Source organism: Pleurodeles waltl, chromosome 6 (assembly GCF_031143425.1).
Source record: "Pleurodeles waltl isolate 20211129_DDA chromosome 6, aPleWal1.hap1.20221129, whole genome shotgun sequence".
NCBI classification, from domain to species: Eukaryota; Metazoa; Chordata; class Amphibia; order Caudata; family Salamandridae; genus Pleurodeles; species Pleurodeles waltl.
The window spans coordinates 64,602,066-64,746,244 of record NC_090445.1 but is presented as its reverse complement, the minus strand read 5'-3'; the positions used below and the strand labels follow the sequence as shown (position 1 = coordinate 64,746,244).

General features: G+C 47.0%; 1 protein-coding gene across 1 annotated transcript; it reads right to left on the bottom strand.

Moving 5' to 3' along the window:
* Window positions 1-50,633: 50,633 nt before the first annotated feature.
* Window positions 50,634-119,964, bottom strand: LOC138301857 (butyrophilin subfamily 2 member A1-like). The gene is made up of 4 exons (XM_069242350.1): window positions 119,866-119,964; window positions 104,185-104,258; window positions 73,459-73,812; window positions 50,634-51,314 (listed from the first exon to the last, which is right to left on the bottom strand). Exons 2-4 carry the CDS (start codon window positions 104,255-104,257, stop codon window positions 50,845-50,847), a joined length of 897 nt encoding a protein of 298 aa, XP_069098451.1. The 5' UTR covers window position 104,258; window positions 119,866-119,964; the 3' UTR covers window positions 50,634-50,844.
* Window positions 119,965-144,179: the final 24,215 nt, after the last annotated feature.

Genomic DNA, 144,179 nt, shown 5'->3' with positions numbered 1-144,179 from the left:
CAGCGGAGCGGTGCTTGAGACGGCGGGGCCCAGTTCAGCGGTTCTTGCCCTGAAGGGCCCAGTTCAGCGGTTCTTGCCCTGAAGGGCCCAGTTCAGCGGTTCTTGAGACGGCGGGGCCCAGTTCAGCGGTTCTTGCCCTGAAGGGCCCAGTTCAGCGGTTCTTGCCCTGAAGGGCCCAGTTCAGCGGTTCTTGAGACGGCGGGGCCCAGCGGAGCGGTGCGTGAGACGGCGGGGCCCAGCGGAGCGGTGCTTGAGACGGCGGGGCCCAGTTCAGCGGTTCTTGCCCTGAAGGGCCCAGTTCAGCGGTTCTTGCCCTGAAGGGCCCAGTTCAGCGGTTCTTGAGACGGCGGGGCCCAGTTCAGCGGTTCTTGCCCTGAAGGGCCCAGTTCAGCGGTTCTTGCCCTGAAGGGCCCAGTTCAGCGGTTCTTGAGACGGCGGGGCCCAGCGGAGCGGTGCTTGAGACGGCGGGGCCCAGTTCAGCGGTTCTTGCCCTGAAGGGCCCAGTTCAGCGGTTCTTGCCCTGAAGGGCCCAGTTCAGCGGTTCTTGAGACGGCGGGGCCCAGTTCAGCGGTTCTTGCCCTGAAGGGCCCAGTTCAGCGGTTCTTGAGACGGCGGGGCCCAGTTCAGCGGTTCTTGAGACGGCGGACGGTCTATGGCCAACTGCTAATTGCCTGGTGGTGCCCTCCTGGGCAGCGGGGATGGTGCTCCTTCACTGCCCACCTGGGCTGTGGGTGGTGGGGCCCTCCTGGCCAGCTGGGCTGGGTCCTCCCTGGGCAGCGGCTATGGGGGTGGTGGGCTCTCCCGGGGCAGCTGTGCCGGTTCCTCCCGGGGCAGCGGCTATGGGGGTTGTGGGCTCCTCCTGGGCAGCAGGCCTGCTGCCTGACCTCTCTGACTTGCTGCCCTTGCCCTCCTTAGTCGTGGGCCTGTGGCCCTTTCCTCCCTTTGGAGCTGTGGCTGGTGACTGTCTCTGGGTGGTGTCCGGGGGGGATGTAGAAGGCGGGCTCCTGCGGCGACCCTTCCGCCTTCTGCTCCTCTTCCCAGGGGGTGGGCTGGCTGTCCCCTTGCTGCTGGGCGAAGATCCAGACATGCGGGCTGGCGGGCTCCAATACCCCTGCACCCTTGTCAAGGGGGCTGCAGGGCTGGTGGTGGCTGAGGTGCTCTTCTTACCCCGACGAGAAGGAGGGGGGGGCTCAGGGTCAGGAAAGAAGTTAGTAGTGGCGAGGAAGAGCTTCTTGGGACAATGGAGAGTGGTAGGTACAGTGGGAATGGGAGTGGAGGGAGAGGATGTGGTTGTAGGTGAGTCACGTTTGCTGTCTTTGGGTGCAGGTGCAGGAGGGATAGGCTGTCGTGAGGTGGATGGCTGTTGGGTGGGTGGGTGGCTGCGTTTGTGTGGTGTGGAAGAGGGGGTGACAGACACAGTGGGAGAGGACACAGGGGACGTGTAAATGGCAGTGGGGGTGGTGACTGCACGTGTGCGGACTGGAGTGGAGGGTGTGCTGGTGATGGAAACACTGGCTGATGGTGAGGTGAATGGAGGTGTGAGTGTAGACGTCACAGGGAGGGAGGAGGGAGACGAGGAGGTGGGGGTCACAGAGGTGGTAGTGACTGTTGGCATGTCTGCATCGGAATGTTGCGTGTGTGAATGTCTGCGTGATCTGTGGTGCTTATGTTTGGATGAGCTTCTCTTGGGTGTTGAGGTGTGTGCAGGCTGGTCTGATGGTGTGGGTGGGACAGGCAGAGGAACAGGAGACTGGGAGGAGGGAGTTAGTAGAGGCAGGCAGGAGACAGGGACAATGGCTGCCGTTAGTGCTGAGGCCAGAGCCTGGAACGATCGCTGATGGGCAGCCTGACCCGAATGAATGCCCTCCAGGTACGCATTGCTGCGATGAACCTCCCTCTCCACCCCCTGGATGGCATTCAAAAGGGTAGTCTGCCCAACAATGAGCGTTCGGAGGAGGTCAATGACCTCCTCACTGAGGGCAGCGGGGGTAACAGGGGCAGGGCCTGAGGTGCCTGGGGCGAAGGAGATGCCCGGCTTCCTGGCAGAGCGGGCAAGGGGCGAACGCTGAGGGGCTGCTGGGAGGGCGGAGATGGTGCGCTGGGTGGCGGCTGTACCTGTAATGGCGGGGGGCACGGATGGTGCCACCCCCGCAAGGGAGCCCCCTTCCGAGGACGTGTCCGTGTCGCTGCAGGCTCCAGTCGTCCCCGTCGTGGAGCTCCCCTCGCCCTCCGTCTCACTGGTCCAGTCTGACTCTGTGGCATGGCCCTCCTGGGCCATGTGAGATGCAGCTCCCTCCTGCCCCGATGCCACTTCTCCTCCGCCTGATGATGCTGATGCACACAAGCACAGAAAGACAAACAAAAAGGGGGGGGGGAGAGAAATAAAGGGATATTGAGTACATGGATCTCCGGTACAGTTAGCGGACATGACAGACACAGATGCCCCCTGCACTAAGTTGCGCACTTGGGGTACGCTACGCATTCCGTGGAACATGCCCTACACGCCTAGAGTTGACAACTGCACCCATGGATGACACGGCCCAGGGATGGCTGTACTGACAAACTACTGAGGGTGGTGGCTGGGGACACAGGGGCTTACGGGGGTGCCCAGCCTACAGATATCGCCCTGGCCTAGGGGGACCCCCAGCCCTCCTCCCCCACCCAGACACCTCCACTGCGCGACAACAGAGTAGATAATGCTTGTACTCACCCCCTTGTGTCTGCTGTGCTGCCCTCACGCGCCCATCCAATTCAGGGTAGGCCACCGCCAGGATCCGGAACATCAGGGGGCTCAGTTGACGGCAGGCACCCCACCTACGTTGGGAGGCCATCCCCAGCAGAGACTCGGCGGTCTTCTTGGTCCCGCGGCGGATGTCCTCCCACCTCTTGCGGCAGTGGGTGCCCCGTCGATGGTGGACCCCCAGGGCCCGGACTTCCTTGGCGATGGCACGCCAAATCCCGATCTTCTCATGGGCGCGGACCTATGTGACACGTACAGGGAGGGAGAAATACCACGTTCAAGTTTCTCAGCATTTTCCTTTCCAGTGGCCCAACGCCCCCCATCCCCGCCAGGCCCCCCGCCATGCCCCCGCCATGCCCAACATGCCCCCCATCCCCGCCATGCCCCCCGCCAGGCCCAACATGCCCCCCATCCCCGCCAGGCCCCCCGCCATGCCCCCTGCCAGGCCCAACATGCCCCCCATCCCCGCCAGGCCCCCCGCCATGCCCCCCGCCAGGCCCAACATGCCCCCCATCCCCGCCAGGCCCCCCGCCATGCCCCCGCCAGGCCCAACATGCCCCCCATCCCCGCCAGGCCCCCCGCCAGGCCCAACATGCCCCCCATCCCCGCCAGGCCCCCCGCCAGGCCCCCCGCCAGGCCCAACATGCCCCCCATCCCCGCCAGGCCCCCCGCCATGCCCCCGCCAGGCCCAACATGCCCCCCATCCCCGCCAGGCCCCCCGCCAGGCCCAACATGCCCCCCATCCCCGCCAGGCCCCCCGCCATGCCCCCCGCCAGGCCCAACATGCCCCCCATCCCCGCCAGGCCCCCCGCCATGCCCCCCGCCAGGCCCAACATGCCCCCCATCCCCGCCAGGCCCCCCGCCAGGCCCAACATGCCCCCCATCCCCGCCAGGCCCCCCGCCATGCCCCCGCCAGGCCCAACATGCCCCCCATCCCCGCCAGGCCCCCCGCCATGCCCCCGCCAGGCCCAACATGCCCCCCATCCCCGCCAGGCCCCCCGCCAGGCCCAACATGCCCCCCATCCCCGCCAGGCCCCCCGCCATGCCCCCCGCCAGGCCCAACATGCCCCCCATCCCCGCCAGGCCCCCCGCCAGGCCCCCAAGCCAGCCAGTGGCCCCAAATCCATATTGAATTAAACTCACTTGTTGGTCTGGAGGACCGTAGAGTAGCGCATACTGGGGGAGGACCCCATCCACAAGTTTCTCCAACTCCTCTCCAGTGAAGGCAGGGGCCCTTTCCCCAGGCGCAGCAGCCATTGTCCCTTCCAGACCGAGGTCACAGCAACACTTGCAGTATAGGTCCTCTCCTGTGAAAGTTCAAGTCGCAAGTGGATAAGTAGATAGAAAATGGCGGTCACGTCCGCGGCGGTGCGTACCGCGGCGGTGCGTCCCGCCACCGCCGGCGCCCTTCGCCATTGGCTCCTGAAACCCATAGGCTTCAATGTTAACCAATGCGGCTTCGCGCCGCGGTCTTCGCCCGCCGCCCGCCACGGTGTGCCACGCCAGCGCATTGACCTCACATCCCATTGTCACACTTCACAGGTCAGGCAGCCGCCATTTCCAGGGCCCACATGGCTCAATTTCAACTGCGTCACACAGGCCTAGGCCTTGCATAGCCACTCAGACACGCCATTCACTGCATAGAGAATCGTATACTGTGCTAGCTGTGAGTACGTACCTGTGGGTTGCTTGACTGTGTGCTCCATGTTGTCCTTCCTAGGCACCGTCCGCTGGGTTGGGCGAGGAGACGGATGAATCCTCCCGTGTACCGACCGCTGGTGGACCTGTCGACAATGGAAGAACGCCACATTATCCTGACCTACCGTCTTAACCGTGCCACTATCCATGAACTGTGTGCCCAGCTGGAGCCCGACCTGATGTCCCCCATCCGCCAACCCACAGGGATTCCCCCTCTGGTGCAGGTCATGTCAGTACTACATTTCTTGGCAAGTGGGTCATTTCAGACAACCGTGGGAATTGCTTCTGGGATGTCTCAGCCCATGTTTTCGAAGGTGTTATCCAGAGTGTTGTCTGCCCTGATGAAATCCGTGAGGAACTACATCATTTTCCCTGAGGTGGGCGAATTGGCTACAGTGAAGGGTGATTTCTACGCCCTTGGACATATTCCCAACGTAATTGGTGCCATTGATGGGACCCATGTGGCTTTGGTTCCCCCAAGAGACAGGGAGCAGGTGTACAGGAACAGAAAAAATTACCATTCAATGAACATCCAGGTGGTGTGTTTGGCTGACCAGTACATCTCGCATGTAAATGCCAAATTCCCAGGGTCAGTGCATGACGCCTACATCCTCAGGAATAGCAGCATCCCTTACGTGATGGAACAGCTACAGAGACACCGTGTATGGCTAGTGGGGGACTCTGGGTACCCCAACCTGTCGTGGCTACTGACCCCAGTAAGGAATCCCCGGACCAGGGCAGAGGAACGGTACAATGAGGCCCATGGGCGTACTAGGAGGGTGATCGAACGCACCCTTGGCCTCCTAAAGGCCAGGTTTCGGTGCCTGCATATGACAGGTGGATCCCTAATGTACTCACCTAAGAAGGTGTGTCACATCATCGTGGCCTGCTGCATGCTTCACAACCTGGCTTTGCGCCGCCAGGTGCCTTTCCTGCAGGAGGATGGTCGAGACGGTGGTGTTGTGGCAGCGGTGGAACCTGAGGAGAGTGACGAGGAGGAAGACGACGGGCTGAAACAGACAACAGGGACAGAATCATTGAACAGTACTTCCAATAGGACACAGGTAACATTTCAAAGATAATTTAGTAAAAGTTAACTACTCTCTAGCATCTCTGCTGCCTGTCTATTTGCCCCAGTGTATGATGACTGAGTTTTGGCTTTTCCCTCCCTATTTCAGATCTGGGGTCCCCACTACGAGTCCTGTGCTTCGTTTCCCCATGGACTACAGCTTTGTGGCAGCTGTTTGTTGACTTCACCATGTACAAGGACATATTTGCACTGTCATGTCAATTACAATCTATTGAAATCACAGCCAGACTCCAGATATTTTGGTGCAAAATAGGTGTTTATTTAAGTGCTCAAAATGGGATGGGTGGTTTCAAGTGGGTGGGGGCTATGGTGAAGGAATGTCCATGGCAGAGTCCAGAGTAACAGTCACACAGGTGCATTGTCCAGAGGCCTGTGGAGAGATGGAGCATGGGCAGTTCAAGGATGGACAGGGTGACTATGTGGGACAGTGGGATGACATCAGGTGGTATCCATTGCTGGCGGGGGTCTTGACATCCTACTCTGTCTTCTTGCGAGATCTCAGGGCCCTCTTGCGGGGTGGTTCTTCTCCTGCAGGAGGTGGGGGTCTGGTGGGCTGCTGCTGTGCGGGGGCCTCCTGTCCACTAGCGCCGGCGGAGGTGGTTGGCTGTTCTTGGTCCAGGCTAGTGGCAGGGGCTCTTGGGTGTTGTTCAGTGTCCGCCCTGTTGTTGACGAGGTCCTGCAGCAGCCCTACCATGGTAACCAGGGTGGTGTTGATGGCTCTGATGTCCTCCCTGTACCCCCGATAGTGTTCCTCCTGCAGCACCTGGATCTCCTGGAACCGGGCCAGTACCGTCGCCATCGTCTCCTGGGAGCGGTTGTATGCTCCCATGATGGTGGTGAGGACCTCGTGGAGAGTGGGTTCCCTGGGCCTCTCCTCCCCCCCCTGTCGCACAGCTGCCCTCCGAGTTCCCCTGTTTCCCTGGGCCTCTGCCCCCTGGCCGGTGTGCCCACTACCACTGCCCCCAGGTCCCTGTTGTTGTTGGGGTGGTGGGTTATCCTGGGTGCCCTGTAGTGGTAGACACACCGCAGATTGACGCGCCCTGGAGACAGAGGCATGGGCCCGCTGGGTGGGAGCTGTGCTGGTGTTCCCAGAGGGGTTTGGGTCTGTAGTGGCCTGGGCCTGTGTGAGGGGAACCGACTGTCCAGAGGTCCCCGATGGTCCGGGCTGGTCATCGGTGTCCAGGTCGACAGAGCTGCTGTCATCGCTGACGGCCTCTTGGGTGGGGGGTGTGGAGAATTCTGGCCCCTCCGCCGCGGTGTGTTGACGGTCGGGTCCTGCAGGGGTATAGAGGTATGGTTATAGTTTCAATGTGTGGCATATGGGTGTATCTGTGGGTTCTCGTGTCCCCAAGTGCTGGCATTCGTGTGTGGGGGCTTTGGTGAGGGTGGCTTGTGGGGGGGATGTGTATATGCATTGGGCATGCTTTGGTGATGGGTGTCCATGCTTAGTGGACGCATGCAGGCCTAGGTTTTGGGATGTGTGGGTTGTGATGGTGAGACATTGGCGGGGAATAGGTGTGCTGGGGGTGGGGGTGAGGATGGTGGTGGGGGTGAGGATGGTGGTGGGGGTGAGGATGGTGGTGGGGGTGAGGGTGGGGGTGAGGATGGGGGTGGGGGTGAGGGTGGGGTTCGAGGATGGGGGTGAGGGTTGGGGTCTGATTTGGCATGCAGGTGGGGGGGAAGCAGTATTGAAGCTTCAACTTACCAGTATCCATTCCTCCGCCGACTCCTGCGAGGCCGTCAGGATGCAGGATGTTCAAGACTTCCTCCTCCCATGATGTGAATTGTGGGGGTTGAGGTGGGGGTCCTCCGCCAGTCTTCTGCACGGCGATGTTGTGCCTGGATACCATGGAACGCACCTTCCCCCGTAGGTCGTTCCATCGCTTCCTGATGTCTTCCCGATTTCTGGGGTGCTGTCCCACTGCGTTCACCCTGTCGACAATCCTCTGCCATAGCTCCGTCCTCCGGGCAATGCTGGTGTATTGTATCTGTGTGCCGAACAGCTGGGGCTCTACCCGAACGATTTCCTCCACCATGACCCTGAGTTCTTCGTCTGTGAAGCGGGGTTGTCTTTGGGGTGCCATGGGGTGGTGTGTATGATGTGTGGGGTGGAGTATGTGTATTTAAGTGAGTTGAGTGTGGTGGTGTGTGTTGTTTTGTGTGTGGATAGTGTGTGGGTGATGGTGTTGAGTGGCTGTGGCTGTTATTTTTTGGATGCTGGTGTCTCGCTCTTGCCTTCTTGACGAATTTTTTAGCATAGGGGTTTGTGGGTGATGTGGGTGTGTGTTTTATATTGTATTGTGTGTGTGGGAGTGGTGTGTGTATGTGTATCAGGTGTGTGGGATTCAAATCGTCCAATGTGGCTGAGTTTTGTTCGTTTGTGGGTATTCTGACCGCGGCGGTGTGTCCCGCCAATGGAATACCGCGTTTGAATGACCGCCGCGTGGATTCGTGGGTCGTAATGGGATGGGCGTATTTCTGTTGGCGTGGCGGTGGAGGTTTGGTCACCTCCACCTTTCCGCCGACCGCTGGTCTGGCGGTCTGTTGTGGCGGTCGGATTTTCGGAGGTTTGCCTTCTGCGGGTCAGAATGACCGTGGCGGGTTTCCGCGACCGCGGCGGGATTATGGAGGATTTCTGACCGGCGGTAGGCGCCTTTTACCGCCGAGGTCAGAATGACCCCCATAGTCATGAAGGCCATAAAAAACCACAAATAGTTCCAAGGAAAAACAAAATAATTGTATTTGAGCCAGGACAGTAGCTTACGTGGACCTCGGACTGAAGACACGGTGGACACAGAGTCGGACATTACATCATCAGTGTTATTAAAGCAGCCAGAGGCAGTTCTTGCAAAAGGTGCAACCGTGAACATAGAAGCCGATGGAGGCTCTCGACGAGGTACGCTATAAACCACATGTTCAGCAACATCAGTTGAACGAACAGCAACCTGATCGCAAGTTTCCAAATTAATCGTTGTCTGTGGAACAATCGCAAGATCATCCTCCACCCTCCCCACGCACGGAGAGGTAACAGTATCAGTGTAAATCACCTGCAGCGGGACTTCTTCCCCAGTAGTGAGAGGGATTCCGGAACTACTGGGTGTCCCTTTTGGTCTGCTGTGCAGAATCGGCCACATGTTGTAACTTGACATTATCAATAGAAACAGAGCGATTTCCTTTGGCCCCTCTCAGCGGTGGTAAAATCACAGTTCTTGTGCCGCTTACCCCTAAGACGGGTACTGGTGCTCGATAAGAAGGACCAAATTCTTTCTTTACTGCGACCTTTTCACGCACTAGATCCCCAATCCTGGGTATCCAACCAGTAGGTGTTACTGGCTCGTCCTTAATTCCTGAGGAGGCAGCATTCGCAGAAGAGTTATCTTCACGGAATTGTTGTAAATCCTGTAAAACAGTGACACGATCATTTATGTCAAAAGGCGTATCTGCCGCCTCCACACCAGGACCATCTAGATCAGGAACATACATTCGTGTCATACACTCATATGAAGTACGACCCCTCAGTGACCTTCTAGGCAAGTTATTAAGTGCTCTTTGTACTCCATAAAGGTGGGCTAGCCAACTACGACCCGTACCTATAACTCTGGCCGTTAAGGATTGCTTTAAATCACGATTTAATCGCTCCACGACAGAATTTCCAGCGGGATGAAATGGAGACGAGAATTGGAGCTGGACCCCCAACGAAGCCATGGCGTCCCTGAATGCCTTAGAGGCAAAAGCAGGGCCCTGGTCCGAATGAAAAGCTGCAACTGCAAATGTATCGACAAAGATGCGCAAATCTTTAATAACAGTACGAGCGTCAGCCGAGCGCTGTGGCCAGACCCACACAAATCTGGAGCACGAATCTACAGCAACCAAAATATATTTGTATGCACTATCTGATGCCAGTGGACCACAGTGATCTAAGTACACACACTGTAAAGGTTTATTTGAAATCAGAAGGGGCGTCTGCTGCGGGCGTTTAGCCGACGAAGCTTTAATTTGTTGACAAATGTCACAACAAAGGACATACTGCTTTGTCTCCTTATATAGACCAGGCCACCAATAACGGGCCTGTAACAGTGAAATTGTGGCTGCCACACCAGCATGTGCAGATGCCGCCCCCTCATGTGCTGCAGAAATTAATCAAGATCTCTCTATTTTATTTGGTATTTCACGTACACCAACGCCTGGAATAATAACAACAGCGTTCAGTGCACTACTCAAGCAGTAACTATATTTGGAAGGAAATCCTTTAGGAAATGGCTTACCCTCAGCAGAAGCTTTTATGGCAGCCGAAATCTCTGTGTCTGGTTTAGAACTCGAACGAGTTACAGCGGCCACAGTTGCTACAGCCACTGCTGATTTCGCGGCTTCATCTGCCATTGTATTCCCAGCAACGTGTATTCCAACGCGCTGGTGTCCAAGTGTATGTACAACATGGACATTGGGAAGCGTCTCTTTTAGATCCGCAACCTTACCCCACAACAATTTATGTTTAATGGTGTTGCCTTTAGAATCTCTAAACCCATTCATTTTCCAATAGTGTAGATATTCATTGAAAGATTGTACACAATAGTAGGAGTCACAGACCAACAAGGTCAACATCGTCTGATCTGCATGCTCCAATGCTAACAATAGAGCTTTGAGCTCAGCCAGCTGTGCCGTACAATCTCCCAAGGTTTTAGTATAAGTATGTCGGGGGCAGAACATGTCCCCCTCCATCGTGCCACTCACCACCGCACATGCAGCAGAATACTGTTGTTTCGTCCCCACCGCTGGCTGTGCAGAGCCGTCAGTATACATGACCACCTGGTACTGGTCAATAGGCAATGTGCCAGCAAGGACTGGGTACTCTATTTCATATTGTAGAAATTCTTGAGTCTGCAGTTTAGGGTCAAATACATAATCTACATCAGAGGCTGTTAAAGACGTAGCCCATTGTATCCATTGCGGGTGTAAAGCTTTTGAATTAGGAACGCTCGCTTTAGTAACAGCCTCTAGGGCCGGTACTGGGGAAACGACAATGATGCGTTGGCCCTGGGCAAGCGGTCTTTCTTTAATCACAGGCATCTGTACTGCAGTGAGTATTTACTACAGTAATATCTGTGTATGCTCAGTTGTCCAAAACTTACTTGAAAAATGTTGACGAATCAATTCGTACAAAGGTTTTATACGCATAGCATATTCAGGAATGTACGTTCTGGCAAAATTCAGAAACCCCAACAATGACTGTAGTTTCCGAACCGTATTTGGAGGCTGCAATAGAGCACACTTCTCCAAAAAATGTGGTGCTAAGCTCTTGCCCTCACTCGACAACTCATATCCCAGGAAAATGACACTGAGAAAGGCAATGTTTGATTTTTTAAAATTAAATTTGTATCCTATATCTGCAAACCCCACAACAATGCGCGATACACGCCTTAGATGCTGTAGAATCTCATAGTCCGTCAGATATATGTCATCAACATATGATAACGCTTCAGGGTCCAACTCGTGCAGTATTTCTATCACACGAGCTGAAAACAATCCTGGGCTGTTTTTATACCCCTGAGGCAAACGACAACAAATTTTCTGGGAGCCAAACGCACTGAAACTGGTATAGTCCCGACTTTCGGGTGCTATATTTTGGCAGAAAAACCCATTCGAGATATCTAACGTAGTTTTGTATTTTTTACGCACTATATTGTTCATAAGCGCTGCACTATGTGAATTTTGTATCGCATATGTGCGTGTATGACTATTCAAATGTCTGTAATCCACTACTATCCTATATGAATGGTCCGGTTTAGAAACTGGAAATAAGGGATTATTCATCGGCGAAACACAGGGCTGAATTACACCCTGGTACTCCAATTCTATCAGAATTTGTCTAACCGATGCCCTAGCCTCAAATTTGATAGGATACTGCGGTTGTGGCTGAGGTTCGTCCTTTATTGGAATTACATGATAAGGTGATTGTTTATCCCACCCCACATTATTTCTATATAAGGCGGGAGCTTGTGCCAGAGCCCACAATTTACTATAGGACTCCGCCAGTTCTCTTGGAACAAGTGGTGAGAAGGAAGGTTTAATAACATCCTCCCCAACTGAACAGTCGCGAACAAAGTCAGGTGGCCAATCCTGTTCGGCCAGTAGAACATCATATGATTTTACCATATGGTCCCAAAAAATGGCATGTATAATGCGGTCAATGTCCCCTTCTAATCGCAGAGTCACTAAATATACTCTATCAGGATCAGAGACTCGCATATCCGCCGTTTCGACTTGTATGAAGTCATCAGTTGCTTTCACCTCCAGATGCTCTTGAAGACTCCGGCGAACTATTGTGACCTCTGCCGCGCTGTCTAACAGTGCCAACGCCCATGTCTTGTTCATCAAGAGAACTCTCTTCTTGAGCGGCATGTCTAACAGAGACTGCTGCCACCTTCTTCTTTTTAAACTGCTGTTTTTGTTGTAGCGGTTTCTCTTCTTGTTTAATAGAAACCTCCGCTGAGCGTTGTGAATCCTGTCTCGGTTTCACGTACTCCGTTCGCCGCTCTGACCGCCCACCTCTTTCACTTCTCTTCTCTGAGGAGTCCTGAAAGGAACGAGATTGGCGTGTATCACTACTTTGATATCTATCAGGCGTTTTCAAATTATCCCTATTCCTGAGATTATACCTATTCTGTGGGGTCTCCGATTGTGGAGACTGTCCCTCATTTTGTTTAGGTGTTTGCTGTTTCTTTTCCCAGCGCTTTTTTGTACCCTCAGATTGCTGTTGTTTAGCATTATCTTTACTATTTTTATTCTGCAATTGGGGTTTTTGTGGTCTAGCCCCTAGGCTATCGCGACCGATACTAGAATAGGTTTCTGCTATTATTCTCAGAAGTTCCCGCTCTTGATTAATCTGTGGAACATCCCGAAGACGCATTCGCACTGCTAGCGCTACTGCCTCTCCCTTGAGATTACTCAAAATAATAGAAGAAACTGTGGCAAAATTGCCTAACAACTGCATACCCAAATCCAAGGCTGGTGCAGCTCCATATTCATCTTGAATTTGTTTAAGTACGTCCGGTAAATTAGCTAATGTCGGCGTACCATGTGCCGTTGTGTAGAGCGCAGCAAAAACCGTGCCCCAAGTGTTACAAAGGTCCATTGGAGGAACCATCCCATACGGCAAACACATCGTTAATATTCTATGTTTATCCTGAGGGCCCGTATGGGGAAACACTGCTTCCAGCGTATTAATTTTTCGCGCCAGCCAAAATGGAGTTTCCTCTCGCTTAGCTGGTATCTTACCCATAACCGAATGTACAGTGGCCGGATTAATACCCGGGACCATTGCCTGTGGGTGCGCTGGAGCAGCTCGCGCTGCATTTGTATTCATGCTTTGCATTACAAACTGAACTAACCTTCTATATATATCTGTTATCTCTCCATATAAACGACGGATATCAGCCACTGCCAAATTAGCTACCGCAGGGTATGGTGTTTAAGTGGCCAATAAAGGCCAGGTCGGACCATCATTACTCAACGGACCTAGCCTAACTTGTGCCATGGTGTGTGGGAGGGCGCCATCAAGCCAATTATGGTGTTCTTGATAAGAGAGAGGTATCTCTAAATATGCATAAGCCCTGTATTGTCCAGGGACATTCGCAATTGTATATTCATGAAATGTATTCGTACCCCCATCAACTGCTGGAAACACGACCCAAGAATAAAAAAGTTCTGTTCTATAGGCTGCATGGGCATCTATCACAAAAGTGACTGGACCCCATTGGACAGTTAGTCCATTTGCCAGCAAGTGTCCTGTGAGTGGGTGTCGCATATTGATAGCTATATTAACTACAACAGGATTCGCCATTTGTCTAAAATAGCCCGAGATCCAAAAAGGCACACCAACATCGGGGTTTTTTTCCTTTTAAAGTTCAAGCTTGAACAACCAACCACTATCGTGGTGGTGGAAACCCTCAGCCCCACGGACGTCTCCGTTTACGGAACCGAGGAGTCAAATTATATATGAGATCGAGAGAGTCAGCCAGACCCAAACATTAGAGCCAGACCAAACGTTGGGCGCCATGTCGCGTGGGCTCTCATTATCTGAAATGAGACTACTGGATTTCTAGGCGGCAGGATCTATAACTGTGTGGGGGACTGAGTCTGACCCACGTGTAAAGAACTTTGTCACCCTAAATCCGGTTTTTGCTCCGGCTAACTAGCAGTGCCTCATTTCTCCCATGGGGAAGAGATGATTGGGCAGCCGAGCGCATGACATCTTTGGAACTTCTCAGGGAAGTCGTGGTCACTCAGATCCAAACCAACTCTCTCATTTACAATATGATCTCATATACAAATGACAAAGACAGTATAAGTTTTATATAATGCTTTAATAAAACGACTGTATTTTAGAGAATAAGGCATGAGCCGCGATAACCAGAACCATACAACACAGTAGGATCGAGATAGTTACCAGGAGAGTAAAACATAAAAATAAAGCAATCATTGTACATTATAGTTTCTACTCTCCCTCTGCTTATTCTATTTAGAGCACAGCATGTTAAGTGCCTAGCTTGCCTATCTGTATCACTGCGGAGACATTAGTCTTCATACCTGAGCAAAGGCCTGTGATCTTGGTTCAGCATCTGCAACGAGGCAGTCAGCATCTAGTTGTGGTTCCCTGGTAGGAATCTCCCTCTGCTTGTATTGGGACAGAGAAGTTATTTTATAACCCATATGTCAACGTGATCACCAAATACGCAGAAGTACCAAGTCTAAACTTCAACCACGTCTATCGGCAATGTACCAGACTATATCCTTGACTGAAGCACAGAGTGAGTATGTTATGAAGAACATCAGTGCTGAAGTATGCAAAACAGTGTGATATGAATAAAAAACAACACCGTAGAACTGGCCATCTGAAAATAACAGTACGTAGAAAAAATAAAGGCACGCAGAGCAAAGTGCACAGAGGCTCTAAGCTACTAGCAAATTAAATAAAATACATCCAGGGCAAAATGCACAAAGGCCTAATGCCCAAAGCTAACACATAAAACCAACCACACTACAAAATAACGTGAACGTTATTTCACTCAGGCTGAAGTGGCAGTCCTGTGTAAGAATTGTCTGAGCTCCCTATGGGTGGCAAAATAAATGCTGCAGCCCATAGGGATCTTCTGGAACCCCAATACCCTGGGTACCTAGGTACCATATACTAGGGAGGGTACTATTTAAGGGTGTTCCAGTGTGCCACTCAGAATTGGTAAAATTAGTCACTAGCCTGCAGTGATAATTTTAAAAGCAGAGAGAGCATAAACACTGAGGTTCTGGTTAGCAGAGCCTCAGTGATACAGTTAGGCACCACACAGGGAACACATACAGGGCACAACTTATGAGCACTGGGTTCCTGGCTAGCAGGATCCCAGTGACACAGGCATAAACAAACATACATATAAGTAAAAATGGGAGAAACATGCCAGGCAAGATGGTACTTTCCTACATTACCCTAGAAATTAATAGAGTCCCTGAAGAAGATTGGGGGGGCAGCCTTTTGTGGCATAATCCCAGTGAAGGGAGACATGCCTTGTTAGCCCTAGGGAAAGGGGACAGAATGCATTGTCCCCTCATGAAGGCGACCCTAAACACAAAATATGGACTCACCCTGGAGAAATTTAGGAACAGCCAGAAGCTTCCCCAGCAGAACTGGTTGGATTGTGTGGATTGTTTTTGCACGATAATTGATGGTTAAATGAAGGGCAGTGAAGTGAATGATTACAAAGGGCTGAACAATGTGATTGCTAGAGAACATATGTTCAGTCTTTGTTTTAGAAAGCTACGCCAACATCTTATGGATAGTAAGCTCTCTGACCCCAGGTAGTTTGCTAATGAGGCAGACTGCTGGATCAGCACCAGAGTCCATAAGAAGGTACCAGAGAATGAGCCTAAGATAGCTGATTCAGGTATGTCCCAGCAGAGTGAGGGGGAGGTCAAGGAAGACACAGACAAGTCCTAGAGCAAGTTAGAGGAAAAGGGTTCCCATGTCGCTTCTGACAATGAGGGAGGTTTTGGTGGGCGGTGGCCCAAAGTGCCCCATTTACAACCCCACTGCTTTGATTGTTCTCATATAGGTCACAAGCAGGAGGACTCTCTCTGTCCTAAGAATCCACCACTGGTGGGACCTCTAGAGCAGGGGCCAATATGGCCTTAGAAGTAAATAATCCCCAGGTACAGCAGGTAGAGCATCCCCCATCTACTTTATTTGGGAGGTAAACTCAGAGGGTAAGCCTTTTGTTCCCTGAGGGTGGGAGTCATCACTTCCAACAGGTCAAGATGAAAGGGGTCCCTGTCACTGCTCTGAAGGACACTGGGGCCGACCAGACCGTAGTAGTGAAAAGGCTGGTTTCACCAGAGCAGTATACCGGTTAGGTGTATAGGGTTACTCAGGCTGAGGGGCAGGACTTTTTCCTCCCCCTGCCCTGGTTACCCTGGAGTGGGCTGGGGAGGTGGCCCAGAATAAGGTCATAATTAGTCTCCAGATGTCCATTGACTGTTTTCTTTGGAATGAGTTGCCACTGGTGATGGAAGAGCTAGGATGGGCAGAAATCCAGGGTACACTGAAAGCTCCCAAATGGAGGGTACAGAGGCATAGGTGGAGGGACAGGGTGAGAAGGACTTACCCCTGACCCTTGCTCGGCCTCAGGGTACAGACCCTGAGCAGAGTGGTCAGTTTCCGGCTATCGCCCCTGGACTGGTGGGAAGGTGAGTTGAAGAAGGGGTCCTAACAAGCGGGGCTATTTCTGAGAAACCTCAGTGGTCAGAGATCCCTGGATGGCCTGTGGTGTGACTCTTGACACTGACCGCTGTCAGTGGCCTCTGTTGTTTGCTGTCCTTTGGGGCAGAGTTTCCCTTGGGTTAGGGACAGACACCTGATTCAGGGTGCAGAATAGGCCACATCACTTTGTTGGCCATGGTGGTACTGTCTGCCTATTGAGATGCATATGTGAGCAAGTTAAGTCTAGTTGAGGCACAGATGGTGTCCAAAGGTTAGGAAAAGGGTTCCACATTGCTCAGTTCAGTGGCTCCAGAAAGTGTAGACAGAGGGATCCAACTGAATTCAGGGGGGCACAGAACTGGCTAAGGCCTTTGCAGTAATTGGCCATTGCCCATGTTCAATCGCCTCAGCATGGAAGCCCATCAAGCTATTGATTAGTCTCCCCTAGATTTTGGCTGGAGGGGGTAATGTTGGACTTGGCCCTCTCTGCAGGGTCACCCCCAAACGTTTTGCCTTCACCCCCTCCTATTTGTGCTGAATTCATTTTTGTTGGTGTGCTAACCATTGCTAAAGTGCTTGTGCCCTCTCCCCTAAACATGGTAAAATTGACTTACACCAAATTAATTTACTTAATCGTCCCTTGTAGAGTAGTGCACTTATACCCAGGGCCTGCAAGTTAAATGTTATTACTATGCCACTTACTTAAGTAGCCCCTTAAAACATGTCCCAGGCCTGAAATTGCAGTCTGAATGCAGTTTTAAACTGCCAATTTTACTTGGCAGTATAACCAACGTTTATTGCGTTAAAGTCAACTCTAAGGTAGGCCCTACATTGTCCACAGGGCAAAGGGCATTGTAAACAAAGTTGGACATGTACATGTCCTGGTAGTCAAAAACTCCTAAATTAGTTTTTAACTACTGTTAGGCCTACCTCCCCATTGGATACCATTGGGTAGCCTTATTACATTTAAAATACTAACATTTGATTGGGAACAGGTGAACGTTTCATGTTTGCTGTCTGAGAAATTATAATTAATAATTCTCTTTTTTATGGTCAGATTTTAAGTTACAGCTTCAAAAATGCCACTTTAAGAAAGTTGGCATTTTTCTGCCCTAGCTATTTGGTGTCTGCAGCCTGACTTTTGTGATTCACTCTGACAGGGATTGTGGCTGTTACATGAACAGGAGTGACCCCCCTTGCAACCAACAACCCAGTTTCTCACACCTACTTACACAGAAATCCAGATCCTCCAACTATTTGAATTCTGCAAGAGGCTGAAGTCCTGGCTTTTTAAATAGTCCTACTAGCTAATAGGTGTGCCTACACTCACAACTGCTCAGAGCCAGGATAGCCACTCGGGTGATAGTGCACGCTATGAATCTGCATAACAAAACACAGCATAACAGTTTATCAGTGCAGGATCTTGACATGCAATCCTTTGCGAGACACAAAAACTTTTGTTGTTATGCCACAGCAGTCCATTATGTTTCTTTCTTAACTCAAACTTTTCTTGGATCCAGTCTTGGGCACTACTCTCCTCTTGTTCTTTTGAGTAACTTGTTTTTCTTCCTTTATATCTTCAGAACTTATTGGCAGGATGGTTGGAGGTGTTTTTTTTACTGTTTCTTCCATATCCCCTTCCAGCAACAATATATCTTCTTTGCTGTAGCAATTTCCACGCCAATACATGATATGGCATGATAACAGGGAGACACAAAAAAAACAACTGGCATATCTGGCTCTGGTGCTTTTTATTGGATTAAAAATTGTCAGATTCGTTGATATTTCAAAACAGTTATTCTGCTCAAAATCTTCCCAATAGTGTTTCCAAAGCAGGAATGCTCCTTTTGTTGCCAGTAGTTCCCTATTATAAATGGTGTCATCTTTTTCTGTTGCTGAAAATTTTGAAGAAAGAATGCCAATGGATTTCTCTGCAACACAATTGCTTCTATTGCAAATGCTAATGTATTGTTTCTATAATGAAAGGCTGATTACAATCTGGATGTCTGAGTAATGGTACTCCTTTCTTTGTTAGAGCAGTAATGCATAACACAATCTTCAAAAAGAGGCAAGAGGAGCAGCTGGGCCAGAATACTGAACTTTTAGGGACCCAAAAAGCTCTCACGAGGGCCTAGAACGGGATGCAGGGGACACAAAATTATCTTTTGGAGCATCTCCGCAGTGCCACACTTTACATTCTTTGTCCTACTGGATGGCTTCAGAGTATTGTCTGCAGCAGTGTCTAATTTACCTCTGCTTTCTACGGTTAAGTACCATCTGCTGCCGGCTCTACAGAAAAGCAGGACATGGTTGAACACAGAGCCACATGTCCCCACCCATCTTCACCCACTCAGGCCACTTCATTATCCTAAGGAGAGGTCATTCATCTTATCCTGTTGAGGACAGCACCCAAGAAGCCACCACCATGATATGCAAAAAGTGATTTTCTAATTTGAGCAACCAGACTATTCACCTTCTTCACATATTAACGATTCATTTATGGACTCGAAAAGGACTCGATGCAATTGTTGACTTATCTTTAGTTCCTCATCCAACATACAAGTTCACTTCTTTCCAGAGCATATGAATATTTTCATTACAATTTATTTAATAATAAAATTATGAAAAAACATGTGTGTTCCAACCATCTTCTCATAAAATTAATTAAATGTTTGATGTGTCATGAAAATGAACATGCTTCTTTTGGAATGTCACGTGTGCTAACTTAGATCCGAAGACTAACTTTACTACTAATAAAGTTAGACTTTTGGTCTAACTTTAACTTTGTGAATACCGAAAAGTAGTAAAGTTAGACTTTTGGTCTAAGTTAGCCTTTTGGATTAAGTTAAACTTTTGGTCTAAATTACACTTTTGGTCTAACTTTACCTTTGTGAATACTGAAAAATAGTAAAGTTAGATGTTTGTTCTAAGTTGGACTTCAGGTCTAAGTTTATCTTTGTGAATCAGGCCCTTAGACTCTAGGTCTAAACTTAGACTTCAGGTCTAAAATGAGACTCCAGGTCTAAACTTAGACTTCAGTTCTAAATTTACCTTTGTGAATAGGGCCTGTTGGGCCTGCCCCTTTTGGCAGGTTAATCCCCTGACTATTTGCCTCCTTCCTCCTATTTTTTTGGACCTCTCACTGTTGGCTCTAGGACTGAGCACTTTATCACTGCTGATCAGTGCTAAAGTTTAGGTGCTCTCCCTTCTAAAGTTGGTATGATTGACTTATACCTAATTGGCATATTTAAGTTACCTTTAAGTACCTTGTACAGTGGTATCCCTATACCCAAGGCCTGTAAATTAAATTCTACTAGTGGACATGCAGCCCTGCTTGCGCCACCCACAGAAGTATCCTTTCACGCCTGTCTCAGGCATGCTAGCGCAGGGCCTGTTTGCACAGTTTTCTGCCACAGGGACCTGGCTTCTAAATTTACTTGCCAGGCCCAGAGCTCCCTTTTTACTACACGTAAGTCACCCCTAAGGTAGGCCCTAGCTAGCCCTACGGGCAGGGTGCCATGTATGTAGAAGGCAGGATATGTGTTTAGTAGCGTGGCCCGTCCTAGTAGTGACAAACAGCCTATTTGGTTTCTCACTGCTGTGAGGGATGCCTTCTCATAGGACTGCATTGGAAATTCCCTGCCTTATGTTTAGGGGGTATTGTCTGACTTATGAGGGGTAGCGTAGGCATGTTTGGTATGGTTGCAATGGTAATGAGAAATGCTCCTTACTGGTGTGGGTGGATTTAATATTACTATTACAGAAATGCCACTTCTAGAAAGTGAGCATTTCTCTGTGCTTATGACTCTGGTGTTTTGCAGCTTGACTCCAATCCACGTCTGGGCAGAGTGATGGTTGGGTTTTGTGCATACTTTTCAGACAGCCTGTACACAGGGAGAGTGGTGGTGTCACAGAGGTGCATCTGCACACTGAATAGTCTTCCTGAGCTAAGAGAAGGGAGAGGCGGGGCACACATGCATTTGTAAAGGCTGTGGCCTGGCCTCACACAACTGTTTGGAGCCTGTGCAGGAGGAGAGAGGGGGCACTCCCAGAACAAGTTGTAACTGGTTGGAACCTCCTCTCCCCTTTCTTTGTAAATACACTGTAAAACTGAGTATAAGTACAGTCCCCACAATATAAAGACATCTTGGAATTGAACACAGAATGCTGGAAGTACTCACCAGGAATTGCCATGGACTGCTGCTGTACTGACCTGTGACCTGCTTGGTCACTATAAGGAACTGCGACTTGCTTGCATTCACCTTGTGCTGGCCTGCTGCTGGGCCCTGCTGCCCTTTGCTTCTTGAGTACTTTGTCCCCTAAGGGTAGGGATGCTGTGGCCCCTAACCCCTGCACCAATCAGAAGTGCATGAGGAGCGCTTCATCTTTTTTGACCATGCGCCTGGAGGGCGCTCTGCATATGCTTAAAACAGCGCTTGGAAAGCACTTTGTTTTAATGCCCCTTTGTGCTTGGTAAAGCACTTTTCTGCTGCCAGGATCACCGCTGTGACCCTTGCTTATGGAATGGCCCTAGCTCTATGAGAAGCGCGTTGTTCGCAGCAAGAATTCACCACAGAGACCTGGGCTGTTTTATGTAAGTGCCAGAGTCGCGCTATCCCCAGTGCCCCGGGGCACCACCAAAAGTCAGGAAAGGAGCGAGCACGTGCCTACCATGCCCCTGGGGTTGAAGCACACTCGAAGGCGCACCCCCAAGACTCAAGCAGGCACCCACTCTGGTGCCTGCTGTCTCTTACAGCCCGGGCGGGCCGCAGCCTGCATTTGGGAGTCGGGCAGGGGAAGAAAGGCTCATTGAAGGCTCCCCTGCCCCACCGGAGCCTCTTTGGACTTTGTGGTCGGGAAGGGGAGAAGGAAGCCTCATCGGAGGCTCCCGCTGCCCTAGCGGAGCCCAAGTCATTTCGAGCGGTCGTGTGCGGGGTGGAAGCCTCGCTGGAAGCTCCCTGCACTGCCTGGTCCTCCGTTGTTGTTTTGGGGGGCCCTGCGAGAGTCGGGTGAGGCCCCGCACCGTGCCCCGTATATTGGTTTAGCCCAGAGATCCAGGAGGGGCCTGTAATAAAAAGCGGAGGGAGTGCGTGTAGTCGCCCTCCCCCCAACATGAGCGCAAGGCCCCCATTGTGCGCAAGAAGCACCGGGGGTCCCCCTATTGTTGTTTCTTGGCACTTGAAGTGCCCTTCGCACCAAAAACAGGTACTCTTGAGTGCTCATATGTTTTCTAAAGGTGCCTACTATGGACATTAGGGACTGGTGTGCCAACCTGTTTGCTGGTATAATGAAACATATATGTGCTGATGTTCCTTTTATGGGCATTCCCTGCTGATATGTTTTCTTGACTTGCCATATGGTTTATAATGCTCTGGGAATAGGCATTCATGATACTTTTATGACAAGTGCATTTATTGTGTAATGTGATTCCTGACTACTGCTTATGTTGCAGCATAATAAGTAACCTGTGTGTTCTCTGCTGGTTCTGCAGAGTAACTATTGTGTAATGTTCTGACAACTGCTTGGGGAGCAGGATATTACTGCCATCTTTTGTTTGGTCAAATAATTGCGTTGTGTACAATACAGTATATCTTGGTGTTGTGTTTCCTTTGTGGTGGGGATAGTGCATCACGGGTGTTGTGTGTGTTGTGCAAACGCTTTACACATTGCCTCTGGGATAGGCCTGACTGCTCGTGCCAAGCTACCAAGGGGGTGAGCAGGGGTTATCTTGGACGTGTAACTCCCTTGCCCTGGCTAGAGTGAATGGGTTCTGCCTGGCTTAGGTGCATCCCTAGCCAACCAGAAACCCCATTTCTAACATTGGTTGTCAGTGGTGAGGATAGGACTTGCGCTTGCACAATACCATTGTGACTCATTATTTCACCACAAAAGTTGTGTTTAGACCATTGCATGTTTTGCTTCTCCTAACTTTCTCTCATTGGTCATTTTCCCTGCTTTCAGTTCTCACACTTGAGTATTTGGGTTGTCACACTTGTGTTTACTGTACCTTTTCAAAATGGGGCCAACCTTTAATTTAGAGGACCTGCCATTTTACACGCAGGAGGAATTAGAGGGGTTCTGTAGAGAGAGAGGACTGCCAGTGGAAGGGGACCTCAGGAGATCTCTGAATTTCTTTGAAAGGTTTGTTACATATGCCGAGGGGAAGAGTGTGCTTAGGAAGTACCCAGAGGATCCTGAGTGTAGTGAGGATTCCCAATTGGAGGGCTCCCAGACCTCATCCCTAGAGAGCGGTGGAGAGACTGATCAGGAGGGTGAGAATGACTGGGCGGGGATGCCAGTTGACAGGGAAGGCCCCAGTGATAGGGAGTCCCTTGCTGGGTCCAGTGTAAGAAGCATGGCTGCCTCTCATTGCTTGACGCCTGATGAGCTAGGAGATGGGGGGAAGAGAGGGACCTGAAGCCGCAGTCAGCACGCCTAGCTGTGGAGGAGACAAGAATCGAGGTGGAAAAGACCTTAGTGCAGGAGAGGATAGCAGAGGCAGAGAGAGCCTTTGCCAGAGAGAGACTCGCTATTGAGCGCAGTCTGAAGGTTCTGGACTCACCAGCACTGAATGTGGAGTCCAGGGTTGGTAGCAATGTAGAGTGCTGTAGCAAAGGTGTTCCTCATATGTCCATAGATCTGGTACCTAGGCTCCAAGAGGAGGGTGACATACGTCAGTGGTTAAAGGAATATGAGAGGACTCTGGTAGAGCGCAGGATCCCTGAGAAGGAATGGGGGACTGGCCTAGGGAGCTATATTCCTGAGGAGGGAAGGGATACCCTACTGACTCTGAAAGGGAGTGACAGGGAGGGGTACTCCATTATGAAGAACGCACAGATTGAGAAGTATGGTTTTTCCCCTGAGGAATGCAGAAAGAGGATCAGGGGCTGTGAGAAAGTAGACTCTTTCTAGCATGGTTTCCCAAATTTTAGGCCTGTTTGTCAGAGTGTTTTGACTGTGTCACTGAGATCCTGCTAGTCAGGACCTCAGTGCTTATGGTTTGTGGCTTACTTGTCAGTGTGTCCGTCAGTATGCTTGACTGTCACACCGGGATCCTGCTAACGAGGACACCAGTGCTTATGCTCTTTCTGGTTCCAAATTTCTCTTTGCATACTGGAAATTCAGTATTTCACTACAAATTGGCATACTGGTCCCCCATTATAAGTCCCCAGTATATGGTACCTAGGTACCTAGGGCATTTGGGGGTCCAGGGGATCCCTATGGGCGGCAGCATTCCTTTTGCCACCCATAGGGAGCCCATGCAAAGGCTTCTACAGGACTGCCATTGCAGCCTGTGTGAAATAGTGCATGCACTATTTCACAGCCATTTTCACTTCACCAGGTCACTTATAAGTCACCTATATATCAGGTCTTCCAAAGCTGAAGGCTGGTTGCAAAGTACCTGTGTGTGAGGGCACCCCTGTACTAGCAGAGGTGCCCCCACGTCATCCAGGCCCATTTACCTGGACTTCGTGAGTGCGGGTCACTATTTTAAGTGTGCACTGGACCTAGGTCAATACCTATGTCCAGCCTCACAATGGTAACTCCGAATATGGCCATGTAAGGTGTCTAACAACTGGGAACTGTACCCCAATACTGACTCCAGTATTGGTTGCACAATTCCATGCACTATGGGGGCTCCACTATGGACCCCCAGTACTGCCATACCAGCCTTCTGAGGTTTTCCAGGCAGCCCCAGCTGCTTGCACCTCACAGACAGGCTTCTGCCCTCCTGGGGCTTGAGCAGCTCAATCCCAGACTGGACAAAGAAAAGGGGAGTCCATTACCACCCCAGGTGTGGTACCCAGAGCTCCTCCAGAGTGTCCCTGAGTTTTGCCATCTTGGATTTCAAGGTAGTGGGGCACTCTGGGAGCATCTGAGTGGCCAGTGCTAGCAGGTGATGTCAGAGACCCCTCCTGATAGGTGCTTACCTGGTTAGGTGACCAATCCCCCTCTCAGGGCTATTTAGGGTCTCTCCTCAGGGTGTTTCTGCAGATTTGGATTGCAAGACTCCAGCAGGAATCCTCTGCATCCTTTACTTCATCTTCTACTGACGGAACAACCGCTGATTGCTCCCGGAACTCTACAAACTGCAACAAAGAAGCTAAGTCAAGGTCTGCCACATTGTATCTTCAGCTCCTGCCAGCAACTGCAACAGTTTCCAGGTCATGCATCCTCTGAGGACTGTCTGTCTTCAGCCTGCCCCAGAAGAACCGAAGGAAGCTCCAGTGGAGTGACAGAGTCACTTCCCTGCTTCAGCAGGCACCTCTCTGCAGTGACGACCGGTGGCTTGGGTCCCCTCTCCAAATGACAGTTGTGGATCCAGCAACACGTGTGGTGGACTAAAGTGACTCTGACAGTCCCAATGTCCAGCTGTCCAACTTTGGTGGAGGTAAGGGTTTGACTCCCCACGCAAGACAGTACCTCTGTGCACCGCGTGACTTGCAGTTGCCAAGGCTTGTGTGCAACCTTCCAAGAAGTTCTTCATGCACAGCACAGCTTAGGTCCCCAACACGCCATCCTGCGACATACAGCTTCCTGAGTGGTTCTTCGGCGGCGTGGGAATCCTTTGTGTCGTGCTATGTGGGCCTCCATTTGTACCTTCTTTATCCATATGCTGTGGGACTCCTGTGCACGCTGCCTGGTCTTCGGAGGGGTCTGTGAGTTGCTGAGAGCCCCCTCTGTCTACCCCTCCTGGGTAGAGGCCACAAGGTCCCTCCTGGTCCCGGGCAGCAACATATTCTGCTAACTGTGAGCTTTGCGTGTGCCAAGGCTTGCCGGCAGAATCCAGCGATGCAAACCAGACTGCATTCATCCATCTGGCGTGGGACATCTTCTGTACCAAACAGGAACCTGCATCTGTCTTCTTTGGTGCAAAACTGATTTTGTCTTCTCACCTGTAGTTCTTCTTTTGCACATTCATCCGGGTTAGCAGGGGCTCCTGTTCTCCCTGGACTCTTCAGTGCTTCTTGGACTTGGTCCCCTTCTTCCACAGGTCTTCAAGTCCAGGAATCCATCATTGGTGTCTTGCAGTCTCTTCTGGGTCTTACATTATCTTCTATCACAACTTCTAGTGTGTTTTAGGAAACTTGCTGTGTTTTACTCCTGCTTTCCTGGGCTCTGGGGTGGGGTCTATTACTTATCTTTGATGTTTTCTTTCACTCCTAGCGCCCCTCTAAACACTACATTTGCCTAGGTGGGAAACCGACTTTTGCATTCCACAATTTTAGTATATGGTTTGTGTTCCCCCTAGGCCTACTGCAACCTATTATGATTTTCACTATTTGCACTGTTTTCCTACTGTGTACTTATCTGTTTTTCGTTACTAGTGTATATATGGTGTAATTTACTTACCTCTTTTGGAGCATATTCTTCAAAGTATTTTTGGCCTTGTGTCACTAAAATAAAGTACCTTTATTTTTGTAGCACTGAGTATTGTCTTTCATGTGTGTTTGTGTACTGTGTCACTACAGTGGCATTGCAAGAACTTTGCATGTCTCCTAGTTCTGCCTTGGCTGCTCTGCCTACAGCTACCTCTATTCACCCTGGTTTCTAGACACTGACTACATTTCACTAATAAGGGATAACTGGACTTTTTATAAGGTGCAAGCACCTCCTGCACCCACTACAAGCCAGGCCAGCCTCCTACAGGGGCTGTAAGAAACTGTCCCACCAGTCTTCGGAGAAGTTTGTGGAGGATTGCTGCATTGCACTAGAGCGATGGGTGAAGGGTAGCACAGTAGACAAGTTTGAAGGGCTGTTTAATCTGATTGTCAGAGAGCACTTGCTTTGTTGTTGTTTTCAAGCTCTCTGACCCCAGGGAGCTTGCAAAGGATGCAGACCGCTGGTTGCGTGCCATACGGTCTGGTGTGGCATTAGGGGGTGTTCCTAAAGAGAGTGGTCTAGGTGTTTCCCAACCAGGTGTGGTGAGAAAGGCTTGTGTCCTAGGTGGGTCCCAGTGTAATGGGGCCGGTCCGGGATCCCAAGTCTTGTCTCAGAGGAGAGGGAGTGGGGGTGGGCTGTGTCCCAGGATGTCCGAGACCCAGTCTCATAGCCATGTTGGTTCCATGATGACGCCAGGAGGGGAGCCTAGCCTCCACCGTAGGGCCAGCAGCTCAGAAGGATCCCATTTTTCCAGTAGGACTTGGGCAGGTGGCTGGTGACAGTATTCCCCCTGTCCTTTTGTCTGGTAGTCTCACTCCAGAGGGGAGAAGGCAGAAATCCATGCGTAGGGTTGAGAGTGGGCTGCGGGCCCAAGTGGAGAACTTGGAGGGCCAGGGGTCAGCTCTGAGGTAGGAGCCCCCCAGGAATGACCTTGGTGAAACCATTTCTGGGTTGGGGGGAATCCAGACTCTGCCAGATGGTCAGAGGTCAGGAGACCTGCGCCAGCCAGACTCTTGTGTGGCCCTTGGGGAAGGTGTTTGCCTTGTGGGGAGTAGGTGTGCCGCCCAGGAAGTGCTGGTGCGCCAGGCAATGGTTCAACCAAGTCATCAGGTATTAGCCAATTGCACATACACTTTGAGAGGTCAGAGCTTTTGCATTGGGGACTGGACAGCAGGGCCCAGTGCACTTCAGAGTCAAAAAATTAGCAGCATCAGTCCAACAATTTGGGGGATAATCATACGGAAAGGAATATTCTTATAGGCCTCATTAAAGATGACTTGCCCTAGCATTGTTGGGTTATTTTATCTTATATTGATTTGTATAGCTCACTACTCACCCGAGAGGGTATTAAGGCACTTCGGCAGGAGTGTTACCTAAGGTGCTTATGTGAAGAGCCAGGTCTTCAGCTTCTTGTGGAACTCAAAAAGTGTTAAGAGAGGTTGTTTCATGTCTTGGATGCGATGTAGGAGAAAGAGCAACCTCCAGTTTTGCTTTTGAGGATGCGGAGAATGTGTGCGAGTGAGTCTGATGAGGTGAGGTGTCTGGAGGGTTATTGAAAGTATATGCGTCTGTTCATGTACTCTGGTCCTGTGTTGTGTGGGCTTTATATTTGTGCATGAGAAGTTTGAATTTGCTGCGTTACTAAATGGGGAGCAAGTGAAGCTTCTTAAGGTGCAGCAGGATGTGGGTGTAGCATGGGAGGTAGAATATGAACCTTTCAGCGGCGTTCTGGATGGTCTGGAGTCTATGTAGAAGCCCTTTGGAGATTTCGACGTAGAGAGTGTTTTGCCGTAGTCCAGCCTGCTGTAAATGAGTGCTTGTGTGACAGTAGGTCTTTTGTTGTGAGACAACCATTCGAAGATCTTCTGTAGCATGCATGCTAACAGTGAGGCTGCTGCGCATCTGTGTTGCAGCTGCCATTAAGTAGGTCCTGAGGGGGAGAGAAGTGCAGGGTGTCCTGATGTCACTTCCTGTGCAGATGGGTGATGGGAAATGAAGTCCTCTGGCTTGGCTTCTTTTTTTAAAGATAGTTTTAGCAGGGAAACCAGTAATGTCACTTCCTGTCCAGAAGGATGTTGGGAAATTCAGTGATGTCACTTCCCGTGTTGGTGGATGATGGGAGATCCAGGGATGACACTTCCCATGGTTATGGGTGATGGGAAATCATGTCCTCTTGCTTGGCTTCTTTTAAAGTTGGTTTTGACTGGAAAACCAGTAATGTCACTTTCTGTCCAGATGGATGATGGTAAATTCAGTGATGTCACTTCTCCTGTAGGTGGAGGTTGGGAGATCCAGTGATGACTCTTCCTGTGCTGATGGGTGATGGGAAATTAAGTCCTTGTACCATGCACGACTGGGATAAGATGAGTCCAGTGAAAAATATAATTACAGAAGCAAACGTCAGTAAAATTACATCAGCAGAATTTGTTAAACTTACCAACAAGCCAGGCCCCCCATGGTTCAAAGTCTGCCATCTGTTGTGGTATGGAACACTCGGGTAGCAGTAGGAAAACATGGGTGGAACATAGAAAGCTTCCCCAAACACTAGTAATGTAGAGATCTGCTATGCAAGCAACCTGCACATTGATGGTGTGAACATTCTTCCTATTATTATACACTGGCTTGCGGTCATGAGGTGGTACCAACATAATGTTGGCGCAATTTATGGCACCAACCACATCTGGTATGCCTCCCAAGCCTTAGAAGTAGGTCTTGGAATTGTTCATTGTAGCTTTATCTGTTGGAAACCTGTGTTACTGCAGTGAGTTTGCGTTGCAAGGATACTTCCACTCATTTTAATCCTGCCACTTCATTGCACAAATCTGAAATAATTTTCTATAAGCTAGATGTTGCATCATGGGACTATGTAGTGGCACTAACTTCCTCCCCCATGAGCAAGTGTTTGTTGAACCCCTCTGTTATTCCAGCCAGCAGATTAAATTTATTAGAGCAAGCCACTTCAGGTTTGGGTAGGGGAGAGTGCCATGAAATTGAGTCACTAGATTGTTCCCTTTCCATAACACTGCATGTTGTGGATTCACCCCAAACCTGCCGAAGATTTAGTCTTACCTGCTTGTACCCCATCTAGCCTCTTCCCAAAGATATAATGTATTTTGTTTTTTCTATCCTGTTACCTGGGGCCTGGGTGTGGGTGAGGACAGGAGGGTTTAATATAGACTCAACCTTTTCAGTCAAATCGTCTATTTGGTTGAGTGTGCATGAGTTCCTTGGTTTTTGCCACATTTATTAGGTTTATTTAGTATTTGAGCGCCTTCTGACGCCTTTTCCTTACCCATAGTCGAAGGATTGGCGTAATAAAAAAAAAAAAATACAAATTCCACCTGCCCCTAAATGAGACTCTCATAGCACACTGCGATCACCTAGAGCCCCCTCACTTTTCACACCTAAATTGCTTCTAAAAGCAGCCCTTCCCACCAAGCATCACCCATCTAATAAAAGCATGAATTTGTGAAAGGAAGGAAAACTAGCTAAATAATATACAACACAAATGTACTGCATCCCCAAACCTTGATGAAGCAACACAAACAGAACAACAATAATAGTTGGCTCAAATGAATTGTCTCCTGCACCTAAACCAATAATTGATGTAAGGACAAGCAGTCAAACACCCAACAATACCCCGTCATATGTGCAATAACACAGCAGCACAGTAAGAGGTTTGGGGCAGTTTGATGACCCTTATAAGTGCTTCACAATACCAGGGACAAAACAATAACAGAGAAATGAATTAAATATATTCAATAGAAGAGTAAGTCCTGTAAAGTATTGCTCCCAGTCGGAAGATATAGCACCTTCTACCAATGTTAGTTATGTCATAATGTCCATGAAGGTGAGTTACCCAAATAAATGGTACATGATGTCCTGGAAACTCAGTCCCACCTTGAGGGGCAAGATCTCAATGCCAAAACACCCCTGTGCAGAGCTAGGAAATGGAGACAGCAACAAACTATTGTTGCACACGCTATGGGTATTAAAGATCCAAGTAACAGGTAACAAGCACGCAAAGGACAGATTGAAATTGCATGAGCAGGGCCTGATTTAGAAAGGTAAACTTAGATCTGAAGTCGAAATTTAGACCTAAAGTCTAACTTTGGACCTGAAGTCTAACTTTAGACCTGAAGGCTGAACTTAAACTTCAGATCCAAAGTTATACTTCAGGTCGAAAGATAGACTTCAGGTCAAAAGACAGACATTAGGTCTAAACTTAAACATAAAGGCCCATATTTATACTCCCTTTGCGCTGAATTAGCGTAATTTTTTTTATGCTAATCCGGCGCAAATTTCACACCATATGTATACTTTGACGCTAGACCCGTCTAAGGCCAAAATATCCTAGTGTGCGCCATTTTCTGGATGCGTGAAACCGCCTTGCGTCAATGAGACACAAGGTAGGCGTTCCCGTCCAAAAAATGACTTAAACACCTGTGCGCCATATTTATCCAACCAGGCAAAAATGGCGAACGTCTGGTAGGCGGAGACGGAAAATGGCACAAATCCCGATTTGCGCCAAATTTTAAGGCCTGGTTCAGGGCAGGTGTTAAAATGCGGCAAACACACCACTACTTAAGGAAAACTCACACAAGCAACACCATTGCTCAAAAGGGAAGACATGGAGGTGATACTCATGCAGCATGCTCGAAGGTGCAAAGCACAGGACCAACAGGAGCAGCTACCACCACACCAACATGGACCCCAAAAGCAACGCAGAAGGCAGGAGAGGATATTCAGGACCAGGACAACCCTTCAGGGCCTCAGGGAACATGACATCATCCAGAGGCACAGACTAAACTGGTAAGCCATACAGCAGCTGCTGCGCCACATTTAGCCACTGTTGGCAGCCAGCTTGCAGACACCCCCACATCATTCCACCGGAGACCAAGCTGCTAGCTGTCCTGCACATCTTGGCAAGTGGCCCTTTTCAAACCACTGGTGCCCTGGTTGCCGGGATCTCACAGCTCTCATTCTCTGCCTTCCTTCCAAGGTACTTGATGCCATCATCTCCCTCACACCCTGCCACATCAGCTTCCCCAATACATAGCAGAAGCAGCAGGAGACCAAACAGGGGTTTTATCAAAATCATGGCTTCCTGCACGTGCTTGGTGCCATTGACTGCACACATGTCTGGATTGTGCCACCTGCTGCAACCGAGCACCTATACCGCAACAGGAAGCACACACACTCCATCAATGTGCAGGCCATTGTGGATCACTGTGGATTGTTCACCAACATCATGGCAAAGTATCCTGGGAGTTTACATGATTCATTCATCTTCCGCCACAGCACCATCAATTGGCACTTCCAGGATGGACGATATGGCAATGGCCTACTTGTTGGTAAGTATAGAAACCTAGGGGCATATTTATACTCTGTTTGCGCCGGATTTGCGTTGTTTTTTTTTACGCAAATCCGACTCAAAGCTAACTCCATATTTATACTTTGACGTTAGACCCCTCTAGCGCCAAAGATCTTGGAGTTTGCGTCATTTTATAGCGTGGACACCTACCTTGCGTTAATGAGATGCAGGGTAGGCGTTTCCACGCCAAAAATGACTCTAAGACATGTGCGCCTTATTTAAACTCCCGTGCAATAATGACGCACGGGAGTGGGCGGGCCTTAAAAAATGACGTCCAGCGGCATTTGCGTCATTTTTTAACGCCTGGTCAGGGCAGGCGTTAAGGGACCTGTGGGCTCGGAAGGAGCCCAGAGGTGCCCTCCCATGCCCCCAGGGACACCCCCTGCCACCCTTGCCCACCCCAGGAGGACACCCAAGGATGGAGGGACCCATCCCAGGGAATTTAAGGTAAGTTCAGGTAAGTATTTTTTTTGTATTTTTTTTGTGGCATCGGGGGGCCTGATTTGTGCCCCCCTACATGCCACCATGCCCAATGGCCATGCCCAGGGGACATAAGTCCACTGGGCATGGCCATTGGGCAAGGGGGCATGACTCCTGTCTTTGCTAAGACAGGAGTCATTTCAATGGGGGTTGGGCGTAAAAAAAAATGGCGCAAATCGGGTTGAGGCCAAAATTTTGCCTCAGACCTGACTTGCCCCATTTTTTGACGCCGAAGCTCCATTTTCCCCTACGCCGGCGCTGCCTGGTGTGAGTCATTTTTTTTTACGCACACCAGTCAGCTGCGCCGGCTAACGTCATTTAATAAATAAGGCGCCCGCATAGCGCTTTGGAATGGCGTTAGCCGGCGTTAAAAATTTTGACGCACAACTGCGTTGGCGCAGTTGTGCGTCAAAAAGTATAAATATGGCCCCTAGTAATTTACACACAGCACAGCAACCCTGTAGGACACCCAACACATACACCGCTACATTGACACGTGGCAAGGCAGGCACTGAGTTGTGACACTGCTAGTCATGTTTGATATCCTGACCCAATGGGATACACACCTATGGACAAATGACAGATACAAATAACAAGAGATGCCACTCTAGAGCCACACACGACCAATTTAAAACCACACAGTGACAATGACATGGCCTTAACTGGCAGTACAACTTGGAAGATGAACCTTTCAATATCACATCAATAGCACTCAATCCCACGCCCTTCCAAGCAATACGTCCTGTGTAAGGGGTGTGTAATGTGTGTTGCTGCAGGTCACACATCATGAGACGTATAGCATGATGACGCTGACTCTAATGAAGGTGACATGGAATTATTGAGGCGGTACCAACATCTCACATCATGCCTGGGGTGACATTGCCAGCTAGCAATAAGGAAGTGGACTGTGCTATGAAAACATGTGGATGTGACACTAATGCAAAGTGCACACTGCTACACATACGGATTGAGACAATTCCCCATATACATAAAAGATGAACAGGCAGATGGTCCTTCCTACACTAAAACCTTCATCCCCACAAACTAGTTAGCCAGTTTACCCAGAGCAAGTTCAGTAGTGTAGGTGCACAGTTGCACATGAGCCAACTCGGTGAGGGAACAAAAATAGGTTTGCATAGAACTTGTCACACATGGGATAATTGTGCATTGTCAATTGTGAACACTTCAGTGCTGCCAACTTATTGAAATGTGTTGTGCATTGTCACCTAGCCAAATCAAAGGGCCTCAGTTTTGCATTTCACCTGCAATTACATATTTCGAATTGAAGGGGATGTTCAGGCATATAGTGCAACCATGTTACCACCACAGTGGAATCAATTGTGTGTGTGGAAGTATCATGTCAACTCCAGTGAAGGCATACGGACACTTCTTTCACATTACATAATGCATGGGAGATACACACTGAACAGCAAGTTTCTAAATATACCACAGATATCATGTCAATCAGCCAAACACCAGTTTTGCTAGTCAAACAACCCAATGCAGAAAGAACATCACAGAAGCCTAGGATCCCACACAATACCTCAAACACAGATGAATCACAGACCACACAAGATAACAACTGCCATGCAAAGTGACAATCACGGTGCAACCCACAACAAAATACTTACCCTCATTTTCTCTTTCAGCTGATCAGGGTTCCGGGATCAAGCCATGGATCATGACCCCAATTGCCAACTCAAGCACAGCAGCAGAGCCTGCCCATAATGAGGCACATCGTAGGACACGCACCATAGTTGAGCGGACTTTTGGTATCCTGAAGTCCAGATTCAGGTGCCTGGACATCACCAGAGGCAGCCTCCTATATTCCCCTGAAATGGTCTGCAAGATCATTTTGACCTGTGCCATCCTGCACAACATTTGTGTGAGGAGGAACATTCCCCCCTATGAACCGGATCAACAAATGCCTGAAGAGGAGGAGGAGGAGGATGCTGCCTGGGAAAATGAGGGGGAACATCAAAACACAGCTGCAGGATTGCATCGCAGACAACACATTGTACAAAACTTCTTTTAACTATAGTCACCATCACCACTTTGTTATCATATGTAATTAAACACCTCACTTCATCACTCAATCATGCTCTGGGTAATTACTTATGCATCACATGATCTCTAGGAATCACAATCAGAGTTTTGCCTCATGGAGCATTGCAGAAATACAAATTTGCATACTGCAAAAGCCACATCACATTTGATGGATATGAATGTACAGCAAACATCTCACACAGTGTTAATGACATATATCCTGTCTATTTCACATTTGAAGGGCAATATCAGAGGACCACAGCTATGAGACACATCCATGTTGCCAATATGGTCCATTGCAGCATATGACACCCAACTAAGACACCATCAACCATAAGGTAAAAAAGTGCATCATACATGAGGCAGTGGATGTGCAATTGCATTGGTAACAGGAATGTATGACCAGACTCTTGACAGCAGTAAGTGTGACATCAGCTATCTCAGCAAGGAGCATGTGTGACAAGAAGTGCATCAAACCTGAAAATGGATAGCACAAGTGGCCCAGTTATGACAAGCATTGCTCACAAGACATGCCCTCCGCAGACCATCCCAGGTAACAAGTCCTGCCACTGCCATATTTTGAGTCCCTCCCCACCCTTCTCTAGAAGGCGCTGTAAATGGACTATCTGTACCCTGAAAATCTTCATCTACACTCACCTAGACTCCCATTCTGACTCCTGTGTGCTTCCCTCTTCAGTATGGCATGCCATAGTCATAGTTCATCAGTCTGCATGGACTTCAGGTCTGATAATGCACTACCTGGTAGTCGGTGAGACCTGTAATCAGCTGTCCATTGCTTCCTATGTGAAAGGTTCAGTTGGCCCTTTGAACTTGATTCTCAACTCCAGCACTTGTGAGAGACTGAAGCTGCACACACTTGTGAGCAATTCCATGCAGACCAGCCATTTGAACCTGCCCTTCCCTTGCTGCTGCCTGGAACTGCTTAGAACCTGCCATTTTCTGAATCTCCTTGTTGTGCATTAGCGTACAAATCACTTGTGTAGCAGAGCCCTTGGGGGATTGTGTAACAGTGCAGACCACAGCAGAAACTGTTCTTTGTTCCCACAGTGTTGTCCTGCTTGTCCCAGTCAGAGTCTGCTCACTGTGTATTTGCCTTGTTCATGTTTGTTCCTGACAGAGCCTGCATCTTGTTAGCCAGACTGGTTCCAGTCTTTGCGTTAACCATAGAGGTTCCCTGTGGCTACATTTGTCTCATAGTTGCTTTCCATGCCCTCTGTTTCCTCCTGGGGAATTGTGTCTGGTAGGTCTAGGATGAATCCTCAAATGTATAGTATAGTTTAATCAGTTTACTTATTGTATTCTGTTCTGGGACATGTACTCAAATGGCCTAATCCAGCCCCCATCCCTTGTCTGGTTTTGAATGTATTCATTAGTGCCAAACAGTGGCAGTGTGCTATGGCTGTATGCATGGATGTGGTACTGTGCCTCTAGCACAATAAACAAGGGTTGCTAATGTGTATGTAAGGACAAAACATGTTTGTGGCCTGATGGTCCAGACACAGATTCACTTCTGCCGCCACCTTTTGATGGGGCTTGCCTGGTGACTAGCTGTGAGATTAATCAGCACAGAGGCACTGATGTTGCCTGATGCAGTGGGAATTTTAGAGCCCACCCTGTGTACAAATGTTGTGATGAAACCTGCCTGTTTCCTATTACTGGTCCATAATGTATTTGAGCACACCAAGGTTGCTCTGTCATCAGCCTTCTAATAGTTCTGCTGTGCCATAGCTGGACTATCCCCATGTGTGCCGTTAGTTGATCTTTGGCTTTTGGTCAAATCTGCGTTGAAGGATACTCTGTTAATTCAAGGGTTGGCTCCACCGACTCATGACTAGACCTGCACGTAACTGTGACAACATGGAGGCCAGTACTGACACTGGGTACACATGGCGACACACTTGAACTGGACACCTTTGTGCTATGACCCACTGGAAATATGTGAACACATGCAGCATGCACTGCTGGTCCTCCACAGCCACAGGAGAAACATAGGTCATTTACATGACTCAAACGGGGGTGTACATAACAATTTTAGAATTGTATTTGGACAAACACTGTATCTACCTAGCATGTTCAAATGCCAGACTCATGGGTAGTATACACACAAGTGACCACAAAGTGGTATCCAACATTTCATTACATGTGAGGGGTAAGATATCGGACATAGCCATTATTAACCGTCCTCGATCTTTCCTGTGTATAGTTAGTCATGGGAAATGTTTTGTCCCCAATGTCAAACAAGTTCACACAGCATAAGACGCAACAAATATTACAAACACATATCATGACTGATGTACCTCAATGAATGGCATCTGATGTTTATAAACATTTATAACACATTCATACATGCACATTGCGCCAATTTATTTTCATGACGTTCCCACAGAGGCACAACACTAATTTGAACAGACAATTCACCGACATAAACACACAGGCCATGAGTCTATTTGTTTAGTAGCGTAGCCTAGCTGTCCTTTTTTGATGCAACATCTGCTCAAACTAGAAAATTACTATTTTATTTCCAAAGTTTGTGTTGCTGTTGCGTCAGTTAAGAGAGCTAATCCTGCACAACATCATGAGTATTATGGGCCGCAGTAGTATGGTCTGCCACATATGCCCAAACACTAGAACACACACTGCAGGTCATACCATCCTATCTTTGTATAGTTATAGGCTGCATGCATGTTAAAAATTGAAAAATCACACCAACACAGTTTAAGACAGATTTGTTTATGCAAAAACGTTAAAAAAGACGCATATGCGTCAAAATATGACACATATGCGTTCAAAAATTACGCTTACACACATTATACATCAATTGGTCCCTAGCGTTAATTCCCCTACCGCGCCCCAGAAATGTGATTATCCATAAAAAATGTATTGATCCTTGAATGCGGGGGAATTTTCAGGCATATGCATCAAAAAATATTGAAGCTAATCCCGTAGGCATCATAAAATTACACAAATTACACAAATACAAAAAAACGGCCCGCAATTGAGACAGGAAGTGATGTAATAGGATATCCTGTTTGCAGAAATGGTACAGTGGGTGTAATTTTACTTTCACTTTGCAGTCTGTGATTATTCTAGACTGTGTGGCTGTGTCTTGACTTATCTCTGTGAATATTGGGAATTTGTCTCCTGTGTGCTATTGATAATGTATTTCAGTGTTTTGTAAGTGTCTGTGGTGTCCTGTGTAAGTGTTTTTTTGTCATTAGATTTGTGTTTGTACTTTTGGGAGTCTGTTTGTGGGTATTGTTAGTTGGGGTATTGTTGGGCTGTCTGTGGGTTAGTTAAGTTTCCTTTTCCTATCTCGTTTCCCTGTTTTTCCCTCTTTACCCTTTTCTCTACTTATTTTGTTGAGATGGTGGGAAGGCCATGTCTGGGGCGAATGGGTGAGGAGGAGCTAGGGGCATTTGTGTGGCTGGTGTGCCACTTCCTCCCCCTGATGTTGGAGGCTGGGGGGCGGGTGATACAGGGGTATTACACGGAGGCAAGAAGGCTCAGGTGGGCAAAGGTGCTATTCCACCCGAGGCGCATATTCAACAGCGAGCGCAATGACCACCAGCAGAAGCATCTCTGGGATGACCTAGAGGCCCGAGAGCAGGACCTGCCGGACCACCTGGGTGTAGTGATTGGTGGCCCTGTTGGTGAGTACAAAATTGACTAATGTGTACAGTACAATGCTCTGGAGTGACAGTCGCAGATTTTGTGACATGCTGCATGCAATGTTTGTGGACATGTGGAATGCAAGTTGTAAAAACTGTGGCCCTGATTTATACAATGTTTGCTACATATTACCGTCATTTGTTGACGTAAAAGCCGCGCAAACTTACAAAAGACAAATTTATTTTGTGATTTAGTGCTGCTTTTGCGTCAATTGATGATGGTAATGCGGCACAAACAAAATTATGAATCAGGGCCTATGAGTGTACCAGGAATGGGATGTATTTCACATGGTAATACAAGGAACCAATGTAGTCCCCATTTTTTTTAACCATGTCCGAACAGTATTCATGGCCATATATACCAAGCTCTTCCTAACGTCCGCTATTATCTTAGGCCCATATTTCTACTTTGTTTGTGGTGCATTTGCGTTAATTCTGGACGCAAAATTATAGCACACTACAATCAAATTTATTTAGCTAATTTCCATAACTGTAGCGTAAACAAATGAAGCAAATGCAACACAAAAAAATGACACATCTGGCCCTAAGTTCACTGTTTCTGTGTGTTTATGTCTGGACAGATAATCTTTCACATGGCCAAACCCAAATGTGCCAGGATGCTACTACATTGCAGGAGCACAAAACAGGTTAATCTCGTGGCTTTTCGGAGAAGGCGTTTAAATCCTATCATTGAGTAGTATGGCAAAACAACATTTTTGGCTTTGGCGCAATTGCTGGCACTGAGCTAGTGCAGTTACCATCTGTGTCACTTTTGTGCCAAACTATTTTGTAAAGTGAATGGGTCATCATAGGATCCCTGCTCTTTGTGAATGCTTGGTCACAAACTCTTTTTTAGCATGACGTTGTGCATGGGACCACTGACTGCGTCCATTATACTATTTTAGTGACGAAATAGGGTGTTATTTTACTTTTGGTACACCCCTGCTGATATAGAGCAGCATTTGTACAAATGTTAACTTCTCAGTATGAAGTCTGTCACAGAGATGGTGGTATGCTAAGATCAGCAGTCCAGCATTCCCTTGAGGGCCGCCATTCCCAAGGTGCTTTCAAATAGAGACCTACCTCATCATGATTGCAGAAGTACGATATTTGCTAACCCATGTTTTTATTAGCGGACAGTGTCAGTTCAGTTGTACTACCACTGATCACCCAACTTGGCAATTCTAAGTTGCTGATTCAGGCAAAGTGTGATTTACAATACCTGATGTAGGTACACAGGGCCCAGAGTAAAACATTTCAGGTGCAATGACTACACCTGTTCCCATGCATTCTGTCAAGGATGATCAACTAAGACACTGTCAGCATACATCATTTTGTTGTTTTGAATCAGAAAAGGGGCCAATCCATGTTTAGCGGAACATTGTCATCAAGTAACACACAGGATTCCTGTGATCATGTTGTCATAGGGGGCATATACGGCTCAGGGTACACTGCTAATGTGGCATATGTAACCTACATACAACACTGGCACACCTGTTATGTACCACTGAAAACACAATAATTCTTGAACGCAAATCAACCCACATGAGCATCACACAGTTACTCATTGTCCCTTGATGCATAAGCCACAATACCTGAGACACTGGTATTGAAGTTCACCAGGAATGTGGCATTGCATGTGTCTCCCATTTACAAATGATGAAATGGAGTACCCTCTGGAATGAATTAAGCACAACATTGAGTATTCATGTTTGGCACCACATGATTGTTTGGACCAGTGCATGTGTGCATATGTGTGTCTATCACTCACTGGAGTGACAGTGTCAATGCATGTTTGCTGTGGTATGTCTGTTGGGGTGTCTACATGCCTGATGTGAAGCTCTATCATATAAAATGTCACACACAGTGATTTGTTGTTCCAACTTTTGTACAGTGAGCAGACATTGAGCACATATCACCCTACCATGTTTTACAGGTGGACCAGCCCCCTACACAATAGGTGAAGTGGCTTGATTTGCGGACCCAGGCGAATCCAGTAAGTGTTCATATGTTTCTCCTGTGTTGCGTTTGCAGCTGTTGTGTGATTGACTCCTGTGTGTTGGACTCATTGCAAGATATGATGTGCTGGCACGTGATCTGATATGTGACTTGACTGGAGGTTGACATATTGTTCCATGGAAGAGTTACACATTCAGCGGTGGAAAGCCATATATTGGGAGTCGAGTGCTGTGCAATAGGCATGGGCAGGTGAACAAGGTGATTTGTTGCTACATGTGCGCCAAAAATTCATTTTAAGGTGGCCAGTGTCATAATTTAGTCAGCAAGTCATACCCTAATTCACACAGAACAGTGATGCATCAGTTTTACACACAGACTTGCGCATCCCTGTTAAGTAATGAACATGTAGGACTGTATGGGTGACTGTCCCGCAGCATCTAGCTCGACATGTTGTACTCCATTTACGTGGCACTTGAGTGAAATGTCATAGGCGTGCATGCAGGTCAAGGCCAGATGGGTGCTTGCATCAATGTGCTAGATTTTGGAAATGTGTCATTGAGATCTTATGATGTTGACAATTGTCTGCAAATAGAAAAATTAATGTAGATGTGATTGTCCAATGGTTGACTCAATCCTAGTTGGCAGGCCTCCTTAACTGTGGTAGACTGACTAAACACATGGACAGCTGTCCAAAGCTTTGTGGTTGGCCTTTATGTTTGAAAGTATGTGTTGCATGTCCACCCCCCCCCGAGGCACAGGGTTAGGGGTCGAAAATATGTGTAGCTAGGTGTGATGTCACAGTGTAGATGACAGACATGTAATTCAAGCATTCATGTGTTCCAAACTACAATGCCCCCTCATAATTACCAACTGTATACCGTCCTGGCAGTTCCATATACAAATCACAGGTCTTGTGTGCCTTGAATTTGATCCAGAAGATAGTGATTAGTCGGCCTGGCACATGTTGAGTACTTGCAGCATTTCTTATGTGACTAATTGCAGTACAAAAATGCACAGATCATTTAAAGAAGTACACACCTTGTTGTGCAGTGGTGTGCTGTTAGATAGTTGATGGGTAGGCTGTGTTGGCATGTCATTCCTCAGGGACATTCTATCCTCTGTACTGTGATTTGGACTGTATGTGGTATTTTTGATGAAGTGTTAGAATATCATCTGTACATGTATCAGACAATGATGTCACTAATGTTTGCCTGTCTCTATTTTTACAGCTGCCAACATGAATGCCCAGGAGATACAGGAATTTCAGAGGCGGGCAGTGTGGTACCACCACATACTCGATGTGGAGGCTGGGTTCCACAATATGGCAAGGAGATATTATCATGAGAGAGCCACAGGGGTATGGAGGGAATTTACCCAAGGGGGGCCAGCATTGCCCACAACTGCCACCACCACCACAGCTTAGACCACAGTGGCCCGAGGGACAGCCACTCCAGCAGGTCCCTCGACCTCGTCAGCCAAAGCCCACATGCAGCACCTTCTGCACCTCCCCCTCCAACCACGGCACCAGCACCAGCTTCAACAAGTGGTGCCCAGACGACCCCAGCTGCACTATTGGACATGACTGATTCAGGACACTACAACGTGACAAGCAACATATGTTGCGCCGGATGGACAGGCTGCAGCAGGAGGTGACCCGCAAGAGAGGAGACTGCGGGGGATTAAGAAGATCCTGAGGAGGGCCAATTTGTGACTTGTTGATCCTCACCCATAATTATGTCCCCTCCCTCCTCTTTCCTCGTTCTTTTCTTTAGTGGGTTTAGGGGGCTTAGTGTTAGGTTGGAGTAGGCTGTTAGTTTAGTTAGGATAAGTGGGTTTGGGGTGGAGGGTGTTATATTATTACATGTTTGTGGGTGGGTGGGGGATGATGTTGGGGTTTATGTGTATAAAAAAACAACAACAAAAAATAATAATAATATATAAAATAAAAAATACAAAAAATATATATATTTGTTTAGGATAAGTTAGTATGTGTTTAGGTTAGTATATGTTGTCCTACACGTGTCCCGTCACATAAGGGGGATGTGGGATTGATGTTTAGAGTGTTTAGTTACATGTGGTAAGTAAGTTTAGCTTAGGGTAGTTAGGGCCAGTTGTGGGTAATGTATAGTTAGGATGTGTTAGGTTAGTTTAGGTGTTTCCCATAGTTTAACTTTCCTTTCATATTGACATAATAAAGTTTTATGTACTCCTTTACAGTATGTGTCACATGCTTTGGGATCAGGGCCTTTGCATGAGTGTACAGTGTCAATTTTGTATTTGCATTCGTGTTCCATCCTGCATCCAAATCCCATTCTTGACATGGTTATTCCCACTTCCAAATGAGCTGTCACATTGCCAGCTACAACAAAGCTACTTCTCTATGCATCTGCCATCCATTGCACCCACCACTCAAGGTAACTATGGTTCCCAATGTGTTGTAAAGGTTGGTGTGATTTTAAATCTGTCATCGTTTGAGTCCTGTGTTGGAATCTTGGGCACTGTGGGACGTCTGCCTGCAGCCTGATGTTTATGTGAACCCTGATAAGCTGAGTGATGTCATAATCTTATGAAGTTCAGTATACATAAATCACACCTATGATTTCTTACATTATACTCCCAGGTTACATAAGTGCCCATGCACTCGTACACATCCATTCTTGCTGTATGGTGTGTGATTAGAGTCAGATGTCACTTACATAATGATTGTCTTGAAGGGAATGTGGGCCACATTGAGTTTCATCTTGTACATACTTTGGACCTGACATATTCAGTTCTACACAGCATTATACTGTTTGTGATCTTTTAACTTAAGGAAAAAGCCTAAGGAAGCACAGATGATGATAAAATCCAGACCCTTTTACATAGTTATCAGCCCACATTCTTTCTACACGGTTGTATTGACATTATGTGGCCATTGACATTTTACATGCATCACAAATCTCCTACACAGTTGATGTGTCACATTACACAGGGACAAGGTGGTTGTGTAAGTGCTATTTATTTTAAAGTGCTGTAGTGCAATATTTACATAGTCCATGATTGTAAGTCCATTAGTGTGACACCTTCTATTGTGACGCAACACAAGTGCAATGGTGAGGGACATGTCATTGGACATGCTGTGGTGAAGTGTCATTCAGTGCAGAGGAACATGAATTGCCAATGAGGTAGTGAGAGACAATTGCAGTGCATAGTGGTAAGGTAAACAGTGGGCTGGAGAACAGTGCATGTTACCAACTGTAGCAAGACTGGCATGTTAAAAAGCACAGGACGTAGGAAATCAGTGCCCATGTGGCATGGACTGGTGGTACCGGGTACTCCTACGGGTGAAGGTGATCTGTTCCATGTCTTCATCTTCTGATGTGTGTGTCATCTCCTCTGCCCTTGGTGGTGGTGGGTTCGAAGGGGCAACACACACTTCCGTTTTTGAAGAATTGGACTCAGAATTCCTGGTAGCGGCCAACTGTGGGGCTATTAAGGGCACTACTGCAGCAAGGAGGAGCTGCTGGTTCTTGAGTATAGCAGCTATATCGCTGTGGTAGGCAGCCAGGTTGGCCCGAGGGGGTCATGATTGCAGTAGTGCACGCAGTGAAATGGTTGGAGTGCCAGGTGCTGTGGCAACTCCCTAACTGCTATGGTGAAATCCCTCACACACTGTTCTAGTCCTTGCAGTAGGGATTTTTGCACTTGCATGGCTGCTGACTGTTCTGCAGATGACATCATGCACATGCGCATCCCCTCAAGGCTGGCTGCATATTTTGCATTGCCACCCGCACCTCCTTGGCCAGCTCCCGCTGTACTCCCACTACTGTCCTCTCAAAGGTGGTACCAGTGTCATCAGAGTCCTCAGCTGGGTTGGAGCTGGCAGGTCGCACTATTGGGGTGGTGGGTGGGTTCGCTGTGATGGCTGCTGCATCTGTGCTCCTCCTTGCGACTGAAGGTGGGGTCTGGAGGGTTCTAAGGACATCTTGGAGGATTTGCTGGCTAATGGTTGTCAGCTTGTCATACATGTCATCAGGGAAGTCCAGGACAGGCATATCCACAGGAGAGCCATCGTCCTCTGCAATGAGATATTGTACATTAGTGTGTCTGTGTTGTGGCAATTGTAATGTTTCGGGTTCCTTAGCATGCCTTGACGTTGGTTCCAGATTGTTTGGTTACTGTTTTTTTCGCCCTGTTTCACAAGTTTGCCTCTCTGCAGGTTCCCATTACCTTTGTTGACACTAGATGTTGCCTTTCTGGTCATTTGTCAGAGGTACTCTCCTAACTGTGCCCTTGGGAGTATACCTACGGCCACTTCCACAGGATCATGATTCTTTTTACTGATATTAACTGCCGTCCCTGCCTATTTCTTTATCTTTCCTCTTCCCCCAGAGTGTGACTATAAGGGGACACTCCCCCTCCTGGAATCTGGGGCCAGTAGCCTTTAGATGTGGGGTAAGGTATTATATTCTCGGTAGATATATGTTTCACCACATACATTGCATGACTTTGGCTTGCTGTGTCACCCCTCTGTGTGTGTTTTGCTGTGCTGTGTTGTTGTTTTTCACATATCGTTAATCACGCTTCTGTTCCTCCAGGCCTCTGCTAGGTAGTTCCTCGCCACAGGTAGGCCCCTTCATTTATTATATTTCCTTTCCCACTCTCTTATTGAGTGTTGGATGTTTGTCTTTGCATTGCATGACGTTGAGGGATCCTAGGTCCTGAAGAATGCCCCCAGACCTTCCTTGGCTCATTGTAGAGGGCAGAAACATGTCAGCCATTTTTTACATAGGTGACCCAATGAATCCTTACTCTCACCCTGGTGTCCCACCCTTGTTTTTAATACACCAGCAGACACCACTATTAAAAGTGTAGATTGCACACCGGTAACTGCTTAGGTGTTTTTATATCTTCCCCTAGCTTAGCTGGATCCCACTTACTCCAGATAAATAATAATTTACGCACACCCTCCGGTTCCTTTAACTGTGAGGTTGAGTCTGCCCAGGTGGCACTGTCCTACCTGGTTGGGGCTAGGTGGTCAAATGATGAAGCATGGCATTATATATTGTGTGAGACCACCTAGTCCGTAAAGGAAATGCCCCCTCCCCCTACTCATCACCACCTCACAGCACTCACACTCCATTTTTGCACCCATTGAGGTCTAGGAGCCCCTGGATAATCTCCTGTGGACACAGCTCCTTACCACTAGTGAACCCCATACCCTTTTGTGTTTATTGGCTTTATATGTAGGGAGTTAGTATGGGTTGATTCCTACTAATTGCTTTGTTCCAATCTCCCTATACTCTCCGTTTGTGTTATGATATCCACAGGAGAGCCATTGTACTCTGCAATGAGATAGTGTACATTAGTGTGTCTGTGTTGTGGCAATTGTAATGTGACGTCACTGACTTCCTATTAGTGAGACATTGTAATCTTGGTTCCTGTTCATTGTTCCTGTCATTGATATTAGCATTCTCACAGGCCTATGCCCCACCTGCATGTCACATGTAGTGTGGGCAGTTTCGGGAATTGTCTGTGTCACATACTCTAGGTGTAGGTTATGTCCAAATTGTGTGTTGCCATCTTCTTCTCCTACTCACCCCTCCCTCTACTTCCATTAGCATGGTGAGGTCTTGCAATGGCTGTGGGTGTTCTGATGCCACTTGCACCATACTTAACAATATGGGACTGACACAGTCTCTGATATTTCACATACACCTATACGTTGCTGAGACCAAGCACGTACTATGTATAGCATTGGCATGGCACGATAGAGGTGTCAGCATTGGTAGTGTGTCATGTTGATGTTTACCAATGTGTGCTACATTGCATTGCACTGATGGGCCTGGCAGTGTTCCATTTCCTCTTATGACTGTGCGGGTGTGTTTCACTAGCTAGACACATATGTCCTCCCCCTCAATGCTGTTGTCTTAGCAGTATGACAGTTGATATGTTGTAAGGTGGCATTGCAGCTATTCTAACACAGGCACAGGGTGGACCCTGGAATGGGCAGCATGGGTATGACATTACTGCTGTGTACTTCATAATGTAAGTAACAATACATGATGTTTATTGAGCCTATAGACATGAGCATTTGACAGGATTTACACTTTGTTAGGAATTAAAGGGGATTGATGACGTTGTCATTCTGAACCCTCTATTTTGGGTGTGTTTGATCCATGGGCACCTAACTGCCATTTGCTACTTGTCCTGCACACACAGCTCAGGTGGTATTGACAACTGTTGTCAATGGTAAATGCCACTTGTGGATATGGCCTGAGACTGGAAATTGAGCCCTAGTTCATGTTATGACCATACCAGATGTCCTGTGACAGCAGCCCAGTTTTACTTTCTACCCTACCCTCCTGGACTGGCTTTGCCTTTCCAACAGCCATGCCATGGCAGAGTACCCCCATGCAAAGGTTGTTGGTGTAGTGTTGTGCTGTGCCCCTGCTTTCCCCTGCACAGCCCATGCACCGGTGCCGTGCCCCTTTGCCCTTTCGACTGCCTGTTTTCAATGACTGGCATGCATTGTGTAGTAGTTATGTACCTCCCCCTGCTTGCAGTTAACATTTAGGCATTTTTGTCCCCCGTGCAACTAACCCTCCATCTGTGTTGTTTCCTGGTAGTCTGCACTGTCCTGTCCTTGCATTCCTGTGACGATCTCCTATGGGATGACGGCAGCCACCATTACCTCCATCTGGTCCAGGGCCTCCTGCGGTGCTGGACTCCCACCTCCAGTCTGCAGTGCTGCCTTCCTGTTCCTTGCCATTTTTTCCTTGGTCCTGCGCTTGCAGTCATGCCAGCGTTTCTTGCACTCTGTGACTGTTCTCCAGACCTCTGCCACACTGTTGATCTTGTCGACAGTTTGTTGCCAAATTGTCTCTCTCTTCCCAATTGGCAATTTTGAGGTGACAAAAAGTTGATGCTGGTGTTCTGTCACCTCTCTGACCAGTATTTCCTGCTCCTCTGCACTGAAACAACACTTCCTGTTCTTCTCCTCCATCTCCTGGGTCTTGTCTGAGTCCTCCTGGCTGGTTCCAGGTCAATTGGGGTCTCCCTGGGGTCTCGCCTGGCTTCTGGGATCCATTTTGGGGGTCCTTAGCACTGTTTGGTGCGTTTGCGCCGCTTGTTGATGCTATTTCAGGGGGAAATGGTGCGTATCCGGTTTGCAACGTCGTAAACCGGAGTAGAGTCATTTTCTCTGCGTTAACGTCGTTTTGCTTTATGACGTGGCACAATGGTTAGAGTAAATAAAAAGGACTCTAACCTGTGTTTTGCGCCACGGTGTGTCAAAGTATAAATTTGACGCCTGGGTGGCGCAAAGAAATGGTGTTAACCGGCAGTAAAGTTTTTGTCGCAAAACTGCGTTCACACAGTTTTGCCTCAAAAAGTATAAATATGGCCCAAAGTCTAACTTTGAACCTGACGTTTAACTTTAGACCTGAAGTCTAAAGTTAGACTTTAGGTCTAAGCATAGACTTCAGATTTAAGTTTACCTTTGTGAATCGGGCCTTCTGACTGGCTCCCTCTTTGCCCGGTTTTAGCTCAGGCATGCGGCTGGGCATGTCCTGCGCTGCGAGAAACCCAAGTGCTTATGAGCGTCATGGAGTGCCCCTCCTCAAACCCATGGGGCTGCTGGGGGATGATCTTCCACCCCAGCAAGGGCAGCAGAATCAAATGAGGGCTATGAAGGCATCCTGTGCCACGGGAAACCAAAACAATTATGAGCGCAGTTGAGTGCCTTTCCTCAAGACCATGGCACTGCTGGGTGACAAATTCTCATGCCAGCGAGGGCATCCAAAACAAATGCAGACTGTGAAGGCGTCCTGCACTGCAGGAAACCCAAGTGCTCATAAGCACGATGGAGTACCTCTCCTCAAGACCATGGGGCTGCTGGGAGACGAAATCCCACCATAGCGATTACAGCTTAAATAAATGCATGATGTGAAGGCGTCCCATGCCGTGGGAAATCCAAACACTCATGTGAGTGATGAAGTGCCCCTATTCAAGACCTTGGGGCTGTTGGTGGAAGAAGTCCCACCCTAGCGAGGGCTGCAGACACAAATGCGGGCTGGGAAGGAATCCTGCTCAGCAGGAAATCCAAGTGATTTGCATCATAGTTGTGGTGCAGTAACACATCAAAAGAAATTCAATCAAAGACAATGTTTGTCATGAAAAAGTGAAATTTGATGAACAATGATTATGTTTGATAAAGTATTGTTTAACTAAATGTGAATTTTAATGCTTTTTTGTTATTTTGTTTTCTTATCTCACTTTCTGTTGGTCAGCCCCCACAACAAGAAAAAGATCAGGTGGGCCATTTTCCAAACAAATAAGCCCAACAGTGGGTCTTTAAGGCCCTTATTTATACTCTTTGGTGCAAAACTGCACTAACTCAGTTTTGCACTAAAAAGTTTAGCACCGGCTTGCACCATTTCTGTGCACCAGCCGGGCACCATATTTATGGAATGGTGAAAGCTGGTGCAAAGGGTAGGCTACCGTAGACGTTATGACGTATGACATTAGACGGTGGGGACTGGCGATATGGAAGAAGGGGGTTTTGCACCAAAAAAATTACCTTAAGCAGGTTAGAGTAAAAAAGAATGATTCTAACCTGCTTATAGTCATTTTCTGACACAAAACCATCCATACCACATGACTCCTGTCTTAGAAAAGACAGGAGTCATGCTCACTTCCCCAATGGCCAGCACAGGGGACCAGGGTCCCCTGGGCATGGCCATTGCACCCTGTGCCATGTATGGAAGCCCATTTCAGGGCCCCCAATAGCACTTTAAAAAATAAAATGCAATACTTGCCTGAACTTACCTGTACTTACCTGGGATGGGGTCTCCCATCCTCCGCAGTCCTTCTTGTGTGGAAATGGAAATAGGCCCACAGGTCCCCTAAAGCCTGCCCTGACCCAGGTGTTAAAAAATGGGGCAAAGCAAGCTTTGCACCATTTTTTAACCCCTACTCCCTCCTGTGCACCATTTTTGCATAGGAGTATAAATATGGCGTTAAGGCCATAGAGTCATTTTTTGCAAGGGAACGCCTACCGTGCATCTCATTGAGGCAAGGTAGGTTTCCACTTCCAAAAAATGACTTTAACTCCATAAATTTGGCACTAGACGGGTCTAGTGCAAAGTATAAATATAGAGTTAGTTTTGCACTGAATTAGAGTAAAAAACAATGACGCTAATTTGGTGCAAACAGAGTATAAATATGCCCCTAAGTGCTGTATCATTCACGGCAGGAAATAATGAGAGGAGCTTGCCAGTGGACCTGCTGCATCACGCTTACTAAAGTGGGAATGTCATCCCAGCAAAAAAGAGGGTGTAGCGATCACTGACTTCCATGGAGAGCTGAGGGCCACTGAGCAGCAACAAGGATATATGCATGTGAAAAAAAATCTGTTTTTTTCTTAACCATTCTTTCTAGTTTAACACAATTTAAAAAAAGTACATTTCTAATACAAGTAGCACAGGATATATTAGACTCTGGCCCCGATTTAGTTTGCTGGACAGCCATTGAATCACAAATGTGACAAACATCCCCTCCGCCTTATAACAAGGGCAACTACATATAATTCAGGTGTAATAAGGTGGGTGGGGTGTCCCTCAAGTTTGTGCTGCAGTAACATAACTTTCAAACTATAAATGAGGCAAGGTGTCAATACTGTATTTGTAACTTTGGAGATGCAATATCTGTTACTGATAGATTATGCCCTCAAAAATAGTTCCAACCTGCCCTTTCATCTACTTCTGTGGTGTACATAAATGTTTTTAGACATGCTCATATCTATATCAAACATGATATCTTGACACAATTGTGTTTTTAATAATATTATGAGACATGCATACTATCCCTTGGACAGTACTTCAGAATGTGTTTTGTATTAGACATTCCTGTCATGGGCAAGTGTATTAACAATTCAAAAGGTGACATAGACATTGGCAGAAACAGTCGTTTTTGGTTAGTTTCATATATATTAGTGCAAGTGTGTTTGCCTCCTAAGTGTAAATATGAGTCCTGGACAAGTGCTACTAGTATACACCATGCATGGAACATTGCTGTCAACAATAGTTCAATGTACAATATGTGCCTTAGTTTGAAAAGGCAGATGGGGTAGTTCTTAAGAGAACAGACCTACACCATTTGCAAGTGTTTTAGAGTATATCTAACTTTTCCAAATTTGTTGTTCAAAGTGTATGTCAGATTTGTGACTTTGGGCCTGATTTAGACTTTGACAGGCAGGTTATCCATCACAGATGTGATGGATATCCAGTCCACATTATTTCAAGTGCATTATATGAAATAATAGTATAATGTATATCCTATGGCACTTCTAAGAAGATAGACAGAATATCTATTTGTGATGGAGCAGCTGGTCTTCCAAAATCAAAATCAGGCCCTTATGGTGTCCCATTTTATGCCCTTCACTGAGATAAGTATGGTAAAATGTCTAGTGTTTGGCCCTCATGATGTGTTTACCTTTTACTATTGAGCTCTACAGTGTGTTGTTGATGTCTTCTGTTCTGCTTCCTCCACACTTTGGAGCTCACACAGGAAAGCAACTCAGAGTCAGAGGGTGGCACTACCATCTCTGAAGGATCCGGTGGCAATGAGGGTGATGTGACTGACAAGGAGGTTACAACAATATCAGAATCTGTGGCGTGGGACTCAGGTCAGCCCATCATAGTGGCTGCCACACCAACACAGGTTATATCATTGATTCCTGTGGCCCCTTCTACCACTACCGCCTAACCCACCCCCACACCTGTCCCACACACCTGTCCCACCGATACAAAGCCAGCACCCATTCTGCAAAACAGACTAGGTTCTCCTTTATCGCGGGTACCTCTTCCTGTACCCCATCCCTCCATCACTGGTGTCAGAGGTGGTATGGAGGTACTCAAGTAAACAGCATCCTATATGGCATGCGCTCTGACCTGTCTGCCTGACAGAGAGGACACCAGTGATTCTGGCACACTTGATACGGTTCCTCCTTCTGCCGCACTACAACCCCTGACCCTATTCCATCACCTTCCCCGTTTAAAGGCTGACCCCATTCCACAGCCCACCACAATTTCACCTTCTGACCTAATTCCTTCACCTCCTGCCACCATCCCACCAGTCCAAAAAACACGCCATACCCCTACGGATTCTGGCTGGGGCGTGAGTTATAGTTACCTTAGGGCACAAGTTATAGTTACTTGAGGTAACTCTAACTATAACCGGTGAATTTCTATGGTTTTGAATGTTTAAAATGTGAACTATAACGTCCCTGTAACCTTTGGATTGTTCAGTGAAAAAAAATATATATATATGTATATATATATATATATTTATGTCTTTATAACTAATATAGATAGATAGATAGATAGATAGATAGATAGATAGATAGATAGATAGATAGATAGATAGATAGATCTCAAAACGTATCACAATTTGATATTGGCCTTCTGTGTATATTTGAAAATGTATACCTCTGATAGATTTTTAAACTACGAGTCATTTACAATCATTTATTAAAATTTTTCCTCATTGCTAACCATATTATATTTTGGTAATATTACATCCTATACGTTTATTGGAGTTTCATATAATCACTACATTAAAATATACATCACGCCCTTTTCCCATTATCTAAGATTGGATCTATTCATAAGCAGTGACCAGGTCGAAAAGGCAGAAAACATCTGATGGGTTCTTTTGGGCCTCTATGGTGTGTATTTCAATACCAAGATAGTAAATTCTAGATAGAAAGAGTCCATTGGATGCCTTAAAAAGCACCTTCTCATTTTCATACTTTACTTCAAATTTAGAATAGGGTAGTTTCCTGTTTTCTACAGTCTTGATTCTTTTACGGTAGTCATGTCGGTCCAGACTTAGGTAGTTGCCCATGTAGTCGGTGATTTCCACGTTCCCGTCATCCACCTGGCACACCTGGAACCCACAGGTTTTGTCTCTCTTGTTTTTTCCTCGTATTCCATGTGGCGTTGAGCACCAGTACATGCCGTTGTCCATCTTGAAGGAGATGCCCTTCGGAGAGCACATCAACCCCATGGAAGGCTGAAGAACTTCGATGAAGTTTGAGTAAAAACTGTAAAGATGGGAATCCTTCAAATCTAAAAAAAAAAGACATGAATATACCTGTCATCAGTTGAGACATGATATTCTCCGCTTTGCAACACGTTCCTATAGTGCTAACGTCTTCAGCTTAATATTTTTAAAACTGTCCGACTTTAAATCGATGTTCATTTGTCGCAGCTTGTAACTCTGACTTGTGGTGAGAAAACGTATTCGAATTGTATTAGCACATGCTTTGAAACCAGAGCAATCGATCAGATTCCTTGGAATGCAGTCTGTAACTACTGGGATAGGACCTCAGTTGAAGCTCTCCCAACAGAAAGTTAAATAGCAGAGAAGATGGGTGCGCAAACCAGGCACATTCTCGTGCTATTAGCATCAGTGACTTATGGCTCAGTCACTAATGGTCGTTAGTGCCCGGGGCTATTCCTCATTATGCATCAATATTGGGAGGGGTGGGGAGCAGTTACGAACGTTATATTCTGCACTGAGGGCCAGATTTACTACGATGTCATGCAGAACACAGCAAGGCAACTTGCAGCGCTGCATGGGGGAAAAGGAGGCAGCATAAATGTGCCATATTTACAAAGATATACCATATTATTGCTGCTTCCTGGTTCTGGTGAACTGTGCAGCCTAACATGGAGGCACCCTTGTTCCTCGGGTCAGGGAGGCATAGCATATTGGTGCAAACTCAGGTTTACTGTAATTAGTAAATCTGAGATTGCACCACAATCCATAGGGAGATGCACCCCATGCTTCACCCGTGGAATGCCTACTCCAAGGTAATGTAACCCAACGCAGCGTTACATTTCATTTCAAAGCCACACAAGGCCACGTAAGTGAGCCCTTGCGTAGTTTTGTTAATCCCAGTTGAGGACACAAGGTCAGGAACACATGTCCTAAATAATCCTGGGCCCTAGTATCCTCTGAAAATGTTACCACCTTTTTGGTGAAGGCCAATAGAGAAGAAAATCAGTCCCCCACATCAGAAACCTGCTGCAGTACCGAGCGCTGCTAAGTTGAATTTGTCTTTAAGGAATGTGGGAAAGCTTGGGTCCCACTACGTCTTATAGAAGAACATTCGTGGGCAAATGTTGTTGGCAGTTTCAAGGAAGAGCTGGGATACTACATGGAAAAAATATGTGACCATCACAACTGTTATGACTGAAGTGAACAATCAGTAAAATTGTAGTGAAAATAAGTGAAGATGTTCTTTCCTAATTATAATGTGAAAACATGCTGACAATGGCAGTGGTGTGGGGGGCCCAGGCTCCAGGGGGTCCCCTAGACTCAGCACCCTGGCCTGAGAGCTCCTGAGTGAGTTTGGAGGGGGGGCCCTACCATGTACTTTGCGAAGGGGCTCAACTCAAATTTCGTTACGCCACTGGACAATGGCTGTTATGACAGCAGGGGTGAGTACCTTTGGTAAAACAATATATATATATATATATTCCCACAGCAAAGGGTCTTCAAAGTGGGGCACTCTAGCTGCTGGTGCAGGCGTAAGGGTGAAGACCACCACCCCTGGTAAATTCAAATTCAACAAAAAGCGCTGCACTCCCGGAGGTAAATACTTAATGGATTAATGCAAGCCTTTTTAAAATTATCAAAGCCGTGCGGAGTGCAAACAGGAAGATAATGATTTCACAGTATATTAATAAGCCCCAGCTGGAGTATATATGAGAAACTGCAAACCCCAAAATGGTAACCCCTAGAGCAGGGTGCTGTGTGGGTGAAAGGCAGGACATGTACCTGTGTAGTTTACATGTCCTGGTAGTGTAAAACACCTAAATTCGTTTTTGCACTACTGTGAGGCCTGCTCCCTTCATAGGCTAACATTGGGGCTGCCCTCATATAGTATTGAAGTGGTAGCTGCTGATCTGAAAGGAGTAGGAAGGTCATATTTAGTATAGCCAGAATGGTAATATAAAATCCTGCTGACTGGTGAAGTTGGATTTAATATTACTGTTCTAGAAATGCCACTTTTAGAAAGTGAGCATTTCTTTGCACTTAAATCTTTCTGTGCCTTACAATCCACGTCTGGCCGGGCTTAGTTGACAGCTCCTTGTGCATTCACTCAGACACACCCCAAACACAGGGTACTCAGCCTCACTTGCATACATCTGCATTTTGAATGGGTCTTCCTGGGCTGGGAGGGTGGAGGGCCTGCTCTCACACAAAGGACTGCCACACCCCCTACTGGGGCCCTGGAAGACAGGATTGAACTGAAAGGGGACCTGGTGCTCTTCTTAGCCACTCTTTGAAGTCTCCCCCACTTCAAAGGCACATTTGGGTATAAAACAGGGCCTCTGCCCTACCTCATCAGACACTTGCTGGAGAAGAAACCTGAACCAGAAACTACATCCTGCCAAGAAGAACTGCCTGGCTGCTCAAAGGACTCACCTATCTGCTTTCTACAAAGGACTGCTGCCTTGCTGTTGGCCTGCTGCCTTGCTGAACTCTTGTCTGGCTGTGAAAGTGCTCTCCAAGGGCTTGAATAGAGCTTGCCTCCTGTTCCCTGAAGTCTCAGGACCAAAAAGACTTCTCTTTTTCACTTGGACGCTCCGTGCGCCAAAATTTTCGACGCACAGCTTGTTCCGCGGCGAGTAAAACGTCGCCCACCGCCGCTGATCGATGCGACGCCTTCGGGACGACCGGAACTTCGACGCACGGCCTTGCAAGGACAACGCCGCCCGACTTCCAGAGGAGAAATCGACGTGACGCCTGCCGTGAGATCGAAACTTCGACGCGCAGCCCCGCAGAACGACGCGCAGCCGGAAAACAAGCAGGAAAATCCACGCACAGACTCGGGACATCTGGTAATCCCCGCGACCCACAGAAAGAGACTGTCCACGCGCCGGAAAACGACGCACGACTTCCCCGCGTGGAAAATAACGACGCAAGTCCGTGTGTGCTGGGGAGAAATCATTTTTCCACGTATCTCTTCTTCTGTGGCCCTCTGAGGAGATTTTCCACTCCAAACCAGGTACTTTGTGCTTGAAAGAGATTTTGTTTGCTTTTTAAAGACTTAAGACACTTTATATCACTTTTCAGTGATATCTCTACAAATTCACATTGTAACTTTTTTCGTTTTGACCTACAATTATCCTGATAAATATTATATATTTTTCTAAACACTGTGTGTATTTTTGTGGTGCTATATGGTGGTATTGTATGATTTATTGCACAAATACTTTACACATTGCCTTCTAAGTTAAGCCTGACTGCTCGTGCCAAGCTACCAGAGGGTGGGCACAGGCTAATTTTGGATTGTGTGTGACTTACCCTGACTAGAGTGAGGGTTCTTGCTTGGACAGAGGGTAACCTGACTGCCAACCAAAAACCCCATTTCTAACAGTCATAATTAGCATTTTCTGTGGTGCCAAGTTGTTCCTGAAATGCAATCCTTTATTTTTGCTGTTCTTATAAATCTCCAATGGAGAAGGACCATCCTCTTTCACATCAATGGACTTTTTATTATTCCCATTTTGTTGTCTTGTAACCTGCCATTATCATTATCAAAATTAATTTATGACCCATTTCTCAATATCTATCCACTTACTATCTGAATTCTCAACAGAATTGAATCCCACAGTTCAGTTATAAGAGGTCATGTCATAAGAAGAGGGCCAAGATAACGTTTTTTCTGCTTACATATCCTGCATCTACTTTATTTTGTTAAGGCCAATTTATGCATAAAGTTCAGGATTCCAACTTAATCTAATGCAAACTCTATTATGACCGATTCAATGTTGTAGACTTAAATGCACCCAAGGGACACCTCTCAGGATTCCAGACAAGGTACTTTCTAAAGTCTCTATTTCCAATTCAGCTTCCAAATCCACTCTATATTTGTCAAACAGATTGGCATGTTCTGCTTTATCATATAAATGAATTCTATATGTATATGTGTGTGTGTCTGTATATATATATATATATATATATATATATATATATATATATATATATATATATATGTATAAGAAGGTTCCTAAGTTTCGTTTTGCATAATAGGTCTGGATGTATGGTTTTTCGGGGGGAAGGATGTCAGAGTTGGCACTTCCCAGTTGTCAGGGCCCACACATAACATAGGCACAGATTTATGCTTAGAGCTGGACAGACTTAGAAACTCTAGAGAAGGTGTCTATGGAAACTGAAAGGTCACAAATACTACACTGAACAACAGAGTTTTATCTTCACAGATTGACTTATTGGTCACTTCTGGGTGTGATTAGGCAAAGACAGTATGAAAGGCCAAAAGATATGGAGCATTAACCCTTTTAGTGTGGAGAGCACAAAATGTACATCCTCTGCATTGGCTCCATTATGTGGAGGATGTGAACGTCTTGTCCTCGGGGGGGGACACTATGGAAGCCTCCTGGGGGACACTGGGGAGGGACTTGTATGGAAAGCTTCTCCCAAGTCAAAACAGAAATCCTTAGTCTGATGGATATTCTCTTCCATGTCACCCCTAGGCCTCCTTCCCATTGATAATGCCAGCGTAAAGTATGGTGGACTGACATTATGGCTGTAAGATATGGCCGCCAGATAGAAGTGAAGTTTGTGGCATTTATCTAGTGAGCTTTATCTCCCACCAAAGCACTGAGGACCGTGGCAGAGGTACTGCCTGGAAGAGGAGAGTCTGCCCTTTACAGTGGTGCTTCTTTCAAGTTGAAGCTGTGCTGCCATTCCAAGCAGGAATCCCACACTAGCCACAGGGAAATCTTTTTGGGGGTCAGTCCCCTTTTCCTTGGGTTTCCCTTTAGATGGAGGGGATAATCATGCCGTTCCCCGCTCCCAGTGGGAAGGGAAAATTTAATATTGTTATTTGTTATTGTTATTGTAATTGCATTTTAAGTTGCCTTAATGTGTGTGATACAAGTAGAAGTATTTATTTGACATATTGTAGGTTCCTCCTGTTGATGAGTTCTGTCCAATCTGTTGTGCCTGAAATCTAATCCCTTTGATTCCATGTCTCATTTGTTTGCTGCTGCTTTTGTGTCACACTCACACTTGCATAGTATTGCATTACATTCTTCTAATATTACACACAATATCCTTAGTGCATTAACCTTTCTACAAGGATCTCTGCATTCGACTAAGCCCACAGTATTTGACAAAAAAAGTTTTAGATAATAAAAGAAATGTTGTCTCTTCAGAAGGCTGTTGCCTAGGCCTTTGTGTCAAATAATAGAGGAGACTTGAGTAGCTTTTTCTGATACTGAGAGTACATCTGAAAGAAAGCATTATTGATCAGTATCTTGAAGTGTTGTTTCATATGGTGGAGTTCCATCTGATGATGATTTACCTTCCAGTGATCTCTAAATTTTCCATCTTGGTTGAAGCAGGTAATGCCTTATACCACCTGTCGGACTGTACTCTGTCCACCAAACAGTGGCTCAGGCAATAATACTCCTTCTGGACTTTGAGTTGGCCATTAGTTGTGGAGGACATTGCAAGGCTGCAGGATCAGCACTTTGCCAACCACATTCCACCATCACAGATAAGGAGTTGCTTATATTGCCAATGGAAGTTTGACCTCTGCAATAAAAATGTAAGAAGAGTTGTACTACTTTCCTTAGTGCCCATCTCAGGCAGCCCTGTGCTTTCCAAATTGCTTTACAGTATACCACACAAACATTATATTCTGGGGAAATGGCTGAAGTGGAGCTGTCAGATAAAGGGTTATGCAAAAATGCATACCTTGCATGATTCTATGTCAAAATGTGGCTGGTGTGCGCATTGCCATATTACACGTGCATTGTAGTCAATGCACTGCACATAACGGTGGATGGGACATCTGCCATGTTTTGACGGTGTGCCCTATCGACCAAACCCTAAGGTCCTTCATCTTTCTAGAATTCTTTGAGCCTGCCTCCTGATCTTCACCTCCTTTTTCAATCCAGTTATGTTCATACTTTCCAGGGAATGGACCGCAGGACGTACTTAGGCCCTTAACCTACTATCACACACTGGAAGGAGTTGGATTTAGTGCAGTGGGTAGCCAAAGACACAAGAAAGACAGCCCTCCTGAGCCTAAGCAGGCTGCCACGGGGAGACATTAAAAGAGGTTCACCTAGCACGCACACAGTATTATTCAGGACTCCGAGAGAGGCTCAGACATGACAAGATAGTCTAAGCTTAACCTATTCTTGTTTCCATAGTGATCTTCTGTGGGTAGGAGGCAGATGGCCAAAGTAGGAGTGACACACAGATCACAAAAGTTATCACTACTCACATAGGTCAAACAACTAAGACACCTTTCAGCCACACGTCCCATGGGCTTTAAACTCAGCAATCTTTTTTTTCTTAAATCTATTTATTGCTTTTTCAGAAAAAGAAAGAAACATAAACCAACAAAACAAAAGGCAGGTTTCAAGGCATCACAGTATATATTATCTATGAGGTGTAATTAAGACAGGCCATTAGAGATAATTGCCATTGACATCATCACATACTGTTCTGCTATACACATTATCACAAAAGTAATGTCTGAGGGCAGTGTTTTTCATGTTAGTCCCCTAAACTCCCCCTATGGAGACCACATTTTTCCCATTCTTTTGGGGGCAGCCTCTGCTGCAGTTTCTTTGCTAGCAAGCACCAATCCATGTATTTTCTCCACTCTGCCACTTCAAGGGCTCGGCCCGCTACCCAATTCCTGTCTATGTTTCACTTAGCTACTCCCAACCCCAAGGACAACCATAGCTTACTATATCTAGCTGGGGAATCTTCGCCCCAGATAACCAACACGCAACATTTAACCGTATCGGCACAGTGCATCCTGTTACCTCCTTCTTGATCTCCCTCAGTGGCATCCAGTTGGTTGTAGTTTAGGGCAGGTCCATAGTGTTGCATTTGAGTTCTGCCCCTCCAGTATGCCCAGCTTTGTTTGGTTTTCTGATCACCCGGATCTGGACTTTTTACTGTGGGTGAGTCTCACTACCGGTGTCTCACCCATGGTAATCACGTGGCAAAAGGGCTGTGCGTACTTATCGCCAGTGTCCACCTTTTGAAATAAGGCCACTTAGATGCAGCAAGAGTAAGGGTCATTTGGCTGGTTACACCTGAACATGTGTGCACATACACATGTAGACACACGTTCAGGGTGCGCATGGAGACTACTGGCATCTCCGATCCGCCGACCTCGCCCACGCAACCGTCCCACGCATCCGCAGGACTACAACAGGCGGTAGATCATTATCGCACCTCGCCGCCAAAACGTGGAACACTCTTCCCACCCACCTGTGCCAGACCAAAGACCACCTTACCTTCAGAAAACTTCTCAAGACCTGGCTGTTCAAGCAGTAGCAGCACTTCCCCCCCCCCAACCTTTTCCCCCTCCCCTCGTCAGCGTCTTGAGACCCTCATGGGTGAGTAGTGCACTTTACAAATCCCTGATTGATTGATTGATTGACTTTCATGCACAGCCTGATAACAGCGCACAGGTAGCCTGGTGCAATGGGGAATCTGCATGATTGGGTATTCACCTGGATAGGCCTTATAAGGGTAGTGCACACTAATAGGGAAAGTCAGTGTGCTTTACTGTTTTTTCTGTAGTGACACCCCATTATATACATGGGGAGCAAACTGCCTCAAAGTATAGTTTCACTCCCCCTTCAACTACAGAGACCATTGATGTCCTGAATTTGCGTGTAACCTGTGCGAGAAAACCAAACATGTAACTTCCAAAATGATAACTGTACACCTTATAGGTCATCCAGAATTTCTATATTTTCCTGGCTCAGCTCAGGATCAGAGCCAGGCATTGTGGCATCCTGCTGTGCCCAGTTAATTATATTTTCTTCAGCTGTGGGAACAACGGCCACCCCACACAAAAGGAGCAATTAGCAGTACTTCTCCCAGCTCCTGCCGATGAAAGGGGTGGGGCAGAATATCTGCATCAATCACCATGCTGTCACACTGTGCCAAGGATCGGCCTGCCCAAGACTACTGAACAAAAGTGAGTGCCCAGACAACTGGAGCCAACCCACTGGGGGGTTCCCTTTGAAATTCCAGTGTGCAAGAACCCTCGCAGTGCTGTCAGAGAGGGGTGGAGCTGGGATCTCAGGAGATGATGTGACCAGTGACTCCTGGATAAAGCCATTTTGGACTGTCCCAGCATGCTGTGCAGGAGGGTTCGGCCAGGGGTGGAGATATGACGTGGCACCCTAAGGTTTGCCAGTGTTGCCTGTCTTCTGGAACCTTCCTCTCCTTTAAAAACATATGCACAAGAGGACAACTCTCTTTTACCTGCTGTTTTTTCCACACCTTGATGCTGGATTTTGGGACTTGCTAGGAGAACTGGAAGGAGGAACCCTCTGACCATCACCAAGGACCAAGTATTCTGGCCACTTGACCTCAGATTCAGTGGGTCTCCCCAAGGGCCAGTGAGGCTGCCTCCCCTTATGTCACATGGAGTCGTTTTGGGGGAAAGCCTTGAACATTTCTGCACTTAGGAGCAAAGATTAGGAAGAGAGCTGGCACAGGGAGCCAGGGGAACTAGCTCCTTGAGGCCTGTACCACTTTAAAGGTGAGAAGGGTTGCTGCAACTGCGCCTTGTGGCCAGACTTCACCACCAGGATAAAATGAGCTCAGGATCATCCAAATCGGCCCAACGGAATATGACATTTCAAAGTTTCGTGACCTCTGACCCCCCTTTCTGCCTCAGACAGTGCGTGGGGCTCCACTGCCGGTCTAGTAATTCCCCCAGGGTGGGCCACAGCCTGGAGACGTTGCAAAGGATAGCCCAGTAAAATGGAGACGGGAGACAGCATGCATGTGGCCCCCTTCCTGACATTCCAGTGTACCTGGGTACCCTATCCCCTAGGCCATTTTCATGAAAGGTGGGGTGGGACCCCATCTCTGGGCCCCCAAGTACCAATCGATGCTAGGAGCTCAACCACACTCCCCTGCAAGAAGGCAGGAGGGGCCCAGGACCCCATCCATGGGCCCCAGTGCAAGGAGAGGAGGGGAAGCACTGTCGTACTCGCATACTCGGCCGGCTCAACCTGCTCATTATGCCAATGACTGAGGGGGACAGGAGGCCAGCCACAGATGCACACACCTGCCCACAGGAGCTGGAGGTCCAGCAGAGTGGTGGTGGCTCCCGTGGCAGCATGCTAGAGTGCTGTTGGTGTGGGGAGCCGGCGAGGGTTGCCAGGGGTGGGCTCCTCGAGCAGCATTCCAATGAGGGATTTATTTGTTGGGTTCCCAGGTTGGGTCTTACACACCTCAAGAACAGAGGATGTGGTGTGAGTCTGCTACAAAGGATAAAAACAAACAGGAAATACAATGCAGCTCTCCCCGGCGCAGTGGGAGAGCTAGTGCTACAATATTCACCTCTTCACAAAAATTGCCTCATAATGTCTTGAGGGACCTTGCTGTTTTGCCTGCATTTTGGCCCATACCTCCCTGTGTGGTGGTACCGGGACAACAGGACCACCCTCAACCAACTCAGGAGAATGTCACCTTTTCTATACATTAATCCCCTCCTCCCCTGAGTCCGCACCCTAAATTGGGGGTGACCCCAAAATTATCACCTATCATAGATTTCTTTCACGTTTTCAAGTTTTCCCATGGCTGGAGCTTTTGCTGTGCAGCTGGGAGTGTTACACTCTCTAGTAGCTAAGTGACATTCATGAGAGCCTGGAGGGCATAAAATTGCTTGTATGTAATTCTGATGTGGTTACGCCCTCTAGGGGCCCACTGTATGGTTGCAATGCAATCCTGTCTCAATGTGATGCTCTCTAGTGGCTCTTTTTACAACTGCAGCTTGTAGAAAATGTCTGAAAAATACACACAGACACACACACACACACAGACACACACACACACAATTTATTCCTGATAGATGCACATACCTTACTGGTTCACTATAATGATTCATAAAGCTTTATTGATTACTGCAGTAAAGACAATGGTTTCTGCTGAAGGCATCTAAATGATCTAAATCACCTTCCTGCACAAAGAAAATCATAAGAGGTGTCTTCCTGTTTCTATGTGTGCTATAGAATGCAGCACACACAGAAAGAGTAAAAAACGGGGAGAAATAAAGATATTTCTCCTCGTTGCGTCACTCTTACACCACCCCTGAAGTGGGGTAGGAATCTGACACATTCCCCGCATGTAAATCTGAGAATGCATCAGATTCCTTCGGGTTCCATGAGTGTTGCATGGGAACACCCCAAGCAACATCCATGGAATGCCCCTTTCACAGTGTTACGTGTGAAAGGGGTACATATTTTCAAGGCCATGACAAGGCACATAAGGTGGCTTTGAGTGGCCTTGTAAATATGGGCGGGTGCCCTGAGTCAATGGAGCATCAAAAAAATGTTGCTCCGGTGGCGCAGTGTGTCGCTAGGGCCTCGTAAATGAGGCCCATAGTGTGTGGAGAAATGAGCCTACCCCACAGCCTCTAAAACACAGTGATCTTGAGCATTTGTAGAGTTATACACATGCCAGAAAACACAAAGGAAGTTCATGGGTGAGTTAATAGATCAGGGCCTAGCTTCCTTCACAATTTTTTTCTATAGTCAAAAAAAGAATTTCAATTGAATTTTGTATCTATGATGTACTGGTCACTTGAGTAATTTTCCATTGTTTGAAAATGGCCCTCTCTGGTGCCACCCCAAACATTTTGCCTGTCTCCTCCTCCTTTTCTGACCTCATTGCTACCCAGTGCTAAAGTGCATGTGCTCTCTCCCTTGGCTTATACCCAATTGGCTTATTTAATTTACTTGTAAGTCCCTAAGGAAGTGCACTACATGTGCCCAGGGCCTGTAAATTGAATGCTACTAGTGGGCCTGAAGCACTGATTGTGCCACCCACATAAGAAGCCCCTTAACCATGTATCAGGGTTGCCATTGCTAGGCCTGTGCATGTAGTTTCACTGCCACTTCTACTTGGCATTTAAAACTATTTGCCAAGCCTTAAACTCCCACTTTTCTACATATAAGTCACCCCTGAGGAAGGCCCTAGATAGCCCATAGGGCAGGGTGCTATGTAAGTAAAAGGAAGGACATGTACTTATGTGTTTTGTTACATGTCCTGGCAGTGAAAAACCAATACATTTGTTTTCCATTACTGTGATGCCTGCTACTCTCATACTTTTAAGTGGTAGATTATGATCTGAAAGTATCAGCTGTGTCATTTTTAGTATGGCCAGAATGGTAATAGAAAATCCTGCCTACTGGTGGAGTTGGATTTCATATTGCTATTTCAGAAATTCCACTTTTAGAAAGTGGGCATTTCTCTGCAGTTACTACCATCTGTGCCTTACAGCCTGTCTCCAATCTACGTCTGGTCTGTGCTGGTTGACACCTCCCCTTGTGCATTCCACCAAGACAGCCATAAACACAGGACACCCAGTTGCATCTGCATTCATCTGCATACAGATGGGTCACCCTGGGCAGGAAGGGTAGAGGGGTGGTCACTTACATTTCAAAGGCCATAGGCCTGTCTTCACACAAAGGACTGATAACACCCCACAGGGATCCTCACAGACAGGACTGGGCTGAAAGGGGCACTTGCGCACTTCGAAACCGCTCTTCTAAGTTTCCCCCACTTCAAAGGTGTTTTTGGGTATATATACTGGGTCTCTGACCCCACCAAATCAGACACTTCTGGACCTGCACTTGGCCTTTGTCAGAGGAACTGCCTGACTGCCCAAAGGACTCATCTGGACTGATTTGCTGGAAGGGCTGCTGCCCAGCTTGGCGCCCTGCTGACCTCTGACTTTTCTGGAAGGACTCTAACTTCCCCACAAGTGCTCTCCAAGGGCTTGGGCTGAGCTTGCCTCCTGTTCTGAAGTTTCAGGGCCAAAAATACTTCACCCAAGAGAAGAAATCCCCGTGTATCGGAAAATCAACACAACGCTTGTCGAAATTGATGCAGTGCCTGTGTGCAGCTGAAAAATTACTGCACGGCCTACCGGAATCAACGCAACACCTGTTCGTTCGTACCAGCTTGTCAAAAGATTTTCAGACATCATCCCTGGGTTTCAAAATATCCCTGCACCGTAGTGAGAAGTCAAGGCTGCGCTCCTGGAAATTGGCGCATCCCCTTGCAGTGTGGAAAGAAACGCTGCATCGTCTGTGCCACACCAGAAAATCAGACGCAGCGCCTTACTTTTCAACGCATCAGTTCTGAACCAAGGGGGAGCGTCGACGCATCACCTCGCAGCATGGAAAAAAATGACGCATCGTCTGCGCTGCACCAGAAAATCTGATGCAGAGTGTTATTTTTCAACTCATCTCCTCCTCTGCGGCCCGTGCATCTTTATTTTTTACGCATCCCAGGTACTGTGTGCTACAAGGATACCACTACTGATTCTTAAGGATTAAGACTAATTTAAACCTATAAAAAGTGATAGCTTGACTTTTGCATATTGGATTTTTGTCTTTCTGGTCTTATTTTCCTAAACTGGTGTGGAGTACTTTTTGTGTTTATATTGTGTTACTGTAGAGTTAGACAAGATATCACTTTTTGAATGTTTAAAGTAGTCTCACTGTTTTAGAAGGAAGATTTTAGACAGGTTTTAGCCAGTCGACAGAGATGGTGTCTCAGTGTGTGCCTGCGGCCCACGCCCTAACTCGGGTTATGAAGGGCAGCTCTGAGGCAGGATCAGAGTGACAGGAAAACGTATCCGAATCTAGAACTGATTTTTCAGTCAGTGGAGTTCCACCTGATAATTCTGAGGAACATGATGATGCCAGTCGTTATGTCCCATCGCAGGTACAGTCAGGAGCAACTGTAGTACGGTAGACCAATCCAGACAGCAGGCATATATGACAGCAAGCACAGATGGAGTGCTTTCTTGGCTGTCCCCCAATTTAGTGCAGCCCCAAATTCCCTCTTTTACTGGTCACACTGGATGTAAAGTCGAAACAGCCAATTTTTTGCCAATTGACTATGTCCATCTCTTTTTGGGTGTTGACTTCCTTGAGCAAACTGTGCAGCAAACAAATATGTGTGCAGAACAATTTCTGAAGGAGCATGGATTCCCTCTAAGGCCTCATTCTAGAGCAAACCGGTGGAGCTCCACTTAATTTGATGAGTTGAAGGCATTTTTGGATCTTACGCTCAAAATGGGGTTAGTACATAAACCAAGTTTGCAGTCCTGCTGGTCTACCCGCATGGTTTGTGTAACACAGGGTCTTCATGCAGTACATGAGCAGAGATTGATTTTTACTATTGCATCATATGCTGCATTTCAATTATAATTCTGCTGCATTACCCCAGGACCATACATACCATAATAGGTTGTTCTAAATTAGGTCTCAGAGGGAGATTTATACTCATGGAAAGAATATAGCCCTTGATGGGTTCTTGATCCTGTACAAAGAGTGGCTGCTGTTCAGGCAGTACATTTTGACCTTAAGAGTTCTCTATGGCATTACGTTGTACATGCTGTGGGAAAGCTCTACTAGCTATGTATACAGCCTGAGAGTGCATGCAGGTAAGGAAGCTACTCTAAACCCCGTAGGTTGCGCTCCCATGCAAGAAGTAGATTGTATGGGTGCTTGTCCAGCCACTCCTTCACAAAGGTTATAACCTTTATGTGGACAACTTCTATACAGGAGTAGAGATGTTCAGTGAACTGTAAAAAGCTGACACTGTGGGTTACAGTACAGTTCATTGTCACCCCAAAGGATACCCACAGGAGCCTGTTTGTAAGTTGCTCCAAAAATCCCAGAGCACTTCATTGTATTCCAACGAACTGCTCGCAGTCAAGTTCCATGATAGGCATGATGTGTACATACTCATTACAATTCATGATAAGAGCACTTACCCCATCACAGTTCGAGGTCACATGGCCAAAATTCAGAAGCCCAGCTGTATACTTCATTACAAGTACATGGGCAGAGTGGATAAGAATGACCAAGATCTTCAGCCATACAATGTGAGTTGTAAATCTTGCACTTGGTATAAGAAGTTATTTACCCACCTTATCCGTATGGCAACGCATATGTTGCTTATCGGCAGACCACCATGGGAAGACTCATGTCTTTACTTGACTTTCAGTTGACTATCACTAGAAGAAGCAGCCTCCACTTCATTAGCTAAGGAGGATGTGGCAAGGCTGCAGGATCAACACTTTGCTGACCTTGTTCCTGCAACTGATAAAAAGACTCAACCACGGAAGTGAAAACTGTTGAATACCCCACCCTCCATGAGAGATAATTCCCATGGCAAGAGGGGCATTTCTTTTTTTTATTTCCGGCTTCAGGATTTTGTTTTTGGAAACTAAATAGAAAATATAATGTAGGGTTCCATCATGTTGATGGAGCTGTGCTTCAAACATAAAAGCACGTTGACAGAAACTGCCATGATGATAGCTCCAACTAATGTTTTTTAAATTACCCCCAGCTAGGAGGTTATTTCTAAATTTGGCAGGTGGGAAGTTAAGTACTCAAAGGGTTCTCTGTCCGCCAAAATGTAAATCTGTCCCGAAGTAAGAATTTATTTTTGCAAACTAAACACCCAAAGGTGGTCAGCGTGGTGTGACTTGCATTGATTCTGCTCACTTTCTCATAATGCACTACAAAACTTGAAAGTGTGTACACAGCTAAGATTACTCATTTATTGACATTCTGTGTTGGAAATTTCTACAATCTGTTGCAATCCACAAATCGATAACCAACCAGCATTCCCACATGTCTCCACATACAAACTGAACCCAATGCTAAAAATATTGCAAAACATGGTCCTTTTTCAGTGCAAAAATGTGATGTGGCTATGTTGCGTTTCGAGCCCTTTCCTGTTGTGGGCAATAGGGCTTCCCACACAAGTCGGTAGAATTTTTGGCTGGAGGCTTGTGAGAAGGCTGCGTGGTACAATATTTGTGGCTTCCAGCAGATTCCAGAGGTTTCCATCACAGATATGTGAGGAAAATTTGAAGTTTGCAAGGGATTCAGGGGAAAACTACTTAGTGAGAGCTATGTAAGTCATGTACACATGGACTCCCCTGTTTGTCTAGTGGTTGAAAAGCTACAGCTACCCACATTGCAAAAAATGGGTCGTTTTTCAGTAGAAAAAAATATAGGGGGTCATTCCGACCCTGGCGGTCATGGACCGCCAGGGCCGGGGACCGCGGATGCACCGCCAACAGGCTGGCGGTGCATCCAGGCCCACCGTGGTCAGAAAAGGGAAACCGGCGGTTTCCCGCCGGTTTTCCCCTGGCCTGAGGAATCCTCCATGGCGGCGCTGCAGGCAGCGCCGCCATGGGGATTCCGACCCTCTTCCCGCCATCCTGTTCCTGGCGGTTGTTACCGCCAGGAACAGGATGGCGGGAACGGGTGTCGTGGGGCCCCTGGGGGCCCCTGCAGTGCCCATGCCAGTGGCATGGGCACTGCAGGGGCCCCCTAACAGGGCCCCACAAAGATTTTCAGTGTCTGCAGAGCAGACACTGAAAATCGCGACGGGTGCCACTGCACCCATCGCACGCCTTCGACTCCGCCGGCTCCATTCGGAGCCGGCTTCATCGTTGAAGGCGCTTTCCCGCTGGGCCGGCGGGCGGCCTCCTGGCGGTCGCCCGTCAGCCCAGCGGGAAAGCCAGAATGTGCACCGCGGTCATTTGACCGCGGTGCAGTCATTCGGCGGCTCCCGCCGGCCCTGCGGTTACCGCAACCGGCGGGAGTCAGAATGACCCCCATAATGTGTTCATGTTGTGTTTAGTGTAGTTTTCTGTCCTGGGCACTAGGCCTACCCACTCAAGTGAGTTACCATTTCTATCAGGAGGTTTGGGGCAATATTAGGTGGTAGGAAATATGTGGCTCCTCACAGATTCCAGAACTTTCCATCAAGGTTTGAAGTGTGCAAGGGATTTTAGGGAAAAAAAAGCTGGTAGCAGCCATGTACAACATCCTATACATATAATGTGTCCACGTTGTGTTTTGCCCCGTTTTGGGCACTCGGCCTACCCCCACAAGTGAGGTACTGTTTTTATCGGGAGACTTGAGGCAATGCTAGGTGGAAGGACATTTGTGTCTCCCCACAGATTACACAACGTTACGACACAGAAATGTGAGGAAAATGTGTCTTATTAGTCAAAGTCTGAGGTTTGCAAAGGATTATGGGTAAACATACAAATGGTCAGAGCCATGCACTTCACCTCACTCTGGATTTCCCAAGGTGTCTAGTTTTCAGAAATGTAAGTTTGCTAGATTTCCCTAGATGTTGGCTGAACTAGAATATAAAATCCAAAGCTAACCAGAAACTGTCAGTTTTCTGTGGAAAAATGTGATGTGTCCATGTTGTATTTGAGGCAGTTTCTTGTCGCCAGCATTAGGTCTACCCACACAAGTTAGGTACCATTTATATTAGGAGATGTTGGGGAATGCCATCTAAGAGGATGTTTCTGGGTCCCCGCAGATTACAGAACTTTCCATCAAAGAAATGTGAGGAAAATGTGCTTTTTACGTAAACCTTTGAGGTTTGTAAGTGCTTCTGGGCACAAAGATCTGGTAGCAGGGATACAAGTGATGCTCCACTGTATTTCCCTAGATGTCTAGTGTTCAGAAATGTACAGGTCTGCTTGGTTTCCCAAAGTACCAGCTGATCTAGGACCCAAAATCCACAGCTACCCACAATGCAAAAATAGGGTCATTTTTTAGTGGAAAATGTGATGTGTCCATGTTGTGTTTTGGCCTGTTTCCTGTTGTGGGCACTATGCCTACCCACACAACTGAGGTACTATTTTTATTTGGAAACTTGGGGTAAGGCTAGGTGGAAGGAAATGTGTGGCTACCTATGTATTTCAGAGCTTTTGATCAGACAAATTTGAGGAAAATGTTTTTTTTAGTCAAAGTTTTCAAGGGATTCTGTGTACAAGAACCTGGTAAGAGCCTCCCATGTCACCCCACGGCGGATTGCCATAGGTGTCTATTTTTCAAACATGTTCAGGCTTGCTGGGTTTACCTAGGTGCGCCTGAGCTGGGACCCAAAATTCACAGCCACCCACATTAGTAAAAAAAATGGTCAGTTTTCAGTAGAAAAATGTGATGCATCCATGTTGTGTTTTGGCCCATTTCTTGTTGCAGACACTAGGCCTATCCACATAAGTGAGGTAGCATTTTTATCAGAAGACACGTGGGAACATAGAATAGTAGAACATTTGTTATTATTAATTTAATTGGATTTTACTGCATTTGTGCCTTCCAAATGTAAGTCAGTATAAACAAAAGAAGACATTTTGAAAAATACTGAATCACACGCTAGTATGGGTACCCACAAATTCCAAAATGTACAAATAACCTCTGCTTCTAAACTCCATATTGTGATCCCCTTTCCCAAATACATAGGTTTCCTTGATACCCATTTTACTCTATACATTTCACCATATGAATTGGTCTACACTCCGTAGAGAAAGAAAAACCATTGAATGGTGCACCTCGGTTGTTGGCTCTGTGTACGTCGGGCTCTTGGAGAACCTTCAAACCATATATGACCCCGCAAACAGAAGAAACTAGCAGACGTAATGGTTTATTGCATTTGTAAATTAGCCATCATGACAAAAAGGTATGAATGAAAATGTTGTCACAAATTGCCATTTTTTCCTACTAAATTTCAATATTTCTTTATTTCAACAGTTAGTTTCTTTAGGAATACCTTGAGGGATCTGCACATGACCACTTGTTAAATTCAGAAGTGTAGCTACCTTTCAGAAATCTATACCTTTCCTTGCTCATCTATGGTTTTTACCCTCGTTTCCAGAACAAACTGAAAGTAAGTTGAAAGCACAAAAAAAACAGGGAAAATGGGTAACGTCTTTGAAAAATGTCAAAACTGAGGTAAACAATGAGGTTTTGTGATTCAGCTCTGCATGGTCCTGAAAGCAGAGCAGATGGGGGCTTTAGCACAGCAAACTGTTTGTTGATGTCATTTTTTAGAAAAAGGCACTTTTTTCTAGAACACTTTTTACCTATTTTTCCAAAAATACTTAAAATTTTGCAATTTTTTTCCTATATTCTTGGTCCCTTTCAAGGGAATCCATAAATCCTGGGTACCTTTAGAATCACCAGGATGTTTGAAAAAAAGGGCGCAAATTTGGCAGGGATACCTTATGTAGACAAAATGTTATCAAGCCCAAAGTATGAGCATTTCCAAGTAGAGGTACTCGAGGGTACTCTTCTCTACTTAATGTGTGTTGTTACATGGGTAGGGATTCAGGGATGAAAGAGGTGTTCAATGGTGCACTTAACTTGGAATTTGACACCTTCTGAGAGCTCCAGTTTCAGGGCGCCCTTACATAGTGCCCAAGGGTGTTACCTGATAATTTCATATGTCTACCCTCAACAGGAATTCATTTCAGAATAATTATTATTGGTTAAATGTTTTGGGTCGTGAGCAGTCTCACAGTTGCATGAAACGTTGCTTTGATAAGTGCGCGTTGAGTTTTTGGAATCTCCTCAAAAAGGGAATTGCTGTTGTTGGAACTGGCCCTTGTGGCAGGTTCATTCCCTGACTTTTTGTCTCCTTCCTCCTATTTTTTCTGTCCTCTCGCTGTTGGTTCTAGGACTCTGAGCACTTTATCACTGCTGATCAGTGCCAAAGTGCAGGTGCTCTCCCTTCTAAAGTTGGTATGATTGGCTTATACCTAATTGGCATATTTAATTTACCTGTAAGTCCCTTGTACAGTGGTATCCCTATACCCAGGGCCTGTAAAATAAATGTTAATCGTGGACCTGCAACGCTGCTTCCGCCACCCACTGAAGTAGCCTTTCAAACCTGTCTCAGGCCTGCTAACGCAGGGCCTGTGTGCGCAGTTTTCTGCCACAGGGACCTGGCATCCAAATTTACTTTCCAGGCCCAGAACTTCCCTTTTACTACATGTAAGTCACTCCTAAGGTAGGCCCTAGCTAGCCCTATGGGCAGGGTGCTATGTATGTGGAAGGCAGGACATGTGCCAGGAGCGTGGCCTGTCCTGGTAGTGACAAACAGCCTATTTGGTTTCTCCCTGCTGTGAGGGCTGCCTTCTCATAGGATTGCATTGGAAATGTCCTGCCTTATGCGTAGGGGGTATTGTCTGATTTATGAGTGGTAGCATAGGCATGTTTTGTATGGTTGTAATGTTGATGAGAAATGCTGCTCACTGGTGTAAGTGGATTTTTTATTACTATTCCAGAAATGTCACTTCTAGAAAGTGAACATTTATCTGTGCTTATGACTCTTGTGTTTTCCAGCTTGACTCCAATCCACGTCTGGGCACAGTGACAGTTAGGTTCTGTGCATACTTTTCAGACAGCCTGTACACAGGGAGGGTGGAGGTGTCACAGAGGTGCATCTGCATACTGAATAGTCTTCCTGGGCTGAGAGAAGGGAGAGGTAAAGGCTGTGCCCTGGCCTCACACAATAAGGTTGTTTACCCCCAACTGTTGTTTGGAGCCTGTGCTTGAGGAGAGAGAGGGCACTCCCAGAACCAGTTGTAACTGTTTGAAACCTCCCCTCCCCTTCTTTGTTAACACACTGTAAAACTGAGTATACGTACAGGGGAGTTTTCTCTACAGTTTGGAGACACTTTGGAACTTACCTGTAACTGGACACAGAATGCTGGAGGGATGCACCAGGAACCACCATGGACTGCTGATGCTGTGCTGACCTGTGACATGCCTGGTCACTGTGAGGAAGTGCCACTTGCCTGCATCCACCCCATGCTGGCCTGCTGCTGGGCCCTGCTGCCTGTGCTCCTTTCTCTTTTATTGTTGTCCCCCAGGGGCTGGGTGCCGTGGCCTGGGCCCCTTGCAACATGAATCTAGCACCTGGAGGAGCACTCATCTACTGATTTATAAAGCGCTCTGAAAGTGTGCTCTGGTGGCCAAGGAACTGTCCCCAGCGATTGAAAGCGCTTTTCTGCCACCAGGATTTACCGCCTCGACCCGGGCGTTGCGCTTGGTAAAGCGCGTATTTTTGACCACCACCGCAGCCCATGTGGGTTGTTTCTTCAAAGTGTGAGGGACGCGCTGCCCCTGGGACCCCTTAGGCACCTTGTTTCACGAGAAGGAGCGAGTGCGCTCCAATTGTGCCCCCGGGATGAAGCCGGGGCACAAGCAGGCACCCCCTTAGCCGCTTGCTCACTTCTAGAGCCTGTTGTGTGCAGAGGGAAACAGGCGGGGAAGGAAGCCTCATCAGAGGCTCCTCACCCCACCAGAGTCCCTCGCTGGAATCCTGATGACGGGCGTGGGAAGGGAGCCTCATCTGAGGCTCCACCTGCCCCACCGGAGCCCCAGAGAGTGCAAGGAGGACACAGGCGGGGTGGAAGCCTCACCAGAGTCTCCCTGCCCGGCACAGTCCTCCCGCTTTGTTGTGAGCCCCGTGAGAGGCAGGTGTCCCCCACTATGGCCCTTGTTGTTTGTTGGCTTTTGGGTCCTCTCCGGTTAGAGGGCCAGTTGAGGCCCGGGGTGGGGGCCCAGAGATCGCGGGCCCCAGGAGGGGCCTGTTATAAAAAACGGAGGGGGTGCGTGCCACCCCCCTCTCCCTGGATCAATACTTGGCCCCCGTTTTCGAGCATAGGAGCACCGGGGGCCCCCCTTTTCTGGATCTTCTGGGCACATGGAGTGCTGTTTTCATCAGGACTACAGGTACTTTACATAACCATATACTCTTTAAATGTTCCTGCTAGGACATTGTAGGCTGATAAGTTTTCCTGGACTTCTGATGATGTGCTACGTATATGGGCTAGTGTCCCTTTTATGTGCATGGCATACTAATATGTGCTTTTCATTTGCCATATGTTTTATGATGCTCTTGGTATAGGCATTTTTGAGACTTTTAGTATCAAGTGCATTCATTTTGTAGTTTGATTCCTGACTACTGCTTATGTTGTAGAATAATAAGTAACCTGTGTGTTATAGGTGACTACTGCTGGTTCTGCAGAGTAACTAATGTGTAACGTTCAGACAACTGCCAAGGTAGCAGGATATTACTGACATGTCGTGTTTGGTCTAATAATTGCGTTGTGTAAAATACAGTATATTTTCATATAACTTGGTGTTGTGTTTCCTTTGTGGTGGGGATAGTGCGTCAGGTGTGTTGTGTGTGTTGTGCAAGCGCTTTACACATTGCCTCTGGGATAGGCCTCACTGCTCATGCCAAGATACCAAGGGGGTGAGCAGGGGTTATCTTAGACGTGTAACTCCCTTGCCCTGACTAGAGTGGGTGGGTTGTGACTGGCTTAGGTGCATACCCTAGCCAACCAGAAACCCCATTTCTAACAGCTGCGATCTAGCATCGACATAACTAGGGTCAACTTGGATTAAATCATTGCCTGGGAAAGAACTGTTTGATACTTCAGAGAAGTCTTATTTGGAATTTTGTTCCCTTGTCAAAATGATTTATCACTTGTTGTGTGTTCAGTTATTTATCCAGCATAAAGCCTGGGCATTTAGAGCATTCGACAATGACCAGGTTGTTGTCAAATAATGCACTCGTAAGGCTGTTTAGAGTTTGGCGGACAGGGTGCCCTGGTCAACGAACTGATGGCATGTTTCTGCTGGGAGTGCCCCAGATGCCAATGTAAACCTTAAGTGATGGCCTGACTGACATTGGTCTATGGGTCTAAGTACTTCAGTCCTACTTAGGGTGGGCATTCAGGCCTTCAACCTGTATTAATAGGTCTATTCTGATAAACAAAAAATAAAGAAACTATACTGGTTTCGAGTTGTGAATAAACAAGCTCTGCTAAAACAAGATATCACCAGAGCACATACCAAACAAAGAAAACAAGGAAAACAAGGACAATAAGGAAACAGCTGAGCAGAGAGCAGCCTCCAGCTTTCAGCACATTATACATCAAAGGGATCAACAGAACATTCGGTTTAAGGGTCACAAATGTATGTCCTCTTGAAAAGGAGAGGTGCAAAAAGCATTTGTCATATTTAAAGACTTAGGGGGTTATTACAACTTTGGAGGAGGTGTTAATCCGTCCCAAAAGTGACGGTAAAGTGACGGATATACCACCAGCCGTACTAAGAGTTCCATAGGATATAATGGACTCGTAATACGGCTGGTGGTATATCCGTCACTTTACCGTCACTTTTGGGACGGATTAACCCCTCCTCCAAAGTTGTAATAACCCCCTTATTCTCATCCCACAAGTCACCCATTGCTAGGCAGCTTGCTTTGTATAAGTAAATTAGAAAGAAAGCTGAAGAAGCAAACAAAGATGCTGAACTGACAGCTTACCTAATACTTTTAGATGCCGAGCAGCCTCAACAAATGCATCCTTTGACTGGAATTGGCATAAGTAGGTCCCTTTATCAGAAGCACTGATGTTCTTCAGTCTCAAACCAACAATTCCTTTTCCAATATCTCCTGTAAGGATCTCTGTCCTCCCACGGAAATAGGGGTCCTGTTTCAGGGTGTGATCTCTCCCATTGGGATATACGTGAACTACAGAAGGTGAACAACGCTCTGGATGGACCCATCGCACCTCCATCATCTCAGCACTCACTTCATTGGTTAGACGGCAGAAGAGGTCCACATCATCACCAACAGCAGCTTCAATATGTTCATTGGGACCTTCGACTGTAAAAACATCTGTTCAACGCACAAATGTTAAAACGGGGAACTAGATAAGTTGGATGCATAAGGCTTACTCATTTTTAACGTAACATTACAATCTTAAAGGCATGATTCTTCGTTGTAAAATTCCCTAACCTAAGTATATGTCTTTGCCAATTATATAAAATGCTTTAAAAATATGGATTCTGAAATATATTTTCCTTGATTGTTAGAGTTTGTCTTGTAATGGCGACATTGTAAATCAAACTTGTACGTTTAGCACAGTGGGTTTTCTGACAAAATATGCAACAAGTAGAATTGATAATAATGAATGCTAAATGCAAAGTTACAAAATTAATATTTGAGGATTTTTAGTTTAAATTCCAATTAAAGCCACAGAAAAACGTCCATCGTGGAAAGTATTTTTCTGGTATATGTGAAACAGAATATTGATTTTATACTCCATAGATTAAAACTGCACATCAAGGTAAGTAGAGCACCTAAACACAAATGAGTCTCTACTTTTTCAGAGACATGTGAACCATCATTAGTGAAAATAGTTTCAAACAATTGCTGGATCTGCCTTGCAGTGCACTTACTGGTATACATTATATATTATGGAACAGCGCTTGGCTAGACTTTGCATGGTGAAGCAATGGCAAAAGCAAAGTTCTCCTCCGAGAATGGTTTAAAGACCTATGGTCAGACTATCAACCCATGATTTGAAGTATTATTAAGCATTGTGCCATTAATTATCTAAGAATTACATCATGTCCTCCAGCTCCCATTTTAGTTCATGCACCACTGGCCAAACACACACAACAGCTTTTAATGCTTGAGTACCAGAAAAGTGGTTGGAGGTGTTGTAAATGTATCCACAATTACCAGCCTCACTCATATTCACTCTTCAGGGTCGAGCACGCGCAAGCGCTCTGGACCATGTTGTAATCTCTATGTAGGCTTGTAACCAGACCCATGTCATGTCCGTAACTTTCATTGGTTTGTGGGTTTGCCTTTTAAAAATTGATTGATTCCATTTGTGATAGGCATGCATACGTCATGCCTTTTCCGGTGTTTAGCCATCCACAAGCACACTGGTAAACTACTGAAAACATACGAGACTCTGTGTTTACAGCTGGTTTCTGGACTGCTTTATCTTTTCATTTCCTGCTCAGTGTAATCTCCCTGGGCAGAAGTGAAACGCTTAGCATGATATCGACTCAGTTACATGGATAATTGCACTTTTGCCGATAAGTTTCACTGCGAGCGAACTTTGTTTCCTTTTCTGTGTCTTCTTCACTGTAATGCCGGCCATCGGCTCGCATATGTGAAACTGTTTTACTTTTCATTATCAGTTTATGTGGCAAGAAAAGTCCGGTTAGGAGTTTACAACGCTAATAGCTCTACCGCAGCAAATGCGAGACTCGTTGCATTGCAAATGCTTGTTTCACTTCCTTCCTCCTCTCCTTGATACTACTCTTGTCTACTTTACTCAGTCCTTTTCCCATGCTCTTCCTCCTCTTGTTTACTACATCCCACATTTCTCTACAATTTCCATTCCCTCTTAGCTATCTCCCTCTTTTGCTTTTGCCTAAGCTCCCTCCTCCTCTCTCCTTTCTTCTTTCCTCATTTTATCTCCACTCCTCTCTGCCGCCTGCTCCCTTTTGACCATCCTTCTCTTGTCTGTACCCTGTTTCTCCATTTCTAGCCCCACTCTCCCACAGCAACTTGCTTTTGACCCACACTATACTAAAGAATAAAATGCAATTAAACCAACCTTGTGGAATTGTACATTTTGGTTAACTAACGTTATTGCTATAAAGAAAAGATGCATAGTTCTAAAATGCACCTGTTAAGTGTAAATCCATTAATTCAATTCAGTGTATAAATATTTGTGAGAACCTTTTTCAGGAATGTTAAATTAGGATAAACATTAAAAGTAACACTTTACTTTACTAAAACTGAATTAATAAGGTACCCATGAAAAAGAAACATTCTGAAATTTATCATAAGAGAAAATGAAAGAAAACAGAATATATAGAGAAAGAGAAAGCTAAGTCTGTCCAAAGTAAATATGAGGGAAGCAAAAGGGTGGTATACTAACATAGGAATGAGAAGTTAAACCAAATGCATGTTATTTACATGATAAAATGTACATTCAAGCTAAACACTTAATCATACACAATCAATATACATTTAACTATATAATCTAACAAAAATGTTTGATTGGCAGACATATATTATGACACTGGATTAAGTTGATTTCCGACCTTCACTTGCGTTAATAGCTGTGAAACGTAATCTATAATGAGGGTTTTTGTGTTATAAAACAGAATTCACTATGAAAATGGAGAAAAGTTAGCTTGCTCAATATGTTGGCATATGTCTTGCGTCCGTCCAAGCAAGGAAATTAAGAATATTAACCATGCTAGGAATTTTTGTTTTTTAAGTTTTTCCAGATAAAGCCGTGCCTTTTTTGTTTAAAGAAAGCCTGGAAAGAACACTATGGGGCATATTTAAGGGCCCCTAGCACCTCCTTGTGTCACATTAGCGTCATTTCTTTTAACACTAATGTGGCCCAACGAGGCTAAAATCGGTGCACCAGATTTACAAAGTGGCGCAATGCATGAATTGTGCCACTTTGTAACCCCTTCCGCCACATTATGCCTGCGCCAGGCATAATGTATGTAAGGGGGGCGGTCCCCCATTACAGGGTCCAAAAAGTGGTACAAAGAAATCTAAAATATTTCTTTGCGTCACCTTTTTGGCCATTTTTAACACCTGCTCAGAGTAGGCGTTTAAAGGGGGCACACCATTGTTTTCAATGGGCCCCTATGTACTGTTCAGGGTTAGCGCCAACATTTTGGCACTAACCCTGAACAGTACATCAATAGTGTCAGAAATTCTGATGCTATTGCCCCCTACCCTGCGTCATCGTGCGCCGTATTTAAAATACGGCGCACACATGGTGGTGGTGGGGGGGGTGGTGCAAGGAGCCGCATGAAAAGTGGCGCTGCATTTATTGTAGCTCCAACTTTTCTTAAATCTGGCCCTATCTATTTTGGAGACAAATGGTCTATTAATTTCGAATGGTAAAATGGAAAATATACAATTTATTATTGAAAGAAATTATGTTATTTAAACAACTCCACCATGATAGTATTAGAGGACAACCGTCATATGTAAGACCTGCACGACTGGTTTAAATTTCATAAAGATTGTACTTTAGTCTACTCTATATAGATTGTGACTTCCAAGTACCTAAACATTTTGTTTTGAATTATTCCAAACAAGAGCAAAATCCTTAAAAGGTTGTCTGGAACAATATTTGTTCCTGAAATAAGACCTCTGATTTTGTAACATTTAATTTGTAACCAGACACTTCCGAGAACTTGCTCAATTGTTAAAAAAATGTTGGCACGGTAGTATCTGGTTTGGCAATACAAAGCATCTGTATGAGCCATACATTTAACTTCCTGTTTCTTGAAGGGTACCTGGAAATGAATTTGGACTTTTGTACATGTTCCAGAAAGGCCTCTAATGAGAGGTCAAAGAGCTATAGGAGACAACGAACAACCTTGGCTAGTTCCGCTAATCAGTAAAACACTTGAGAACTGGACATCATAAACAAAAACAGTTCTGAGAGATTAAATTAAAGGGAATATATTTTACAATAGTGCGACCAAACGCATACCATTTAAAACAACGAGTTACATACTCCAATCTAACACAATATAATGCTTTCTCAGGTTTGAGTATTAGAGCCACGATGGATTCTGTCATCTTTGAAACACCATGAATAACATTAGAAATGTTCTCCAATTATCTGAATTCACACAACCTTTCAGAACTTCACATTTCTCTGAATTAATTCATTTGAGAGTAGAAAACAAAAAATTCTCAAATCTATAATTTTAGCAAGTAATTTAAAGTCTATAACAATCAAAGAAATGTGCCTGTACATTTTATATAAGGTATAATCACGATCTTTCTTTAGCATGAAACGGAATATAGATTTTGTGAAAGTACTTTCAGCTTTCCTTATTAATCTAAATAGTTATAAAGAGCAAATAGGATGGAAACTAAAGATTTTTTTTAAATGTTGTAACAAATTGACAGTGAAACCATCAAGCCGGGACCGTTATCTTTTGGTAGTTTATTAAGCACAGCATACATTTTCCCAACTGCAAGATATTTTTCCATAAAATTAAAATCATTTGAGGCACGGTTTGTATTTACTACCTCTATAAACTAATCATTCTGAACTTCTTTTACAGTTTCTATATTAGGCGTGCATAGACATTTATAATATTCAGCAAAACAATTGGCTCTATCAATATATTTGCCTAATTCCCTCTAATATTTATGATGCTTTTAACATAAGATTTCATTTGATCTTCAGAGCATTAGCCACGCGATTTCCTGAACAATTTTGTCCCCATTTAATTGCTTATTTTAGTTATTGTGCAGAGTGGTGGCTGATTCCTGTCTAATCATCTCGATACATGTTGGCCTTCAACAAAGCCATGAGTTTACCTTGGAAGCCTCTTTATTGTGCACAAAAATCCCCAAAGTAGAGATGCTTGAGAACTACTGGGTTTCAGTCCAAGCCACTGGTATGTCACAGTTGGATTTGTGAACTGAAGACCTGCCTTTTCAGCTCAAGGGTGTTGGAGTGTAGTTTCCTTAATCAAAATGAACATGAAATGTTTGCAAATTAATGTGTAATGATGCCGCATAGAAAATGTATTGCTGTGCTTTTAACACATGCGTGTGAAATGTGCCCACGGGAGTGGCCACCAATGTATACGATGATTAATGAAATAGACTAATAATGAATTATTAATGTACTAATGTATGATTCTGTATTAGCATTTAGAGTTATATGTTAAGGTGTTGCTAAATTAATTACTAGGCCTTAGTTAGCCTGAGTCGGGGCCTAGCTGCCCAGTTTCATATTAATGTGTTTTTCTAACGTGCCATGTGCTGACTTGCTGAATGTCATGTAGCCGTACTTTTCCAGAAGTTAGAAGAAGTGTGTAACTGTAGTAAATTCTTTCTCATGTGACTCGACTTGCTCAAGGAGACATTCTTGCTGAATGCAATAGTGTAAACTTGCAACAGATATAAGGTCGCCTGGACTGGTAAAGACAATGGAACTACTGACTGGGACTGTGAGAGGACCGCGAGAACAAGAAGTTGTATCTGACATTCTACCCATTGGAGACGTCCATTACAGGAACCAATAAACTACGTGAGAACTGTTCTAAAGTGACAATCCTAATGAGGTGATGAGCCGAATATTGGTTGGAGATAATGATGCACCAAAATGTACCCACTTGGAAATTAGGGGGCTGTACAACAAGATTAATATAATGTCATGACACAAGGAGAAATGAGCCATTCCGAGCCACCTTTTTGCCACTGCCATTACGTGCCATCTTTGCTATTACCTAGCCACTTTGTCACTCTGTCTTAATGACTTTGCTGTCTGATTTTCCAAACCATCCTCACTTTCCTTGTCTTGCCCGTCTATAGTTTTCCTCCTTATGAGGGAAGTGTCCCTTATTACCAATCTTGCTGAACTATGCTGCGTGTCCTGGCTGATGGCGAATCACCGATGTCCTGAGGACGGAGACTGACTCTGTATGCTGACCCATTACGGAGGGTAACTATATGATGATAAAGTTGTGATTGTCTGTTTCCCTTTCCTTTCTGGTACCAACTGCTCTTTTGGTAGTGCCCATAGTTAGATGTTTTCTAAATTCAAGTTGCTAAAATTGTTTTGCATGAAGCCCAACATGCTATTTCTAATTTGAGGTTAGTTAGGTGGTTCACTAAACGGACGCAAGTAGACAAATGACTGAATCTGTGCTTTGTTGAATAATACGCTAATGATACTCTGCTAAGATTATTCCATGTTGACGTCGTGATTTGTTCTAATGTTTATGATCTTTGCTTTGATGAAATCTTATTCGAGTTGACATATTGTGACATTGTTGATGTGTTTTCTGGTATTGAGAGTAATAAACTTGCTAATAGAGTGTAACCAATAGGGAGTAAATATCATAAATCTTACTAAATTTTGTGTGGTTATTCATGACTGAAAGGTCATGGGGTGTTTTAATTCTTATGCCATTGATTAATTTGATGGATTTACTATTGTGAATATTGATGAGGTTATTGACCTATTGATTGACATGCTGATTAGTTATCTCGTCTTAAGGTGTCTTCAATCAGGGTCAAAAGATTCATCGGACTAAAACGAGTCCCAGAGTGAATAAATTATCTAGATTGGGACGCGTTATCAAGGGCAACAGCCAGGTGAGACAGTAAATAACTTTCCTACTTCCTCACCTGTTTTCCCTGTGCCCTTCTCTCCCATTCACTGTTATTCCTGGTTCTCCACTTACTGGCCATTTTTCACCTCCTTCCTCTCCTCTCCACAATGCTCTTCCACACTTTCTGCAAGATACAGGCACTAGTGTTTTCCTTTCTCCCTTCATGCTGGGATGGGCCATGGCATTGACTCTTCTCTGAAGAGATCCTTGAGATAGTGAAGGTAGGCTGCACAGCACCATACACACCTGAACCTGAAGGGGTCATACTTACTGGCAGCTGATTTAATCAATTCATGCCAACAAACTAGAATGCAGCCAGGTTCACCAATAGTTGTGCTGCAGCAACAGGGCCCTTAACTTTCGTAGCCAATAAGGCCACAGCTCACATGCTCCTCCGGGATTGGTGCAATCAGGGTGTATATTTTGTACACACACGTTTTAGCACTGTATTATGAAAGCAGGTTCTGATGGTAATAATGTTTGCCAAGAATTTTGTGCATATTGGTTATGTGGTATTATGTTGTAGTGATGCACTCTTTTAGTTTGTATGCTTCTTTGTTTTTGTGCTACTGATAAACCTGTCAGAGCCTCAGGGTGCTCGTTTTACTCTTTTACTCGCAACTCTAAACATGGTAACATTGTTTTGTACCCAATTGGCACATTTAATGTACTTGTAATTCCGTAGTAAAGTGGTACTGCCTGTACTCGGAGCCTGTAAACAAATGCTACTAGTGGGTCTGCAGCTCTGATTGTGCCACCCACTTACATATCCCTTTCAAACAAATCTCAGCCCTGCCATTGCAGCTTGTAGGTGCAGGTTTAAACTGCTATTTTGACATGGCAAAATAAACCTTTTGCCAGGCCTCAACGAACATGTTACTTACCTTCGGTAACGCACTAACTGATAAAGACTCTATCTAGCTGCAGATTCCTTACCTTTGAATTCCCTGGCATCAGTTTCGAATCTGGATTTTTTTGCTGAGCAATACCCTGCACGTGCCATCAGTTGGCCTTGTACGGATCCGCATGCGTCGTTCGGCTCTGCATGGCATCGTCAGCATCATTGGAGCCGTCTGTGACATCAAGGTTGCCTATAAAGGCACCACCCCGGCGTCAGTACAGCAGTTCTTTCACCCACGAACCATGATAGAACCAACAGTTCGTCTGTGTAAAACTATAGCCTTAAAAGGGATATACCTTAACCCTACTAGATATATCCACAGAGTGGGGAGGCACAGGTGGGTGTAAGAAATCTGTAGCTAGATAAAGCCTCCACCAGATAATGCGTTACCAAAGGTAAGTAACTTGTTCATCTGATAGAGACTTCTAGGTGCAGATTCCTTACCTTTGAATAGATACCCAAGCCATAACCTCCTGGCGTAGGGCTGCGGATACCTCTACTTCCACTAAAAAGTCATGTAGGACCGAATAGGCAAACTGTCCATCTCTCAGTACCTGATTGTCCATGCAGTAATGTTTTGTAAACGTGTGCAAGGATGCCCATGCTGCTGCCTGATAAATATCTAGGACTGGAACACCCCGAGCTAGCACAGTGGTAGCAGCTTTGCCCCTGGTAGAATGAGCCCTCAAGCCCTCACGAGGCTGCTTCTTGGCCAATGCAAAACAGATCTTGATGAAGAGAACAACCAAGTGTGAAATGGTTCACTTCTGCACTGCCCGACCATTCTTTGCTAAAACGCATTACACAAACAGTTGGTCATCCACCCGAAACTCTTTTGTGCGGTCAAGGTAGAATGACAATGCTCTTTTTGGGTGCAGCCGGTGGAGTCATTTCTCTTCCTTAGAGGGATGCGGTATAGCAAAGAATGTGGGCATTGTGATATTCTGACCAAGAAGGAATGGAGTCACCACCTTAGGAAGGAAAGAGGTACGTGTTCTAAGAACCACATTGTCTGGGAACATGGGAGATACGGTGGCTTGGATGAAAGAGCTTGCATCTGACTCACCCTCCTGGTACATGTTATACTAAGAAGGCTGTTTTGATGCTGAGTATCCAGAAGGGACAGTTGTGTAAGGGCTCAAAAGGAGCACACATTAGAAATGTGAGGACCAGATTTAAATCCCTTTGGGGCATAACAAAGGGTGTAGGAGGAAACATATGTACAAGCCTTTTGAGGAACCTATGTACAATGGGAGATTTGAAAAGCTGATCAGGTAGCCAAAGAAATGCTGATAAGGCAGAAAGATAGCCCTTGAGAGTACCCAAGGCAGACCCTTGTTGGGCATGGTATAGAGTAAAGAGAAGGATATCAGAAAGAGGATCAATAGACCTTTCTGTACAATAATATACAAAGCGTTTCCAATGGCAGGCGTATACTGTTTAATTGGAGGGGTACCTGGCTTCCAAAATACTTTACAGACTTTGGGAGAAAGGTGAAAAGCCATCAACTGTTGCCGCTCAATCTCCACGCATGTAGGTGCAGAGTTGACAGGTTCGGGTGGAGAACCTTCCTCTGCTGCTGCAACATAAGATCCTTCCGAAGGGGCAACCTGATTGGAGGATTGATGATCATTTTTGGAAGCTCGGAATACCAAACTCTCCTTGCCCAATCCGGAGCTACAAGGATTACTTGGGCCCGGTCATTCTTGATCTTCTTTAGAACTCTGGACAGAAGTGGTATGGGTGGAAAGACGTACAGGACACCTGAATTCCACTCATGATGAAAACTGTCACCGAGTAACTGCTGCCTTGGAAACTCCAGCGTGCAATGCTGCTGACCTTGTGTGTTCTCTGCGGAGGTGAGCAGATCTAACCAAGGCTCCCCCTACTGCTGAAAGAGTCCTTGCACCACCTCCAGGTGGAGATACCGTTCATGATCCACTAGACACTGACTGCAGAGTTCGTCCGCCCTGGCGTTCGGAGAACCTGCCTGGTGTTGAACCACCAGGGTTATGCTATGCTGTTCCAGCCATGTCCAGAGATGCAGGGCCCCTCAACAAAGGGTCCATGACCCCACATTGCCCTGCTTATTGCAGTACACCTGCACTGTCTTCCCTTTCACAATAGGAAGAAATGCTTTCAATGGCAGTCGGATCACCCGGAGCTCCGATAAGTTGATATGGAGTCCTGATTCCACCAGAGACCAGAGGCCCTTGATCTCTGCCTCTCCCAGATGGCCTCCCCATCCCAGAAGTGATGCATCTGTCACTACTGTGATATCTGGTTGGGAAAGGGAGAGGAGTCTGCCTCTGACCCAATCGTAGTTCACTAACCATCACTGCAGGTGTTTTGCAGTTCCCTCTGAGATTTAAACCATGTGGGTAAGATTCCCCTGATGCTGCGCCCACTAGAACTTCAGGTCCCACTGCAAAGCCCTCATTTGCCATTTGGCATGTTTGACTAACAGGATGCAGGAGGCCATGAGTACCAACAGCCTCAGAGTCTGTCTCACAGAAATCCAGGATACAGGCCGAAACATCGGTATCATAACCTGAATATCTTGGACTTGCTGCTCGGGAGGATAAGCCTGAAACTGCACTGTGTCCAGAACAGCTCAGATGAAAGGGAGCTTCTGAGAGAGAGTCAGGTGTGACTTCGGCACCTTTATAGTGAACCCCAGCGAATACAGGGGGTTCGCCGTCGTCTAAAGGTGGCTCATGAGAGCCTGGGGCGTAGAAGCCTTCAACAGCCAGTTGTTGAGGTAGGGGAAGACTGAAACCCCTAAACTGCGCAGATGAGCTGCTACTACCACTATGACTTTGATGAACACCCGAGGGGCACTGGTGATACCGAATTGGAAGCACGGTAAACTGAAAGTGCTCGTGGCCCACCTTGAACTGCAAGTGGCGCCTAAGGGCAGGCAGGATGGGGATATGAAAATAAGCATCCTGCATATCCAACTCTACCAACCAATCTTCTTGGTCTAGGGCAGACAAGACCTGAGCAAGAGTGAGTATCTTGAATTTCTCCTTTTTGAGGAAGAGATTGACGTCCCTTAAATCCAAGATAGGGCGAAGACCCTTGTTCTTTTTTGGAATCAGAAAGTAGCAGGAATAACATCCACTGCCTACTTTTGACATCGGGACCCTTTCTATGGCTCCCTTGGCTAAGAGAGCCATAACTTCCTCGCGGAGCAAGATTAAATGATCCTCCATCAGCCGTTCTTTAATGGAGGCATAGAGGGAGGGAAAGACTGGAAGGGGAGGGGTTAGCCCTTCTGTATGATCTGCAAGACCAATTTGTCCAATGCTATGGACCACCAGTGAGGGAGATGAAATTGAATCCTCCCTCCAACTAGATGAGCATGGTCTTGCAGAATCATACTAGGAGGACTTGGGTGCTGTGGAAGAGGGGGGCTGGGTGGTGGCCGACCTCTGGCTTGACCCTCTGGGTCTAAAGGTACCATGACCACGTCCTCACACTAGATGCTGAAATGATGGAGGACGGTGGGTGACTTGTGGGTGGCGTGGTACCACATGCCTTCCGAAGCCTCGAAAGGCAGGATGCTGGTGAGCAGGTGCCAAGAGGCCCAAAGATCTGACTGTAGCGTGAGGGTCATTGAACATCTCAAGTGCTGAGTCTGCCTTTTCTCCAAATAGGCATAAGCCATTGAAGGGCATGTCCATAAGGTTTGCCTGGACAGCCCCTGAAAAGCCAGACGTACGGAGCCAGGCATGGTGTGGAAGGGCAACTGTCAATGAAATCGACCTACCTAGCGAGTCGGTCATGTCCAAACCACACTGTATCGTAAACTTGGCTGCATCTGTCCCATCTTTTACAGTGTGAGTGAGAGTGTCCCGCATGCCCTCCGGGACATGGGGCAGCACGTGTGCCACCGTATCCCATCAAGTATGGGAAAAATGGCCCAATAGGCATGAGGTGTTTACGGACCTCAATGCCAGGCTGGAGGAAGAAAACATTTTCTTTCCAAGCTGGCGCAGCCTCTGGGATTCCATATCTGGGGGAGTGGAAGGGAAGGCACCATGGGAAGTAGAGACCTGGACTACCAAGCTTTCCGGGTTGGGGTGTTGGATGAGGAAACTAGGATCATTTGGAGCTGGTCTATGGTGGCGGCCGATGGTCCTATTAACAGGAGTCCTGTGCTGGGTTTGGACCACGTCCCCAGTAGGACATCAGTGAGTGCTTCATTGAAAGGTAACATTGGCTCTGATGTGGAAACCCCCGGCTAAAGCACCTCAGTCAGGAGGTTCATCCTGACTGGCACCATAGGCATATCTAGGTCCAGGACCTCAGCTGGCTAATGAACCACCATAGCATATGAAGCACCCTCCTCCGTAGCCACAGTAGGATGTGAGAGCATGCCAGTATCTGGAGAAGTATCCAGTCCACTGGCTTCCCCTAGTTCCTCATACCAGTCCATATGCTTCAATCCATACTCTAAAGTGTAATAGGACCCCTCTCATTCCTCTACTGTACCTGGCTGTTCCAAAAAAGCCTCAGGTAGTGATCTGGCCCCTGTCGGCGCCATCGAAGCCGGAATCGGCGTTGTACAATGTTGTTCCTTGTCTGGATCACCTGGGATAAGGATGGGGCTCGCTCCACCAGTGGGTGCCAGTGGAGGGGGGAGCGTCGACGTCTGGAGCGATGCCGGAGGAGGTCGACTGTTTAAATTCAGCATTTCCCCTGTTCCGGTATCGGATGCTGGGGTCCACAAGGGTAGTGAGGCTGAAGCCATCGGCGTCAAACCTGATGGGACCCCGCGGGCCCCGAAGGCACTCCAGCGGGGGCAGCCAGCTCAAATACGAGGCCCATGGCATTATGAAACTCTTTGAGTGGAGGGGAGGTCACTCCAGCTCCTGAAAAGGGGAGAATCTCGGAGTTGGCCCAGGCATCAGTTCTGCTGAACTGTGCCTGGAACGTCAACATTCCCGAGATGCTGATGGGCATGGCAAAGTCGAATTCCACTTGGACTTCTTCTTCTTCTTATGCCTCTTCCCCAATTGCCCGGATGACTTCGAGTGAGAAGAAGAGGACTTATGGCTCCTGGAGCGGTTCCGCGACCTCCTCCTTCATCGGGACTGTGACCTCCTAGGAGTCACGGAAACCGAAGTTGATTGCCGGGCATCAGAGACCGCTCTCTCAAAGCTTTCGGGGGTCACTCACAGACATGGCCCAATGGCAGGTGCGACACGGCTTAAATCCCATCTTCCTCAATGTCTTCCTGCACAAACTTCAAAAGACTTGAAAAAAAGGTAGAAAAAAGGCCTGCCAAAAAAAAAAGGCAGACGGTAGCTCGATCCCAGACCTGCGCTTAACGGGGGTGCCTTTATAGGTGACCGTGACATCACAGATGGCTCCAATGACTCTGACGATGCACACGGAGCCGAACGATACACGCGGATCCAAACGACACCACCTGATGGCATGCACAGGATACTACTCAGCAAAAAATTCCAGATTAGAAGCTGAAGCCAGGGAATTCAAACGTAAGGAATCTGCAGCTAGAAATCTCTATCAGGTATTCCTTTTTGTTAGTTACCCCTAGGATAGGCCCTAAATCACATATAGGGCAGGATGCAGGGTTTTTAAAAAGTTGGGCATGTACTTTAAAGTTGTAAATATCTTGGTAGTAAAAAACTCTTAAATTGTTTTTCACTACTGTGAGGCCTTTCTTCCCCATAAGATAACATTGGGATAACTGATTACATGTAATAAGTGATAACTTTAAATTGGAAGCAGGTAGACAGTTCATGTTTGGTATCTAAAGAATTGTAATTAAAAGTCCTCTTTAATGGCAATATCCTTAAGTCACAATTCTGAAAATAACACTTTAAAAAAGTTGACATTTTCTTGTCCTAACCCTGTGGTACCTGTATCCTGGGTCACATGACCAGACATAGCTGGCAGTTGGTCTATGTTTACTGCTGCCAGACAGTGAGACAAAGGGCAAAGGTGTTGGCAGGATAGGCCACTTCTGGCTTGATGAGGGGGAGGAGCTTTGTGAGTGTGCCTGGGCGCACTCACAAAAGGTTTGACATTAGTCTTTTGTGACCCCAGACAAGCTGGGTCCAGAGCAGAGAGGCAGGAATTTCCACACACCTATGGGGTGGATACCTTCAGGACCTTCTTCAACTTCAATGCTGGCACTAGGTATAAATATTGGACCATTAGACCCAACTCCTAATACACCTGTGGACTTGTGGGAGATTAAGGACTGTTGTGCTGCTCAGTAAGAAGGACTGCCACTGTGCTGACTTGCTGCCTGCTGCCCTCGTGTCCAAGAAAAAAATGGGACCTGCATCCTAATCCAAGGATCACCAGTGTGACTCCAAGGGCCAGTTGACTGGCTTCCTGATTAGAAGCCTCAGGGACAGAATATGCTTTAACCACCTTGAACCCAGCATCTGGACTCTGCTGTGAGTCTTGTCCCCCTAGTGGGTCCATCCCAGGCCTGGACCCTTGGATGTGGACCTGAAAGTCCTATGCCAGTCCAGCTGTGACCCTGTGGGTATAACAGATATATTGCCTCCCAGAACTCTGCATCGGAGCTGCAGTGCAACACATTAGATCACAAAATTCCTCATCAGAGCCACTGTGGGACACATTCCCAACACAGAACTTTGCATCGCAGCCCACATCCTCCTCAGGACAGCCTTTGCACGATGCATCCTCGACTCAGGCCTTCACATCGAAAGCCTGCAACCTCTTAGGAACAAGCTAGTGTGCAACGCATCTTTGATGCAGCACTTCTCATCACAAGCCCTTCATGGATGGCATCCTCAGTGATGACATAAGACCTCACATTGCAGCCTTGCAGCTACCTGGAACTATCCTGAATGATGCACCTCCACACAAGGGTCTCGAATTGCCTCAGCTACACAACGCATCCTTCATTGCTTGATCTCGCGAAGCTCCGCAACTTGGTTTTAAAGTACTCTTGTTCAGTAGGCCTAACTAGGTCCCTGTAACCAACTCACGCTTCATCGTTACTGGCCTGAACTTGTGACTTTGTCCCGTTCTAGTGCGAACAGATAACCAGTCTTTAAAATTGCATATCTCTGGTTCTAATGATTGGATTTTTGCTGTCTCAAATAATGTATTCAATTTTATTCTATTTTTCTAAATTGATTCAGAATTTTTTCTTGTGTGATGTTTTACCTTTGCTACCATTTGAAGTGTTTCATAAATACTTTACGCATTGCCTCTAAGTTAAGCCTGCCTGCATTTGGATCAAGTTACCAAGGCCCTGATTTATACTTTTTGGTGCAAAACTGCACTAATGCAGTTTTGCACCAAAAAGTTTAGCACCGGCTTGCACCATTTCTGTGCACCAGCCGGGCACCATATTTATGGAATGGTGCAAGGCAGTGAAAAGGGTAGATTAGCGTAAAAAACAAAATTACGTTAGTCGGGTGGTATTGGTGGTATGGAAGAAGGGGGTTTTGCACTAAAAAATGACATTAGGCAGATTAGAGTAAAAAAAATGACTCTAACCTGCCTAGAGTCATTTTCTGATGCAAACCACCCATGCCACATGACTCCTGTCTTAGAAAAGACAGGAGTCATGCCCACCACCCCAATGGCCAGCACAGGGGACCAGGGTCCCCTGGGCATGGTCATTGCACCCAGTGCCATGTAGGGGGGCCCATTTCAGGGCCCCCAATGGCACTTTAAAAAAAAATACTTACCTGTACTTACCTATACTTACCTGGGATGCGGTTCCCCCATCCTCCGCTGTCCCTCTGGTGTGGGTGAGGTTGTCCCTGTGGCCTGGGAGGGCACCTGTGGGCTTGTTCCATAGTGTTCCACCATGGAAGTAAGCCCACAGGTCCCCTGATGCCTGCCCTGACCCAGGTGTTAAAAAATGGTGCAAAGCAAGCTTTGCACCATTTTTTACCCCTCCTTCCTCCCGTGCGTGATTTTAACATGGGGGGGATAAATATGGCACTAAGGCCATAGAATCATTTTTTGCATGGGAACGCCTACTTTGTACCTCATTGACGCAAAGTAGGTTTCCATGTCCAAAAAATAGCTTTATCTCCATAAATTTGGCGCTACACGCATCTAGCGTCAAAGTATAAATATGGAGTTAGTTTTGCACTGAATTTGCGTAAACAAAAAATGACGCGAATTCTGCGCAAAACAAGTATAAACATGCCCCCCAATGGTTAAGCACAGGTTATTTCGGGGTTTGCTTGTTTTTCAACCTGACAAAGATTGTGGTTGTTGCTTGAGTAAGGTTCACCCCACATAACCAGTAACCCAATTTCCAACAGCTGCATTACATTACCGCAATGTGAAAATGTTCTGACATGCAGTAACTGTTCTGATATAGCTGTTTTATGCTCAGCTATGTTCCAATCGTGCTGTCATTTCAGTTTTCGTTTGTTATAGTGTTCTCATGTTCTATTGCTTTCCTTTAGATATGTTGACAAATCTTACTACATTTCCAGCCAAAAGCTGCACACACCTTTAAAATTCCTTTGGCAAGCACCATGAACGTCAGTTCACCAAAATGTCAGGAATAGTGGAAGTGACATCACACACTCTATGAACTTCAGTTTCACTCAAACTCACATGCTTACACATACACACTCATTTACACTTCAACACCCATTACACACACTCTCCCTCTCATTTCAACACACACTAACCCACAAGCACGCAACAACATACATTTAAAAAACATTTTTTACTTACCATAGCTGCCAGGGAAGGTCATATCCCATCTAATTGTACATCATGTCTATTATACTAATAGTGAATGATGAAATATTGTGCACTTTTAGTGTAATAAGAAAAATACAGGAAACCCAGTTGTAAGGAAATGCCTCCTAGGCATGGTTACCCCCTGACTTTTTGCCTTTGCTGATGCCAAGTTATGATTTGAAAGTGTGCTGAGGCCTGCTAACCTGGCCCCAGCACCAGTGTTCTTTCCCTAACCTGTACTTTTGTTTCCACAATTGGCACACCCTGGCATCCAGGTAAGTCCCTTGTAACTGGTACCCCTGGTACCAAGGGCCCTGATGCCATGGAAGGTCCCTAAGGGCTGCAGCATGTCTTATGCCACCCTGGGGACCCCTCACTCAGCATAGACACACTGCTTGCCAGCTTGTGTGTGCTAGTGGGGATAAAACAACTAAGTCGACATGGCACTCCCCTCAGAGTGCCATGCCAACCTCACACTGCCTATGAAGTATAGATAAGTCACCCCTCTAGCAGGCCTTACAGCCCTAAGGCAGGGTGCACTATACCATAGGTGAGGACATAAGTGCATGAGCACTATGCCCCTACAGTGTCTAAGCAAAACCTTAGACATTGTAAGTGCAGGGTAGCCATAAGAGTATATGGTCTGGGAGTCTGTCATGCACGAACTCCACAGCACCATAATGGCTACACTGAAAACTGTAAAGTTTGGTATCAAACTTCTCAGCACAATAAATGCACACTGATGCCAGTGTACATTTTATTGTAACATACACCCCAGAGGGAACCTTAGAGGTGCCCCCTGAAACCTTAACCGACTATCCATGTAGGCTGACTGGTTTTAGCAGCCTGCCACACTCCAGACATGTTGCTGGCCACATGAGGAGAGTGCCTTTGTCACTCTGTGGCTAGTAACAAAGCCTGTACTGGGTGGAGATGCTTATCACCTCCCCCTGCAGGAACAGTAACACCTGGCGGTGAGCCTCAAAGACTCACCCCCTTTGTTACAGCACCCCAAGGCACTCCAGCTAGTGGAGTTGCCCGCCCCCTCTGGCCACGGCCCCACTTTTGGCGGCAAGGCCAGAGGAGATAATGAGAAAAACAAGGAGGAGTCACTGGCCAGTCAGGACAGCCCCTAAGGTGTCCTGAGCTGAGGTGACTCTGACTTTTAGAAATCCTCCATCTTGCAGATGGAGGATTCCCCCAATAGGATTAGGGATGTGCCCCCCTCCCCTCAGGGAGGAGGCACAAAGAGGGTGTAGCCACCCTCAGGGCTAGTAGCCATTGGCTACTAACCCCCCAGACCTAAAACACACCCCTAAATTCAGTATTTAGGGGCTCCCCAGAACCTAGGAACTCAGATTCCTGCAACCTAAGAAGAAGAGGCCTGCTGAACTGAAAACCTGCAGAGAAGACGGAGACACCAACTGCTTTGGCCCCAGCTCTACCGGCCTGTCTCTCCACTTCTAAAGACACTGCTCCAGCGACGCTTTCCCAGGGTCCAGCAACCTCTGAAGCCTCAGAGGACTACCCTCCATCTAGAAGGACCAAGAACTCCCGAGTATAGCGGCTCTGTTCCACAAAGACTGCAACTTTGCAACAAAGAAGCATTTTGAAACAACACACGTTTCCCGCCGGAAGCGTGAGACTTTGCACTCTGCACCCGACGCCCCAGGCTCAACTTGTGGAGAACAAACACCACAGGGAGGACTCCCCGGCGACTACGAGACCGTGAGTAGCCAGAGTTGACCCCCCTGAGCCCCCATAGCGACGCCTGCAGAGGGAATCCCAAGGCTCCCCCTGACCGCGACTGCCTTCTTCCAAGACCTGACGCCTGGTAAAGACTCTGCACCCGCAGCCCCCAGGACCTGAAGGATCCAACCTCCAGTGCAGGAGCAACCTCCAGGTGGCCCTCTCCCTTGCCCAGGTGGTGGCTACCCCGAGGAGCACCCCCGATGCCTGCCTGCATCGCTGAAGAGACCCCTTGGTCTCCCATTGAATCCTATTGCGAACCCGACGCTTGTTTGCACACTGCACCCGGCCGCCCCCGTGCCGCTGAGGGTGTACTTTTTGTGTGGACTTGTGTCCCCCCCGGTGCCCTACAAAACCCCCCTGGTCTGCCCTCCGAGGACGCGGGTACTTACCTGCTGGCAGACTGGAACCGGGGCACCCCCTTCTCCATTGAAGCCTATGCGTTTTGGGCACGACTTTGACCTCTGCACCTGACCGGCCCTGAGCTGCTGGTGTGGTAACTTTGGGGTTGCCCTGAACCCCCAACGGTGGGCTACCTTGGACTCAAACTTGAACCCCGTAGGTGGTTTACTTCCCTACAAAACTAACAAACACTAATTTGAGGTTAGATAGGTGGTTCACTAAACGGACACAAGTAGACAAATGACTGATTCTGTGCTTTGTTGAATAATGCGCTAATGATACTCTGCTAAGATTATTCCATGTTGACGTCGTGATTTGTTCTAATGTTTATGATCTTTGCTTTGATGAAAGCTTATTCGAGTTGACATATTGTGACATTGTTGATGTGTTTTCTGGTATTGCGACTAATAAACTTGCTAATAGAGTGTAACCAATAGGGAATAAATATCATAAATCTTACTAAATTTCGTGTGGTTATTCATGACTGAAAGATCATGTGGTGTTTTAATTCTTATGCCATTGATTAATTTGATTGATTTACTATTGTGAATATTGATGAGGTTATTGACCTATTGATTGACATGCTGATTAGTTATCTCGTCTTAAGGTGTCTTCAATCAGGGTCAAAAGATTAATCGGACTAAAACGAGTCCCAGAGTGAATAAATTATCTAGATTGGGACGCGTTATCAAGGGCAACAGCCAGGTGAGACAGTAAATAACTTTCCTACTTCCTCACCTGTTTTCCCTCTGCCCTTCTCTCCCATTCACTGTTATTCCTGGTTCTCCACTTTCTGGTCATTTTTCACCTCTTTCCTCTCCTCTCCACAATGCTCTTCCACACTTTCTGCAAGACACAGGCACTAGTGTTTTCCTTTCTCCCCTCATGCTGGGAAGGGCCATGGCATTGACTCTTCTCTGAAGAGATCCTTGAGATAGTGAAGGTAGGCTGCACAGCACCATACACACCTGAACCTGAAGGGGTCATTCTCACTGGCAGCTGATTTTATCAATTCATGCCAACAAACTAGAATGCAGCCAGGTTCACCAATAGTTGTGCTGCAGCAACAGGGCCCTTAACTTTCGTAGCCAATAAGGCCACAGCTCACATGCTCCTCCGGGATTGGTGCAATCAGGGTGTATGTTTTGTACACACACGTTTTAGCACTGTATTATGAAAGCAGGTTCCGATGGTAATAATGTTTGACAAGAATTTTGTGCATATTGGTTATGTGGTATTTTGTTGTGGTGATGCACTCTTAGTTTTTATGCTTCTTTGTTTTTGAGCTACTGATAAACCTGTCAGAGCCTCAGGGTGCTCGTTTTACTCTTTTACTCGCAACTCTAAACATGGTAACATTGTTTTGTACCCAATTGGCACATTTAATGTACTTGTAATTCCGTAGTAAAGTGGTACTGCCTGTACTCAGAGCCTGTAAACAAATGCTACTAGTGGGTCTGCAGCTCTGATTGTGCCACCCACTTACATATCCCTTTCAAACAAATCTCAGGGCTGCCATTGCAGCTTGTAGGTGCAGGTTTAAACTGCTATTTTGACATGGCAAAATAAACCTTTTGCCAGGCCTCAACGAACAAGTTACTTACCTTCGGTAACGCACTAACTGATAGAGACTCTATCTAGCTGCAGATTCCTTACCTTTGAATTCCCTGGCATCAGTTTCGAATCTGGAATTTTTTGCTGAGCAATACTCTGCACGTGCCATCGGTTGGCGTTGTACGGATCCGCATGCGCCGTTCAGCTCTACATGGCATCGTCAGCGTCATTGGAGCGGTCTGTAACATCAAGGTTGCCTATAAAGGCACCACCCCGGCGTGCGTACAGTACAGTACAGCAGTTCTTTCACCCAGGAACCATGATAGAACCAACAGTTCGTCTGTGTAAAACTAGAGCCTTAAAAAGGATACACCCTAACCCTACTAGATATATCCGCAGAGTGGGGAGGCACAGGTGGGTATAAGAAATTTGTAGCTAGATAGAGCCTCTACCAGATAATGCGTTACCAAAGGTAAGTAACTTGTTCATCTGATAGAGACTTCTAGGTGCAGATTCCTTACCTTTGAATAGATACCCAAGCCATAACCTCCTGGCGGAGGGCTGTGGATACCTCTACTTCCACTAAAAAGTCATGTAGGACCGAATAGGCAAACTGTCTATCTCTCAGTACCTGATTGTCCATGCAGTAATGTTTTGCGAACGTGTGCAAGGATGCCCATGCTGCTTCCTGATAAATATCTAGGACTGGAAAACCCAGAGCTAGCACAGTGGTAGCAGCTTTGAATGGTAGAATGAGCCCTCAAGCCCTCACGAGGCTGCTTCTTGGCCAATGCAAAACAGATCTTGATGAAGAGAACAACCAAGTGTGAAATGGTTCACTTCTGCACTGCCCGACCATTCTTTGCTCAAACGCACTACACAAACAGTTGGTCATCCACCCATAACTCTTTTGTGCGGTCAAGGTAGAATGACAATGCTATTTTTGGGTGCAGCTGGTGGAGTCATTTCTCTTCCTTAGATGGATGTGGTATAGCAAGGAATGTGGGCATGGTGATATTCTGACCAAGAAGGAATGTAGTCACCACCTTAGGAAGGAAAGAGGTACGTGTTCTAAGAACCACATTGTCTGGGAATATGGGAGATACGGTGGCTTGGATGAAAGAGCTTGCATCTGACTCACCCTCCTGGTACATGTTATACTAAGAAGGCTGTTTTGATGTTGAGTAGCCAGAAGGGACAGTTGTGTAAGGGCTCAAAAGGAGCACACATTAGAAATGTGAGGACCAGATTTAAATCCCATTGGGGCATAACAAAGGGCGTAGGAGGAAACATATGTACAAGCCTTTTGAGGAACCTATGTACAATGGGAGATTTGAAAAGCTGATCAGGTAGCCAAAGAAATGCTGATAAGGCACAAAGATAGCCCTTGAGAGTACCCAAGGCAGACCCTTGTTGGGCATGGTATAGAGTAAAGAGAAGGATATCAGAAAGAGGATCAATAGACCTTTCTGTACAATAATATACAAAGCGTTTCCAATGGCAGGCGTATATTGTTTAAGTGGAGGGGTACCTGGCTTCCAAAATACTTTACAGACTTTGGGAAAAAGGTGAAAAGCCATCAACTGTTGCCGCTCAATCTCCACGCATGTAGGTGCAGAGTTGACAGGTTTGGGTGGAGAACCTTCCTCTGCTGCTGCAACAGAAGATCCTTCCGAAGGGGCAACCTGATTGGAGGATTGATGCTCATTTTTGGAAGCTCGGAATACCAAACTCTCCCTGCCCAATCCGGAGCCACAAGGATTACTTGGGCCCGGTCATTCTTGATCTTCTTGAGAACTCTGGACAGAAGTGGTATGGGTGGAAAGACGTACAGGACGCCTGAATTCCACTCATGATGAAAAGTGTCGCAGAGTAACTGCTGCCTTGGAAACTCCAGCGTGCAATACTGCTGACCTTGTGTGTTCTCTGCGGAGGTGAGCAGATCTAACCAAGGCTCCCCCTACTGCTGAAAGAGTCCTTGCACCACCTCCAGGTGGAGATACCGTTCATGATCCACTAGACACTGACTGTAGAGTTCGTTCGCCTTGGCGTTCGGAGAACCTGCCTGGTGTTGAACCACCAGGGTTATGCTATGCTGTTCCAGCCATGTCCAGAGACGCAGGGCCTCTAAACAAAGGGTCTATGACCCAACACCGCCCTGCTTATTGCAGAACACCTGCACTGTCTTCCCTTTCACAATAGGAAGAAATGCTTTCAATGGCAGTTGGATCACCCGGAGCTCCGATAAGTTGATATGGAATCCTGATTCCACCAGAGACCAGAGGCCCTTGATCTCTGCCTCTCCCAGATGGCCTCCCCATCCCAGAAGTGATGCATCTGTCACTAATGTGATATCTGGTTGGGAAAGGGAGAGGAGTCTGCCTCTGACCCAATCGTAGTTCACTAACCATCACTGCAGGTGTTTTGCAGTTCCCTCTGAGATTTAAACCATGTGGGTAAGATTCCCCTGATGCTGCGCCCACTAGAACTTCAGGTCCCACTGCAAAGCACTCATTTGCCATTTGGCATGTTTGACTAACAGGACGCAGGAGGCCATGAGTCCCAACAGCCTCAGAGTCTGTCTCACCAAAATCCAGGATACAGGCCGAAACATCGGTATCATTACCTGAATATCTTGGACTTGCTGCTCGGGAGGATAAGCCTGAAACTGCACTGTGTCCAGAACAGCTCAGATGAAAGGGAGCTTCTGAGAGAGAGTCAGGTGTGACTTCGGCACCTTTATAGTGAACCCCAGCGAATACAGGGGGTTCGCCGTCGTCTAAAGGTGGCTTATGAGAGCCTGGGGCGTAGAAGCCTTCAACAGCCAGTTGTTGAGGTAGGGGAAAACTGAAACCCCTAAACTGCGCAGATGAGCTGCTACTACCACTATCACTTTGATGAACACCCTAGGGGCACTGGTGATACCGAATTGGAAGCACGGTAAACTGAAAGTGCTCGTGGCCCACCTTGAACTGCAAGTGGCGCCTGAGGGCAGGCAGGATGTGGATATGAAAATAAGCATCCTGCATATTCAACTCTACCAACCAATCTTCTTGGTCTAGGGCAGACAAGACCTGAGCAAGAGTGAGTATCTTGAATTTCTCCTTTTTGAGGAAGAGATTGACGTCCCTTAAATCCAAGATAGGGCGAAGACCCTTGTTCTTTTTTGGAATCAGAAAGTAGCAGGAACAACATCCACTGCCTACTTTTGACATCGGGACCCTTTCTATGGCTCCCTTGGCCAAGAGAGCAATAACTTCCTCGCGGAGCAAGATTAAATGATCCTCCATCAGCCGTTCTTTAATGGAGGCATAGAGGGAGGGAAAGACTGGAAGGGGAGGGGACAGCCCTTCTGTATGATCTGCAAGACAAATTTGTCCATTGCTATGGACCACCAGTGAGGGAGAAGAAATTGAATCCTCCCTCCAACTGGATGAGCATGGTCTTGCAGAATCATACTAGGAGGACTTGGGTGCTGTGGAAGAGGGGGGCTGGGTGGTGGCCGACCTCTGGCTTGACCCTCTGGGTCTAAAGGTACCATGACCACGTCCTCACACTAGATGTTGAGATGATGGAGGACGGTGGGTGACTTGTGGGTGGTGTGGTACCACACGCCTTCCGAAGCCTAGAAAGGCAGGATGCTGGCGAGCAGGTGCCAAGATGCCCAAAGATCTGACTGTAGCGTGAGGGTCATTGAACCTCTCAAGTGCTGAGTCTGCCTTTTCTCCAAATAGGCATGAGCCATTGAAGGGCATGTCCATAAGGTTTGCCTGGACAGCCCCTGAAAAGCCAGACGTACGGAGCCAGGCATGGTGTCGAAGGGCAACTGTCAATGAAATCGGCCTACCTAGCGAGTCGGTCATGTCCAAACCACACCGTATCGTAAATTTGGCTGCATCTGTCCCATCTTTTACAGTGTGAGTGAGAGTGTCCTGCATGCCCTCCAGGACCTGGGGCAGCACGTGTGCCACCGTATCCCATCAAGTATGGGAAAAATGGCCCAATAGGCATGAGGTGTTTACGGACCTCAATGCCAGGCTGGAGGAAGAAAACATTTTCTTTCCAAGCTGGCGCAGCCTCTGGGATTCCATATCTGGGGGAGTGGACGGGAAGGCACCATGGGAAGTAGAGACCTGGACTACCAAGCTTTCCGGGTTGGGGTGTTGGACAAGGAAACTAGGATCATTTGGAGCTGGTCTATGGTGGCGGCCGATGGTCGTATTAACAGGAGTCCTGTGCTGGGTTTGGACCACGTCCCCAGTAGGACATCAGTGAGTGCTTCATTGAAAGGTAACATTGGCTCCGATGTGGAAACCCCCGGCTAAAGCACCTCAGTCAGGAGGTTCGTCCTGACTGGCACCATAGACATATCTAGGTCCAGGACCTCAGCTGGCTAATGAACCACCATAGCATATGAAGCTCCCTCCTCCGTAGCTACAGTAGGATGTGAGAGCATGCCAGTATCTGGAGAAGTATCCAGTCCACTGGCTTCCCCTAGTTCCTCATACCAGTCCATATGCTTCAATCCATACTCTAAAGTGTAATAGGACCCCTCTCATTCCTCTACTGTACCTGGCTGTTCCAAAAAAGCCTCAGGTAGTGATCTGGCCCCTGTCGGCGCCATCGAAGCCGGAATCGGCGTTGTACAATGTTGTTCCGTGTCTGGATCATCTGGGATAAGGATGGGGCTCGCTCCACCGGTGGGTGCCAGTGGAGGGGGGAGTGTCGACGTCTGGAGCGATGCCAGAGGAGGTCGACTGTGTGAATTCGGCATTTCCCCTGTTCCGGTATCGGATGCTGGAGTCCACAAGGCTAGTGAGGCCGAAGCCATCGGCGTCAAACCTGATGGGACCCCGCGGGACCCGAAGGCACTCCAGCAGGGGCAGCCAGCTCAAATACGAGGCCCATGGCATTATGAAACTCTTTGAGTTGAGGGGAGGTCACTCCAGCTCCTGAAAAGTGGAGAATCTCGGAGTCGGCCCAGGCATCAGTTCTGCTGAACTGTGCCTGGAACGTCAACATTCCCGAGATGCTGATGGGCATGGCAAAGTCGAATTCCACTTGGACTTCTTCTTCTTCTTATGCCTCTTCCCCAATTGCCCGGATGACCTCGAGTGAGAAGAAGAGGACTTAGGGCTCCTGGAGCGGTTCCGCGACCTCCTCCTTCACCGGGACCTAGGAGTCGTGGAAACCGAAGTTGATTGCCGGGCCGCCATAAGCGTCAGAGAGCGCTCTCTCAAAGCTTTCGGGGGTTACTCATAGACATGGCCCAATGGCAGCCGCGACACGGCTTAAATCCCATCTTCTTCAATGTCTTCCTGTACAAACTTCAAAAGACTTGAAAAAAAGGTAGAAAAAAGGCCTGCCAAAAAAAAAAGGCAGACGGTAGCTCGATCCCGGACCTGCGCTTAACCCGGGTGCCAGGGGGGTGCCTTTATAGGTGACCGTGACATCACAGATGGCTCCAATGACTCTGACGATGTACACGGAGTCAAACGATACACGCGGATCCAAACGACACCACCTGATGGCATGCACAGGATACTACTCAGCAAAAAATTCCAGATTCGAAGCTGAAGCCAGGGAATTCAAACGTAAGGAATCTGCAGCTAGAAATCTCTATCAGGTATTCCTTTTTGTTAGGTACCCCTAGGATACTGCACCCGGCCGCCCCCGTGCCGCTGAGGGTGTAGTTTTTGTGTGGACTTGTGTCCCCCCCGGTGCCCTACAAAATCCCCCCTGGTCTGCCCTCCGAGGACGCGGGTACTTACCTGCTGGCAGACTGGAACCGGGGTACCCCCTTCTCCATTGAAGCCTATGCGTTTTGGGCACCGATTTGACCTCTGCACCTGACCGGCCCTGAGCTGCTGGTGTGGTAACTTTGGGGTTGCCCTGAACCCCCAACGGTGGGCTACCTTGGACCCAAACTTGAACCCCGTAGGTGGTTTACTTACCTACAAAACTAACAAACACTTACCTCCCCAGGAACTGTTGAAAATTGCACTGTCTAGTTTTAAAATAGCTATATGTCATTTATGTGAAAACTGTATATGCTATTTTACTAATTCAAAGTTCCTAAAGTTCCTAAGTGAAATACCTTTCATTTAAAGTATTGTTTGCAAATCTTGAACCTGTGGTTCTTAAAATAAACTAAGAAAATATATTTTTATATATAAAAACCTATTGGCCTGGAATTGTCTTTGAGTGTGTGTTCCCCATTTATTGCCTGTGTGTGTACAACAAATGCTTAACACTACCCTCTGATAAGCCTACTGCTCGACCACACTACCACAGTCATTCAATAATGACTCAGTGGGTGTCCCCTGGATTCCAGTAATGATTCAGAAGGAGTCCACAGAAGCCTAAAGATTAAGAACCACTGGTGTAGACAGTGCTTAATTTGTGCTTGTTGTTGCACTTATTTTTGCGGGCCGGCGCTTAATTTTCTGTCTCAAGCATTTGGGAAAGACAGAGGAAGAGAAAAACAAAAAAGCGTCATAAAGGGAGAGAGCAGAAAGCTGTAGGAGTGAGCTGAAGGGCAGGGAGGGGCTGTAAATAGACTACAGAGGCCCATGATGGCTTCAGGATTACGCTGCCTCGGTATTCCGTGTTTTGCACATTTAATTGTAGCAGCTGCGTATTTAAGAGGAGGGCTTTGGGAACCGGCACATTTTTAGTTACAAATTAGGAACTGGTAGGGGAAATGACTTTACTGAACCAGTGCCACCTTTCTCATTGTGGCTGTTTAATAAACTGTGTTAGGGAGGCACTTATGGAACTAAGAAACAGCAAATTGTTTTGTATTGATTTTACAAAACAAAAGAGCCCTAGGCTCATTCAAGGTTTTTTTTTTAATGTTCGATGAAACACTTTAATCAATAAAGACATTTTTTTGCCCCAACACTACAACTGCCAGAGAAACTTTAATAAAATACATTGTCTAACAGTAACTAATTTTTAACTATTTGCAAAGGCCCTGTGATTAATGTTAAATCATGGTGATATATCAAAAAGAAGTAAATATATGGACAAAACCTGTTTGCTAGAAAATGAAAGTCCAGTAAGGCTCCTACAGAGAGCTCATATTTAGGAGCCTATCCTGGATTAAAACAATCTTATCCAGGGTGATGAGGAGCCCCCCTGAAGAAGCAGGCCACCTTGGTGGACAAGAGTCCAGTCAAATATGGGAAATTTATCTTGAGTGTGAATCTTTACTAGGACTGTACGAATTCACTAAAATCCCTTTAAGAATGAGAGGCTTTTTGTGTTTTTGAGAGATTTGGGAGGTTGTATGAAAGCCTATACAGAATACTACTCACTACGCTGTAGTTTCTTCAATGCTCCTTCAACACCAAACAATTTGCACTCGTGGTTCAGACCTTCCAGAGGACCTCAGATCACCATGCAAGCAGGATTCAACCGGTTAAAGGAACCAGGATCCCTATCTTCTCAGTTAAAGAATGTCAGACTGAAATGGTTGAGCATCATCTTTGTATGATGCCACGGTGTGTATTTTACCAATGGAATGGGTGGTTGCACTAAAAGGACTTCATTTTCTACATTTGGCAGACAACATGTAGCTCTACATAGACAGTGGCTGTGTTATTTATGTTTCCGGTATACAACGAAGTACAAGAACGTTTCTTCTATGTCTCTTTCTTCTGCACATCTGTGCAGTCATGCCCCCAATGTTCCCACCCACACCAATGCTGTTCTGCCTGAAATGTGTGATCTTGTGGTATGGCCCCATGTTGGACTTGGCCTTTTCTGCAGGGTCATCTCCAGACTTTTAGCCTTTATCCTTCTATTTTTGCTGAATTTGTTTTTGTTGGTCTTAGGACTCTGTGCACTTTACTACTGTTAAACAGTGCTGAAGTGCTTGTGCTCTCTCCTTAAAACATGGTAGGATTGGCTCTTACCAAATTGGCACAGTACTTTTTTGTATGTCCCTATTAAAGTGGCCCTACAGGTGCCCAGAGCCTGTAAATTGAATGCTGCTAGTGGGCCTGCAGCCCTGATTGTGCCACTGACTTAAGTAGCCCTTTGAACATGTCTTGTAGTGTTGTTAGTTTTACGTATCCTTTGCGCATTAGCTTCAGGCTTTAGGCCTTTGTGCACTTTGCCCTGGATGTGTTTTATTCATTTGCTTGCAAGCTTAGAGCCTCTGTGCACTTTGCTCTAAATGCTTTTTATTAGGCTTCGTACTGTTATTTTTTAAATAGCCAGTTCTACAGTCTTGTTTTATATTCATATCACACTGTTTAGCCTACTTCAGCGCTGGAGTTCTCCATAACACATTCTTGTTCACTCTGTGCTTCAGTCAAGGATACAGTCTGGTACATTGCCGATAGACGTGGTAGGAGTTTAGTCTTTGGCATTCCTGCGTAGGGACATTTTGTGATCACTGTGACATGTTAGTTATAAAAACACTTCCTTGTCCCAATACACGCAAGAGGGAGATTCCGACCAGGGAACCACAACTAGACGCTGACTGCCTCGTTGCAGATGCTGAATCAAGATCACAGGCCTTTGCTCAGGTATGAGGGCTGATGTCTCCCCAGTGATTCAGAAAGGCAAGTTAGAAGCTTAACATGCTGTGCTCGAAAAAGAACTAGCAGAGGGAGTGTAGAAACTATTAGACACAATGATAGCGTTGTTCTTATGTTTTACTCTCCTGGTGACTATTTCAATCCTATTGTGTTGTATGGTTCTGGTTATTGCGGCTCACGCCTTATTATCTAAAATGCAGTCGTTTTATTAAAACATTATATAAAACTTATACTGCCTTTGTCATTTGTATATGAGATCATACTGTAAATGAGAGAGTAGGTTTGGATCTGAGTGACCACGACTTCCCTGAGAGGTTCCAAAGATGTCATGCGCTCGGCTGCCCAATTATCTCTTCCCTGTGGGAGAAATGAGGCATTTAGGGTGACAGAGTTCCTTACACGTGGGTCAGACTCAGTCCCCCACATCGTGATCGATCCTGCTGCCTAGAAATCCAGTAGTCTCATTTAGGATAATGAGAGCCCACGCGACAGTCTCAGGCCTGCCACTGCAGCCCGTGTGCAGTATGTAACTGTTCATTTCAGTCTAACAAAAAATACCTTTTGCCAGGCCCAACCTTCCTTTTTAATACATACAGGTCACCCCTTGGGCAGATGCTGGAAAGCCCAGAGGGCAGGATGCAGTGTACATAAAAAGTGTGATATGTAATTTTAAGGTATACATGTCCTGGTAGTGAAAAACTCTGAAACAGTTTTTTCAGTAGTTCAAGGCTTATCTTTCAAATAGCGCTGAAACTACCTTATTCTATTTAATAAGCTGTAATGTCCAAATAGGAGCAGGTAACTATCATCCTGTTTGGTGTCTTTGGAATTGTAATGAAAAATCCTAACATATGGTGAAGTCAAATTTTAAAATTAAAATTTAGAAAATACCACTTTTAGGAAGTTGGCATTTTCCTGCCTTAGCCATTTGGCACCTGCAACCTGTCTCTGAGTCACATGACTGGGTGTAGCTGACATACTGTTTCATGTATTCCTCCTAGACAGCCACACACATTAGAGAGCTTAGGTATGCCAAGATAGGCCATCACTGGCAGGATGGCAGGGAGGCGCAGGGCACAGCCCTAATTACACTTGATTAGGCTGTGTCCTGCCTCCACACAAAGGCACGCATAACCCTCCATAGTTAGCCTGGAGTCACGGCAGGGACGGCAGGGCACCTGAGCATTTCAAGAGGGAACCTCTAGAAGCCTCTCCCCATTGAAAGGCAAAAGTGGGTATACATACTGGACCTCAGAAACCAACTCTTCAGTACACTTCTGGACCTATAGATACTCTGCCAAGAAAAATAACTGCTGTGCTGCTGAAATGACTACCACTCTACTGGACTGCTGCTTTGAAGTAACTGCTGCCCTGCTGTGCTGATCTACTGCCTGTTGCTCTTTTGCCTGGGTGAGAAGGACTGAGCCTGCACCTCTTGAACCCAGAACCCCAGAGTGTCTCCATGGGCTAGTTGGCAGACCTCCTGATCTGAAGCCTTAGGAACACAATAGGTTTCCAACCAACCTTGCTTCTGCAACCTGGCTCCGTCATCTGTGAGTCTACCCTGCAAAGTGGCGCCACCCTAGTCCTGGACCCTTGGAAGTGGGCCTGAGGTGCTCTGCCAGCTCATCTGTGAAACCAGTAGAACCAACACATCTCCTCTGCTGCTCGGCACAGACCTGAGCAGAACTGATGAATCGGCTCTTCTGCATGGATCTTCCTATCACAAGGTCTCTGAATCCTCTTGCAGCCCAGGAATAACCTCAGAACCAACAGCCTCAGAACTAACTTTTCTCTTTGACTGCACGATGCAGGTTCAATGTAAGCCTTCACGTCTCTCATTGATAGCAGCCTTGACATTGTCGCTGAACTCCGCATCACAGGCCTTGGACTGCGCAACGGAACATCAATGCCAGACTTCACACCACATGCCGTTGTAAACAGAATTCTCCATGGCGATGCAGGTTACTCTGTTAGCAGGATCCCAGTGAGACAGGCAAAAACATACTACATACATGTAAAATTGGGGGTAACATGCCAAGAAAGATGGTACTTTCCTACAGAAAGTCTCAGTTATCTTCTAAGTTAAGGCAGATTGTAGCCTCACCCACCTTTGCACTTCTGTCTCACACATAAATTACAGCCACCCATTGCAAAAGAGACATACAGAAAGGACTTCTACCTGAAGTTTGCCCTCCATGACTCACAAGAAGGAGCGCGAACACAAACACCACCGTGGAATGGATCACCGCCATCCTGCAAGAGAAGCAAGGGCAAGCGTTATTGTGTATAAAAACTGTATAACTTGTGAGCCCCTGTTCACTCCGAACATGGTCAGCATTAATAGTGTACTTGATTAAGGTAGGTTTGGAAATGGCACCTTCTCTCAGGTCTTAAGCAATGAGTGTTAGACCTTTGCTTAGACAGTGATCCCACACTTTGGAATGTTTCTCTGTTGAAAGAAAGGGGAGGGTGCCTTCCAATGAAGGGCCTTGTGGAGAGCAGAGAAGCAGTCTAGTCCCTCCATGGGATCCTTCGGGAACAGGAAGAGTGATGCGGAGGATTGGTGAGGGGGACAAGCAGGGTTGGGCTTACAGGAGGGATATATAGTTAGGTGGGGAAAGGAATCGGTCTCCTCTGCACCAGCCGATCATGCTGCTAGGAAGTTGGTTGGGTGAGGTAGGGAATAGGTAGCGTCATGGCTTCAGGCCACATCGTGAAGGCTGTCCGTGACGCTCTCCACGTTCACAGTGCAGCCGGCAGGGGAGATTTACCCAGGCCTGGTATTCTCGACCAGGCCTGGGTGGGGGATTGGTGCAGCCTACGCGCACCGCGGTACACAGTGTGGCAGTGGTGGCGGTTGCCACCTGCCAATCGCCGTAGGTAGGGAAGGGGAGAAGGAAGGCAGCAAGGGGGTGGGGACGCGGAGCGTCCAACAAACCCCAATCCCCATGAGTCTCACAGCAGCTGAGGCAGGTTGGGGGACCAAGATAGAGGATATGGTGGGACTGTAGTGTGGGGCCCCAAACACATAGGCCTTTGTAGGACACAAGAGGGCCCCTTGGGCACCCCTCCTGTGACAGTGTCCTTTTGCAGATGGGAGGGGGCAGGGCCAGAGAGCCCAGGAGAAGGGGACCAGACACTGAACCTGTCTGCTGGCAGGGGCAAGCAGGAGGAGAGGGGCAAGGGCAGGTCTCTGGGAGCCAAAAGGTACGGAGGCAAGGCCAAACCAGTGGACAGCCAGGGACAGGAGGCAGGTTTGTAGGGGACACCGCAGAGGTGCTTTGGGGGAGCAGGCTGGGACAAGTGGTGGGGGGCATTCGGGGTGCAGGACACAGCTGGCAGCCGCCACAGATTGGGCGACATTAGATATTGAAGCATCTTGGTTGGTGGCCAAATGAGGACAGGTGGGCTCAAGTGTGTAAGGACAGGGAGGAGGCACTAGGGCGGGAGAGGCAGATCAAGAGATGGTCAGTAGCACTACTATGTGAATGTATTCAATCTTCCCCATAGATATATACAGGCGAAGGAAGGTTCTGAAGAGGAGGGGGAAATGGCGCATAGGCCAAAGGTTCCCAAAAACCATGGATAACTGGACATCATTTTTTATTTAAGCAAGCATTTATTGCGAGAAATACCCTGAAAGGGCTATTGCAATGTTTAAATATATGGATATTATCTTCAAAGCGCAGATGCATTTTGGGGGTTTTGCGCTCTGGCCAGCCTGGCACAACAATGTCGATCTATCAGCAGCAGAGAAGCCCAAGGCGCTCCTGGGGGATTGGCAAAGTTGCTGCCTTGGTTGCGACTGTACCCGGATACGGACATAGCGTGAAGATTGGATTGGGGCAGCAAGTGCATTGATAGGCATACAATTTGCAGTCCACCAGGGAACTGCCAGAAGGGGCAATTGCCAAATTGAGTAAAGAAGTGTCAGAAGGCAGAATATCGGGCCCCTTTTACGAGTGGCCTTTTGGAGGATGTGAAGATTTCACCTGTGGATGTGGTGCCTAAAAGACCAAAGGAGATTTTTTCTCATACATCATTGGTCTTGGCTGGACACGGGGTCAGTGAATGATTTCACCGCGCCAAAAGATACACGAGTGGGTATGCCTCAGTCGATGATGCTAGATGGCTCATCCGAGGGGGTGGCAGGGGATTGGAATTGGCTAATTGTGATTTTAAGGCAGTTTTTCAACTCTTACCTATTCATCTGGAGGATTTCTCCTTGCTGGGCATGCGGCTGGAAGGAGCCATATATGTCGACAGGGTTCTCCCTATGGGTTGTGCTGTTTTGTGTGTCTTGTTAAAAGCCTTTAGTATATTCCTATAGTGGGTTTTACACCAAAGTGAGTGGGCATCAAGCGGTGTCGTACTATTTGGATGATTTCTGGCTTGTGGGGATGACGGGAACTGGGGCGTGCAACAGGGCCCGAGGGATTTTTGAGCAGTTGGCGTTCGAGATAGGAGCACCTCTGGCAACGAAATTGACTGAGAGCCCAGCTGTATATTAACTTTCTTGGGCATTGAGCTTGATACAATGACACTTGTGGTACGACTTCTAGCAAAAAAAGGTTGAGGAAAGGCTGACTTTTCGGTGACATTTTCAGCTGGTACATAAGATAGATCTGCCGATGGCTGAGTGGCTATTCAGTTTCCTCGCTTTTGCTTGCAGGGTGGTTTGTGGGGGCAAGGTTTTTTTGATGGCGCATGGATCTGGTGATGTCGGGGTTCCCCTTCCTCATCACAGGATTCTGCTGTTGCTGGGCTTTTGGAAGAGGACATAAAGGTCTGGGAGATGCAGTTTAATGGGGTCTTGATGGTTTGCCTAGAGGAGGGCACTGTCTGGCAGGTTCAGATAATCTCACATGCAGCGGGAGTATCAAGTTTGGGCATATACTGGGAAGGTCCGTGGTGCGCGGAGGCGTGGCCAGAGCTGTGGTAGAAGCGGGGCAGAAGTAGTGCTTTCTTGGAATTTTCTGCTGCTGATATTGCATTGAATTGCAGTGTTGCAGTGGGTTCGCTGGTGGGGCAGCAAAACGCCCCAAGGGTTTTGCTGGGTGGCAGTAGATGGGGAAGGGTGGAGAGTCAGATGCGGACCTGGCCACCCTTCCAGGGAGGAAGAAGAATCAATTGAAGGATGACAGCGAGGGGGATGCTCGAATGAGGCAGGGGATGAAAGAGGAATGTGGATAGTGGGTGAATGAAAGCAGAAGCTGGGTGAATGGAGGAAAAAGTGGGGGAATGAATTGAGAACTGAAGGATCTAAAGGGGTGGCACAGGAAAGTTTATGAGTGGGAAGTTTCAAAAGCTATGCAAATGTTATGGTACAAATAAGCAATCCTGTCCTAATAAATGGCCTTTTACACTATTCAAGAGTGTTGTGATGATTATGTCCTGATGATTGAAGATAAGCTAAAAGTGTAGGGTAATTACTAGTTCATTTGTTAATGTGATATTGTTGTTGTGGATAATCATCATGTGCTCGTTCGGGTAATCACCACTTCCTTATTGCAAACCTTATTGCGGACGCTAACATCCACCTTCTGTTAGTTCAACGTGTGCAAGGGTTCCAAGATACAACTATTCAACACATGGACTATCACTATTAAAGCAAAAGTGATTAATTTATATTCAGGCATTTTCAAGGAGTATGCTGGGGATGTGCTATATGTAAGATGCTAATAAACTCTCCCAAAGTCATTTTCCAATTTTGCAATATTGCTGACTCATGTATGGCTGTCATTTCACCAAATGTCAGAGGTAGTGAGTCACCTCACACACCCTTTAACCTTGATGATGTCACAGCAAGTGATATAATATGGCCTTTGACCCTAAACACAGTGTCACATGACCACATTGAAGACATCTGAATAATTAACACTGCTGAAGTTCTGTATAACAGCATGATTGGTGTAACTCAGTACAGAGAAATTACCATATTAGAAACCACCAATATTAAGGTGCTGACATGATCTTTGAAAGTGGTGAAATGTAATACTTGCATTGTAGTGAAACAGACCTCTTCTAGGTGGGCTTGAGCTGGGATCCCCCACTGAGAACATTTTTAAGATAATGTGGACAAATAGGCCCTCATTCTGACCCTGGCGGTCGGCGGAGAGACGGCGGTCGGACCGCGAACAGACCGGCGGTATTAAAAATGGCATTCTGACCGCGGCGGTCCCCGCCGCGACCGACCGCTACTTCTCCACTCCGACCGCCACGGCGGTCATGACCGCGGGGCTGGAGTTTGCGCACTCCGGCCCGGCGGTCGTCCCAAGACCGCCAAGGGTATTATGACCCTGCCTACCGCCGCGGTTTCTTGCGGGCGGGAACCGCCGTGCGAACCATGGCGGTAAGCACTATCGGGGCCAGGGAATTCCTTCCCTGGCACTGATAGGGGTCTCCCCCACCCCCCACTACCCACCCGAGTCCTCCCCCCACACCCTCCACCCCCCTGCCACCCCCCAGAGGTGGTACGAACCCCCTCCCCACCCCCACCCCGACATGCACATACATGTACCCCGACATGCACACACCCCCAACATGCACATATACACACCCCCTACACACACATACACAACGGGGACACATACCCGCACACATACATGCCGACATGCGCACCTGCCGAACAGCACACATTACCCATAGACACAGCAGCACCCCCCGCCCGCATACACGCACTCACACACCCCCTCTACACACTCACACGCACACCCCCATGCACGCCCACATCACACAACACCCCCCCACACCCTCCCCTCACGGACGATCAACTTACCTTGTGCGTTGGTCCTCCGGGAGGCGACGGGAGCCATAGGGACGTGACCGCCAACAGAAGACCGCCAACAGAAGACCGCCACACAGAAATGTGGGTCGTAATTCTGTGGGCGGTGTTCTGCTGGCGTGGCGGTGGAGGTTGACCAGTCTCCACTTTCCCGCCGACCGCCAGTGTGGCTGCTGGCGGTTTTCCGGCGGAACGCTCCCAGCGGTCAGAATGTGCACAGCGGCACACCGCGGCGGTCGGCGGTCTTCACCGCGGCGGTAACTCAGCGGTCTTGCGAAAAGACCGCCAAGGTCAGAATGAGGGCCATAGTGTTTTAAAAAGCACAGTTCTCACATACATATGCTAAAAGGCGACAGGCCTTTTAAGCATGGATGTCAATTCACCAAAACTCCAGGGGTAGCGGAAGTGACATCACACACCATCTCATCTTTACTTTCACTCTCACACACATGCTTTGCAAACACACATTCACTCATAAACACACTATGTTACACAAGCACAGTCTCAACTGCAAGCGAGCACACAACATATATTTAGAAGGGTTTATGTTACCTCAGCTACTAAGTAGGGCCATATTACAGCTAACTGTACTCCATTTTTCACTACACTAATAGTGAATAATATATTATTCTCTATTAGTGTAATTAAAAAAACTGATGGAAAACAAGGAAGTGGAGCCCCAATCAACGTCCATAAGGACGAGCTGCCCCTGTGTTCCTTGCACTGATTTTGCTACCTCTGAGCCCACAGGTCGCAGAGTCAGTGCCAGGGGTAACAAGGGGCAAGCTGGGGGTTGCAGCTGGGACCTCTTGTGACCCCTAAATGACATCCATGCTTTTATGGTGCAGCAAGATATGCCATGCTAATGAAAGCTGACACAATGAGTTCACACCATTGTTTTGAATGTGCTAGGAATGCTCCATTATGTCTAAAGTCATCTCCATTGTGCTAAGGCCAGCATTTTGTCACGGGTGCCCTAAATATAACAGGAGTGCCCCCTTATACCAAAAATTACATACAATATCCCTGGGTCAGAATTACGCAGTATCATCCTTTACAATGTGTTACCTTCATCTGAAATTACTTCGAATGCATCAGGGCCAGAATTTTGCCATGGTTACTCCCCTATCATTTATCATGGTTTTCCTCCATTATATAGCAGAGCATTTCCAATGAGCTAACTCCAGCATTTTGCCATGGGTGCCATTTCTGTCGAAAATTACTTCCAGCATGCCAGTACCAGTATTTTTACAGGTGTCCATCATTCTAATAATTGTGGTATTTTTTTCTTTGAGGCCTGTATAAACCAAGATTTACCTTCAGTATGCCATGGTCAATGGCAGACGACTAGCAAGCATAACAACACTGTTAGACCTGACAGCCCTAGGGTGTCATCCCCCAACTTTGTGCCTTCCTCCCTCCACTTTTCTGACACTATTTTTGCTGGTTTTAGGACTCTGCACACTTTACCACTGCCAACCAGTGCTAAAGTGCATATGTTCTCTCTCTTAAACATGATAACATTGGTCCATTCTCAATTGGCATATTTGATTTACTTGTAAGCCCCTAGTAAAGTGCACTGCATGTGCCCAGGGCCTGTAAATTGAATGCTACTAGTGGGGCTGTAGCACTCACATAAGTAGCCCCTTAACCATGTTTCAGGCCTGCCATTGCAAGGCCTGTGTGTGCAGTTTCACTTTCACTTCGACTTGGCATTCAAAAGTACTTGCCAAGCCTTAAACGCCCCTTTTTCTACATATGTCACCCCTAATGTAGGCCCAAGGTAACCCATAGGGAAGGGTGCTATGTAGGTAAAAGGCAGGACACATACATGTGTGTTTTATATGTCCTGGTAGTGGAAAACTCCTAAATTTGCTTTCCACTACTGTGAGGCCTGCTCCTTTCATACGAGAGCATTAGGGCTACCCTCATATACTGTTTGAGTAGTCGATTCTGATCAGAAAGAGGTAACCAGGTCATATTTAGTATGGCCAGAAGGGTAATAGAACATCCTGCTTATTGGTGAGGTTGGGTTTTATATTAATATTTTAGAAATGACACTTTTAGAAAGTGAGCATTTCTCTGCACTGTGCCGTACAGCCTGTCTCCAATCCACGTCTGACTGGGCTGGTTGACAGCACCCTTGTGCATTTCACCCAGATAACCACAAACACAGGATACTCAGTCACACCTGCACTCATCTGCATACTGAATGGGCCTTTCTGGGCTAGGAAGGTGGAGGGCCTGACACTTACATTTCAAAGGCTAGTGGCCTGCCCTCACACAATGGACTGCCAAACCTCCTACTGCGACCCTGGCCGACAGACCTGTACTGAAAGGGGACCTTGTGCACTTCAAAACCACGTCAAAGGCATCTTTGGGCATATAAACTGGGTCTCTGAACCCACCAACTCAGACACTTCTTGTCCTGAACCTGCAACCTGTCAAGAGGAACTGCCTGGCTGCCCAAAGGACTCATCTGGACTGCTTTGCTGAGAAGGGCTGGTGCCCTGCTGCCCTCTGACGTTGCTGAGGTGTGCTCTTCAAGGGCTTGGATTGAGCTTTCCTCCTGTTTTCTGAAGTCTCAGGGCCAAAAAGACTTTGGGGGTCATTCTGACTCCCGCCGGCCACGGTAACCGCAGGGCCGGTGGGAGCCGCCAGAATACCGCTGCGCGGTCAGAAGACCGCCGCGGTTATTCTGAGTTTCCCGCTAGGCGGGCGGGCGACCACCAGAAGGCCGCCCGCCCGCCCAGCGGGAAACCCCCTTCCACGAGGATGCTGGCTCCGAATGGAGCCGGCGGAGTGGAAAGGGTGCGACGGGTGCAGTTGCACCCGTTGCGATTTTCAGTGTCTGCATGGCAGACACTGAAAATCTTGGTGGGGCCCTGTTACGGGGGCCCCTGCAGTGCCAATGGCATGGGCACTGCAGGGGCCCCCAGGGGCCACACGACACCCCTTACGGCCAACCTGTTCCTGGCGGCCAAAACCGCCAGGAACAGGATGGCGGTAAGGGGGTCGGAATCCCCATGGCGGTGCTGCAAGCAGCGCCGCCGTGGAGGATTCCCCAGGGCAGCGGGAAACCGGCGGTACACCACCGGTTTCCCGTTTCTGACCGCGGCGTCAGAATGCCCAGGGATGCACCGCCAGCCTGTTGGCGGTGCATCCGCGGTCCCCGGCCCTGGCAGATTTTACCGCCAGGGTCGGAATGACCCCCTTTATCTCTTCAAGGTACTCCTTGTGTGCCGAAAATCGATGCGCAGCCTGCTGGAAACGATGCACAGCCTGCCTTGTGATGAGAAAATCACTGCACAGCCGAACCGACGCAGCCCGACTTACAGAGAGAAGAATCAATCCATTGCCTGCCCTGCTGCCGCAAATTTGATGTACAGCCTACTGGATCAATGCACAGCAGAAAAGGAACGACACAGCCTGACTTCCTGAGTGAAGAATTGACGCAGCACCTGCCGTGCGACTGACAATTCAAAGCATCGCCTACCGGATCAATGCAACGCCTGTGATTTTCGTCCGGCATGCCCAGGATTTCCACACATCGTCCCTGGGTGTTACAAAGATCCCCTCATCGCAGTGAGGAACCAAGACTGCATGCCGGAAATCGACACAAAGCCCCTTGCAGCATGGAAAAAAACAACACAAAGTCTGTGCTACGCAGGAAATTCTGATGCACACCCTATTGTTCCATTCATCTCCTCCTCTGCGGTCTCCGTTTTGACGCAAACCAGATATTTTGTGAAACCAAGAGACAACTGTTGATTTCTAAGACTTAAAACTCTTTTTAATCTCCAAAAAGTGATATCTCAACTTGTGCTTATTGAATCTTTATAGTTTTGACCTGAAGTTAACCAGATAAATAGCATATTTTTTTCTAAACCTGTGTGGTGTATTTTTGTGGTGTTTTCACTGTGTTACAGTATGATTAATTCCACAAATACTCTCCACATTGCCTTCTAAATTAAGCCTGACTGCTCAGTGCCAAGCTACCAGAGGGTAGGCACAGGATCATTTGGATTGTGTGTGACTTACCCAGGCTAGGATTGTGATCCCTATTTGGACAAAGGTGAATACCTCTGCCAACTAGAGACCCCATTTCTAACAAACACATTGTGACTTGCACTCACATTCACTTACTTGCACTCATTCTTACTCACACACTGTCATTCATTGTCACTTAACCACATTTATTCTCATACATTATATTGCATTCACTCTATCTCACTCTCTCACCCATTCTTTTCTGACTCATACTTACTCATAAGCATACACAAACTGTCATTTTCATTAACACTCACTTATTTTCAAACAGTCACACAGTGTCTTCTTCATTCACACTCACTAACTCAAAATCACACTCACTCACTCAGACTTTGAAGTGCATGCACTCACTCTTATCGTCACTCATTCTGTCTCAGTCAATCTCAAGTACACACAATCTTATTTATCCTCACTCACAAGCTGTCACTGACTCTCACTCACTACCTGCCACTGACTTTCCCTCACACACACACACACACACACATGCTCACACATACAGACATGCTCTCTTGCACACACATACTCTCACTCACTGGCATGCACACTACATTCAAAACCTTTTTTGCTTTTAACATCTACCACTGAAAGTCTTGTACTAGGTCCTGGTGCTCCGTTTTTTTGTTACATTAATAGTGAATAACAAACTATTATTCACTATTAGTGTAATAGAAAAAGGGCAAAAACAAAGGTTCTACCTTTGAGGCCAGGAGTCGCAAAAGCAGTGGCAGGGGTCACAAGGAGCAAGTCAGAGATTATAGTTGCAGCTCCTGGACATGTGTTTCTGGGTTTAGCCCTTCATCAGTAGAGCGAAGTTGTCCTCATGTGAACAAGCTGAAGCCATGCCGGTCTTTGCAGTAAGAAAGAGATGCCTGGAACACCTCCAGCACTGGCTGCACCTACGAGGGTGAAACACTTTTATATTTTTCTCTGCTGAAGAAAGGATTGACCTTGAAACACGTGTCCAGAGATGATTTTATAACTTAAGGCCTGGAATAATGAAACTGCTTAAAGAATTCACTGTGAGTTGCTGGCTTTGCTTTTTCTTCCCGTTTATATTAACCTGTTGGGAGTGCGCTTTCACATGAGGACAACTTCGTTTTTGATAATTAACCGGCCTGTCCAGCCGGGAAGGCAGGACCACTGCACATTGAAGCAGGTCTGTGTGACTAAAAATGGATTGTCACATAAGAGCAATCAGGTTGGGTTATTCACAGCAAATCTGACAATTTTACTTTGGATTCGCCTACAAAGGTTTTGCACTTTGGGTCATTATTTCGTTTGGCTCCAGCAACCCACTTGGGGCAAAATGAAAAAATTGCAGGACCACCACAACCAGCATGCACTGCTCACTTGAGAGGCCCACTGGGGCGGACTGGTATTTAAAGAGACTAATCAGGTGCCTGCAATTAGACAAGCTGAAGCCATGCCGGTCTTTTCAGTAAGAAAGAAATGCCTGGAACACTTCCAGCACTGGCTGCACCAATGAGGGTGAAATACTTTTATATTTTTCTCTGCTGAAGAAAGGATTGACTTTGAAACACGTGTCTTATAACTTAAGGCCTGGAATAATGAAACTGCTTAAAGAATTCACTGTGAGTTGCTGGCTTTGCTTTTTCTTCCCGTTTATATAACCTGTTGGGAGTGCGCTTTCACATGAGGACAACTTCGTTTTTGATGTTTAACCGGCCTGTCCAGTCGGGAAAGCAGCACCACTGCACATCGTAGGAGGTCTGTGTGACTAAAAATGGATTGTCACATAAGAGCAGTCAGGTTGGGATATTCACAGCAAATCTGACAATTTTACTTTGGATTCACCTACAAAGGTTTTTCACTTTGGTTCATTATTTCGTTTGGCTCCAGCAACCCACTTGGGGCAAAATGAAAAAATTGCAGGACCACCACAACCAGCATGCACTGCTCACTTGAGAGGCCCACTGGGGCGGACTAGTATTTAAAGAGACTAATCAGGTGCCTGTAATTAGACAAGCTGAAGCCATGCCGGTCTTTGCAGTAAGAAAGAGATGCCTGGAACACCTCCAGCACTGGCTGCACCTACGAGGGTGAAACACTTTTATATTTTTCTCTGCTGAAGAAAGGATTGACCTTGAAACACGTGTCTTATAACTTAAGGCCTGGAATAATGAAACTGCTTAAAGAATTCACTGTGAGTTGCTGGCTTTGCTTTTTCTTCCCGTTTATATAACCTGTTGGGAGTGCGCTTTCACATGAGGACAACTTCGTTTTTGATATATATATATATGTATATATATATGTATATATATATACATATATGTATATACAAAGCAAAGGTGTCCTCCGGACAAAAGCGCACGCTCAACAGGTTGCAGTTTATTTTGGAAAGCAGCAAAGCCAGTAACATTCAAAGAATTCTTTACACATTTTCCAGGCCTCACACATTTCAGACATTTGGTCCCTGGTCACAGGCCAAATGCTTGGGTTGAGCAAATGATTGCAGGCACCTGATTACTTGATTACATGCTCTGGTGAGTTACACAATGCATCCTGGTAGTGGTAGCCCTGCACCTTTATATTACATCTTTAATAGACAATCATTTCTGCCTTGGTAGGTTGCTGCAGCCAAACAAACAAAGCACATTTAAAAACCTTAGTAGGTGAATTCAAAGCACAGTTACCAAGTGTTGGACTTTTGCTTATGCAGGGTCATCCTGAATCTTTTTGCCTCCTGCCTCCTATTTTTTTCTGACCTGTCGCTGTTGGCTCTTGAACTCTGAGCACTTTCCCACTGCTAACCAGTGCTAAAGTGCATATGCTCTCCGTGTAAATTGTATGTAATTGGTTTATCCATGATTGGCCTATTTGATTTACTAGTAAGTCCCTAGTAAGGTGCACTAGAGGTGCCAGGGCCTGTAAATCAAATGCTACTAGTGGGCCTGCAGCACAGGTTGTGCCACCCACATAAGTAGCTCTGTAATCATGTCTCAGACCTGCCACTGCAGTGTCTGTGTGTGTATTATTACACTGTAAATTCGACTTGGCAAGTGTACCCACTTGCCAGGCCTAAACCTTCCCTTTTCTTACATGTAAGGCACCCCTAAGGTAGGCCCTAGGTAGCCCCAAGGGCAGGGTGCAGTGTATGGATAAGGTAGGACATATAGTAATGTGATTTATATGTCCTGATAGTGAAATACTGCCAACTTCGTTTTTCACTGTTGCAAGGCTGTCTCTCTCATAGGATAATATGGGGGCTACCTTTAAATATGATTAAAGTGTAGATTCCCCTAGAGAGTAGATGGACATGTGGAGTTTGGGGTCCCTGAACTCACAATTTAAAAATACATCTTTTAGTAAAGTTGATTTTAAGATTGTGCGTTTGAAAATGCCACTTTTAGAAAGTGAGCATTTTCTTGCTTAAATCATTCTGTGACTCTGCCTTGTTGTGGATTCCCTGTCTGGGTCAGTTTGACAGTTGGGTTGTTTTTCACCTCGCACTAGACAGTGACACAAAGGGGGCTGGGGTCTAACCTGCATTTCCTGATTAGCCATCTCTGCTAGGAGGGAGGGGTGGAGTAGTCACTCTCATCTGAAAGGACTGTGTCTGCCTCTGACAATGCCGGCTCCAACCCCCTGCTGTGTGTCTGATGCCTTGCCTGGGCAAGGCAGGATTTCACAAGTAGGTGTGAGTCCCCTTTGAAGAAAGGTGACTTCAAAGACTAAAATGGGTATAAGAAGGGCACCCAAATCTACAGACTTTAGAAACACTTTTGGAACCAAGAGGAACCTCTGCCTGGAGAAGAGCTGATAGCTGAGGAAGAAGTGCTGCCCTGCCTGTGACTGTGCTTTGCGGTGCTTTCCTGCAGTGCTGCTTCTGCCAGAGTAAGAGGGCAAAGACTGGACTTTGTGTGCCTTCCATCTTGTGAAGAAATCTCCAAGGGCTTGAGTTAGAGCTTGCCTCATGTTGTTTGAAGTCTCAGGGACAGCAAAGACTTCTCTCTGCCAGCACCTGGAGTCTCTGGAGAGACTCCTGCTCTGACAAGTGGTGCCCTATCCAGTCCCTGGGCCCTTGAAAGGAAAGCTGGTGGAATCCAAGGAAATCGACTTTGGACAGACACCGCTGCTGAATCCGGTAACGCCGCCTGCACCTGACGCCGTGACCTTCGCTGGAACGCGACGCTCTTCGCAGGCCCGACGCCGCAGCAGCCCCGCTGAAGTCCGCGACTCTGTGGAAGTCGCAGCACCACGTCATGACCGACGTCGCTGGAAGTGTACGGATTCAACGTTTCGCACAGACGCCGCGATTCCCGACTTCGCGCATCAGCTTGTTTTCACTCTTCACCAAAGGTACTGTACTTGGGGGTCTACACGACTCCGTGTCCGGCGCCGCTGGTGTCGGCTTGTTTGGAACGACTCCATCACGACGCCGTATTAACATCTCATCGAAGCATTTTTGTTTCTAAGCGCTATTTTTGAGTTTAATCTTTAAAAATTCATAACTTGACTTGTGTATGTCGGATTTTTGTCGTTTTGGTCTTGTTTTGTTTAGATACATATTTCCTATTCTTCTAAACCGGTGTTGTGTCATTTTGTAGTGTTTTCATAAAGTTACTGTGTGTGTTGGTACAAATACTTTACACCTAGCGCTCTGAAGTTAAGCCTACTGCTCTGCCAAGCTACCAAGCGAGTAAGCAGGGGTTAGCTGAGGGTGATTCTCTTTTACCCTGACTAGAGTGAGGGTCCTTGCTTGAACAGGGGGTAACCTGACTGTCAACCAAAGACCCCATTTCTAACACCAAGTTTTGCTGAAATTGTTCCATCCTGTTGCTCTTTATATGACAAATTCTTTACACATTTTGAATAATGTAATAATTTCAGCAAAACTCAGTAACTTTCCAAAATACATTGTAACCTGTTGAGAGTGTGCTTTTGTCCAGAGGACAACTTTGTTTTGCATATATATATATATACATATATATATATATATATATATATATATAGAGAGAGGGAGAGAGAGAGATAGTTTCTAGGGTTTTTAACTTACCTTATGTGGTAAAGGCATGTTTTGTAAAGGCATGCATAGTAAACAAATGTGATGTATTGCCAACTGACTTATCAAAGGAAACCACTGATACTGAGGGTACATCTGTGTTTGAAGGATATCTTACCTTTGAAAACTACATAACTACTAAGAGACAGTTTACCGCATAACGAATGCTGTAAAATATAGGTAGAGAGCTATAAGTAGCCTGAGACATTGTTAAGGGACTACTTATGTGGGTGACACAATCAGTGCTGCAGGCCCACTAGTAGCATTTAAAGTACAGGCCCTGGGCACAGGAAGTGCACTTTACTAGGGACTTTCAGGTAAATTAAATATGCCAGTTGGATAAAGAGATGTAGAGAGTGAGGTCATGATATATGTGTGCAATAAAGGAATGCAGATTTTGAGGTGGCGACATATATGTACGATGAAGAGATGCAGATCAATCAATCAATCATGGATTTGTAAAGTGGGGCTAATCACCTATAGGGTCTTAAGGTGCAGATAGTGGGGTTGCAACATATGTGTTTGATAAAGAGATGCAGAGAGTGGGGTAATGATATACTGTATGTGTGAGATAATGAGATGCGGCGAGTGTGGTAATGATATATGTGTGTGATAAAAAAGATGCAGAGAGTAAAGTAATGATATATGTATGTGATAAAAAGATGCAGAGAGTAAGGTGATGATATACGTGTTTGATAAAGAGATCGCAGATACTGGGGTAGCAACATATGTGTTTTATAAAGAGATGCAGAGTGGGGTAATGATATATGTGTGTGATAAAGAGATGCACAGAGTGGGGTAATGATATGTGTGTTGATAAACAAGTGCAGAGAGTGGACTGTGTTACCCGAGTCAATGCAAGAGATTCAAAGATCAGGGCAGAGAAGCCAAGAGCACAGGAATGTACAGTGAGTGCAATACAGAAATGGAGTGAGAAGGATGGATGTTCTGTCAAATAAAATACAATGGCCCTGATTTAAGAGGGTCTAGCACCACTTTAGCGCCACCTGAGTGTATTTTTTGATGCTAAGGCGGCACTAAGGTGGCCTTCTCCCCGTGCCAGATTTATAAAGTGGCGCAATGCATGCATCATTGTATCCCTTTGCACTACATTATGCAACGGGCATAATGTATGCAAAAGGGGCATTCCCCCGTCAGGGGAGCCGAAAAAATATCGCAAAGAAATCCAAGATATTTCTTTGCGTTATTTTTTTCGGGACATTTAACGCCTGCTCAGGGCAGGTGTTAAAAGGGCGCACACCATTGTTTACAATGGGCCCCTGTGTGCTATTCAGGGTTAGCAGCAAAGATTTGGCGCTAACCCTGGACAGTACATCAATAGCGTCAAAAATGTTGACGCTATTGTTCCCTACCCTGCGCCATAGTGTGCCATATTTTACATGTGATGCACACATCATGTTTGTAGGGGGCGCTAAGGGGGGCAAGGAAACTGGCGCTGCACTGGGTGCAGCACCACTTTCCTTAAATCTGCCCCAATGTTCTATGTTGCTTAGAAGTCCTAATATGTTTCCTTTAGTCAGCTTGATAATCATCACCACAGCCTTTGCTCTTTATCCAGCATGTTGAAATTGGTCTAACATGCTCAGAATCTACCTTCTCAATTTATTTTTTTGAACAACTAGAAACTTTCATGCTGGAAAATGCAACAAAATGCAGAGACACATTTTCTCCCACAAAATGTCCTTGGTTGAACCCAGCATATACCTTATAAACGTTCAGTTCCACAGTTCTCTGTTACAACTCATTTCCTTACATTAGCCTCCATTGCATCAGAAGAAAGGGCCCCCCACAAGTCACGGGGACCTGGGTCACACCAGTGCTCAGAAGAGCACAACACTGTCTGTGCACTGTAGGTCTTATATGCGAACGTGCAGAACGTGTGCTTTCTGCATAGGCATATTCGGAAACACCATTAACACTAGAGCTTCTAAGTATCCCAAAGAGGCACTCTTTGTGGTGCAAAATGAAATGTATTAACCTACCTGTGCACTGTGAGCGGGACAACCGACTCTTGGTCTGCCGTCCAAGTTAGTTTTCGTTCTGGAAGTCAGGATATCACAAGGTTTTTGTGATTGGATTACCTGGCAGCGGTCTGGAGCTGGAAACAAGTAACCAATCGGCAGCTTCCTCCTAAACGCATCATGTTGCAATCTCTTCTCTGGAAGTGGCCTTCCAAGTTGACATTTGGCCCATTTAATACTTTATCCAAAGTCAATATTTTTACGTTTTCACTGGAAATGACCACTTTAAAGGTATTGCCGTCCTCTAGGCAATGATCTTTAATGAAGGAATTCATGTGTTATACCATAAAGAAGTCTAATGCTCTACTCGGTGCCACTAAAAACGGAAGCTTGTAATAACTGGAGAGAACAGGATCAGAATTATGGGAAAGATGTTTACTTCTCAAAGGGACGTGTCATATGAGAGTAGAGTATTGTTATTTGAATGAAATACGGAGTTTGAAAGAGTAGGGTAGTAGTGATATATGTGTGTGATAAAGAGATGCGTAGGGTGGGGTAATGATACATATGTTTGATAAAGAAATGCGGAGAGTGGGGTAATGATATATGTGTGTGATAAAGAGATGCAGAGGGTGGGGTAGTGATATATGTGTGTATTAAGAGATGCAGAGAGTGGGGTAATGATATATGTGTGTGATAAAGAGATGCAGAGAGTGGGGTAATGATATATGTGTGTGATAAAGAGATGCAGAGAGTGGAGTACCAATATATTTGTGTGTGATAAAGAGATGCGGAGAGTGGGGTAATGACGTGTGTGTGATAATGAGATGCACAGAGTGGGTGTAGGAGGCTGGCCTGGCTTATAGTGGGTACCTTATGGTACTTACACCTTGTGCCAAGTCCAGTTATTCCTTATTAGTAGATTCGTAGTGTTCTAGCAGCTTAGGCTGATAAAGGTAGCTATAGCAGAGCAGCTTAGACTGAACGTGGACCATGCAAAGCTCCTACTATACCACTTATATCACTTAGCACTATATCATAAGAAACACAATACTCAGAGTTACTAAAAATAAAGGTACTTTATTTTAGTGACAATATGCCAAAAGTATCTCAGTGGATATACTCCCTCAGGAGGTAAGTAAAATACACAAAATATACACACAAACTAAAATCAGGTAAGTAAACAGTTAGAAAAGTAGTGCAAACACTGTAGAACACAATAGAATGCAATAGGACACAATAGTCCTAGGGGCAAAACAAACCATATGCTCCAAAAGTGGAATGCGAACCACGAAGGGACCCCAGGCCTAGTGTAGTGTGTAGAAGGTCGCTGGGAGTGTAAGAAAACACTAAGGGTGTCCAAGATACCCCACCCCAAGACCCTGAAAAGTAGGAGTAGAGTTACCCTACTACCCCAGAAAGACAGTAAAGTCGAGATAGGGTGTTCTGCAAAGGCAACAACTGACTGCAAAGCAGTGAAGACGGCTTCCTGGACCTGAGGACCTGCAAAAGAAGGGGACCAAGTCCAAAAGTCACGCAAGTGTCCAGGGGGGGGCAGAAGCCCACTAAACCCCAGATGAAGGTGCAAAAGGGCTGCCTCCAGGTGGAAGAAGCTGAAGATTCTGCAACAACAGAAGGTGCCAGGAACTTCTCCTTTGGTCAGCAGATGTCCCAGAGCGTGCTGGAGGATGCAGAGTTATTTCCAGGCAGAAAGACCGCAAACAAGCCTTGCTAGCTGCAAGAGTTGCGGTTGAAGATAATGGGTGCTGCCCAGGCCCAGGAAGGACCATAAGGTCGCCCCTTGGAGGAGGAGACAGAGGGGCGCTCAGCAACAGAGAGAGCCCATGCAGCAACAGGCATCACCCACAGAAGCACTTGAACAGGCATTCAAGGAATCTGAGCACAGCGGTCATCTCAACACAACAAAAGAGGGTCCCACGAAGCCAGTGTCAACTCAGCTAGTTGAACAATGCAGGATGGAGTGCTTGGGAACTGGGCTCTGCTGTGCATGAAGGAATCCTTGCAAAAGTGCACAGAAGCCCTAGCAGCTGCAAATCACGCAGTACACAGGATTACTTTCTGGTGTGGGAAGGCAAGAACTTACATCCACCAAATTTGGACAGAAGGACCACTGGACTGTCGGGGTCACTTGGATCCAGCTCCTGTGTTCCAGGGACCACGCTCGTCAAGATGAGAGGGGACCCAGAGGACTGGTGATGCAGAAGTTTTGTGCCTGCGTTAGCAGGGGGAAGATTCTGTTAACCCACAGGAGATTTCTTTTTGGCTTCCAGTGCAGGGTGAAGGCAGACAGCCCTCAAAGCATGCACCACCAGGAAACAGTCGAGAAAGCTGTCAGGATTAGGTGCTACAATGTTGCTGGTAGTCATCTTGCTACTTTCTTGCAGTTTTACAGGCGTCCTGGAGCAGTCAGCGGTCGATCCTTGGCAGAAGTCGAAAAGGGAGATACAGAGGAACTCTGGTGAGCTCTTGCATTCGTTATCTGACGAGAAACCCACAGGAGAGACCCTAAATAGCCCTCAGAAGAGGATTGGCTACCTAATCAGATAAGAGCCTATCAGGAGGGGTCTCTGACGTCAGCTGCTGGCACTGGCCACTCAGAGGTCTCTATTGTGCCTCACACTTCTCGATTCAAGATGGCAGAGTTCTGGGACACACTGGAGGAGCTCTGGGCACCACCCCTGGGGTGGTGATGGACGGGGGAGTGGTCACTCCACTTTCCTTTGTCCAGTTTCGCACCAGAGCAGGGGCATGGGGATCCCTGAACTGGTGTAGACTGGCTTATGCAAAGAGGGCACCATCTGTGCCCTTCAAAGCATTCTCAGAGGATGGGGAGGCTACTCCTCCCCAGCCCTTAACATCTATTTCCAAAGGGAGAGGGTGTAACACCCTCTCTCAGAGGAAATCGTTTGTTCTGCCTTCCTGGGACTGGGCTGCCCAGACCCCCGGAGGGCAAAAACCTGTCTGAGGTTTGGCAGCAGCGGTAGCTGCAGAGAAAACCCCAGAGAGCTAGTTTGGCAGTACCCGGTGTCCATGCTGGAGCCCCGAGGATGTATGGGATTGGCACCCCAATACCAGATTTGGCTTGGGGGGACAATCCATGATCTTAGACATGTTACATGGCCATGTTCGGAGTTACCATTGTGAAGCTATTCATAGGTATTGACCTATATGTAGTTCACACGTGTAATGGTGTCCTTGCACTCACAAAGTCCGGGGAAATTGCCATGAACAATGTGGGGGCACCTTGGCTAGTGCCAGGGTGCCCTCACACTTAGTAACTTTGCACCTAACCTTCACTAAGTGAGGGTTAGACATATAGATGACTTATTAGTTACTTAAGTGCAGTGCAAAATGGCTGTGAAATTGCGTGGACGTTATTTCACTCAGGCTGCAGTGGCAGTCCTGTGTAAGAATTGTCTGAGCTCCATATGGGTGGAAAAAGAAATGCTGCAGCCCATAGGGATCTCCTGGAACCCCAATACCTAGGTACCATATACTAGGGAATTATAAGGGTGTTCCAGTGTGCCAATCAGAATTGGTGAAAATAGTCATTAGCCTGCAGTGACAATTTTAAAAGCAGAAAGAGCATAAACACGGAGGTTCTAGTTAGCAGAGCCTCAGTTATACAGTTGCACACCACACAGGGAACACATAGAGGCCACAAACTATGAGCACTGGGATCCTGGCTAGCAGGATCCCAGTGACACAGGCAAAAACAAACTGACACACAAGTAAAAATGGGGGTAACATGCCAGACAAGATGGTACTTTCCTACACAACCCCCCCCCCAAACGAGGGACAATAAGGCTAACCTTGCCCAGATGAGTCTTCATTGTCTAAGTGAAATATCTGGAGAGTCCATCTGCATTGGAGTGGGTACTCCCAGATCTATGTTCCACTGTATAGTCCATTCCCTGTAGGGAGATGGAACACCTCAACAATTTAGGGGTTTCACCATTCATTTGTTTTAGCCAAAGTAGAGGTTTGTGGTCTGTCTGAACAATAAAGTGAGTACCAAACAGGTGTGGTCTCAACTTTTTCAGTGCCCAGACCACAGCAAAGGCCTCCCTCTCTATGGCAGACTAACGCTTTTCTCTAGGGGTCAACCTTCTGCTGATGAAAGCAAAAGGTTGATCCTGACCCTCAGTATTAAGCTGTGATAGCACTGCCCCAACCCCCAATTCAGAAGCATCAGTCTGGACTATGAACTTTTTGGAGTAGCAAAGGTTTTTTAGGACAGGTGCAGAGCACATGGCCTGTTTGAGCTCATCAAAAGCTTTTTGACAGCTAGCTTTCCACAATACCTTTTTAGGCATCTTCTTACTCGTGAGGTCATTAAGAGGAGCTACTATGGAGCCATACTTCTTAATGAACCTCCTATAGTACCCTCTGAGGCCTAAAAAGGCTCTCACCTGGGTTTGAGTTGTAGGGGGAGCCCATTCCATAATGGTCTGGATTTTCCCCTGCAGTGGTGCAATCTGTTCCCCACCAACACGGTAGCCCAGATAAAACACTTTCCCTTGCCCTATCTGGCACTTTGAAGCCTTCATAGTGAGGCCTGCCTTTTGCAGGGCCTCCAAAACTTTCCACAGGTGGACTAGGTGATCATCCCAGGCAGAGCTAAAGACAGCTATGTCATCTAGATATGCTGCGCTAAAAGCTTCCAACTCTTGCAGAACTGTGTTCACCAACCTTTGAAAAGTGGCAGGTGCATTCTTCAGACCAAAGGGCATCACAGTAAATTGATAGTGCCCTCCAGTGGTTGAAAATGCAGTTTTGAGTTTAGCATCTTCTGATAATTTAATCTGCCAATACCCTGCAGTTAAATCCAAAGTGCTTAGATACTTGGCAGAAGACAGTGTATCTATCAGCTCATCTGCCCTGGGTATAGGGTGAGCATCTATCTTGGTTACTTGGTTGAGTCCTCTATAGTCAACACAAAACCTCATCTCTTTTACCATCCTTACTGTGAGGTTTTGGGACAAGCACCACTGGGCTAGCCCATGGGCTTTCTGAAGGCTCAATCACTCCTAAGTCTAACATTTTCTGCACCTCTTGTTTAATGCAGTCCCTGACATGGTCAGGCTGCCTATAAATCTTACTTTTGACAGGTAAACTGTCTCCAGTATTGATTGTATTCTCACACCAAATAGCGGTACCTTGTATTAGTGAGAAGAGCTCAGAAAACTGACTTAAGAGATTTACACAGTAAGGCAATCTGCAAGTATTATCCCCTCCTCTAAGCCTTCTGCTTCAGTGGTGGAGAAGAGATCAGGGAGAGGGTCACTCTCTTCTTACTGCCCTCATCAGTTGCCATGAGCAGGGTGAGATCAGCCCTGTCATAGTAGGGTTTTAGGCAGTTGACATGGAGCACCCTAAGGGGACTCCTGGCAGTGCCCAGGTCTACCAAGTAGGTGACCTCACCCTTTTTCTCAACAATGAGATGGGGTCCACTCCATTTGTCCTGGAGTGCTCTTGGGGCCACAGGCTCTAATACCCTCACCTTCTGTCCTGGGTGGTACTGGGTCAGGACAGCCTTTTGGTCATGCCATTGCTTTTGCAGCTCCTGGTTGGCCTGCAGGTTTTTACTGGCCTTTTTCATGTACTCAGCCATTCTTGATCTTAGGCCAAGTACATAGTTCACAATGTACTGTTTAGGAGATTTTAAAGGTTGTTCCCAACCCTCCTTAACAAGTGCAAGGGAACCTCTCACAGGGTGCCCAAAGAGGAGTTCAAAGGGGCTAACGGCCACTCCTTTTTGGAGTACCTCCCTGTAAGCAAAAAGGAGGCAAGGTAACCAGATATGCCATCTCCTTCTGAGTTTTTCAGGGAGTCCCATTATCATACCTTTGAGAGTTTTATTAAACCTCTCAACCAGACCATTTGTTTGTGGATCATAAGGAGTAGTGAACTTGTATGTTACACCACACTCCTTCCACATTGCTTTGAGGTATGCAGACATAAAGTTACTACCTCTGTCTGACACCACTTCCTTAGGGAAACCCACCCTGGAAAAGATTCCCAGGAGGGCTTTAGCCACTGCAGAAGCTGTAGTAGTCCCTAAGGGTATAGATTCAGGATACCTAGTGGCATGGTCCACTACCACAAGGATAAACCTATTGCCTGAAGCAGTTGAAGGGTCAAAGGGGCCAACTATGTCAACCCCTACCCTTTCAAAGGGCACCCCAACCACAGGAAGTGGAATTAAGGGGGCCTTTGGTCTGCCACCAGTCTTGCCACTGGCTTGGCAGGTCACACAAGAGCAATGAAACTCTTGTGTCCTCTGACATATGAGGCCAGTGAAACAATGGAACAAGTCAGTCCCAAGTTTTGCTCTGGCCCAAATGCCCAGCCAAAGGAATGTCATGTGCCAAGGTTAGAAGAAACTCCCTATACTGCAAAGAGATGACCAATCTCCTGGCAGCTCCAGGTTTAGGGTCCCTTGACTCAGTATGCAGGAGGTTGTCTTCCCAATACACATTATGGCTATCACTGACATCCCCATTCTGCTGTTTGACAGCTTTCTGTCTTAAACCCTCTAGTGTGGGACAGGTCTGCTGTGCCACACTCAGCTCTTCCCTAGCAGCTCCCCTGCACCCAAAAGCTCAGCAGTGTCTGCTGCCAGCTCCTCTGGTGTAGGATCTGCACAGGGAGAGGATTCCTCTTCCACAAAAGTGGAATCTTCTGGAGAGGGAGGGATAGTCGGCAAGGATTTACCCTTACTACTCCTAGCTTTTGGGAGCACTTTGTCCATTGTTCCAGGATCCAAGTTTCCCTGTCCGTTTTGGCCTGAGCCCTTTCAAAGAAAAAATATGCTCAGGAATGCCCAGCATTGCTGCATGAACCTCCAACTTCACTTCAACCCAAGCTGATGTCGCCAAATCATTGCCTAGTAAGCAATCAACAGGTAATTCGGTGACTACCACAACTTTCTTTGGACCAGTAACCCCACCCACCCCCCAGTTGAGATTCACAACAACCATGGGGTGGCTAAGTGTGTTATTGTGAGCATCAGTCACTTGGCACGGCTGACCAAGTAGGTGTTGATCAGGGTGGACCAGTTTCTCAATCACCATAGTGACACTGGCACCTGTATTTCTGTAGGCCTCACCCCTAACACAATTTATTGGGGAAGTTGCTTGTACTTACCCATACTAAGGGGGCAAGCAACCAAGGTGGTCAAGCAATACCACCATCAGAGACTAAAACAGCCTCTGGTGTAGGATCTGCACAGGGAGAGGATTCCACTTCCACAAAAGTGGAATCTTCTGGAGAGGGAGGGATAGTGGGCAAGGATTTACCCTTACTACTCCTAGCTTTTGGGAGCACTTTGTCCATTGTTCCAGGATCCAAGTTTCCCTGTCCTTTTTGGCCTGAGCCCTTTCAAAGAAAAAATATGCTCAGGAATGCCCAGCATTGCTGCATGAACCTCCAACTTCACTTCAACCCAAGCTGATGTCGCCAAATCATTGCCTAGTAAGCATTCGACAGGTAATTCGGTGACTACCACAACTTTCTTTGGACCAGTAACCCCACCCACCCCCCAGTTGAGATTCACAACAACCATGGGGTGGCTAAGTGTGTTATTGTGAGCATCAGTCACTTGGCACGGCTGACCAAGTAGGTGTTGATCAGGGTGGACCAGTTTCTCAATCACCATAGTGACACTGGCACCTGTATCTCTGTAGGCCTCACCCCCAACACAATTTATTGGGGAAGTTGCTTGTACTTACCCATATTAAGGGGACACGCAACCAAGGTGGTCAAGCAATACCACCACCAGAGACTAAAACAGCCTCTGTGGTCTCCCTGAGAAGACCAACCCCAACTACACTACCAATGGTGAGCCCAGCTACACCCTTAGATTGGCTATTTGTAGTAGACTTCCCACCACCACTGCTATTACTAGGTGCACTAGAGGTTGCAGTTGGGGTTGTGGTAGTGGGAGCCTTGGTATTTTTCTTTGGACAAGTGGAATCACTTGCCCAATGGCCTTTTACTTTACATAAATAAGACCATGCTTCTTTTGATTGTGGGAAGAGGATTTGGACCCACCACCCCCAGAGGATTTTTGTGGGCCTGATGAATACTCAGAATGCTTTTTATCTTTGTCCCCACCCTTGTCATTTTCTCTGGCAGCTGATCAGGGGTATGGCATCCAGTCATGGATTATGACACCTATTGGCAACCCAAGTAGTGCTGCAGAGCGTGCCTACAACGACGCCCATAGGAGGACACGCAGCATTGTCGAGAGGTCCTTCGGCATCCTCAAGTCAAGGTTCCAGTGCCTCGACATCACTGGTGGTAGCCCCCTATATTCCCCGGAGATGGTCTGTAGGATCATCCTAACATGTGGAATATTGCACAACATTTGCATCAAAAGAAACTTTCCCCTCCTGGAACCAGAGCCACACATGCCTGAAGAGGAGGAAGAGGAGGATGCTGGCCTGCAACAGGAAGGGGAACTACAGAACACGGCCGCTGGTATACGCAGGCGGCAACAGATAGTCAACAATTTATTTTGAATATGATCACCTTCACCACTTTAGTTAACAAATTTAAATAAACACCTATTCTAATCATCATATCATGGTCTGGCTATTCCTTATTGCACACCTTCATCTCTACTTATCAGAACAAGAGTGTTGCCTCATGGAGCATTGCCAAGATACTAAGTAGGATACAGAACATCCCAAAGCTAATGTGATGCCTAACATACAATGGTCACATACACACACACTCTTAATGACATATATCATGTACATTTCTCCTTTGAAGGCCAATAGCAGAGGACCACAACTATTTCACACATACATGTTGAAATCAAGGTCCAACGCAGCATATGGCACACAACTAAGACACCATCACTCAATAAGGGGAAAACAAGCCTCATACATGAGGCAGTCAATGTGCTTTGGCATCAGTAACAGGAATGCCTGACCAGACCCTTGACAGCAGTAAGTCCAACTGCATCCAATATTTGCAAGGAATATCTGTGACCAGAGTCCCATAGAAGCAGAACAGAGACAGCACAAGTGCCACACATATGAGCAGCATTGCACACATGACATTCCATGTACATGTCAGCCCATTTCCTAACTCCTGACACACCCATGCACCTGGTCACAACCCACCTGTGGAAGAGGTCCCTGGAATACTAAGATGTGTACCCTGATATTCCCTCCTCTACACACTCAGACCAACATTAGCAAACCAGAGTGCTACACCCTTTCCTATGGTATGCCATTGTCATAGAACATCTGACTGCAAGGACGTCAGGTCAATTTATACACTGTCTTCTAGTTTCAAAGCCTTGTTAGCACATGTAGATTGCTTTCCCTGTGAAAATGTCTGTTGGCCCTTAGAATGCAAGTCTCACCTACAGGACTGTTGAGAAACAGATGCAGCCCACACCTGTGATCACCTCCATGCACACCATCCATTTCAAAAAGCACTGCCCCTGCTGATGCCTGGAACAGCATAGGAGTTGCCATTATGTCAAATACACCGTTAAGCATTAATACTAATTAACCCGTGTAACACAGCCGCTGGGTTCATTTGTCACCTTCAAAAACACAGGACATACAGTTTTACATGTCAACTGTCTAGTTTGTCCTCCAAACAGTCTTAGTCAGACCACTGATTATGTAACTTGTCAAGTAGCTGGATCCTGAATCACCTTGAATTCTGTCAGCCTGACTGGCAACTGTCTGTGCGTCACCCTAAAGTATCCCTGTGTCTACATATGTACCACACTTGCGTTAGCAAACCTCTCATTCATCAGGGGGTATTGGGCATGGGCTTCTTCAATGCATACACAAATACATTGTATAGCATCATCTGCCTTTTAACTGTACCATTTGAGTTACATCCTCTTGGAAAAGCAAAATTAATGTCCCATCCCTTGTCTGGGTTGCATTTATGCATGAATGACAAAGTGTGACAGTGTCCCAGGGCCGTAGGCAGGGATTGGGTACGGGGCATTCAGTACAACCAGCAACCTCTGATAATGTCCATGAATAATACACAAATGTCAGGACCATGACAGTTCACACACAGAATCACAGTGCGCACAACATAGTGATGGGCCGTGTGTGGTGAATAGCTGCGAGAATAATCAGCACAGAGGCTATGATGTTCCCAGATGCAGTGGGAAGTGCAGAGGCCAACCTGTGTACAAATGTTGTAATGACACCTGCCAGAACATGACACCTGAGACATTATCTCACTCAGCACACCAAGGTTGCCCTGTTGACTGTCTCATTACACGTCTTTAGTGACAAGGTGGGACCATCCACATGTTGGTTCACATGTCCACATCCACTTTACTCATATTGATCAACAAAGGATACTCAGTAGATACAGGCATAGCTGCCACTGACTCATGATGAGTCCTGGACCGAACTGTGACAAATTACACCCCAAAAAATATACAGGATCATCATTGGACCACACACATGAACAAGACACCTATGTGCAATTGATCACTGGAAATAAGTGGACACGTGCTGTCTTGTATGCTGGTCCACCACAGCCACTTGATAGTTGGGGCTCACTTCTATGGCCTCAACTGTGGTGTCATCATACATTTGAGATCCACCCTTGTCTGTCTGTGCAAACAACATGGTACCCACTTCCTCAATGCATGTGTATGACTCACTGTGGGATTCACCAAGTAGTGCCTAGGAAGCTCTTACCAATACTATAGGACATAGGATGTAGAAAATGTGGACCATTGACACGAACAAGCGTCTGCCATCCATCTGGTGCATGCTATGTCACATGTGGTGTCTACGTGACCCTAAAACTTGGAAGTCCACTTTACGGGTGTTTTTACATGTATGACTAACACATGCCCTCGCTCATTTCCAATATGACTTGCATCTAAGGATTGGACACATGGACGTCACATTCATACAAGCATATGTACAAATATGCTTTATGTGATACACACACACTTGGTCAACAAATACATTAGTTGCCAAAGCACACAATTTGAGCCAAAGGCATTTAGGTATTGTACATATGTGCGTCACATTGCTATCTTCTCCTTATGCCAAACATGCACAATTTGTGCAACACATATATGTAGACCACACTTATGACCAACTATTGCGTCAGCCAACGGTAAAAATACTGTGAAGAGAGTAGCCGATCATGGTCCACTGCAGTATGATGTCACACATGTGAACATACACCATCAACACCATACTGTCTTCAATCAGCCTATCTCTGATGTGTCCCAAATTTAACATAACCAAAAAACAAGTAAAAATGCCCAAAACCAGTTAATGCACTGTAATTTTGACGGCCCTTATTGTTATGCGTCATTTTTTGACTACCAAAACTGTATTTGCGTCCTTATATTTATGCACAGGAGTGAAATTTAGCATCCATATATTTGAACAGTCCATTTACTATTATGTGGATGCAGGTTAATTTTCACTTCTGTGCGTCAAAACAAATGACGCAAATACAGTTTTGGTAAACAAAAAATTACGCATAACACGAAAAAGGCAGGACTTTCATACAGGAAGTGATGTAATAGGATATCCTGTTTACAGATCATGTACAGTGGTTGTACTTTCACTTTCACTTTGCGGTCTATGATCCTTCTAGACTGTGTGGCTGTGTAGAGAGTGTTGTCCTGAGATTTTGTGCTGTTTTCTTCCTGTGTGCTATCTGTATTGTCAATTTGTGAAATAAATATTGTTGCTTTATACTGTACTACTGTGTTTTGTCTACATTTGTCCATTTATCTTGGGTTTTTGTTGTTTGTGGGAGTCTGTTGTGGGTAGTGTTAGTTTGGGGATAGTTGGGCTCTTTTAGTGTTTAGGTTTACTTTTTATCTGTCTTTGTACCCCTACTTTCCCCCTTTTCCCCTTTTTATTTCTTTTACCCCTACTCCTTTCACTTCCAAGTATGTCTGGTAGGCCACGTCTTGGTAGGATGGGGGAAGAGGAGTTGGGGGGGGGGTTCATCTGGCTTGTGACGCATTTTTTGCCGCTCATGATCCAGGCAGGGTGATACAGGGGTATCCAACAGAGGCGCGCAGAATCCGGTGTGAAAATGTGCTGCATCACCTGCAGCGTGTGTATGCCAGCCAGAGGAGTGACTACTAGCTGAAGCACCGGTGGGCTGACCTCATCAGCAGGGAGCAGGATCTCTTGGACCACCTGGGAATCATGATTGGTGGCACTGTTGGTGAGTACGAATCATGTTAATCTGCATGATTAAATGCTCTGTAGTGACATAAGGGGATTAGTACAATGTGTGCCAGGTAACTTGCTGACTGTGTGTAATGCTGGGTAAATATAAAGGGATCATTGATGAACTATGGCAAGGATCACAATTGCTAGCTGTCAGGTAGCACATGCTCAGCAAACTTACAGGTTACTTTTCCATGAAGGAAATTGGTTCGGCCTTTTTGTCAGAAAAGCTAACAAAATAGGAGCAAATCATGTATATAGGGTACTATTGACAGAGAAGTACAGATGTACCAACATTTAGGCCAACTTTGTTGACGCTATTGCTAGACTGACTTTAGAATCACTACATGATGCAGAAAATGAGTGCTGGCTTCACGTCAATTGATAATAGCAAAGTGGCTCAGACATATGTCTCATGTCAGTCTGGTGAGTGTGGAAGGAAAGCCTTCATGGAGGTACTATGAATGTGTGGGATTATTGTGTTTCTTGATCTTTTGGATACATATCAGTTCTGGATTTGAAAACATCGTGAAAAGCTGTAAGGTGCCCTCAGCTAACATCTTAGAATGTTTGTTGGAGTTAGTTGTGCCACAATCCAAATATGGATGGCAGTCCAAGTGTATGCACATGGCTTCACATCTCCATGGTTGGTGCAAATCACCATTGCTGGGCCACATCAATTGAATAAACTGTAACAACAGGATGTTACAAAAGTCCCTGCCCCTCCCTCTGTACATTGGACCTATGTGTAATAAATGTGTGATGGCCACAAGACATGTTTGACTGGTAATGCAGTCCTCAAGTAACCAGGCTTTGGATGTCTCTCTTGGATGCACATGATGAGACAATCACACTCCATATTTTTTACTGCTCACCAATTACGGGGCATATTTGCAACCACATGATAGTTATGGCCAATGTATGTGTGCATCATGTATCATGTAGGGATTGTAGGTCATTCCTGTAGGCCCCACTGTGAGTACAGGGGTTATTCATGTGGATTGCACTTGTATCGCCAAGAGTCGCACTGGAAGTCAGCCCCAATTTAGTCAGCCTCTCAGACCCTCATTCTCTAAGATTGGTACGGCAAATTGCTTTCCAATAGACATCTGCTTCCCTATTTACCTACGTAATTTTGAAACAGTAGGTAGAACCTCCTAGCATCATGTACTTCCATATGTAGTGCTACAAGTATGTGGAACTTGAGTGCAATGGCCTAGGTGTGCATGCAATTCATGATCATGGGTGTTCTATCAACTCTGTCTGATGTAAGTCAGGCCTCACTGGAAGTATATGTTGTGTACCAAGTTCTGAATTTCCTGACATGTCTGACCCTATGAGTGCTCTAGGGTTTGCTGACTCCTAATTGTAGATAGACCTTACCTGTGGTGTGTCTGTAGAGACAAACATGTGTGGAGTTTTCTATACACTCCTCGGTGCACATGTTGTTGGCAAATTATAGTTGTTTATCCACCCCCCCCCAAACACGGGCATGGGTTTGTGAATGGGGTACCCAGTACTGATGCTACCAGTATGTTACACATACATGTGAATAAGTGACGGTTTGGTTGCAACCTAGTATACACACTCAGGTTTGGCACTTGGTACTATACTGGCAAGTCCAGTTACAACTTGCAGACCATGTGGCTTTAGTTTTGCTTTCCGTACACTGACATTTGTAGCCCAAGTCTTGGCGGAGGATATGCAGCATGATTCTTAGCTGATAACTGCCAGAACTCAGATTGCAAGTCAAAGCCAGTTGTTACCCATCTTGTAGGTTATGGATGTGCTATGTGTGATGTGACCTTTGTAGTATGGCCTGCCATGTACTTCCTCAGGGACATTCAATAATCTGTATTGTGATATGAGCTGTTACAAGTACAGTAGATGTAATGTCTGATAAACTTGCTGTGCCATTTCACACAATGCAGTTACTAATGTAGAATATCTGCATTTGTCTTCACAGCTGCTAACATGACTCCAGACCAGGTCCATGAATTTCAGCGCCGGGCCATGTGATATCAGAACATCCTGCTGGTGGAGTCGGGGTTCCGGAGGATGGCCCGGCGATATTGCCATGAACGGGCCTCCGGGGCATGGAGAGCCTTCCCACAGGGTGGGCCTACTTTGCCCACCACAGCCACCACCAGCACAACCGCCAATCCGAGCCAGGTGGCCTCACCTACAGCTGCCACTGTTGGTCCGACATCTGCTGGACTTCCAGGCCCCAGCATTGCCACTGGTGCAGGACAGCTCACTAGGCCTGGCACCACAACCACACAGACCTCCTCCAACGGTATCCAGACTGCCACTGCTCCATCTGTTGACCATGCAGCCTTCAACCATATGGATCGTAAGATGGACAAAGTGCTGTGCAAGTTGAGCCACCTGAGCCGGGATGTGCAGCACATTAACCAGCGTGTTAAGTCCCTTAAGAGGACCCTCTGGAGGGCCAACCTCTAGACTTTTTGCTATGGACATGATTCCCTCCCCTCCCTCCTCTTTCCTTGTTCTTATAGTTAGTGGGCTTAGGGGGTCATTCTGACCGCGGCGGACGGCGGTCGCCGCCCGCCAAGCGGTTCCCGCTGAAAGACCGCTCCGCGGTCAAAAGACCGCGGCGGTCATTCTGGCTTTCCCACTGGGCCGGCGGGCGACCGCCGAAAGTCAGCCCGCCAGCCCAGCGGGAAACACCCTTCCCACGAGGACGCCGGCTCAGAATGGAGCCGGCGGAGTGGGAAGGTGCGACGGGTGCAGTTGCACCCGTCGCAAATTTCAGTGCCTGCAAAGCAGACACTGAAATTCTTCATGGGGCCCTCTTACGGGGGCCCCTGCAGTGCCCTTGCCATTGGCATGGGCACTGCAGGGGCCCCCAGGGGCCCCGCGGCACCCCCTACTGCCATCCTGTTCCTGGCGGGAGAACCGCCAGGAACCCGATGGCGGTAGGGGGTGTCAGAATCCCCATGGCGGCGGAGCGCGCTCCGCCGCCATGGAGGATTCTCAAGGGCAGCGGGAAGTCGGCGGTACACCGCCGACTTTCCGTTTCTGGACGCGGCTGAACCGCCGCGGTCAGAATGCCCAGCGGTGCACCGCCAGCCTGTTGGCGGTGCTACCGCCGACCTCCGCCATGGCGGTAATTACCGCCAGGGTCAGAATGACCCCCTTAGTGTTAGGTTAGTGTAGGCTGTTAGTTTAGTTAGTGTTAGTGGGTGGGGGGTCCTGCTTCTTTCTATTTTTACTTATTACATGTGTGGGTGAGTGGGTGGGGGGCTATGTTGGGGTTCTTGTGTGTTTAAAAAAAAAAAATCCTAAAAAAACCAACAAAATATATATTTGTATAGGATAGTATAGTATGTGTTTAGGTTAGTATGTGTTGCCCTCCATGTGTCCCGTCTCATAAGGGGGTGGGAGGTAGATGTTTAGAAATTTTCGTTACATGTGATAAGTAAGTGTAGCTTAGGTTAGTTAGGGACAGTTGTGGGTAATGAGTAGTCAGGGTAGATTAGGGTAGGTAAGATTTTTCCCTCAGTTTCATCATCTGTGATTAGCATTTAATAAATATTTGGTTAACCCTTAATTGTATGTGCTGAATGGTACTTGATCGTGGGTTTGGATTCAGTGTACATCAATTTTGAACTATAACATCTGTGTCCTATGCTACAAACAAATCCCAACTGAGCTGTACGATTGGCAGCTAGCCCAGAGCTACCTTGCAAAGTGTCGACCCTACGTTGCAACCACCAATCACAGTTAATATGGATCCCAATGTGTTTCTGTTGATAAGTGTGTTCTGAAAGTCACAAACAGTGCTTCCAGACTTGGTATTGGGGAAACAGTTTTAGTTCTGACTGCAGTGTGATGATCATGCACACCCTTATAAGATGAGTTATCATTGGCAATCTTGTATTCTTGTCTTCATGACCCTCATACATAATTTGTGACACAGTTCGGCATGATTACCTATTTGTATGTTAACTCAGACACCTTCATTTATGCAGTTTTTTTAGTGTTTACTTAGATTAGTATGGCATGTTTATTGTGTTATTTTTACATGTTGACAACATTTTGCGGCCACTATTTGATGACTTAGTTATCCCCTGAGGAAGCATTCTTCTGTCCAACACAGCATGGTGGTGTATGGTTTCTCACTTCATCAGATTTGTCCCTCAGGATGGGCAGAGTATGATGCAATCATGGGCACTGTGCAGAATTCTCTGACTACATATTATCTGGACGGTTGTATTGACAAGCTACGTAATTTGACAGTAGGCACATTTCAATTATCTACTTCACAGTTGATATGTCACATTACCCAGAGACAGATTTGTTGTGTATTTGCTATTTATTGAAACGTGCTGTAGTGCTATCTGTGCATTGTCCATGATTGTGAGTCCATTATAGTGACATCTTACATTGTAATCCAACACAAGGGGTCACGGAAATGTTTTTGACATGCTGGGGTTGATGTTTCAGACAGTGCAGAGGGACAGGATTTGGCAATGAGTAGGAGAGAGACAATCACTGGGCTGGGTGACAAGATATACAGTGGTTTGCAGAACAGTGCTTGAGTAAAGTTGTTGCAAGACTGGCAAGTTACAAAGCACAGGACCTTGGTAAATGTAGGCCATGTGGCAGGGACTAGTGCATCCAGGTCATTTTCCTTGTGAATGTGATCTGTTTCATGTCTTCTTCTTCTGATGTGTGTGTTGCCTGCTCTGTCCTTGTTGTTGTTGGTTGTGAAGGGGCAGCACACACCTCAGTGTTAGAAGACGTGGAGTCAGACATCCCGGTCGCTGCTCCCTTTGAAGGTCTTAAGGGCAGTACTGCAGCAAGGAGGGTCTGCTGGTTCTTGAGAATAGCAGCCACATCACGATGGTAGGCAGCCAGGTCGGCCCTGAGGGAGTCATGATTGCATTCGTGCATGCAGTGGAAGGTTTGGGGTGAGAGGTGTTGCGGCAACTCCCTTACTGCAGTGGAGAATTCCTTGACAGTTTCTTGTAGTCCTTGCAATATGGATGTTAGGGCTTGCATAGCTGCTGCCTGATCTGTAGATGACATCATGCACGAACGCATCCCCTCAAGGCTGGCTGCCATAGTTTGCATCCCCACCTGCACCTCCTTGGCCAGCTCCCGCTGTACTCCAACTACAGTTCTCTCAAAGCTGGTGCCAGTGTCGTCTGAGTCCTCAGCTGTATTGGAGCTGGCAGGTCTTACAATTGGGGTGGTGGGTGGATCCTCTGCGATGGCTGCTTGTTCTGTGCTCCTCCTTGTGACTGAAGGTGGGGTCTGGAGGGTGTCAAGGACCTTTTGGATAGTCTCCTGGGGAATGTTTATCGGCTCGTCATCCATGTCATCAGGAAAATCTGGGACAGGCATACCGGCAGGAGATCCTTCTTCCTCTGCAATGAAACAGGGTACAATTAGTGTGTCTGTGTTGTGGCAATTTTGATGTGACGTGCCTACCTTTTGATGAATTCACTTTGTGATCTTGTTTTGTGTTAATTTCTCCAGTCCTTCAGATGAGCATTCTTCCAGGCCTATGGCCCACCTGTGTGTCACATGTATGTTATTGAGTTATCAGACTTGTCAGCCTCATTGCCTCTAGGTGTTGGTTTATGCCAAATAGAGAATTGCCACCTTCTTTTCCTACTTCTTTTCCTACTCTAGCCTCCGTCTACATCCATTCTCATGTTGAGACCTTTCACTGGCTGTGGGTGTACTGATGGCCCTGGCAGCACACTTAACAATCTGGACCTGCCCCAATCTCTGATCTTTCACATCCACTTAAATGTAATTGACATGTGGCATATCCTATGCATGGCAATGTTATGATCCGATATGGATGTTGACATTGGTAACGTGTCCTGCTGATGTTGGGGAATGTGTGTTACATTGGATTGCCCTGATAATCGTATCAGTGTCCTATTTCCTCCTCTGACTGTGCAGGTGTATTTCAGTGACCAGTTATATGTGTCACCCCCTCAATGCTGTTGTCTGAGCAGTATGACATTTGGGGTGTTGCATTGTTACCCAGGCACAGGATGGACCCTGACATATGCAGCATGGGTGTGTCCTTAGTGCTGTGTAGCTCCTATTATTGTTTGCATTGGCTGATGTTTGCGACAACTATGGGCATTGACGTTTGACAGTACTGTCTTGTTTCTGGGGATTGTTGAAGTTGTCATCCTCACCCCCTAATTTAGGTGTGTATGATCCATGGGGAGGTTACTGCCATTGGCTACTTGAGCTGCACACAGAGCAGAGGTGGTAGTGGCAATTGTTGTCGCAGTTACATTCCAGTTGTCGGTATGGTTAGAGGTTGTTAATAGGGCCCTAGTTAATGTAGGGGGTATGGTGGCTGACGTGTGCCGGGATGTCAGTTTGACGTTGTGGCCTACCCTCCTGGCGTGGCTTTCCCTTTGCTCCATCGTTGGCATAACAGCATGCCCCCATGGGACTGTTGTTGGTGTTGTGTAATGGTGTGCCCCAGGTCTTCTTAGAACGGGCCATGCCCCCATGCCGTGCCCCTTTACCCATGCCACTCCATGTATTAGATGACTTCCATGCATTTAGTGGTCGGTATCCCACCCCCACTCACAGTTGACATTAGTGCATTTTAGTTTCCCATGCGACTTACCCTGCATGTGCTTTGTCTCCTGGTAGTCTGCGCTGTCCTGTCCTTGAATCCCTGTGACGATCTCCTCAGGGATGACGGCTGCGACCATCTCCTCCATGTGGTCCAGGGCCTCCTGGTGTGCTGGACTCCCCCCTCCAGTGCTGCCTTCCTGTTCCTGGCCATCTTTTCCTTGGTCCTGCGCTTGCAGTCATGCCAGCGTTTCTTGCACTCAATGCCTGTTCTGCGTACTTCAGCCACACTGTTAATCTTGTCGACAATGTGTTGCCATATAGCCTCTCTCCTACTGATTGGCAACTTTGATGTGACAAACAGTTGGTGCTGGTGTTCCGTCACCTCTTTCACTAGAATTTACTGCTCCTCTGCACTAAAGCGACACATTCTTTTTTTCTTAAAAGTGTCCTGGTTCTTGTGTGGGTCCTCCTGGCTGATTCCTGGTCTGCTGTCTTCTTCCTGGTGTCTGTAGTGGCATCTGGGATCCATTTTGGCTCTCCTCTGGTGTAATGGCGGTGTTCGTGTTTTTTTTTTACGCTATTGCGTCAAAAATCGGCGCATATCCAGTGTGCGGGTCGTAAATCGACCCACAGTCATTTGTGCCGCGTTAACGTTGTTTTGCTTTACGACTTGACGCTGCGGTGTGCGTCAAAAATAATGACTCCCACCTGTGGTTTGCACCGACGTGCGTCAAAGTATAAAAATGATGCCCGCAAATGCGCACCAAAATGGCGTTAGCCGGCGGTCAAATAGTATAAATATGGGCCTTAGTAATTTTTTCAAGGTGAAAATCCTTCGGCCAGGGTAAACCTGGATCTTGATCCGCCACAGCTATTATGACCCACATCCCGAAATCCGACAAAATTCAGACACCCACACAAGTCCGCCACACCGAAGGTCAGTGATAAACTGGCAAAAACAAAACCTCCACCGTCATGCCAACAGAAATACGCCCATGCTATCATGACCCACGAATCCACGCGGCGGTCTTTCAACCACGGTATTCCATTGGCGGTGCACACCGCCGCGCTCAAAATACACACACATCTCCAAAACACCACCACATTGGACAATTTGAAAGACACACACCTGATACACATACACACACCACTCCCACACACTCAATACTATATAAAACACACACCCACATCACCCACAAACCCCTACGACCAAAAAATCTGGAAGAAGGCCAGAGAGAGACACCACCATCCACAAACTAGCATCCACAGGCACTCAACACCATCACCCACACTACTTTCACGCACAAATCACCACACACCACTACATATCACCACACTTATCACCACATACACCACCCCACACATCACCTACACCACCCCATGGCACGAAAAAGACACCCCAGGTTCTCGGAGGAGGAGCTCAGGGTCATGGTGGAGGAAATCGTCCGGGTAGAGCCACAGCTATTTGGATCCCAGGTGCAGCACACCTCCATAGCTAGGAAGATGGAGCTATGGCAAAGAATAGTCGACAGGGTCAACGCAGTGGGACAGCACCCAAGAAATAGGGACGACATCAGGAAGAAGTGGAACGACCTACGGGGCAAGGTGCGTTCCGTGGTCTCCAGACACAACATCGCAGTACAGCGGACTGGCGGCAGACCCCCACCTCCTCCCCCACAACTATCAACATGGGAGGAGCAGGTCTTGACTATTCTGCATCCTGAGGGCATCGCAGGAGTCGGTGGAGGAATGGACTCTGGTAAGTCAAATCTTAACTATCATATCCCCCACCCTACCTGCATGCTATCACAGACCCCCACCCTCACCCCCTCCCCTATCACTCCAACTCCTCACATATATACTAATAACACAAGCCACCCATCCCAACACCAAGCCCTGCATGACACAACAAAGCATGGACACCCCTCACTAAAGCATGCCCACTGCACATACCCATAACACCCCCCACAACCATCCTCACACAAGCCCCCACACAGGAGTGCTAGCACTGGGGTACACGGTCACCCACCCATTGCACACCATGACACACACAGATGCAATAATCATACTTTTACACCCCTGCAGGACCACTACCCAACATCACCAGACAGGAGGGTCCAGACATCTCCACCCCAACCACAGAACAGGCCCACAGTGATGACAGCAGCTCTGTAAAACTGGATCCAGATGACCAGCCCAGACCTTCGTGGGCCTCGGGACAGTCGGTTCCCCACACCCAGTCACAGGCCACCACAGAGCTTCCACCCTCTGGTAACACCAGCACAGCACCCACAGTGGGCCCATACCTCGGTACCCAGGACACGTCAATCAGCTGTGTGTCCACCACTACAGGGAACCCAGGATAACCCACCACCCCAACAACAACAGGGACCTGGGGGCAGTGGTAGTGGGCACACGGTCCAGGGGACGGAGGCCCAGGAACACAGGGGAACTGGGAGGGCTGCTGTGCGACAGGGGGCGGACAGGCCTAGGGAACCCACTCTCCACGAGGCCCTCTCCTCCATCATGGTAGCATACCACCACTCCTAGGAGACAATGGCAACGGTACTGGCCAAGATTCAGGAGACCCAGCGGCTGCAGGAGGAACAGTATTTGGGGTTCAGGGAGGAACTCAGAACCATCAGTACCGCCCTAGGCACCATTGTAGGGGTGCTGAAGGAGATACTTAACACCATGAGGGACACTGTGGCACTCCAAGGGGCCCCTGACACTAGCATGGACGAAGAACTGCCCACCACCTCCGCCGGCGCTAGTGGACAGGAGGCACCGCCACAGGACCACCACACCAGCACCCCACCCCCTGCAGACGGAGAACCACCCCACAAACAGTCCCTGAGATCCAGGAACAAGACAGAGCACGATGCCAAGACCCCCGTCAAGAAATGAGACCACCCTGATTGTCATCCAACTGTCCCACTTTGTAACCCTGTCCATATTGGAACTGCCCCAGCTCCACTTCCTATGCCCATATGGGCAATGCACCTGTGAGACTAATAGACTGGACTCTGCCATGGACATTCCTCCACCATCACCCCTCACCATTTTACAACCCCCCTCCAATATTGAGCACTGCAATAAACACCCTTGAAGCACAAAACAATCTGGAGTCAGTCTGTGATTTTGAAAATGTGTATTAGCAATGACAGTGACAAAATGCATTCTCAAATGTAATGTCAACATACCTATGTCACACATCTCAAGTCCATGAGGAATCTAAGCAGATGACACACGTTGGAAACCACACCTGTGAAACGGTAAGGGAAATGTACAACTCAGTTACCATACACTGGTTGAAATCGACAGACAGGATAGAGGTAGAAGTGTGAAAGTACTTGAAGTAGGCAGGAATGTGTTCTAACCTGTGTGTCACTGGAAATATTGCTGGATAAATGAGTCCCTGTTGTCAATGTCTTCTTCCTCTTCTTCCTCCTCATCACTGTCCACAGGCTCCACAGCTGCCACAACACCGTCATCTGGACCATCCTCCTGCAGAAAAGGCACCTGTCGTCGCAAAGCCAAATTGTGAATCATACAGCAGGCCACAATGATCTGGCACACCTTCCTTGGTGAGTAGAATAGGGAACCACCTGTCATATGGAGGCACCTGAACCTGGCCTTCAGGAGGCCGAAGGTGCGTTCGATCACCCTCCTAGTTCGCCCATGGGCCTCATTGTAGCGTTCCTCTGCCCTGGTCCTGGGATTCCTCACTGGGGTCAGTAGCCATGACAGGTTGGGGTAACCAGAGTCCCCTAATAGCCACACCTGGTGCCTCTGGAGTTGACCCATCACATAAGTGATGCTGCTATTCCGCAGGATGTAGGCGTCATGCACAGAGCCAGGGAACATAGCATTTACCTGGGAGATGTACTGGTCTGCCAAACATACCATCTGTACATTCATGGAATGATAACTCTTTCGGTTCCTGTACACCTGTTCACTCCTGTGGGGGGGGGACCAGAGCTACATGGGGCCCATCAATGGCACCTATGATGTTGGGGATATGTCCAAGGGCATAGAAGTCACCTTTAACTGTAGGCAAATCCTCCACCTGAGGGAAAACGATGTAGCTCCGCATGTGTTTCAGCAGGGGAGACAACAATCTGGAAAACACGTTGGAAAACATAGACTGGGACATCCCTGATGCCATGGCCACTGTTGTTTGAAATGACCCACTTGCAAGGAAATGGAGTACTGATAGCACCTGCACTTGAGGGGGGATCCCTGTGGGATGGCGGATTGCTGACATTAGGTCTGGCTCCAACTGGGTACACAGTTCCTGGATTGTGGCACGGTCAAACCTGTAGGTGGTGATCAAATGTCGCTCCTCCATTGTCAACAAGTCCACCAGCGGTCGGTACACCGGAGGATTCCGCCATCTCCTCACATGTCCCAGCAGACGGTGTACCACAGTCTACAGAGAACACAATTCATACACAGAATCTGGCCTGTATTTGTGTTGTGCGACAAGGCCTAGGTCTGTGTGACGCAGTTGTGAATCAGGCCATGTGGGCCCCTGAAATGGCGGCTGCCTGACCTCTAAAGTGGGACAATGGGATGTGAGGTAACTGCGCTGGCGTTCTACATCGTCGCAGTAGGCGGTCGAAGACCGCAGCGCAATGCTGCATTGGTTAACATTGGACCCTATGGGTCCCAGGAGCCAATGACGATGTACGCCGGCGGTGATGGCACGCACCGCCAAAGACGTGACCACCGCGGACGTGACCGCCATTTTCTAGCTGTTCAATCACTCGATACCTGATTTTCAACAGGAGATGACCTACACTGCAAGTGCTGCTATGACCTCGGTCTGGAAGAGACAATGGCTCATGCGTCTGGGGAAAGGGCCCCTGCCTTCACTGCAGAGGAGTTGGAGAATTTCGTGGACGGGGTCCTCCCCCAGTACACACTACCCTACGGTCCTCCAGACCAACAGGTAAGTACACAGGGAGCACGTTGTATGGGCTATGCCTGTGTGGAGAGGGCTGGTTGTAAGAATTAAGGGGGCACAGTTCTGCGTGCATGAAGGACTGTGAATGCATGTGCCACATGGCAAGGCTAGGGATGTGGGCCACTCACTTCGACTGTGCAGTTGGTAATGACTTCTCTTCTTCCCCTGTACATTTCATGTAGGTCAGCACCCACCATAAGAAGGATATTTGGCGTGCCATCGCCAAGGGCGTCCGGACCCTGGGGGTCCACCACAGATGGAGCACCCACTGCCGGAAAAGATGGGAGGACATTCGCCGCTGGAGCAAGAAGACGGCAGAGGCTCAGCTGGGGATGGCCTCCCAACGTGGGAGGGGTGCCCGTCTAAACATGACCCGCTTGATGTTCCGGATCCTGGCGGTGGCCTACCCTGAGTTGGATGGGCACTTGAGGGCATCACAGCAGACACAAGGGGGTGAGTACAACATCATTCAGCGGACTTTGCGTGCAGTGAAGGTGTCTGGGTGGGGGAGGAGGGCTGTGGGTTTCCCTAGGCCAGGGCGAGTTCCGTAG

Bases quoted from the DNA above. Each gene is read 5' to 3' on its own strand.
- LOC138301857 (XM_069242350.1), bottom strand. From the start codon at position 104,257: ATGGCGGTGATCCATTCCACGGTGGTGTTTGTGTTCGCGCTCCTTCTT. The intron at 73,813-104,184 runs GTAGAAGTCCTT...TGCGTTGAACAG, and splicing joins TCATGGAGGGCAAACTTCAG to ATGTTTTTACAGTCGAAGGT. The intron at 51,315-73,458 runs GTAAGCTGTCAG...TTTTTTTTTTAG, and splicing joins TCGGCATCTAAAAGTATTAG to ATTTGAAGGATTCCCATCTT.